Source organism: Vulpes lagopus, chromosome 1 (assembly GCF_018345385.1).
Source record: "Vulpes lagopus strain Blue_001 chromosome 1, ASM1834538v1, whole genome shotgun sequence".
Classification (NCBI taxonomy): Eukaryota; Metazoa; Chordata; class Mammalia; order Carnivora; family Canidae; genus Vulpes; species Vulpes lagopus.
The window spans coordinates 67517854-67646850 of record NC_054824.1 but is presented as its reverse complement, the minus strand read 5'-3'; the positions used below and the strand labels follow the sequence as shown (position 1 = coordinate 67646850).

General features: G+C 41.2%; 2 protein-coding genes and 1 pseudogene across 9 annotated transcripts; 1 reads left to right on the top strand and 2 right to left on the bottom strand.

Moving 5' to 3' along the window:
* Positions 1-16404: 16404 nt before the first annotated feature.
* Positions 16405-18545, bottom strand: LOC121485034 (annotated as a pseudogene).
* A 174-nt stretch (positions 18546-18719) lies between these two features.
* Positions 18720-58745, top strand: KCTD20 (potassium channel tetramerization domain containing 20). 6 transcript variants are annotated; one of them, XM_041744998.1, is made up of 8 exons: positions 18720-18862; positions 43528-43735; positions 46291-46538; positions 49746-49848; positions 50406-50526; positions 51824-52021; positions 53413-53523; positions 55069-58745. In XM_041744998.1, the coding sequence occupies exons 2-8, from the start codon at positions 43580-43582 to the stop codon at positions 55359-55361; spliced, it is 1230 nt and encodes a 409-aa protein (XP_041600932.1). In that variant the 5' UTR covers positions 18720-18862; positions 43528-43579; the 3' UTR covers positions 55362-58745. The 6 variants fall into 6 exon arrangements, with proteins under 6 accessions (XP_041600932.1, XP_041600916.1, XP_041600943.1 ...); XM_041744982.1 differs by having other exon boundaries at positions 18721-18862; positions 46265-46538; XM_041745009.1 differs by lacking the exon at positions 18720-18862 and adding an exon at positions 18878-19071.
* A 3437-nt stretch (positions 58746-62182) lies between these two features.
* Positions 62183-106308, bottom strand: STK38 (serine/threonine kinase 38). 3 transcript variants are annotated; one of them, XM_041744952.1, is made up of 14 exons: positions 106021-106308; positions 98254-98389; positions 86247-86298; positions 85266-85388; positions 83230-83313; positions 78977-79100; positions 76498-76652; positions 73207-73309; positions 72326-72387; positions 67369-67486; positions 66194-66317; positions 65896-65991; positions 64914-65008; positions 62183-64219 (listed from the first exon to the last, which is right to left on the bottom strand). In XM_041744952.1, exons 2-14 carry the CDS (start codon positions 98382-98384, stop codon positions 64089-64091), a joined length of 1398 nt encoding a protein of 465 aa, XP_041600886.1. In that variant the 5' UTR covers positions 98385-98389; positions 106021-106308; the 3' UTR covers positions 62183-64088. The 3 variants fall into 3 exon arrangements, with proteins under 3 accessions (XP_041600886.1, XP_041600880.1, XP_041600896.1); XM_041744946.1 differs by having other exon boundaries at positions 98254-98386; XM_041744962.1 differs by having other exon boundaries at positions 62183-64216; positions 98254-98386.
* Positions 106309-128997: the final 22689 nt, after the last annotated feature.

Below are 128997 nucleotides of genomic sequence, written 5' to 3'. Positions count from 1 at the left end.
CTCCATGGCACTTGAAGAACTAAAAATAGAAACAGTGGAGCCTTTCAATTCAAGATAGCTGAGAACTTCCCCATACCACTTTTCTTAAAAATAACAAGGAGGAAAAAGAGAAAACAGATTTCATCTTTATTGAACTGGTAGTCACCCCAAACCACAATACACGAAAATGAAAAATGGATCGAGGATGGTGAAGCACTTAGCAGACTCAAGGAAGGTCAAGCTGAAGTGGTTAGAGGAGAAACCAAGGAGAGCAAGGCAGGTCACCCTGAGGAACCCTAGAAAAGACTCACAAACTGTAAGTAGGTAAAGTGCAGGAAGGAAGCTAGAATGAAAAATGGGAGAAGTGTAATGCAGAAAAGGGAGATTTGTTTAAAAATCTGTTTAATAAGCAGACAGATCCTCACATCCCCATTCTACCTGATATAATCAGGCTACTGCTTTTACTTTCACAGGAGACAGGAAATGTCACCTCTGGAGAAAGTAAACCAGAGGAGTTCTAGATGTGGCAGCATGAGGCATAGATCAGAGAGTGAGATATCTCACTGAAAAAAGAAGAAATAAGGGGCACCTGGGTGGTGCCTGCTTCTCCCTCTGCCTATGTCTCTGCCTGTGTCTTTGCCTTTTCTCTGTCTCTCATGAATAAATAAATAAAATCTTAAAAAAAAAAAAAAGAGGAATTAAGTCTGAAACTGAAAATAAGACACCCAGTCCGCTTCTCCTGCTTGTAGAACTTTGCAGCCAAGTTCTACTCTCTAGCAAAAAATAAAAGGTAAAAACTTTATTCTCAGGAAAAACTGAACCATGTCAGAAAAAAAGCCAAAGACGCTGACATCTGGGGCTCCCCAAAGGAAAACCCTTCAATTGCCAAGACTCAAACACACATTTGGGGCCTCTGATCAGCTTTTAGGACTTCACTCCTAAAATATGAACAGATAAAAATCACCATATACCAGAGGGAACCCTTCAACATGAAAAAGTAAAAAACCTCCAACATGTAAGAATCAGGGAGAGAAAAGGAATCACAAGAAACAGAGACAATGCAGGGAGCATATACATACTTCAAAGAAATTAAGAGTATCACCAAAAAAATATTGTATCTGTAAAACAAGAACAGGATACTAAAAGAAGAAATAGTCTAAGAGCAAGGAAGACCAGTTGAAAATTACAAATAATAAAACTATTTAAAATTCAGTAAAAAATTATATATTGAAAGATAAATCCTCTGAAGTAGAATGAACTTGGAAACTGACACAGGTCAGAAAAAGTCATGAGGACATTCTAAAAAATAACTTGCTGATCTTTTTTTTTTAATTAGTCTTAAAAAAATAATAAATAAATAAGTCTTATAGGGAGATAAAATGGTAGGCAGATGGGGAGCATTGCTCTAGATTTAAAAACTCTAAAGAAATAAAACAACAAAATGCAATGTGTGAACTTTGGATCCTGGCTTTTTTTTTTTTTTTTAAGATTTATTTCTTCATGAGAGACACACAGAGAGGCAGAGACACAGGCAGAGGGGGAAGCAGGCTCCCTGTGGGGGAGCCTGATGTGGGACTAGATCCCAGAACCCTGGGATCATGACCTGAGCCAAAGGCAGACACTCAACCATTAAGACACCCAGGCATCCCTGGATCCTGGCTTTAAAAAACAAACAAACAAACAAAAAAAGAGGGACTCCTGGATGGCTCAGCGCTTTAGCACCTGCTTTTAGCCCAGGGCATGATCCTGGAGTCCCAGGATCGAGTCCGAGTCCTAGAATCGAGTCCGAGTCCTAGAATCGAGTCCCACATCGAGCTCCCTGCAGGGAGTCTGCTTCTCCCTCTGCCTGTGTCTCTGCCTCTCTCTTTCTCTCTCTTTCTTTGTGTTTCTCATGAATAAGTAAAAATCTTAAAAAAAAAAAAAAAAAAGAAAGAAAAGAAAAGAAAAACTGCTATAAAAACTATTACTGAGGAATTATTGTTACTTTTCCTCAGCCGGATAGTACTATTACAGGCATACAGGGATAGTCCTTATTTTTAGGAGTTACATTTTAAAATGTTTGGCAATGTAATGTCCTGTTGTCTGCCACTTACTTCCAAATAGGTCGCCAAAATAGTCAAATAGATAAAGCAAATATAGGGAAATGTTGACAATTGTTTAGTCTAAATAATGGATATCCTAGTGTTGATCATACTATTCTCTCAACTTTGAAATTTTTCATAATAAATTGTTATCAAAAATAAAGTAAAGGGCAGCCTGGTTGGCTCAGCGGTTTAGCGCCGCCTTCAGCCCAGGAAGTGATCCTGGAGTCCCAGGATCGAATCCCATGTCGGGCTCCCTGCATGGAGCCTGCTTCTCCCTCTGCCTGTGTCTCTGCCTCTCTCTGTGTGTCTTCCATGAATAAATAAATAAAATCTTTAAAAATAAATAAATTCAATTTAGCTAACTTAGTGTAATATTAGTGTCAGGGGTAGGATTTAGTGATTCATCACTAAACAACACCCAGTAGTCATCCCATCAAGTGCCCTCCCCCTTTTTTTTTTTTTTTAAGAGATTATTTATTTATCCATGAGAGACACGGAAAGATGCAGAGAGAGAGGCAGAGACACAGGCAGAGGGAGAAGCAGGTTCTGTGCCGGGAGCCCGACGTGGAACTCGATCCCAGGTCTCCAAGATAATGCCCTGGGCTGAAAGGCGGCGCTAAACCATTGAGTCACCTGGGATACCCCCACATCTTCTTTATGCATTCATCTGTTGATAGACATCTGGTCTCTTTCCATACTTTGGCCATTGTGGACATTGTTTCTATAAACATTGGGGTGCATGTGCCCCTTCGAATTACTATGTTTGTATCTTTTGGATAAAGTGCAATTGCTGGGTGGTAGGGTAGTTCTATTTTGAACTTTTGGGGGAACCTCCATTCTGTTTTCTAGAGCAGCTGTACCAGCTTGCATTCCCACCAACAGTGTAGGAGGGTTCCCTTTTCTCTGCATCCTCATCAACATCTGTTGTTTCCTGACTTGTTAATTTTAGCCATTCTGACTGGTGTGAGGTGGTATCTCACTGTGGTTTTGATTTGTAATTTCCCTGATGCTGAGTGATGTTGAGCATTTTTTCATGTGTCTGTTGGACACGTGTAGGTCTTCTATGGAGAAATGTCTGTTTATGTCCTCTGCCCATTTCTTGACTGGGTTTTTGTTTGTTTTTTGGGTGTTGAGTCTGATAAGTTCTTTATAAATTTTGAATACTAGGCCTTTATCTTATAAGACATTTATGAATATCCTCTCCCATTCTGTAGGCTGCCTTCTAGTTTTTTTTATTGTTTCCTTTGCTATGCAAAAGCTTTTTATCCTGATGAAGTCCCAATAGTTCATTTTTTGTATGTTTTGAATTGTGGCCTCTTTTGAGAAGAATTCAAAATAGAATGAAGCAGTAAATAAATTGGCTGAATCCAATCAAGCGAGGTAGCTAATCAGACTGAAATCAGTCCTAATCAGATTGAAAATTAGTTAACGATATAATTGAAATCCTCCTTACTTTTAGTGGAACAGTTTGGGTATATAAAGGACAAGTGAAATCAAATCTATTTTTGAGATATCCAAGAGAATTTGGAGTATAAAAGAACTAACAATCACTCATATTTATAAATATAAAAGCACAAGTACTTAAAAAGGCTTGTCAATCAGACAATTAAGGTATGTGAGGAAATAAAATATTTAAATGTATGCAATTTGAAAAGAGTTATATTTAAGTGGCAAAACTGCTAAAATTTGCTAGATTCTTTTTTGATTTTGTTTTTAGATTTTTAGCTAAAGTAATAAAATGTATTAACTGAAATGTTATAATTCTCTTTTTATTCTTCTTTTAACAGCTTAGACAATTTGCCAAGAGAAATTTGGATCTCATAAGACAGATCAGGGCTAGAAATTTAAATTTAAAATTAAAGTTAAGTGAGTCATTATCTTAGAGAAAATAAAAAATGCTGTGTAAGTGAAAAGAACACTCTTACATTCAATCACTAAAGAAATATTTATTAAACTTCTACTATGTGCCAGGCACTGTGTTAAGTGCTAAGTTGCAATTGTGAGCAAAATGTCTATGGTATGGGATATATAAGTGGACTGCACTGTGAGCAGTACCAGTCCTTACAGGGTGTTGTTGAAAGTGTTGTTGTGTATTTGTAGAGTGATATTACTAAAGGGTTATATTCAGATTTAACCGATCAAATTATGTACCACAGACATACTCCAATCCTGCCAAGATCCTGCCCACAAAAAAATTGTCCTATAACCTGTGTACTGTATTTGTTCTGTTCCTCTGGATATTCATACAGGTTAAAAAATGCATGTATAGAGGCAGCCCTGGTGGCGCAGCGGTTTAGCGCCGCCTGCAGCCCAGGGCATGATCCCGGAGACCCTGGATCAAGTCCCACATCAGGCTCTCTGTATGGAGCCTGCTTCTCTCTCTGCCTCTCATTCTCTCTCTGTGTTTCTATGAATAAATAAATAAAATCTTTTTAAAAAGTGCATGTATAATTATCTGTGTTTAGAACTTAAGTCTGTTTCACATATAAACCCAAAGATTTTTTGCATGGGTTTTATACACACTAGATTTTCTTTTTTTTTTCTTTTCTTTTCTTTTTTATATTCATGAGAGACACACAGAGAGAGGCAGAGACATAGGCAGAGGGAGAAGCAGGCTTCCTGCAAGGAGCCGGATGTGGGACTCGATCCTAGGACCCCAGGATCACACCTGAGATGAAGGCAAATGCTCAACCACTGAGCCACCCAGGCATCCCTAGACAATAAATTATTAATCAAAAAAAAAAAAAAAGAAGAAGAGTTAGGGAAGGAGAAGGGGGAGTCAGAGAGAGAGAAACTGGAAGTGGAGAAAAGGAGGAAGCTGGTATTAGAAGGGAGAAGAAGACTGAGAACAAAGATTACCCAGGAGACATGAGTTAAGAGGGTTCCTTGTTTCATCAACAAATGTTTATTGCCTAAATATTTAGGGAGCCTGTGTCTCTGCCTCTCAATGTATCTCTTATGAATAAATAAATAAAATCTTTAATAATAATAATAATAATTTATTCTCTATATTTTCCCAGCATTTTATAATCTTTTTTTTTTTTTTTCCTTAGGAAGAGAGAGAGTGTGAGCACAGGCAGAAAGGCAGGAGGAGTGGGGCGGGGTGCAGGAAGGGAGAAGAGAGAGAGAGGAAGAGAATCTTAAGCAGGCTCCATGCCCAGCCCAGAGCCTGATATCAGGCTCCATCTCATGACCCTGAGATCATGATCTGATCCAAAATCAAGAGTTGGATGCTAAAAAAAAAAAAAAGAGAGAGAGAGAGAGAGAGAGTTGGATGCTTCAATGGCTGAGCTACTCAAGCACTCTCTTCCCCACTGTTCTTTGTCATTCTTTTTTCCTTCTCTCCAGCTCTAATTTTTTCTGCCCATTTCTCTCCTTTTTTCTCTTTAATCTAGTATTGCCTCCACCTTTCTTTCTTCTCTCCTCCTTCTATGGAAATTCTAACTCTTAGCTAGCTATAATAAATACTTATAGTATTTATTGAAAGTTTATTATTTACAGAAATTTATCCTGCTTTTAGTGTTTGAATAATTTTAAAATGTAAAAATGTATCTACAGCAATGCTTAATTTCTAAGGATTATTTTAATAACATATTAATAGCTAAATTAAGGGGCACCTGGGGGGCTCAGTCAGTGAAGTATCTGCCTTTAGCTCAGATCATGACCCCAAGATCCTGAGATGGAGCCCCACATTGAGCTCCTTGCTTAGTGGGGAACCTGCCTCTCCCTCTCCCTCTACCTGTTACTCTATCTATTTGTGCGCTCTCTCTGTCAAACAAATAAAATCTTTCTTAAAAATAGCTAAATTAAATTGCTTTTTAATTATGTGTGATTCTTTCTTAACTTTTCAGGGGTCAGTAATTCTCTGTGAAAGTTTCACTGCCTCATTTTATACCTCTCCAAAGAAAAGGACTGTCCTCCAGTGACCTTCAGGTCCTGGAAATTCTGCTTATTTGGACAATATTTACGCACATAACCAAGGTTAAGTGAAACTTTTGGAGTCCAGGCCAAATTCCACCTCCTGAGACATCTCCCTATATATATTTCTACCCAGGTAGAATCAGGTTACAATGAGCAGTACAGGCAAACTCAGAAAAGAAAATAAATTAAAACCATGGGCTGAACACTCATCCTCTTTGGACCTTAGATTCCTTCTTGAGAACTAAAAAACCTGACACTGATGATTTCTAAGGCCCTTTCCATATTTGGCATTTCATGACTGAATCTCAAACAGTGGAATTTCTAAAAGGGAAACATGAAACCCAAGAGGTAGATTTTCTCAGTAATCCTAGAATTTCAAAGCTAAAGTGGTTCCATGGCGTTCACCTAATGTGACCTGCAATAACTTCATCTCTTTGAACCTTGATTTCTATACCTGTAATATGGGACTACAAACCCGGTCTTGCCAGGCTGCTAGGAGAATTAGAGCTACTATCTGCCTACTGCTAAGAAAACATGACAACAGGCTCAAAATGGAATTGCTCATGCTCAGCGCCACAGCACTAAATGGAGACTTAATTATAAATTTGGCTCTCTCAGAAATGGAATCTTAAATCAGTCAATCAGGAATCACTGATCAGCACTCTTTTTTTTTTTAAATGTTCAATTTTTTTTATTATTTATTTATGATAATCATACAGAGAGAGAGAGAGGCAGAGACACAAGCAGAGGGAGAAGCAGGCTCCATGCACCGGTAGCCCGACGTGGGATTCGATCCCGGGTCTCCAAGATCGCGCCCTGGGCCAAAGGCAGGCGCCAAACCGCTGCGCCACCCAGGGATCCCACTGATCAGCACTCTTGAGGTAATCTGCCTACTAGACCCTCTGAAATACTCTTAAGGAAAGTAGCTTTGCAATAACTAACCTGCTTTTTGTGCCTAATAATAATGTCGTTGTTCCTGCTCCCTTCTGCCTATAAGCCTTTCATTTTCACAACTCCTCAGAGCTCCTCTCTGTTTACTGGATTGGATGATGCCAAATAAACTCTTATTTTTTTAAAATTTATGTGTATTAGGGAAATACAAATCAAAACCACAATGAGATACCACCTCACACCAGTGAGAATGGGGAAAATTAACAAGGCAGGAAACAACAAATGTTGGAGAGGATGCGGAGAAAAGGGAACCCTCTTACACTGTTGGTGGGAATGTGAACTGGTGCAGCCACTCTGGAAAACTGTGTGGAGGTTCCTCAAAGAGTTAAAAATAGACCTGCCCTACGACCCAGCAATTGCACTGTTGGGGATTTACCCCAAAGATTCAGATGCAATGAAACGTCGGGACACCTGCACCCCGATGTTTCTATCAGCAATGTCCACAATAGCCAAACTGTGGAAGGAGCCTCGGTGTCCATCGAAAGATGAATGGATAAAGAAGATGTGGTTTATGTATACAATGGAATATTACTCAGCAATTAGAAACGACAAATACCCACCATTTGCTTCAACGTGGATGGAACTGGAGGGTATTATGCTGAGTGAAATAAGTCAATCGGAGAAGGACAAACAGTGTATGTTCTCATTCATTTGGGGAATATGAATAATAGTGAAAGGGAATATAAAGGAAGGGAAAAGAAATGTTGGGAAATATCAGGAAGGGAGACAGAACATAAAGACTCCTAACTCGGGGAAACGAACTAGGGGTGGTGGAAGGGGAGGAGGGCGGGTGTTGGAGGGGAATGGGTGACGGGCACTAAGGTGGACACTTGACGGGATGAGCACTGGGTGTTTTTCTGTATGTTGGTAAATTAAACACCAATAAAAGTTAATTAAAAAATAAAAAAATAAAAAAAAATAAAATTTATGTGTATTTATTGAAGAATAATTGACATACAATATCGTATTAGTTTCCAGTGCACAACACAGTGATCCAATATTTATAGGCATTATGAAATGGTTACCACAGTAAACTCCAGTTACCATCTGTCACCATAGAAAGTTGTTATAATATTATTGACTATACTCCCTACACTCTACGTTACATCTCCACATTCTATTTATTTTATAACAGGAAAATTGTACTTCTTAATCCCCTTCACCTGTTTCATGCATCCCCTCCTCCCCTCTGCCAACCATCAGTTTGTTCTCTGTATCTCTGAGTTGGCTTCTGTTTTGTTTTGTTTGCTCACCTATTTTGTTTCTTAGATTCCACATATGAGTGAAATGATACAGTATTTGTCTCTTTCTGTCCAACTTATTTCACTTAGCATTATACTCTCTAGGTCCATCCACATTATTGCAAATGTCAAGATTTCATACGTTTTTTATGACTGTAAACTCTTTTTTTTAATTCTTTGAACTTTGTATGTATTCTAACTTGAAAGATAGATCAGTTAAACATTAATTAATTAATTAATTTATTTATTTATTCATGAGAGACAAAGAGAGAGAGAGAGAGAGAGAGAGGCAGAGACACAAGCAGAGGGAGAAGCAGGCTCCATGCACCGGGAGCCCGACGTGGGACTCGATCCCGGGTCCCCAGGATCACCCCTGGGCTTAAGGCAGTGCTAAACCGCTGAGTCACCCAGGCTGCCCTATGGCTGTAAATTCTTAAAGTTTTTAATGTGACTCAGTTTACCTTTTAACACTACTTTATGGAATGTGGCGAATAAATGGCAGTTATCATTTCATCTAAAACTCCTAACTTTTTTTTTTTAAGATTTATGTATTTATTTGAGAGAGAGAACACCAGTGAAGGGGAAGGTCAGAGGGAAAAGCAGACTCCCTGCTGAGCAGGGAGCCTGATGTGGGGCTCCCTCCCAGGCCCCAGGATCACGACCTGAGCCTAAGGCAGATGCTCAACCACTGAGCCACCCAGGTGTCCCTCAAAGTAGAGGATTCTTATGAAAACTTTCTTTTTTTTTTTTAAATGTCCATTTTTTTTCTTTTTTAATTTTTATTTATTTATGATAGTCACACACACAAAGAGAGAGAGAGAGAGAGGCAGAGACACAGGCAGAGGGAGAAGCAGGCTCCATGCACCGGGAGCCCGACGTGGGACTCGATCCTGGGTCTCCAGGATCGCGCCCTGGGCCAAAGGCAGGCGCCAAACCGCTGCGCCACCCAGGGATCCCTTATGAAAACTTTCATAAGCCAAAATGGCATAAAGAAGAAGAAATCAACAGTAATTTATGTGGAACATTTTTTTAGCATTCCCAGACCCAAGCAAATAACCTCTCTTAAGCTTTTCTGATACCTTAAGGACACATCTTGCTAACAAAAGCACAAAATAAATTGAGGTAAAGCACAGATGCTCACAGACACAAATCAAAGCCATGGCACCTTGATCCTGAGATGCTGAGTGTACTTCAGGGGGCGGGGAGATGGGGGGTACAGGGACTTGTGTCAGGTACACGCTGCCTCTCTAAGGGTTTGCTGCAAAATAAATGCTGAATGCTATTTTTGCTTTTTGCCTTTTTTCTTGTAAAAAACGAAAATTCTCTTTGGATTTCTTTCAGTTGGCAAAAACAGTTCCTCATGCAGGTCTTTTAAAAACAATGCAGCATAATTCAAATTTTCAGAAATCAAGAGTTTTTTTTTTTTTTTAAGATTGTATATGTTTATTCATGAGAGACAGAAACATAGGCAGAGGGAGAAGCAGGCTCTTCACAGGGAGCCCGATGTGGGACTGTTTCCTGAAACCCTGGGATCAGGCCCTGAGCCAAAGACAGAGGCTCAACCGCTGAGCCACCCAGGTGTCCCAAAAATCAAGGGATATTTGTATATTATCTCCACCCCAAGGCCTGAACATCTACTAATTTTCAGCATCCTAGGGCCTACCAGCATTTACAATAAAGAAAAAGAGAGAATAGCCCAAATTGCTATCTAAACTTAAGTATTAAATGCTTTAGAAACTCAGAGCAAGAAAACAAACTTTCTGAAATTGCTCTCTTCAACCTTGTTTGTATGCTGCTATCATATGATTAAAAAGGAATGGTGGGGGTGCCTGGCTGGCTCAGTCAGTACAACCTGTGGCCATTTTTTTTTTTTTTTAAAGATTGTATTTATTTGTTCATGAGAGACACAGAGAGAGAGAGAGAAAGAGAGAGGCAGAAACACAGGCAGAGGGAGAAGCAGGCTCCATGCAGGGAACCTGACGTGGGGCTTGATCCCAGGTCTTCAAAATCAGGCCCTGAGCTGAAAGCAGGACTAAACTGCTGAGCCACCTGGGCTGCCCCAACCTGTGACCCTTGATCTCAGGTTTGTGAGTTCAAGCCTGACTCTGGGCTTACATTAAAAAAAAAAAGAAAAAAAAAATCATAGCATGGCTGAGTAAGGACTGAGTTAGCAAATTTCCCATAATTTCTTCAGCCAGGGGAGTGTGTGTGTGGGGGGGAGGGTGGCGTGTACACACTATAGCCCTTTAAAAATAAGAATCTATGAGGGCAATTACTTACTGCACCATTAAAAAATTGCTCCATGAAAAAGGACACATTACATAGAGAACTAAATGTCCTCTTAAGATGTTAAAGGGAGGTGGGTGGGGGTATAGGGTAACTGTAACTGGGTGATGGGCATTAAGGAGGGCACTTGATGTGATGAGCACTGGGTGTTATATGCAACTGATGAGTCACTAAATTCTACCCCTGAAACTAATAATATACTATATGTTAACTAATTGAATTTAAATAAACAATTCAAATTCAAAAAAGAAAAGATGTTAAATTCTCTTTAAATGTAACTCGATTGTTACCAATGATTATGAATGAAAAGAGAAAATACTGAAACTATTTTGCCATTATAACATGGTTTTATTTTCATTCAAACTGCATAATGTTAAGGAAAACAGTATATTTTGATACATAATAATTAATGGTTGACATTGACGAGGTCAACTTTATCTCACAAGAAAGTCTTTTGGTATTCCTTTTATTTTTTATTTATTTATTTATTTTTAAATATTAGGAAAGTTTTCTTTCTTTTTTTTTTAAGATTTTATTTATTTATTCATGAGAGACACACACAGAGAGAGAAGCAGAGACCAGGCAAAGGGAGAAGCAGGCTCCATGCAGGGAGCCCGACGTGGGACTCGATCCCAGGTCTCCAGGGTCAGGCCCTGGACCAAAGGTGGCGCTAAACCACTGAGCCACCCGGGCCACTCCTTGGTATTCCTTTTAAAGATAATATTGGTTTGGAATGGAATGTGTGAATATGACATTAAGAGTAAATACTTCAATAAAAATTGTTTCAAGTACAAAAATAACATTAATACTGATAGTACCTTTTTCTCTAATACTAATAGTACCTAATTTCTCTAGTGCTTTGAGATTATATACTTCTGCATACATTTTGACTATATTTTCTTCCTCATAACAACTTCAAGGCAAAGGTAGGTCAGTTATCACGTTACAAATTAGGAAACTCAAGCTTCTGCATGACTTGCTCAGCCAGTAAGTGGTGGAATGGCCTCAAACTGAGGTCATCTGGCTCTTTTTCCAATGTTGTTTTCTTCACTACATCATACTGCCTGCCCTATGAATCTGATATCACTTCATGTTTTTGTACTTCCTTTTTTATGTACTTTGTACATTCACAAACACTGATGTACTTCCAAGGAGGCATCATAACTCCAAGTAAACAAGAACACTTTGGGCTCTTGGTTAACACGCAGAAGAAATCTTTCTGAATTTACCTAGTCCCTATTATTTACTGTCTGTTTTTCATTATAAAGTTTCCCCAAAAGTGGAGGTAATGGGCCAGGGCACATGCTGTGGTAAGCAGATTTTGCTTTATTTCAGTTACTGAAAGTTTGGGGGGAAAGAGGAGGTATGATCTGAGCAAGTAAAACAATCTCTTGATTTTCTATGGTGGCTCAATGGATAACTGGAGTCTATTTTGCAAGCCTAAAGTTTACTTGTTCAAACCCTGGTTTGACGAATGTATACTTTGGAACCTGTTTGTTTTCTTTTTCTGATGCAGGTCATTGAAAACGTGTATGAAGTAAAAAAAAAAAAAAAAAAAAAAAAAAAAATTCCCAGCATTCTCAGTATTGTGTTCAAGAATGAGACTTATGTGTTCATAAACAGAGGCATCGTGTGCTGTCAGAGCCTGTGCATGAGATCTGGAAGGTCAGAGTCTATTTGTAACAGGAGTAATGAGAGATAAACATATTATCAGTTTACACCCAGCCTGCTGAAGCCCCAGGGTAACATATTTCTACATTTTCCGAAGCCTCCATTCTGACTCCCAGCAGGACTTCTATTTACAGGGGTTTATTTGATCTTGAATCTCAAGCTGAGCATTTTATGTCCCTTTAAGAAGTCATAGAATTCTGAGATGAATTGTCTTCACTGGTGGGTGGGCAACGGAGGGAGCTCCTGCCCTTGGCAAAATCTCAAGCTGAGCCACCCAAGCATCCTGGATTCGGTTTTTTTTTTTTTAAAGCATCTTTCTTTTAAAAATAATTTAACCGGGACACCTGGGTGGCTCAATGGCTGAGTGTCTGACTTCAGCTCAGGTGGTGATCCTAGGGTCCTGGGATCGAATCCTGCATTAGGCTCCCTGCGGAGAGCCTGCTTTTCCCTCTGCCTATGTCTCTGCCTCTCTCTGTCTCTTATGAATAAATAAATAAAATCTTTAAAAAAATAATTTAACCGTAATATTGTTCCAGGAGACCAAATGAATACATTTGCAAATAGCTTGGTGTGGAGAAAATATATTTCAGCTCTTAGGTAGGACTGGCCTGTCCCTCTTTTTTTTATATATATATATATATTTTTTTATCATAAAATAAAACACAGAAACAGATGACACTATAAAGGAAATGTTTGCCTTAATAAATTATTCTAAGGCAAACACCCTTGTAACCATCACCAGGTCAGGAAACAGAACTTTGCTACCTACTCTTAGGAACTTCTTCCAAGTGTCCCTTCTCAATCATTTCCTATCACCACCATCTCGGAAGTGACATTATCTTAACTTTTAATAGTATCACCTTCACTTCCTTTTTCTTTAATGGTTTCTCCACCCAGATGTTTACCCCAGATGGTATAGTCTTTCCCCCAACACATACAGGACACTTAAACTTTTTTTTATATATCCTTTAAATAATTTTTTTTTCCAACTTTATGTTTATCTCTCGAAGAATGGAGGCCCATTGACTTGTAGAGTTTCCCACAGTCAGGACTGTGGGATTGCATGATCATGTAGTGTTCAACATATTTCTGTTTCCTAGAAACTGGCAGCTGGATCTCAAGTCTGTAACAGATTTAGGTTTGATCTCTTCAGCAGCAATTTAAGTGGTGGTGTGGTCTTCCCTCAGGAGGTACAAAATGTCTAGTTCTCTCTCTTTTTTATGATCTTAGGAGCTGCTGAGGCACAATGACTGTATCTATTAATTCATAGGGAGTTACAAAATTGGGATATTTTATCATTTTCCTTTTACTTAATACTGGAATACTTTTTTTTTTTTTTTATGATAGTCATACAGAGAGAGAGAGAGGCAGAGACACAGGCAGAGAGAGAAGCAGGCTCCATGCACCGGGAGCCTGACGTGGGATTTGATCCCGGGTCTCCAGGATCGCGCCCTGGGCCAAAGACAGGCGCCAAAACGCTGCGCCACCCAGGGATCCCAATACTGGAATACTTTTATCTAGATTCACTTCCCCTTATCTATTTGGTTACCCAAATAACCGAACTTTTTAAAGTTCCTTTAGAGAAGAGATCTTGCAATCATCATCTACGTAATTATTTTGGGGTCCTATACCTTTGGATTGTACTACATGTTTGTTGAATTTGCAGATGAGACATTATAAACAAGACTAAAAAGCTCACTGAAGTTGTATGTAAAGCAGATGTATACAAATGAAGATCCAGTAGCAAATTCCAGCCACTAGAAACTTAAAATTCATGCTCCTCTGGTTGATTATGTTTTCAAGATCCAGTCTTTGTTTCCTGCTGGTCATTAACCTTTGTGACTTTCATGAAGAGAAAGTTGTTAACAAAAGTGAACTGATAGAAGTAAAGGAAAAAAGATTCTTGTGAATCTATTTTGGGCTAACATGCAGAGTTCCAGCCTCCCTCTAGAAAGTCAGATGTTAGTTATTTACATCGATATTTGATCACAATTTTGGACTTCCAAATGAAAGTGATTATTCTTTCAAAAAGTCTCATTTTACATGTCTGCAGTGACCTAGAAATCATACAACCTAAATCACTTAGTTTTTAAAAATGTAAATATAATTACTTTGGGAGTTCAAAAATCTTGGCATTTTTGCATTGTTTTTACATTTACTACATATAATGTAGAAAGGATAATTATTTTCTTATACTAATGTTAACAGCTATTTAAAAATATTTTCATTCTAAAAAATAATAAAATAAAAATAATAAAAATATTTTCATTCTAAGTTAACCTTAAAATTGTTTAGTGTTGACAGCTGAAGGCATTTAAGGTGCCTCCTGAAAGCACTCCGGAGTTCACCTGGAAGCAATTAGGGAGATTTGCCATATGCTCAGTGGATGCTGAACAAGAATTTGGGGGTCAGATGATCCAGGTTTCTCAGCCCACCAGTACCACTATGTATTTAATAACCTTAGATACTTGTTTGTCTTGTTCTGCTCATTTGTAAATCTGAGTAATAAAATCTATCTCCCAGAATTGTTAATTAATATTGGAAAAGGTGCCTTGTAATATTTGCTGGTAGTAAGTATCCTATTCAAGGAGACTTAACACAGTTAATCAGATGAACTGAATTGCCTTTTGTTTTTTGTTTGTTTTTTTAAATTTTTTTTAATTTTTATTTATTTATGATAGGCACACAGTGAGAGAGAGAGAGAGGCAGAGACACAGGCAGAGGGAGAAGCAGGCTCCATGCACCGGGAGCCCGATGTGGGATTCGATCCTAGGGTCTCCAGGATCGCGCCCTGGGCCAAAGGCAGGCGCTAAACCCGCTGCGCCACCCAGGGATCCCCTGAATTGCCTTTTGAATTAGCCATTATGGCAGTGGAAAATTCCAGGTCTGCCAACTTGATATTTGAAAGGGTTTCAGCTTCATTCAGATATAAATGCAACTGAGAGATTCCAGTTTGGAGATGCATTAACTTACAAGTGAATGATAAAAATCTGCACACACCGGTGCTTCCTGTGAATATACATTTCTCATACTTCATTCATCTCCTCGGTGTCTACCCTGAAAAAGTGCTAGATCTGATACGCTGTTCACTACATGAAAGTATAGACAAAAATAGAACAATTTAGTCTTAACTATTAATTAAAAGGCACAGTCATTAGCCTGACTGTCTGATCTTTGTGCCAGATTTTTGTGTATTACAAATCTGCAGAAAGAGGGATCCCTGGGTGGCGCAACGGTTTGGCCCAGGGCGCGATCCTGGAGACCCGGGATCGAATCCCACGTCAGGCTCCCGGTGCATGGAGCCTGCTTCTTCCTCAGCCTGTGTCTCTGCCTCTCTCTCTCTCTCTCTGTGACTATCATAAATGAATAAATAAAAAAAAAAAAATTTAAAAAAAAAAACAAATCTGCAGAAAGAAAACTTTCCAGAAAGGAAGAATTTGCTTCAAGAACTATCCTGCAGGAATATCAAAAGGTTTTCCTCCTTTCCTTCTTTTTTGCCTCAGGCATAACATTTTACTTTATAGAAATGGAAATAAAGGTATTAATTTGGACAATCCTCTCTTTTTAATTAAAGATTTTATTTATTTATTAATGAAAGATAGAGAGAGGCAGAGACATAGGCAGAGGAAGAAGCAGGCTCCCTGCGGGGAGCCCAATGTGGGACTCAATCCCAGGACCCCGGGATCATGACCTGAGCCAAAGGCAGCCACTCAACCGTGGAGCCACCCAGGCTTCCCAACAATCCTCTTTGACTATAAAGTTTGGATCCTAAGATTCTCGAAGACCTCTAAAGTCAAATTACAATGAAAAAACATAGCTTCAGTTTTTAAAATTAAAGTTGCTAATAATGCAATTTTGCCATACAAGTATCCAACAACCATTTGCAACCTATTAGAATGAAAATCAAAACAATTTCATCATGTTCCTTCCACTTCAACTCTAATCCTGATCTTTGGCCTCAAATTAATTTCTAGAGACTTTTTAAAAAGATTTTATTTATTTATTTATTTATTTATTTATTTATTTATGAGAGATACAGAGAGAGAGAGGCAGAGACACAGGCAGAGGGAGAAGCAGGCTCCACACAGGGAGCCCGACGTGGGACTCAATCCCAGGACCCCAGGATCAGCCCTGGACTAAAGGCGGCGCTAAACCGCTGAGCCACTGGGGCTGCCCCCTAGAGACTTTTCTAACAAAAAAACTGGACTCAGAATTTTAAGAAATCATGCTATTAACTTACACGGTTTTCAACAATTTCATTATTTTTTTTCCACAGGCAGGTGAAACAACTTTATTTCACAGTTGTCTTTAAAACCACAGACACTATGTTCTTCATATAAAAACATTAGTACAGATAACTATACTTTCTAGAAAATGATTATATAGACCCTCTCAAAGAAAAATGCACACCATTATATGGTTCAGACAAGTTACTTGGGAAAAACACATCTGGACCGATACCTAAAACATACCAGGAGACCACGCTGCATCTTTTGGTTCAAAGTATAGATTACTGTCATCAGTAAGGGCTCCTGAATTCTTACATATTTGATAATACACATATAGACTGGTTTGTGACTTAATGCTCCATTGGTTCATCAGCCTTTTCTGCAGGTTCATCAGCAGGTTGAGCAGGCTGTGCCTTTCTTTCTCTGCGGTCTTTCTTCAAGACCTTCCAGGAACGGAGATACATCATCATCATCATAAACTCGTAAACTCGTAAACATCATCATCATCATAAACATCGTAAACTCCAAGTCTTTACCAACAATTCCAATGGAAACATTCTTTGTAGTTAGGTCCTGTTCTGCAGGAAGTGTCTCTCCTAAGGCACGCAGACCATGTTTAACCAGTTCATTCAAATTGCATTTCATAAACCCAGACATATCTCTCTCCAAGTAAGTACGAGCTGTTGAGAACGGGCTCCAATGGACATGGCTCTACAGTCAAAATAGTTGGCAGATGGACAGGTTTGGAAAATGTGAGGGCCCATATCATCATAACCAGCAATAAGCAGTCCAACACCATATGGTCTCCGGCCATACCGTTGTGTTGGTATCTGGGTCTTGCTTCCATTTAGAGATACAAGACGAGCCACAGGAAGAGGTCTGTCAAATACAAATCTGGAATCCAAACACTCCTGGCGCATAACATTACATAACAGTCTAGCATCAGCAGTAAGTCCCGCAATTGAGATACCAGTATGGTTATCAACATGAAGAATTTTCTTCTGATGAGCTGCAAACTCTGACTGTGCTCTCTTCAATGCAACCAACACTGCATGGGTTTTTGATTTCAGACCAACTGTGGCTGAATCTTGTTTGACAGCTTCCATTGCATATTCAATTTGATGAATCCTGCCCTGAGGGCTCCAAACAGTGACGTCATTGTCATACTGGTTGCGAAACATGGTTCCGGCGCCGGTCCCGCTGCGGCCTCCCGCAGAGGTGGCGGCTTCAGGAGCGCGCTCATTATTTTTTAAATGTTTTATTTTTATTTATGAGAGAATGGTGGGGAGGGAAGGGCAGAGAGAGTAGCCCTTAGCCGGCTCTATCCCACCACTCTGAGGTCCCAACCTGAGCCGACACCGTGTCCCACGCTTAACCTTACCGCGCCACCCAGGTGCCCTAGTTTTCAAAATTGTTATTTTAATTTAATTTTTATTTTAAAACAAAACTGCATAATCAGTACAACTTTATAACTTTTAAAAGTACAAAAGCCACTAGAAATCAGGACAATGAGGGCTGATACCGTTTCCTTCATATTTTCAGCACTCCTGTCATAGGACAAGGACCGTGCGTTCATGTTTTTCGAGTGTTGAAATAGTTTACTCGTAACACAACCAGTTTTCCAATAATTCGCTTGCGGTTGGTTTTAGACTTGTAATTCAACTTTGTTTGCTATACATAGCATGTGATTTCATGAGCTCAAAATCTGAGAAAAATATAGGTTGTTGGTTTTTTTTCCTCCTTTGGTCAGAATGCATACCCAGGATAGGGGCTTCTAAGAACACGTGTTTAAGGAGCTCCGTTATTCTACCTACCTACCTACCTACCTACTCCCTTCCCCAAACGCACGGAGAGATCGAAGCTCCCAATCTTCTTTAAGCTTAGCTGTCCCGGGGGCTGCACGAGATTATTTTACAACTCAGGTAACTACTAACTTTCCGTTTTCTTTTTCTTAAAGATTTTATTTATTCATGAGAGACAAGCAGAGACACAGGCAGAGGGAGAAGCAGGCTCCACGCAGGGAGCCTGACGTGGGACTCGATCCCAGGACCCCAGGATCACGCCCCGGGCCAAAGGCGGCGCTAAACCGCTGAGCCACCCGGGCTGCCCTAACTTTCCGTTTTCTACCTTTAACGATTGAAAGCGGGCATCCACAGCGCAGACCCCACTCCCACCCGGCGGAGCAGGTGCCACTGCGTCCTCGGGGTCGGTGGGCGGGGCGGCAAGGAGAGCGGGCACCTATCAGCGGCCGCCCCAGGCGGCGGGCCCGGACGGCCTTCCCGGCGTGCCCCGCGCGCCGAGGGGACTCTTAACGTGAAGCGCCGGGTGACTCAGCCGCGTGGCCGCGCCGGCCGGGGTGGGGGGCGCGCCGCTGCGGCACGGCGGCTCCTCGCGGCGGCTCCTGGCGGCGGCTCCTGGCGGCGGCTCCTCGCGGCGACGTGTGCGCGCGCCTCCTGGGCGGGTTCGGGCCCGAGCGCGAGAGCGCGGCGGGGAGCGTCAGGTAAGTGGTGGCCCGGAGGCCGGAAGGGCGAGTGTGGCCGTGGGCAGCGCCCGGACTTTGCCTTTGTGTCAGGGCGGGGGCGTCTCCTCCGGCCGGGGAGAAAAGTCGTCGCGCGGAGGCTTGTCCGCGGCTGCGTGTGGGGCGCGGGTGTGCGTGCGGAGGCCGAAGTCTAGTAACCCGGGAGAGGGCTGTCCCCTCACATGGAGACGGTAAACGCCGCGGGGCTGGGGGGGCGAAGTGTAACTTGTGGGTCTCCGCAGGCCTGGGGTGTTTCCGTCCCGCCCGCGCGGCCGCGACGGCGACCCCCGGGCGGCTGTTGCTAACGCCTTTGCAGGCGCGTTTTCTGCCGGCAGTTAGTGGAACTCATTAGAAACCGGGTAGTTGCTCGGACTTCTTGTCCGACTCTGGAGCGGAGGGCGCTCTCGCTCGCCTCCCCGCCTCGGCTTCAGAGTCCTTCGTGCCCCCCACAGATACTGCCTTTCGTTAGTGGCTCCGAGGGCACCTGGTGGGCAGAGCCTTAACCCGCGAGCTCCTTTTTTTTTTTTTTTTCAAGTGAAACCCTATTCTTTTTTATAGTAGACAGCGACTTCGGGTTTACAAGCCTAGTTCTGCACTATCAAAAAAAAAAAAAAAACAAAAACAAAAACCCCAGACCTCTTCTATTTTGGAGTTTGTGATTCTTTCTAAAAATTCCTGGGTTGAACCGACATATTTTGTAAACAAGAAACCAGTGAACAAACGAAACCCGGTAAACAAGGTCCTGGAGGAGCTGTTTAACCAGTTCCCGAAAAAGCATTTTCCAAGCCCTTTCATTGGGCCCCTGTGAGCTGTTAGACAACTTAGCTGCAGCTGTTACCTGAGAAACAGGTATTGAGGGGTTTCATTAATGGTCCCCAAAACAGAGTGGTGTAGTCCAATGTAATCCAGAGGCGAAAGAACCTCACTTCAATGCCTATCGCTGCCCCACCCCCATCCCCACCTGTCATTCTGGGGCAGTAGTTCTCAAACGTAAGTTTGCCCCTTAAAAAATGCCAATTTGATTCTAGAGATCTGTGATGGGTCCCTGAAACTGCATTTTAAGCAGGCACCCCCTTCCTTGGTGTGTTATACCACACTTTGAGAAACACCACCATAGGGCTGGCCTGAGAATCTCCAGAAGTGCCTAACTCCCGCATCCCTTGGTTGATTTACTGTCCCCTTCCCTCCAGCCAGCCATGAGCCAAGAAGCTGGCCTTGAGCTAGTGCTTTCTTGGACTCTGACACCAGGGTAGGAAATGACTTTCATACATATTCTGATCTTGCCTCGGTGGGTTAGAGGCAAGTGCCTATTAGTCTGTACTGTACTTCCAGTATCATCAGAATTTAAGCAGTGCCATTAGGTCACATCTTCCCATCCTAACTCAGTCTCAGTCTTCCCGTTAGAACCAGGGCAGCCAATGCTATGTAATTCCCATGGACTCGAGTCCTCAGATTTCATGGTACCTAGCGGTCCTGGTAGCATTTATGAGAGCTTTCAGTTTCGCTGAATACAGTCACGGAATATCCTAGTAATGCCCTATTTTGTTGCAAAGCCTGTAGGGGGTCACTTTAGCAACAACATTGCAAAGATGGTACACAGTCACACTGCTCCCTTGACATGGAAACCAGAGCTGAATAACGTCTGCTGCTAAGAGCTTTTTCTATTTCCTAGTTCCTCTTCAAATAGATATATGTAAGGGTGAGGTTAGATAGGCTGCTGGACTTTTCTGTTTTTGACATCTTTTTTTCTATATTAATCTTTTCCCGTTGGTTCACAAATGTCATATCTTTTCCTTCTGTGGCCCCAGACTTCCTATTTATTGTCTTGCCTCTCCCCCAGAATCTGAACATGCCTGCCTCTCCTTGGCTAACTGGAGTAAAAAGTTGAGGGAAGTCGTTGGAATGTTGAATGACTTCTAGTAGGAAGACTCAGAATCATGGAAATATGAGGCTTAGAGATATAAGGAAACCTGTTACAAATGTGTCTGGTGCAGTCCTCTCATCTTTCAGATGAAGAATCTAGGAGATGAGATGGCAGAGGTGAGGATGCCTGGCTCCTAACCCAGTGTTCTTCCTGTTAAATCTTCTCAAGAAAAATGCTTCAGTGGGATCCCTGGGTGGCTCAGCGGTTGAGCACCTGCCTTCGCCTCAGGGTGTGACCCTGGAGTCCCGGATCAAGTCCCACATCAGGCTCCCTGCATGGAGCCTGCTTCTCCCTCTGCCTGTGTCTTTGCCTCTGTGTGTGTGTGTGTGTGTGTGTGTGTGTGTGTGTGTGTCTTTCATGAATAAATAAAAATCTTTAAGAAAAGGTTGAAAGAAATTCAGTTATAAGAAGATGACAGTGGAGAGACTTCTACATGACTACAAAAGCAGTATTTTCTAGAAAAGTAGAGATTGAAGGAAAATGTAGGAGATTGAAGGACTCTGAAGCATGAAATAGGTAGTAAAAGTTTAAATAAGCAGATACCTTGTAATCCCAAGAGACATTGTGAACTTAAAATTTTTTTAAAATTCAGTAAAGGTTAAGATGAGTACCTTGGTGACTTTTTATTAAATATTAGGTGTTTGAGCAATGTCCAGAATGTTGTTGTTTGTTTTGTTTTTAAAGATTTTATTTATTCATGAGTGACACAGGCAGAGGGAGAAGCAGGCTCCATACAGGGAGCCCGATGTGGGACTCTATCCCGGGACTCGGGGATCATGCCCTGGGCTGAAGGCAGACGCTAAACCGCTGAGCCACCCAGGCGACCCTGTACTGTTTTGTTTTGAGGTTGTTACATAACTATATTTTTGTCCATATCAAAGTTATTAGGTATTCTGTGGAAGATAGAACATAAAACTGATCTAACTACTAATCTGATTTAATATATTTTCTTAGGAGAAATAAGAGTAATGGGATACAAATGCATTTCTGAGATGTAGGCAGGAAAGAAGTATGGATGGAAAAAGAAGCTTTTTTGTTCTTGGAGAGTGAGTGCACACGCACATACACATGCATGGGGGCAAAGGGAGAAGGAGAGAGAGAATCCTAATCATGCTCTATGCCCAGTGTGAAGCTGGACATGGGGCTCTATCTCATGATCCTGAGATCACGACGTGAACCAAAATCAAGAGTTTGATACTTCAGTGACTGAGCCCCAAGAGAACCTTTTGATATTTTTGCTTTTAGTCCCCAAATTAGACATTGTTGGATTCTCCTTGTATCTTCATGAAAGTAGAATTAGAGGGGTAAGGGCTAATGTACTAAATGCTTCTACATCCATTGTTTTATTTATTTCCATTATATTGCTGAGGAATCTAAGATACAAAGAGCTTAAGTTTGTCCAAAGTCATGCACCTAGTAAGTGGCAGAGCCACTGTTCAAACTTAAATCTGCATGCCCCCAAAGCTGTTAAGATTTATGCTCAATAGTGCCCTCATTATACTTGATTGGGTGGTAGTTCAGAATGTGGGCATTGAGGCCAGCCTTTCCTGGGTTCAAATCCTGGCTCCTTTATTTACTAACTGGATAAAGTACTCCTCCGTTTCTATGTCTCTGAAACGGAAATTGTCATAGTTACCTACCTCAGAGGGCTGTTAGGGTCAAGTTAATTCACATAAAATACTTAGAACTGTGCCTGACACAGTAAATTCTCAGGAAATGTTGGCTTTTTTTTTTTTTTTAATCAAGATACTCTTTTCTTTAGATTCACATGGTCCTTCCTACTGTTAAATTACTAAGGCATTATGATAAATATAGACAAACTATCTCTGTTCTTACTAAAACAGAGGGAGCCTTATTAAAATTTTGGAAAATACTGGGGTATAGTGCAAAGATCTGTAATTGGGACCAGAGGGTTTGGTTTCTGTTTGTTTCATAGAGAAGGTTGTACGAATCAGATGAAGTAACAAATACAAATGGAATTTAAGTAGTATTTTACATTTGTATAGCATATACAGTTATTAAAATTAGAGAGGAAAGTTACAGTAAATTATTGATAAGATTTTTAAAAGAAAGTTTGACTTCCTTAAAACAGCTAGTGATTTACAGTTCTATAGGAAGATCACAGTCCATACCATAAAACCACATAAGAGTCCTTCCATGTGTTTGTCCTACATCTCTTTTTTGGTGGTAGAGCCTGAAATTTAATTTTTTGCAGTTGTATCTGTTATATTAGTTTGCTAGGGCTTCCATAAAAAAAATAAAATAAAATATCACAGACTGTTAACTACCAGAAATTTATTTTCCTACAATTCTGAAGGCTGGAGGTCTGAGATCAAGATGTTGGCAGGATTGGTTTCTTCTGAGGCCTCCTTGCTTTGTCTATGTCCTCACTTCCTTTTCTTAAAAATCCTATTAGATTAGGGCCTGCTCTAATGACTTCATTTAACCTTAATTACCTCTTTTAAAGTCCTTATTTCCAAACAGTCCCACTGAGGATTTAGGAGTTGGGACTTCAACATACAAATGTTGAAGGGAACACAGTTTGCTTATAACAGTCTGTTTAGGGAATTTTAAAAAAAAAAATTTATTTAGAAAATTTTATTTTTTTTTAGGAAATTTTAGGAAAATTTGTTTTTTATTTTTATTTAGGAAATTCTGTGCCAGCTAATCTGAATGTTCCATTGCCCTTATTGTTGAGTGCCCTAGGTCTCAAGCAACATCCTTTATCCCCATGCCTGCCATATCTTACCTTCCATCTGCTACTTAGAACCATGCTTGCTGTCGAATACCCTAAGAAACATCACGAAACATCATGCCTCTGCATTAAGTCACTGCGTTTGGATTTTTTTTTTTAAAGATTTATTTATGAGGGAACAGAGAGAGAAGGGGGGGGGGCAGCAGAAGGAGAAGCAGGCTCCATGCAGGGATCCCGATGTGGAACTCCCCTGGGCCGAAGGCAGGCACTTTAACTGCCCAGGTGTCCCATGTTTGGATATTTAAAAAAAAAATTATTTATTCATGAGAGACACACAGAGAGAGGCAGAGCCATAGGTAGAGGGAGAAGCAGGCTCCCTTTGGGGAGCCTGATGCAGGACTCCATCCCAGGACCCCAGGATCACGCCCTGAGCCAAAGGCAGATGCTCAACCACCGAGCCACCCAGGTGCCCCTGCATTTGGACTTAAAGCAAGAATCTGCTTGAGAAACTGTTCCATATATTTAATAAATTCCTAATTTATTTGGTAAGCATATTTCTTTCATCTAAATGGAAGAATTTCAAAATCTCTTATGTATTACTTTTTTTTAAACTTTTAAAATTTGTTCTTAAACTGTTTTAAGCCTTTTTTTTCTTTTTTTTTTTTTAAGATTTTATTTATTCATTCATGAGAGAGAGAGAGAGAGAGAGAGAGAGGCATAGACACAGGCAGAGGGAGAAGTAGGCTCCATGCAGGGAGTCCAACATGGGACTCCATCCCAGGACTCCAGGATCACACCCCGGGCTGAAGGTGGCATTAAACCGCTACACCACTGGGGCTGCCCTAAGCCTTTTCTAAGAAAAAAAAGTTCTTTTTTTTTTTTTTTTTTTTTTGAAAAAAAGTTCTAACATTTTCTTGAAGAGTTCTCTGTTTTAAGATATTCCCCCCCCCCCTTTTTTTTTTAAAGATTTTATTCATTCACTCATGAAAGACACACAGGGGGGCGGGGGGCAGAGACACAGGCAGAGGGAGAAGGGAGCCAGAGATGGGACTTGATCTCAGGTCTCCAGGATCACACCCTGGGCTGAAGGCAGCGCTAAACTGCTGAGCCACTGGGGCTGCCCCTTTTTTCCCATTTTAAAAGTAATAACACTTTTATTTTAGGGACTTCGGAATATTCAATAAAATACAATTTAATGGGGTGCCTGAGTGGCTCAGTTGGTTAAACATCTGCCTTCAGCTCCTGTCATGATTCCAGAATCCTGGGATGGAGCCCCACATCAGGCTTCCTGATCAGTGGGGAGTCTGCTTCTGCCTCTCCCCCTGTTCATGATGTCTCTCGCTCTTTCAAATAAATGAATAAAATCTTTAAAATAAAATACAATTAAACACACATGATAAGCCTACAATGGAGAATAATTAATATTATCAAACTTTTTTCTATGAATATTTCAATCTGCTTTTTTCAATCAATATTGTTCCATGCTACTTTAGTCATAATATAAAACTTATTTCTTTTTAGTCTTTGAATGTGAATTGTATTATAAATTATATTAATTTTTTAGACTGTTAAACCAACTTTCCTCATAATGTGTTACCCCTTTGGTTTTTTAATAATGTTTAGGATTTTTGTGCTTATGTTTATGAGAGAAAATAACCTCAGAAAATTAACTGGGGAAATACTCCTCCTTTTTCTTTCTTTCTTTTTTTTTTTTTTTTTTAATATTTTATTTATTTATTCATGAAAGACCAAGGCAGAGGGAGAAAGAAGCAGGCTCCATGCAGGGAGCCCGACGTGGGACTCGATCCCGGGACTCCAGGATCACGCCCTGGGCTGAAGGCAGATGCTCAACCAATGAGCCACCCAGGTGTCCCTACTCCTCCTTTTTCTATTTTCAGAAAGAGTTTGTATAAGATTGATGTAATTTCTTCCTTAAAGATGTGGAAAAATTTGCTAGCCAAGCCATTTGGTCCTGGAGTTTTCTTTATGGAAAGGTTTTAATTATGGATTATGATTCTGTGTGTATGTATATGATAATATATGTATCTTCTAACTATAAATATACACACCTATATTATATATGTTAAGATATTTATCATAGGGAGTTGGCTTATAGAATCGTGGGGGCTGGACTAGACCATCAGGAAGGGCAGGTTGGAACTCTGGACAAGAGTTGAAGCTATAGTCCAAAGGTGAATTTTTTCTTTCTTAATAGAGAAACCTTAGTTCTGCTCTTAGAGCCTTTCAATTGACTGGATCAGGCCCACTCAGAATATCTAAAATAACCTTCCTTAATTAAAGTGATTATAGACTTTTAATCACATCTACCACACTTTCACAGTAACACCTAGATTAGTGTTTGAACTGTGACTGTAACTTAAGCAAGTTTACATATGAAACTGACCATCATAGCTTCTCTCCAGTCTTCAAGACTTGGCTACTTTACTTGTCTGATGCCTTCAAGCAATTGTCTTTTTCTGTTTTGCCCATTTTTCTGAAGGATGTATTATTCTAGGGGATAGGACTAAAACCAAACATGGAAGTTATGGTGGGTCTGGGGAGGAAGACAAACTTGGGTTCAACTCGAAAAAAGAGAAATTTTCCCCCAAGGATTGCTATTCAGCGATTGAGTGAATGAGCAAAACAAGAGACTCTTTATTTTTTAATGTTTTATAAGTAGGCTGGACTAAACTGGTAGAAGTGTTTTTGTAGTCCTAGGTGGAAGGTTATTGGAGTCCAGATTTTTTTGAGATTCATGATTTTTTTTTTTTTTTTTTTTTTTTTAATTTATGATAGTCACAGAGAGAGAGAGAGAGGCAGAGACACAGGCGGAGGGAGAAGCAGGCTCCATGCACCGGGAGCCCGACGTGGGACCCGATCCCGGGTCTCCAGGATCGCGCCCCGGGCCAAAGGCAGGCGCCAAACCGCTGCGCCACCCAGGGATCCCGAGATTCATGATTGATAAAATTGTGGGGGAGGAAATTGGGAGCCTATCATAAGCTTGCCAGTATCTTAGCACATTAAAAAAAAAAAAAAAAAAACTGGCCATCATTTTCTGTTACCATTATTTCATAAAAGAAAAGACATTTAATATAAAAAAAGAAAGGTATAATTTAGGTACAAAGGACTGCCCTTCCCAAGAAAGCACTACACTAACCTATACCATAATTCTTTAGTTAACATTTTAATATTTTTGGAATTATGGGGTATCTTAAAATCATGTATATATCTAATACATTAGTACTTCTTTTTCCTACAAAGCTGTTATTATTAGATTAATGTCTCCATCAATGTCCAGTGTCTTTGAACTGGAATGACTTGTCTGTTTATGTGTATATTGCATTATCCTCATTTCTGCTAAGAATTCAGTGGAAACTTTTGACACTAATGGTACTGGTCCTTGAAGCAAGCGTCTTCTGACAGTGATTTTTGGATTGTCTCCAAAATTTTCAGCATCTTCTGTAGCTACAGTACTGATCCATGGATCTGTCTCCAGAGACCTTCAGATCTTTCTTGCCATACGTACATCTAGCTTTTTTTTCTAAAATGGCCTGCTATGTTAACTAGTACTTTTTTTTTTTAAGATTTTATTTATTTATTCATGTGAGACACACAGAGAGGCAGACATGTAGTCAGAGGGAGGAGTCTCACTGCAGGGTGCCTGGTGCAGAACTCGATCCCAGGACCCCAGGATCATGACCTGAGCCAAAGGCCGATGGTCAACCATTGAGTCATCCAGGTGCCCCATTTTTAAATTTTTTAATTGCACTGCCTTGCACTATACTTTTTAAGACACTATTACTAATAGTATATCCCTTGGAGGTTTCCTGGAAGTTTGCCAAAGTAATCTTTGTGTATCTCTTCCTTTAAAGGTTTTCAGGTTTTTAACAAGCAGAAGAGTGTCTTGGACATTAGGAACATCACCCTGGAGATTATATAATATGTTGACTGGCTTCTTAGTAGTCATAAGCTTTGCCTGGTCTATTATGTGCCTTGGGTTGTTCTTAGCATAATGTTGTCACTAACATGAATAGAACTAGTTGAATCCAATCAAAAGATCGAGACAGCCGTGTGGAAATTATAAATTTTCATCACAGTTTTTTAGGTAATAAAGTTGAAAGTTGAAGCAGAATTAGGTAAGATCTTTGAACTCGGAATTCACATTGTAAAATCGACCCTCCACATGGAGTTAATTGATTTAGAAATCTTCTTATAGCAACTATTTAAACCAAAAAGGTGCTGAGTATGCCCATTATTGGCACAGAAAAGCTGTGTGCCCAGGCTACAGATCTTGGGCTTGAAATTATATCTCCAAGCCTCTGCGACTTAAGTAGAAATTGTGAGGTAAATCAGACCTATAACACAGCATGATGGGTAACATAGATAGTGAAGCCAGAAGCCTGGGTTTGAAGCTTGGCTCCACTATTTATTAGCTGTGTGACTGGGAACTTTCCTTAACCTCTTTCTTCCTCTGTTTCCTCACCTATAAAATGAGGGTAATAATGGCACCTACTTTGTAAAGTTTTAACATTTATAAAGTACTTAGAACCATATGTGGCACATGATATGTGTGAATAAAGTTTATGGCCATCTGTACTTAAGATGTAGGATTTGCAGTAATTTGACATATTGAACAATCTCAGCTGATTCATTTGTGATTGTAATGTAGAATGTGTTCTTGAGTAATTAGTTGGGCGTTAGATTTGATTACTAGTTTAAGGATATAAGATAACTTTGCTGTTTGAAAGAGTTGCAATATTTAAGAACTTCTTGAGATACACTAGATTCATCAGTTTAACTTTTTTTAGGATCTACCAGAGTTTCTTTTCATTGCTTAAAGATTTGCTTGGTATACAATTGAAGTGCTAAAACAAGAAAAGAGAATATATTAAGACTATAGGTATAGTTTGAAATATTTGATAGAAATACCAAACTTGGGATCCCTGGGTGGTGCAGCGGTTTAGCGCCTGCCTTTGGCCCAGGGCGCGATCCTGGAGACCCGGGATCGAATCCCACATCGGGCTCCCGGTGCATGGAGCCTGCTTCTCCCTCTGCCTGTGTGTCTCTGCCTCTCTGCCTCTCTCTCTCTCTCTCTCTCCCCGTCTCTGTGACTCTCATAAAAAAAAAAAAAAAAAAAAAAAGAAATACCAAACTTAGGGGCACATGGGTGGCTCAGTCAGTTAAGGTCTGCCTTTCACTCAGGATCCTGGGATTGAGCCCCATGTGGGGAAAATCCCTGCTCAGCGGGGAGCCTGCTTCTCTCCCTCTCCCTCTGCCTGCTGCTCTGCCTACTTGTGTTCTCTCTCTCTGTCAAATAAATAAAATCCTGAAAAAAGAAATACCAAACTTAGGATAGTGGTTATAGAGGATTCAACTATATTATCATGTTTTTTATTTTAAACTGGGTGGTAAGTATAAAAGTTTTTATTGTTTAAATCTTTTTGTTTTAAGTACAGTAGTTTTTAAATTAATTTGAAAAATGTGTAAAAGAAACTGATTAAGGGCAATCTTAGTTTTAAATTGAACACAAGGTCTTAAATCTTAATTTAAATCCAAGTAATTAGGGATCCCTGGGTGGCGCAGCGGTTTGGCGCCTGCCTTTGGCCCAGGGCGCGATCCTGGAGACCCGGGATCGAATCCCACGTCGGGCTCCCAGTGCATGGAGCCTGCTTCTCCCTCTGCCTGTGTCTCTGCCTCTCTCTCTCTCTCTCTCTGTGACTATCATAAATAAAAAAAAAAAAAAAAAAAAAAAAAAAAAAAGAACTAAATCCAAGTAATTAGAATATAGTCTCTGTGAACAAAACCTATTCTTGGACATAAGTAATCACAAAAAGTACTAGAGGCAGTAAATTGGGAATGTCAAGTAGAAAAGACAAGAAATAGTGTCCAAGCAATTATGATCTTTCACTACTGTCATTGTGCTTTTATCTGCCAGCCTTTTAGCCTGTCCTCAGCAATTCATAGGGAAGAAGGAAAGAAACGGGAAGTGGAATTAAACCTTCAGCCTTTCTGTGGAATTGGAATGTCCTCTTCTCTCTTGCATCTCTTCTCTCATTGTGGCTTTCTTCCAAGATAGAAAAAAATGAGTAACAGAGGTGGTTGTGCCAATAGACATCTTTGAATTTTATGCCTTCCCCAACTTGTTTTTTGCCTTAAATTCTATTTTGTAGGCTATTAATATATTTTCACCATCTCTCTTTTGGGTGAGTTTCTTTTTCCATCCTTTGCCCGTTTTTCTGTTAGGTTAGTGTCGTGCATTCTCATAAGCCCTCTCTGAATATTGTGATAATAACTCTGTGTAGCCTGTTGCAAATACATTTTTCTTTTTTTTTTTTTCTTTTTTTTTTTTTTTAATTTTATTTATTTATGATAGGCACACAGTGAGAGAGAGAGAAGCAGAGACACAGGCAGAGGGAGAAGCAGGCTCCATGCACCGGGAGCCCGACGTGGGATACGATCCCAGGTCTCCAGGATCGCGCCCCGGGCCAAAGGCAGGCGCCAAACCGCTGCGCCACCCAGGGATCCCCAAATACATTTTTCAAATCTGTTTTTATAGCATCCCTTGTCATACAAAAATTTTTAGTTTTTTGTTTTGGGGGGGTAGTTTTGGAGTCAAATTTGTCTTTTTTCTTTTAGCTTTTGGGTTTTGGGTCCTGATTAAAAAGGCCTCTCTTGGGGCTCCTGGGTGGCTCAATGTGTTAAATGTCTGCCTTCTGCTCAGGTCATGATCTCTGGGATCAGGCTCTGTGTTGTGTTCCCTGCTCAGCAGGGAGTCTCCTTCTCCCTCTTCATCTGCCCCTCCCTCTTTTCTGCTACCGCACTCACACTCTCTCAAATGAATAAATAAAATCTTTTTAAAAAAAATTAAAAAGGCCTCTCTAACCCAAGATTGTAAGTCTCCTAGAATATTCTGTAAAAAGAATATTGCTGTGATTCAGTCTCTCATCCATGAAATGAAAAGTATAGTAAATCATTTGTTCCTAAACATCGTCATTCTACAGGATCACCTGAGGAACTTATTAAAAATTCATTCTCTCTCTCTTTTTTTTTAAAGGTTTTATTTATTTATTCATGAGAGACACACAGAGAGAGAGAGAGAGAGAGAGAGAGAGAGGCAGAGACACAGGCAGAGGGAGAAGCAGGCTCCACACAGGGAGCCAGATGTGGGACTCGATCCTGCAACTCCAAGATTATGCCCTGGGCTGAAGGCAGGTGCTAAACCGCTGAGCCACCCAGGGATCCCCTAAACATTCATTCTCAGATCCTACCCCAAACTTACTGAATCAGAATCTTTGCGGAATGGAGCCCAAAAATATGTTTTTAGCCAGTTATTCTGAGTGGTACTGATTATCAACTAGACTTGAGAACTACTGGAAATATAATCACCCTAAGGTCTTTTTTTCCAAAATATTACTTTTCTGTATTATGTAACTCTTGTGTTTTGAGTTTTCTTAACAACTAGACTATAAGCTCTTTGTTTTTGTGTTGTTTTTTTGTTTTGTCTTGTTTTTTTGTTTTTTATTTATGATAGTCACACACAGAGAGAGAGAGAGAGAGGCAGAGACACAGGCAGAGGGAGAAGCAGGCTCCATGCACCGGGAGCCCGACGTGGGATTCAATCCTGGGTCTCCAGGATCGCGCCCTGGTCCAAGGGCAGGCGCCAAACCGCTGCGCCACCCAGGGATCCCCTATAAGCTCTTTGAATGTAGGCAGGACTATGTCTTACGTACTACCCTTCTTGCCATTAACCAATTGAGATCCTATTACTTCACTCTTGGACAGTTCTAATAGCCTCTTCTTTTAATTATTCCAGTCTGTCTGTGGCTGTATTTATCTTGAAGCATTCATCTTCAAACATTTTGAACATGAGCCTTTTTTTTTAAAAGATTTTATTATTTATTTGACAGCACAAGCAGGGGGCATGGGAGAGGGAGAAGCAGGCTCCCCACTGAGCAGAGATCACGATGATGCAATGCAGGGCTTGATCCCAGGACCCCGGGATCATGACCTGAGCTGAAGTCAAGACACTTTACTGACTGAGCCACCCAGGCACCTGAATATGAACTTTCTATATGTAAAAACATTGGCTATAGGACAAAATTCTGTTTTACTTTGTAATTCAAGGCCTCCATAAGCTGGTTCCATCTTGTTTTTTAATTTTATCTGCCCCCAGGACTGTTGTGTATACTCATCTAAGTTATACATTGTACAGTTCCTTAGATGATGGTATACATGGGGTTTCCTGGAGTTGTATGATACGATGATGACCCTGGTTTCTCCCATCCTTTTGCATTAACCCTTTACTCTAGCCTGATTGGTCTTCTACCCCACCCCCCTTATATATAGTAATAAAGCCTTGTTCACTCTTACTTTCCTGCCTGTTATATGCCATATACGCTATCTAGCATGCTCTTTCTTCTTTTCTCTATCAAAGTTCTACATGTTAACATCTACAGAGTGGAGTATTACATAGTAATACTAGAATAGTATTAGTATAGAATGAGGATGGTTTCTAATCACTCTTTTGGCGTAAATTCCAGTTCAGTAAAAATAGCCAAAGATAGGAGGATTAGATATAGCATTCCATCTTCTGTATAAGAAAAAGGAATTTTTGACTCTATCTGTATGTACACATTTTATGCTTATTTCTTCAAAAAGAAATAGGAAGGGTAAATAAATTAATAAAACTAGTTGTGGGGAATAGATGGGGAAAGATTGAAGGGAAAAGGGAAGGGAAAGATACTTCTCTGAGCATTCTTTTTTTTTTTTTAATTACGATTCATCCATTTATTCTGCAGGTATGGAGGCAGAGGGGGAGGGAGACAGAGAATCTCAAGCAGACTTCCTGCTGAGCTCGGAGCCCCACATAGGGCTCCATCTCATGCCCCCAAGACCAGGACCTGAACTGAAATCAAAAGTCAGATGCCCACATGACTAAGCCACCTAGGTGCCCCATAACACCTGAACTTTTGAACCATGTAAAGGTTTTACATAGTAAGTATAAAGAGAAATGAACCTAACCTACAGGAGGATATATAGAGGAAAAATAAATTGAACATAGCATACTGATAGTACATCCCTAGTAGGGTATACTTTAAGGACAAAAAGAGCTGCCCCCTAATATGTACTTAAAATTTAGTATATTCTTTATTGTAAGTAGTAATATAGATGTTATAATTTTGTTTTTTTAAAAAAAGATTTTATTTTTTATTCATGAGAGACACAGAGAGGCAGAGACACAGGCAGAGGGAGAAGCAGGCTCCATGCAGGGAGCCTGATGCAAGACTCGATCCCAGGACCCCAAGATCACCCCCTGGGCTGAAGGCAGGCACTAAACCACTGAACCACCCAGGTGTCCCTAGATGTTATAAATTTGAAACTAGTTTATGAACCAAGATTTTCATTGTGAGGGAAAAGATATATGAGGAAAAACTATAGTGTTGAATTAGAGTTGAAAATATCAGTATAGGGGGGCCTGGGTGGCTCAGTTGGTTAAGTGCCTTTGGCTTAAGTCATGATCTCAAGGTCCTAGAATCAAGCCCTGCTTTGGGCTCCTTGCTCAGCAGGGAGTCTGCTTCTTCCTCTCCTCCTCCCCCCCCCCCCGATTGTACTCTCTCTCTCTCTCAAATAAATAAAAAATTTTAAAAAAGAAGAAAATATCAGTATAAACTCATAATTGTTAAAAAAAAAAAAGTCACAAAGTTTGTCTATTAAAATAGCTTAGAAGTAGTGACACTCCTGTAACTATGAGGACAGCTAGTGCCCAGATCTTGATTTATAAATGCCATTGCCCACTAGAAGGAATAAAGGCTCCAGGGAGAAGTGGCTGATTCCAGGTCTGGGGCAGAGATGGCAAAAGGTGAGCTTAGAGAAATCTTATGTCAACAAATAGCCTCAAAAGCAAATAGAATTGTGTGAAAATGACACAGATGATAACTTGAAGAGAATCCCACTGGCAATATTTGGAATAGTTTGAACCAAAAATTGGGGACAATTTGAAAAAAAAAGTTATGGTAATGGATTATTATGCTAGATTAAAACAAATGAGTTCACAAGGGTACTTAAGGAAAAATAAGGGAAGGGTGAAAAAATAGTTCTACTTCATGGAATACTGCTATATTGTAGATGTAGGAAGAATTACACAATTAGAAAGCCATCATTTTACAGTCTGAAATGTAATAACTGATGCAGGCAAGAATCCTCAGTAGATTGCCAAAACCACAGGGTAAGATTATTAACTTCTCTCTTTACAATGGAGAGAGATATAGAGTCACCATTTAGCTGAGTCATCAAACTTATCTCCTGTAGTGGGGTAACCTGGCATTATGTGCCCCTAATGTAATGGTGTTTGGAAGGATACAACTGCCATCTATGTTGTATTCTAGTTTAGACGCAAAATTTTTTACTCATTTGGAAACAATCAGATCCAGTATGTTGGAACTGACCTAGACTCTTTTAAAATGTCAATTTCAGGGGTGCCTAGGTGGCTATCAGTTGAGCTTCCAACTCTTCATTTTGGCCCAGGTCATGAGATTTTGAGATGAAGCCCCGTACTCCCTATAGAGTGCTCAGTGAGAAGTCTACTTCTCTCCCTCTCTGTACTCTCTTTCAGCTCTCTCTGTAAAATAAATTAAAAATAAGTAAAATGTCAATTTCATTTTTTTTAAATGGAGGGAGGGAATATGCAAGATTAAAAGATTCAGAACAACCAGATGCAAGGAATGGGCCTTGATTGAATTATGGATCCCCAAAAAGGCTGTAAAAGAAAATATGAAGCCAAATTAATAGATTTGATTATAGATTATATGTTGAGATTATAGAATTGTTCATTTTCTTAGATGAAAATGGTACTGTAGCGTTTTGTAGGAGAATGTTGTGATTCTTAGACTATGTATACTGAAGTATTAGGATTATCAAGTGTGATACCTAACAGGTGATTTGGAAAATTATGGCGGAGGAGGAAGCATAAGCACAGACAAATGAGACAGGATGATCACTGGTAAGTTTGAGGGGTACATATGAGGGTACTGATTGTAATGATTTTTCCATTTTCCTGTAGATTCAAAAAGTTTCAAAATAAAAAATTGGGGAGAAAAAAATCTTATCTTCAGAGCCCAGCACAGATTTTTTTCTGATGAAGACTTTGTTTTCCTAGCCACACTAGCTCGAGGTGATTTTCTCGTATAAATTTTTTTTAAAGATTTTATTTTATTATTTTATTTTATTTTATTTTATTTTATTTTATTTTATTTTATTTTATTTTATTTTATTTTATTTATTTTATTTTTTTATTATTATTATTTTTTTATTTATGATAGTCACAGAGAGAGAGAGAGAGGCAGAGACACAGGCAGAGGGAGAAGCAGGCTCCATGCACCGGGAGCCCGACGTGGGATTCAATCCCGGGTCTCCAGGATCATGCCCTGGGCCAAAGGCAGGTGCCAAACCACTGCGCCACCCAGGGATCCCTCGTATAAATTTTTATGACTTACGTTTCTCTTACGATCCCCAAAACTAAATGCACATGGGAGCTGCCTGAGAAGTTGACTTTGCTGGGTCCCACTGTGAGCCTATGGCAACTACTGTGGGAGGATAGACCTGAGAATCGAACTGGTGTTTTTAGAACCACTTATTCTGTATATATTACTTTATTTATCTTTTTCACATATTCCCACCTAAACAGCCCAACCCTGAAGTTGTTACTCAATACTTTGTGTCCCTCATTGCTGGCACACAATATTATGTATGTTCCACAAAGTAGATATTTGGTAAATATATGCTGACTATATATGTTGACTAATAGGTAGATAATCTGAAGAGATTACCAGAAACTTCTCACATTTTGAGAGCTTAAAAAAGAAACATAGCTGATAAAAGTTTTTAGTCAAGACAAAAGATCATTAGAAGGCTGTGTAATTTGGGGGCACTTGACTGGCTCAGTTGGTAGATAACACAACTCTTGGTCTCAGGGTCATTAGTTCAAACCCCACATTGGCCATAGAGCCTACTTTCAAAAAAAGAAAGCTGTGTAGTTTTCAGGTCTAAAATTACAGGTTTGGTTTACAGAAATAACATGTCTTATCAGTAAATGTTTGAAATTAAGACTTAACAGTGGTATCATAACTAAATTTTTTTTTAATATTTTTTTTTATTTATGATAGTCACAGAGAGCGAGAGAGAGAGAGGCAGAGACACAGGCAGAGAGAGAAGCAGGCTCCATGCAGGGAGGCCGACGTGGGACCTGATCCCAGGTCTCCAGGATCACACCCCGGGCTGCAGGCAACACTAAACCGCTGCGCCACCATGGCTGCCCCATAACTAAATTTTATTATCTCTGCAGACGAACATATTCAGAATCCAGTAGTTATTCTTAACATTAAAAAATACTGATACAGGGCAGCCCTGGTGGCACAGTGGTTTAGCGCCACCTGCGGCCCAGGGCGTGATCCTGGAGTCCTGGGATCGAGTCCCATGTTGGGCTCCCTTCATGGAGCCTTCTTCTCCTCTGCCTGTGTCTCTGCCTCTCTCTCTCTCTCTCGCTCTGTGTCTCTCATGAATAAATAAAATAAAATCTTAAAAAAAAATAAAAAATACAGATACACAGAGATAACAGAAGGTTGTTGGTATTGGAGTTGAGATGAGGGATGATACGGTAGGTGGGTAATGCAAGAAAGAAGCAAAGATTAAAAAATGTTTTTGAGTATGATTGAAATATGATTTTTTTTTATAAGTTTGAAGCCAAAAAGAAAAGCTTGAATTCAAAAAAGATTTGAATATATGAATAGTAACAGCTAACAGTTTCTTCAGTGTTTACCATATGCCGGAGATTGTGCATGATCTGAAGTATTCGTAATCCTTCTTCCAAATAGATATTACTTCAGGCTCCCTGCCGGGATCCTGCTTCTCCCTCTGCCTGTGTCTCTGCCTCTCTCTGGGTGTCTCGCATGAATACATAAATAAAATCTTTTAAACAAACAAAAAAAGACAAACAAAGGGGCGCCTGGATGGCTCAGTGGTTGAGCATCTGCCTTTGGCCCAGGGCATGATCCCGGGGTCCTGGGATCGAGTCCCACATCAGGCTCCCTGCAGGGATCCTTCTTCCTCTGCCTGTGTCTCTGCCTCTCTCTGGGTGTCTCTCATGAATACATAAATAAAATCTTTTAAACAAGCAAACAAAAAGCCAAATAGATATTACTAATTTACAGCTGAGAAAATTAAGTCTCAGAGACGTTAGTCCTGTGCATAGATTCACATAACAAATACGCGGTGGAATCAAGAACTAAATAAACTATGCAGCCTGGTTTCCAAACATTTGCAGCAGCATAGGGTACGGTTACATACAGCTTCCCTTAATTTGAGACTTTGTAAAAAAAATGGTATGGTAAGTGGGAAAACATTGTATAGCATCAGTCCTTTGAGAAGAAGTAGAAAGAAAAGATAAAGCAGGGGAAAAGAGCTGATCTTTACTAGGGATTGATTGATTAGGCTCATGAGGAGAGTCTATAAGATGGGCATGTGAATATACCTTGACCAGTATTTAAGAAGTACAGTATCATGAGTTCTTTTCCTGCGAAGAATAGGTCTTCTGGTATAGCACAGTATTAACCTAGGCAGCATAATCTGTCTTTGATGCATATAATGTATTTATATATATTAAAATAGTTGAAGTAAACTTAGGTTTTACTTTTGAATTAAAAATTTGACTAGGGGATCCCTGGGTGTCTCAGTGGTTTAGCCCCTGCTTTCGGCCCAGGGGCATGATCCTGGAGTCCCAGGATCAAGTCCCGCGTCGGGCTCCCTGCGTGGAACCTGCTTCTCCCTCTGCCTGTGTCTCTGCTCCCTCTCTCTCTCTCTCTGTCTCTCGTGAATAAATAAATCTTTTAAAAATAGTTTTTGACTAAACACTGTCTCAACAATAAACAGCAAAATCACTTTAGTATTAATAGTTTCAATCACCCACACATATTTTTAATATTCCATTGGAATGAGTTAATGGCAGTAATCTTTTCAGGTAAAGCGAAGTTTTACTTCCTATAATAAAAGTTGGAACAAATGGGTGCCAGGCTGGCTCAGTTGGTAGAGCATGCAACTCTTGATCTTGGGGCTGTGAGTTTAAGTCCCACATTGGGTATAGAGATTGCTTACAAAATAAAATCTTTACAAACAAAGCTACAGTTTGAGTAACAAACTGGTACAGGGAATCTGTGTACAACTGCTATCCATTAAATGTAATGTTCTTATCACAGTAATTCTAAACTAATAAAACATGTTATGCATTACAGAAAAAAAATGTAAGGAAAAGTTAGGCAACTGAGGCAAAAATACTATGTGGAATTCCAAAAATAGTACAGGGTGTTGTCTTACTGAATCGAAATGAGAAAGTCGAGCAGCCCAGGTGGCTCAGTGGTTTAGCGCCACCTTCAGCCCAGGGTGTGATCCTGGAGACCCGGGATCGAGTCCCACATCGGGCTCCCTGCATGGAGCCTGCTTCTCCCTCTGCTTCTCTCTCTGTGTCTCTCGTGAATAAATAAATAAAATCTTAAAAAAAAGAAAAAGAAGACATGTTTAAAAAAAGAGAGAGAAAGGTGGCTCAAGTCAGAACCAGACAATAGAACATAATAAACATTCAGAAGTGGAGGATGAGCATGATGTGCTTAGAGAGCTAAATAAGTACTGAGCAGTTGTATAAGAGAAATTGACACATCTCCAAGTTTATCTCGTGTCTTTTGTATGTTGTCTCATGATTTTTGAGAGCTTTTCCATGCATCCTGTTTGAGACAGGTTTGTCTGACTTGGTAACGGCAGATATCTTCCTCTGTTTTTATAGATGAAAACATTGAAGCTTAAAGAATGTTTTGGTGACATGGCTAGTTAATAATGAAGCCAAAGCCAGAAGCTGCTTTGCTTTAGTCTAGTGGGTGGTCTTGTAATCATATGTCGTTTTCTCAGACTTCCAGGGAGATGAGAGCAGTCCTGGGAAACATCCAGTGATTCTGGTCAAGCCTGACAAACTTGATATGAATAAATCACTATTACCTAATACCTGCCCAGTGTGGTTGTTTTTCCCCACCCACCCAGAATTTAAGGCTTTTTTTTTTTTTTTAAGATTTTATTTATTTATTTATGAGAGACACAGAAAGAGAGGCAGAGATTTAGGCAGAGGGAGAAGCAGGCTCCATGCAGGGAGCCCAGTGCGGGACTCGATCCAGGGACTCCAGGATCATGCCGTGAGCTCATGTCAGGCACCAAGCGGCTGAGCCACCCAGGTGTCCCTACTTTTAAGGCTCTTGAAGGTGAAATTTTTGATGAAAAAAATGATGTTAATTTACTACATTAAAATGAATATCAAAAAATGAGTTATATTTGTATTTCACTCATCAGAATAGCAAAGATGAAGAAAACTGAAACACTAGCAAGAGTTCTGGAAAGTGAATGCCCCATGTTGCTGGAAAGATTTTATTTATTTTTTTAAAGATTTTATTTATTTGGCAGATAGCACAAGCAGGGGGAATGGCAGAGAGAGAGGGATAAGCAGACACTACCCCCACCCCTTCCCACCCTCCCTGAGCAGGGAGCCCAATGTGGGGCTTGATCCTAGGAACCCGTGGTCATGACCTGAGCCAAAGGTAGATGTTCAACTGACTGAGCCACCCAGGTGCCCCTGGAGATACTTTAAATGGGTATATTTATAGAGGATAATCTGGCAGTATCTATCAAAACTTAAAAATTATTTACCTTTTTTTTTAAAGATTATATTTATTTATTCATGAGACAAAGACACAAGCAGAGAGAGAAGCAGGCTCCATGCAGGGAGCCTGACGTGGGACTCGATCCCGGGACTCAGGGATCACACCCTGGGCTGAAGGCAGCACTAAACCACTGAGCCACTGGGGCTGCCCTGTTTACCTTTTTCATTATCAGTTTTACTTCTAAGAGTTTATTCCAAGGATATAGTGGGGAGATGCCCAAAGTTATAATATTATGTGCAAAGATTTCACCACAGCTTTATTGTTTTTTTGTTTTGTTTTGTTTTGTTTTTAGATTTTGTTTATTTTAGAGCAGGAGGCAGGGGCCAAAGGGAGAGGAAGAGAATCTTCAGCAGACTCCCTTCTGAGTGAGGAGCCCGCGACACGGGGCTCAGTCCCAGGACCCTGAGATCATGACCTGAATCAAAATCGAGAGTCTGATGCTTCGGGCCCCTGGGTAGCTCAGTCAGTTAAGCATCTGTCATTGGCTCAGATCATCAAGCCCCTCATTGGGCTCCCTGCTCAGTGGGGAATCTGCTTCTCCCTTTGCCCCCTCACCCATCTCCCCTCATGCACTCTCACGCTCTCTCTCTCTCTCTGAAATAAATAAATAAAATCTTAAAAAAAAAAAAAAAAGTCTGACACTTAACCAACCGGGCCACCTAGGTGCCCCAGCTTTGTTGATTTTTCAAGTATCTTTCTATATTGACTGATTTTTTTTTTCAGTGAGTACATATTGCTTTTATAAGCAGTAAAATACTAATGCTTATTTTATGGAAGAATATAACCATGCTATCACAGGATTCTTACTGCTGTAACCCCTACATGTTAAGAATAGCAGCAGTGACACTACTAGCTTTCTCTTTCATTTGTGACAAACAATAGAAGGAATAATTTCTAGAGTCAGTAATGGATTAAAGGCAAGATGGTTTGCGGGAAACACTGTGACTGAATGGACAGAATACAGGAATCGAGGGACCTAAATCTGGAATCTACCTTTGCCTTTTAGCTAGAGTTATGATTTGGAGAAAGTTGCTAACCTCTCTAAAGCTTGATTCCCACCCCCATCCCCACCCCCGATTTGAGTGAGGATAATTAAAGTATCCCTCCTGGAGTTGTTTCAGTAGCAAATAAGATTAGGTTGGTAAAATCTCTTTGTAGACTCTCTGGTTTAGGAATAGAACAGTAATCACCATACATGCCAAGCATTGTACTAAGCACTTTAAATGTATTACCTCATTTAATCCTTATATCAACTTTGTGTAATTAATAGTTATTTCCTTTCTGACCAGTGAGAAAGTTGAGACACAGACTTAGGAACCTGCACAGGGCCACGTTATAAAAGTTAGAGCCATGATAGATCATACGTGGGGAGGAAGTGTGGCAGGAGAGCTCTAAGAAGTGATTCGTGTCTCACCAGTCTGCCAGAGTTCAAGGAAGCACGTGTGTAGGGAGGACCCAGTAGAAATAATTTACTAACAAGGGTCTCATTGCTCATTTAAACAGCTAAATTATTATGGATTTAGGGACCTATTGTAGGACAATTCCAAGATTTAAAAATGTTAACAGAATTTATATGGGCTTTATACTGGAGTGGTCTTACTTAAAATTTTTAGAAATATTCTGGGAAAAGGAAAACCAGAAGCCTTCAATAGTTAGAAGACAATTTCTTCAGAAATTGGAACATTATTAGGGTCACACATGCAAAGGAAGTGAATAGAACTATGACAGAAAAGCTTCGGTAGAGTTGGTTTAAAAAAAATGGATACCTGGAGTATATTCTAAAAATGGTAGCCTCGGGGATCCTTGGGTGGCTTGAGCATCTGCCTTTGGCTCAGGGCGTGATCCTGGAGTCCTGGGATCAAGTCCCACATCAGGCTTCCTGCATGGAGCCTGCTTCTCCCTCTCCCTCTGTGTGTGTGTGTGTGTGTGTGTGTGTGTGTGTGTGTGTGTGTGTATGTGTCATGAATAAATAAAATCTTTTAAAAATAATAAAATAAATTTTTTAAAATGGCAGCCTCTTTGCTATCCATCTATTAATACCTTAGAAGGTGATCCTGAAGACATTTTAGATTATATCTTTGTTGTCTCTCTCCTCCCCTACTATTAGCCCTTTTTAACTATTTCCAGAAATCCTGGGTATCATCAGAGAATATATGTGAAGCAAAATGAAAACCTGTTCAACTTTAAATAAAAAACATTAGGGATCCCTGTGTGGCGCAGCGGTTTGGCGCCTGCCTTTGGCCCAGGGCGCAATCCTGGAGACCCGGGATCGAATCCCACATCGGGCTCCCGGTGCATGGAGCCTGCTTCTCCCTCTGCCTATGTCTCTGCCTCTCTCTCTCTCTGTGACTATCATAAAATAAATAAATAAAAAATAAATAAATAAATAAATAAATAAATAAATAAATAAATAAATAAAAAACATTAGCAGGGTTGTCATTACTATGCATAAATAATGGAACTAGGCCAAAGTCAACAATATGCCTTAAAACAGTTAAAGAAATGTAGTAGTTTTCACATAAGAACAGACTGAAGGGATCCCTGGGTGGCTCAGCAGTTTAGCGCCTGCCTTCGGCCTAGGTGTGATCCTGGAGTCCCGGGATCGAGTCCCACATGGGGCTCCCTGCATGGAGCCTGCTTCTCCCTCTGCCTGTGTCTCTGCCTCTCTCTCTGTGTCTCTCATGAATAAATAAATAAAATCTTAAAAAAAAAAAAAAAAAAGAACAGACTGAAAAGACCGAGACTTGTTTAGAATTAAGTTTGGGCAAAGATGTAATTATTTTCTGAAGCTAATTATGGAGTATGGATGAAGGGTGGACTGGTTTATTTACTGAATTCTGTGGCATCCTACCTCATCTCCACCACTCAGCTTACTCTGAAGTAAAAAGGTACTGCCTTTTAAAAGATCATACCCAAGACCTTCTCGGGGTCCTGGGATCCAGCCCTATATTGGGCTCCTTGCTCAGCAGGAGGTCTGTTTCTCCCTCTCCATCTCCCTCTGCTCCTTCCCCTGCTTGTGCGCTCACTCTCTCTCTCAAATGAATAAATAAAATCTTTAAAAAATGAACAGTCTAAGAGCGTTGTACTTTTGAAATAGATTAAACCTTATTAAAAAAATAAGACCCCATTTTGGTCTTTCCCTTGTCGGCAATAAGCATTTTCTGATTTTATGGATCTTTTTCTTATCCTGTTCTATAGACCTGACTTTGACATCTTCTGAATCAAACTTGAGAGCAATAGTGGTTTTATTTGACTTTACCAGTCACTAGGGATCTGTTTTAACCTCTCCATGCTACAGGTTATTGCCCTTAGTGACCTAACTTTTTCCTTAACTGGTGTTAGGATGCAGTCCATTTGCATAAAAATTGATGGTGACATAAGATCATTCTTCCACCAGAGCACCAATGGAAATCAGGACAGTATAAACCGAAAGTGCTAATACAATAAGTAGGGCGAACTTCAGGAGTATTTTGAATAGTTGGACATCCCCCAAAGTATAGAAGGGTTGGGTGGTGTGATTACCTGAAAGAGAGGGATGAAGCTTCCCGCATAGCCCCCTCCCCATTGTACCTTGGGAGCAAATGCCTTGCATGAGGCAGTAGCTCATTACTTGTTCCTTACATGACTCCCCTGCTTGGGGGAGAGTTAGCCTTCTAGCCAGTGACATTGTGGTGTAATTTTGACATAGGGGCTGAGGGTTAAGCATAAGGTACAGAAAGTGAGAGAGGACTTATGAAGAGGAAGCTGAGCACTGTAAGTCAAACTGCTTATTTGAGGGCAGATGACTTCTTGTTCCAACTCTTGGATGAGCCTTACAGTGCTTGATAGTTTGCATTTCCTAATGCTTGTTAGAGGAGCATATGTGCCTAGATTATTTTTAATACATGGGCAGGTTTTCTTTAACTGACCAGTTGGATTCTTGCCCTCTTTTGTGTCTGTGATCTAAACACCACCAAATTATTGCACTACCGTTTAATTTGTAGAACTGATCATGACTGCAGCAAGAATGGTGGATTTGAGTCTCTTTTTGGATACAGCTTAAAATTATTCTCAAGTAACAGGTGGTCAATGTTTTTACATTGTCAGTGGTTTGGTAAAGACCATTTCAATAAGCCCAGTTCCTCCCAGTATAAAATCACAGGAACGTTTAAGATGTCCTATCTTTTCAGAGCAAGAATGCGAGGCATCTGTGAGTTCTCCAGCTTGCCTTTCATGCCTTGGAGTTCTTTGGGAACGTGTTTGGAGAATGTTCTAGATCATGCATATTCCTGTCTTCCAGGCTTTTTTTTTCTGGTCAAGCAGACAGTTCAGGATTCCGAATCCAAGCATGAATGTTCATCGCGGCAGTGAGAGTGACAGAGGGCTGTGGCAGGAAGCGAGCTGCCCAACTGACGGGCCCACAGCCCCAGCGCCAGAAAGAGAAACAAACAGCTTGGCTGCTGCTGCTCTTCAGAACCTCACTTACCCTCCAGGTCCCAGGAGTGATGGTACGAGGGTTAGAGCTTGACTTACTTGGGAGGGCTTTCTGACACTCGAGCATTCACTCTACCCAGAAGGCATATAAAAAAAAATCCCCAGCTAATTGGCTTAGCTCAAATATCACTGTTACATAAAGCTGACTGTCACCAAAAATCCCTGCTTACTTAATCAGTCCACACCCAACTCAGCAACAACAGTATAAGAAAAATAGTCCTGGGTCTGCAGTCAGAAGACAGATGCAAATTCTAGCTCTGCTACTAATCACCTATAACCATAGATGAGCTCCTTAATCTTTCTGAGCCCTGCTTTCTTAATCTAGAAAACAGGGATATTAATATTATTCTTACTTCATGAGACTAGAAGACTTTGGAGTTCATGGATGTGCAAGCTCTTGATAAACTGTCAGGTTCTTTTTAACTTTAAAAGGCAGTGGCAACACTAATAATAACAGTTACTGAGTTACTGTTTATTGAGCGTTCACCGTGCTAGGAACTTTACATACATGTTTTTAGATAAAGGGTGGCAAACTGTGGCCAAATCTAAACCACCGCCTATTTTTGTGCATAAAGTTCAAAAATGCAGCCATCATGCCCGTTTGTTGACACACGGTCTTTGGCTGCTTTTCTACAGTGGCAGAGACTGACCGGCAAAGCTTTCTGGCCCCTTATAGAAAGTATGCTGATCCCTGCTTAGATTCATCCTCCTTGTGCAGATGAGGAAACAGAAGCTTCAGAAGCTTACAGACGTGCCCAGGCCCACACCGGTAGGAGGTGGGCAGCCACCATTTAAACATGTGTCTTTCTGACCAGGCTCTGCTAGAGAAGCAGAGAGTGCTAGAAGCATTCTAGATGCATCCGCTGGCAGAGGGGCAGGGTGTGCCTACCATCCTAGAGGTTGCCATTAGGGAGAGTTTATGCACTGAGTCCCGGTGGGACTTGCATCCTTCAGGAATCAGGCCACCTGAACTGCTTCCTTGGTGGGCAGGCAGGGTCAGGCATCCTGAATTTGTGACATAGGTATTTACTTTCATTTTTTAGAACAGCACTTTGAATTCAAAAGCCCATCTTAGTGATTAAAGTGTTTCTTGCTAGAAGCTTGCTTGTGGACCGTGTGGAAATTTAACTCTTGGTGTGCAAACACAGGGCCACACTGAAAATTTGTCAAAAGTCAATAGGTTTTTGGTCTAGATTTTGGGTTTTCTTCTTGAAAAGCGAATGGAGAAGAAAAGTGTGTGTATGCTAGTTCACAATTTTTTTGGTTATCTAAGGGTCCGAAATCAGACTGATTTCCCAGAAGTCATGAGCAGTGATCATGTTCATAAAATATTGTATACAAACTTAAAATATGTGAGGGATGGGAGTGAGACATTCAGTTGTATTTCTAACCTTTTACTCTTTAAAAAAAAAGATTTGAAGAAAATGTAGAAAAGTGTTAATTAAGCTTGTCAAATCTAGGTGACAGGATATGCATATTATACATTGTGTTAATAACCTTGGTATGTTTGAAATTTTTCATAAAAATTTTTTTACATTAAAATAAGACTTTTTTCTTACATTAAAGTAAAATATATTAGGACAACTGCCAATTTAAAAGAATCCTATAGTAATCATTTTATAAATATTTCCCCCTAATTGTCTACTGCATGCATCCCAATTTCAGATATTTAGTTAAAAGCCTTTTTTTTTCTTTTTTTGCATGATATGGTATTAGCACACTTTGAAATCTCTCACAATACTTTATTTCAGCTGATAGAATAATCCTGTGAGGGAGGTGGAGTGAACATGATTCTTATTTTTTTTAAAATGAACCAGGTTTAGAAAATTAAATAAACTGCTTAAAGCAAATGGCTGCTTGGTGATACCAGGACAAAAACAGGTTCTGTGAAGGAATCCTTACTCAAGGCCACCAGCATTGGAACTTTTGTGTTGAGGGCAAACCTAACCTCATTTTGAACCTCTTTCAAAAAATAGTATTGGTGATGTTAGGATTCTCCAGTGCATAGTGACAATGCATTTTTATGGGAATTTCTAGAAAAAGTAATGCAACAACTGTCATCCCTTTTAGGAAATAAAATTTAGAAACATTTAGAAATTTTTGAAGAATGTGAAAAATGAAGTTTTTGCTCACAGAGGTAGCAGTTTCCTTAAATAAATCATAAGAAGTACAAGAGTATTATTTAGAGCCAGAAGTGGAAACAGAAGTAAAAAGTGAACAAGACCTCTTGTGAACAAGACCAGGGGAGGGCTTGGAGTGTGGCAGGGCCTTGTTGGTTGTCCACAAGAATTCTCTAGTGTTTAAATTTTTTTAAGCCATACACATAGTTTATTTTAAAATTTTTAAAACATTTTAAAGTGTGGGCATTATTGCCTGCCTTCTCTCCTCTCCAAAATATAAACCTGGGAAAAAAGCTCAGAGGGGTCCAATATGAGTCTCTAGCTTATTTTTCCTTTACTTGTTCTTTAAAGAGATGAAGTTTCTTTTTCCCCCAAGCCTTTTTTGCTGTCAAGTTATTTTGGTTTGTTTGTATGATCTTTTAGACCTTTCACTTGACTATGCCTCTCAGCCAGCAAATCTTCAGTTCCCTCACATAATGCCACTTCCTGAAGACGTCAAAGGCTCCTGCTTCCAAAATGGGAATAAACGGAACCATGAACCCTTTATGGCTCCAGAACGATTTGGAAACAGCACTGTGGGCTTTGGCAGTAACGTTCATTCCCAGGCGCCAGAGAAAGTGACACTTCTTGTAGATGGCACACGTTTTGTTGTGAATCCACAAATTTTCACTGCTCATCCGGATACCATGTTGGGAAGGTAATTGACAATAATTTCCTTCCAAATTCACTCTGTTCTCTATGAATAGAAGTACCTGTTAATCTTGCACTAGATGTGAGGAAAAGAAGCACTGCATTGCTTATTTTTCTACCTTCATACTTTTGTGAAATAGGGAGGGCAAGCTTATAAAAAGCCTTATATGTGTTGATGATTTAGGGGAGGTACTTATTTACAAAGTCAGTACAGCTTTGAGCCTCCGCAGAAGGGAGTGTAGTCAGTTAGAACTGTGGAAAGTAATCTGCTGAATATCCCTCCCAATTTCTCTATAAACTCAGTCTAAAGCAGAAGTCAGATACCTAATTTCTATTATCCATAATTTGTATACTCTCAAAAGTAATCTTGTCTGAGTTCCACAGGTCAAAGACAGGATTAGGTGAGATCTAAGTCATGTTTGTTTTTTTTCTTTAGTCTTTCAATAAGCAAATAGAATTAGACACGTGTTTCACATGACACAACAGCAAAGCCATTTTACAGAAAAACATTTTGCCTGCCATCGTCAGGCTTGGCAGTAGGTGTCATGCTGTCATTTTCTAATGCCTCCATCACTATTCCAAGTTTTCCCAAACAAAATCTTTGTATCTGGCTGTGTTAGTGTTTCATGATTTCTTTCTTTTCTTCATATTCCATTCTCTGTGCTGCTTCATTTAGACCATAGTCTTAACTCTCCTCACCATCTCCTGCCTCCAGCATTTTAGAGTTAGAGTTTAGGAAATACAGGCAGAGCCTGCCAGGGAGGAGTACTGGCCAGAAAGTATTCTTGGGAGCCTGGGCTGAGAATTAGGAAGTTCTCTTTCTGGCCAACCATAGACCTTGACATGAGGAATAGCAAGTTGGGATAAGAGTAAAAATAATAATAATCTGTGTGTATATACACACAAACATTTGACTTGTGAGGACTTTCATCTCCTTGGAAGTAGATCTTATTTAAAGATCTAACTTCACTCAGGACCTTGAACTAATTTGAACTGATTTAGAAATCAGAATGGACCACACTCATTTGTTGAATTTTAGGATCAGTGGAATCTAGCTATTCAAATATATTTATATTTGAACATACACATACAGATTCATGAAGAACCATTTTTAACCAGAACCAAACCTGTATATTTCTCAAACATCTAAAGTAAGACTAAACTAGAACATTAAAACATTTTCCAAATTGGCCCTGTATTTTATCAGACTTGACTTCCTGTCCTCAGGTTTGGTGTCACTACCACTATTGCACTGCCCCCCCATCCCCACCCCCTGAAACTGTTCCCCCAGTGCTGGCTGGCTCTTTGAGATAGATTGCCCCTGAAGATAGCAATCTCAAGAAGGAAGGCAAGCATTTTCTGAGTGATAGATTAATAGATTCTTGAGTGACACTCTGAATCTGGTTATGAGTTGTCCCATGGCAAGAGAGTCTGATTCTTTGTCTAGGTGGTTCATCAGCTGAGGTTATCAGTTCTGAGAGATACTTAGGTTGCTCTGTCCTGAGGTTACATACAGTGTTCATAAGCCTAGGCAGTGAGCTTACAAATATGGGCCACTGGTCACAAGATGGACAAGCTGAGAGAATGTGAATGGATTTATGTTAACCCATGCCACTACCAGATAAATAACTTTGAGCTTAAGTCTTGCTGATGATAGTTGAGGGGACTGGTTACATGGCATGTGTTCACTATTTTGGTTTTTTTGTTTTAATTTTATTTATTTATTCATGAGAGAGAAGCAGAGACACAGGCTCCATGCAGGGAGCCTGACGTGGGACTCAATCCTGGGTCACCAGTATCATACCCTGGGCCGAAGGCGGCGCTAAACCACTGAGCCACCCAGGCTGTACGTGTTCACTATTTTGATTCATAACTGTCTTAGCTAGACTTCAACCAGAATGTTCCAGAAAAATGTCAGCATTCTTTGAAGACACTTATCAGGATGGATTTCATATATATATATGGTGTTCGTGGTTTGGAAAGCATGTGATTTGGAGTCTTTTTCAGAACTCTGAAAAGCAGCCAAATTAGGGTGGAGGGTAACAGTTTTAACATTGAACAGCAGGACTCCCAGCAGGTGAAGGAAGGATATGGCAGTGAGGCCCCATTAGGAACTTAAATCAGGCTGGCCAAAAATCCTGCCTGCCTGCCCTGTCCCTCCCTCACACTGTTTTCCCACTCCACAGCTCAGAAATGTAATCTGAGTGGTAGAAGTCATGGGGCCAGTTGTACTGGACGGGATCTGAGAGAAGGGAGGAAGCATGGGAAAAGATGAGTAAGAAAAAGTAAGATCTCCCTGTACCCTCATGATCTCTGAGTTCATCCACACAGAGCAGGCTTGCCTCTCTAACCTATGGCAGACCACTGATGAGCCTAATACCTCCCGTCCCTGTCTACTTGACCTGAAGTTCCCATCATTAGGGTTACACCTTGGGTTGAAGGAGGACATTTTCCCAGAGCCCAGTATTAAAAGGTACCAGGAGGGATCCCTGGGTGGCGCAGCGGCTTAGCGCCTGCCTTTGTCTCAGGGCGCGATCCTGGAGACCCGGGATCGAATCCCACGTCGGGCTCCCGGTGCATGGAGCCTGCTTCTCCCTCTGCCTGTGTCTCTGCTTCTCTCTCTCTCTGTGACTATCATAAATAAATTAAAAAAAAATAAAAAAAAATAAAAGGTACTAGGAGAGGGAGAACAGTAACATGTGCACCCACCAGTGCAGATACATCTGTCACACAGGTGTTGAAAAGCAAAACTCAGAACTACTGAGAATTGGCATACTGGATAAGTAACTGTAACAGGGGGCGGAAAGGACCAGGAAGGGTCAGGAGCATGAGACACGCAGTCTTCCTGAGCTGCCGGCACACAGGCAGGTTCCTGGGCAGTGGGGAGCGTGTGGGAAGCAACCCTCACACACGCCAGAGATTTTCCAGGGGCTAACTCTGCAGATGCCGCTTTATTTCATTCACTGTCACAGACGCTTACCGCAGGTGTTTCTTGAGGACTTGCTGCTTCATCTCTGCTTGGATTCTAATATTGAAAGCAATTGCTACCACCTGGAGGGAGCTTCTTCAAAGGGGTTGGGGCCCATTGCTGTTTTTTAATTTATACTATGAGAACATGGAATGGAGTCATCCAGAATGAAGATGGGAGCAGTCCTCATGTGTGAAGAATCCCTTGAACTAGAGAAGGTTAACATAGTTGCCTGATGTCTTTCAGAATGTTTGGACCAGGAAGAGAGTACAACTTCACTCGGCCCAATGAGAAGGGAGAGTATGAGATCGCGGAAGGAATCAGTGCTACCGTATTTCGAACAGTGCTGGTGTGTAGGAGCCTCTTCCTGACATCCTCTTCCCCAGGCGCAAGCATAGTCAGAAGCCTTCAGAGTTCCATCAAATTGTTACTGACTTTAGAGTCTCTGGTTCCCAGTTTCCTTTCCATTTTTTTTTAATTAGTTTATCTTTCTTTTTTCAAATATTTATTTGAGAAGGAGAGCATAAACAGGGGGAAGGGGGAGAGGGAGAAGCAAAATCCCCCTGAGCAGGGAGCCTGACTTGGGCCTCTGTCCCAGGACCTGGAGATCATGACCTGAGGCTAAAGCAAGACGCTTAACCAACTGAGCCACCCAGGTGCCCTTCCCTCTGTTTTCCATTCCTGTAACTTTTAGGTACTTCTTGCTTGTGCAAGCTCAGTCAGGTACCAGGTTGTGGTTAAGCATGCCAGGAGAGACCAGGGGCTACTTTGCCAGCTGACAAGTCAGCCAACTTGGTGATAGTTCTAGTAACCTGTCATTTTAACAGAACCAGGAATGAATAGAGGGTTGAAGAGGTTATTCTTTGTCTCGTTCTTTGCCTACATTTCTTTTTAATCTGTTCACAGGATTATTACAAAACTGGTATCATCAATTGTCCTGATGGCATCTCGATTCCAGACCTTAGAGATACATGTGATTATCTCTGCATTAACTTTGACTTCAACACTATCCGATGTCAAGATTTGAGTGAGTACAGGAGCAGCTCCCAGCTGCATTTGAGCCACTGAACTTTGAGTTTGCTTGGAATCAACTGATATTTTTGATCACTAAACAGAGTTTCAAGCATGGTTGAATATCTCTGCAGAGGCAGAGATGTGATACTAACTTGTTCCCTCTTCCTGCTTCAGAGCACTGTGAGGAAGTGTGGAGTAAACCAGAACGTGTGGTGGGTTCTGAATCTAGCTTGTCCAGCAAGGCACCGAGCTAACTACTTCTCCTCTTGGAACCTTGGTGTCTCAACTAATAAATAGGGATACTGATTCTTGGACATTAGTCTCCAGGTCCCCTGATTCTCTCTCCCATAGAGTCAAACAACATAAACTGGCTGGGTTCTTCTAATTATTTTTACCATTATTAACTTCGTGTGTACTAAGTCCTTTCTAGATGTGAACTTGCTTCATTCTTAAAACAGTGAGCCCTGCAGGGTGGGCGATAACCCCATTTAACAAATGAGAAGACCGAGAAATTAGCTTGTTCAAAGCTGTAAGCGTTAAAGCTGGGATTAGAACTGATTGTCTGACTACAAACACCATTCTCTTATTATCACCTAGGCTTCCTGAAATTATTTTTAAAATAATTGAGGTTCACGATACATTTCCCTGCATATTCCATGAAGTTCTCTAGACTTGTGGTTTCTCTACTGGGTCTAGCGCACACTTAGAGCAAATCCCTTGGTGTCCTCAAACTTCAGATGATTTCTCTTTGTGGTACTGTAAATCCATGAAATTGGGGTCCAGAGCATCTTCAGAACAGGTACTACAAATGGTAGTTCTGTCTCTGGTATTATTAATGAGTGTGGTCTGACATTGTATAGCTAACAAAACCTCAGTTGGTCAGAATGCTCAGGGATTATTAAACGTGAGGGGGGTGCTTGGGTGGCTCAGTTGATTAAGCATCCGGCTCTTGGTTTTTGCTCACATCTTGATACTCTGGGTTGTGGGATTGAGGCCTGCATCAGCTCCATGCTGGGCATGTTGGGCGGTGGGACCTGCTTGGGATTCTCTCTCTCCTTCCATCCCACACCCCTCCCTCCCTCTCTCTAATAAAATAAATAAACATGAGGAAGTTAAGGAGTGGTAAAATGTGAGACCCGTCTAGCAAAATCAGCTTAATTAGCATCTTGGAGCAAGAAACAGTTTCTGCCTTTAATGGGCAACCTTTCTGGAACTTCTCAGTAATAACAGCCATTACCTCATAGTCTTTTTGCTCCAGTAATATCTGCATTTGGGCAGAGAGGATATTCACCTATAGTTTCTCTCCCCAGGTGCTTTACTGCATGAATTGTCTAATGATGGTGCTCACAAGCAGTTTGACCACTACCTTGAAGAATTGATCTTGCCCATCATGGTGGGCTGTGCCAAGAAAGGGGAGCGAGAGTGCCACATCGTTGTGCTAACAGATGAGGATTCTGTGGACTGGGATGAAGACCACCCTCCTCCCATGGGGGAGGAATATTCCCAAAGTAGGAGCCCCCTGCATGGTGTACATGTTTTCTGCAAGAAACATGCTGCCCAGAGTAGCAGCTAGATCCTAGAAGCAGTGCGAAAATCACTTATTGAGCTGGCAATGAGCACACTCACCTGGATGATGAGTGCAGTGTAGTGACTGATGCAGGGCTAACGTTTATGCTGAGCATCTACAACTCTGACTGCTGCACCCGGTGTCGGATACTGTGGTGATACAGAGCCTATTAAATGGTGGTGTCCCTCTTCTCTCCGTTGGTCTTATTTTTAAATCCTTTTGAATTGGTAATAATTCAAAAAGTACAAAAGGTTGGATATACATTGAAAAGTCTTGATCCTACCCCTGCCTCATCTCAGTTTCTTTTATACCCTTCAGATGTATTCAGTGTACACACATAAGCAATTATGTCCATGTTTTTCCCTTTTTTTCAAATGCTACCATATTCTATGGACTGTTCAACACCATGTCTTACATAAAAAGCTTCCATGATCTTTTTAATGGCTATATACTATTCCACCGTATGACTGTGCCATAGTTGATTTAACTGGTTCTGTTGCTGGGCTTTTAAGCTACAAATTATAAATGATGCTGCAATAAATTTCCTTTTAAACACAGCCTCTTCATATGTATAATTCTATAGAACAATATTCCTAGAAATGGAATTTCTGTGCCAAAGCCATGTTCCCTTATAATTTGATAAATGTGGCCAGATTCTCCTCCATATTATACTCACAAAGCAACATATGACAGGTATGTTCCCTCACCAAAACAATGTTTTACTAAACTTTTATCATTGCCACTCAGATAAAAAAATAGCGTTGCATTTACACTTAAATTTCATTTTGCATTCCACAATCAAGATTTACCATCTTTTTAATTTTTAAGAAACCATTTTAATTTCCTTTTCTGTAACTTTATTTTGCCTTTTGCCTGTTACAGAATTGGATTGTCTTTTGCTTAGTGATTTGTGAAGGCTCTCTCTTTGTATATATATTAAGGAAATTAGCCGTTTGTAATGTGAGCTGCAGATATTTTTCCCAGTTGACTGTTTTTAGCTTTATTAAAAGTGGTTTTAGCTAAGCAGAAATGTTGCATTTCTAGGTAGCTGAATGTATTAATTTTTATTTTAAATGTATTAATTTTTAGTTTATGGCTTCTGCGTTTTAGGTCATACCCAGAAGACTTCCCCACTCTGAGACTATAAAAATTTCTCAGGTGGTTTCTTTCTTATGTTTGATCTATTGCTTAACATTTAATCTGTGATCTACCTGGATTTTTTTTTTGGCATCAGGGTCAGGTATACCTTTCATTAGACTGATTCTGTTAGCTCATCTCCCTCCTTTTTCAGAAGTCTTCATTCCATGACTAACTCAATTTTTCTTTTTCCAGTTCTTTATAGCTCCAAGCTCTATAGATTCTTCAAATATATTGAGAACCGTGATGTTGCTAAAACGGTGTTAAAGGAGCGAGGCCTGAAAAATATTCGCATTGGAATTGAAGGTAATAAATATCCCAGTTAGTATTCAGTTTGCATGGCTTCTGGAATAGGCTGTATCTCTGGGCACTGCTTATGTCCTTCAAACTTGGCTTCCAGAGGACCTACAGAATAGACACCTGTGAGAACTACATTCCTACCTGTTGAAAGGATTCCTGGTTCTGCTTTTGTTTGCCCTTACACTTCCTTTCCATTTTATTTCCAGTTGTAAATGCTTTAAAACAGCTGGAGGAATAAGTCCCAGCATACTGCTTTGGGATAAAGAGCAGTAAGGGCTAGGGACAGTACTGGGTGAATGGAGCAGAGCCCCAGGGGCTCACCAAGTGCTAAGGATCTCTTTGGAATCTGGAAGGGTCCTTCTGAAAACTATAGCCTAGAGACTTATAATTTGAATTTATTCCACTACATACCTTTGAGGAATTTCTGTATTGATAGAATGGTTTTAAATGATGTTGAGCAGTGGCTCCCAACCTATGGTCTCCATGAAAGGGTCTTAGCCGCTGACTCAGAGTATGCTGAAGTTGTGCTGGTTTCCCCTCTGTGAGTCTTTGACTCTTGTGTTTTACTATTCTTGCTGTCTCAGTCTAGCCTACTGAGACATATCAGATCTTCACTGTGTCTGACTTAGGTTGGAATTGCAGGTGGGAAGAGATTTTTGAGGTCTATTAAACCTTTCATTGGGTCCCTCCTTTTCACGAGAAACCCCAGGAACAGGGTGATAAGGATTACTCCATTTCCCAGAGCAGCCTGTCATACTGTCCTACCACTAGAACATTCTTCCGCATATCTAGTACATAACTTCCTCTCTCTTCTGTCTTCCAATTCTAATCTCTGAAGCTACTCTAAGATTTCTACTCCCATTTCCATGTGATAGCCTTTCAGATACTTCAGGCAACTTCCCTGTTTTTTCTTTAAGAAAGCATGTAATGTATACCTTAAACTACTCCTCCTACAGTGTGCTCTCTAAGCACTAGAATTAGAGACTGGAGTTCACCATGGCCAAGCAGGATTTCTGTTCTCTGGCATTGCTGCCAGTGAGTACAGGCTTCTGAAATTACTAAGAGGCTCTTCTCACCCTGCCATTAGAGGGGATAGAATTTTTGTTACTTCCCTTCTAGGGACAAGACCTGCTAACCTGGATAGATAGGAGGTGAGTGTAGCACAGAGGGTTGGGAGTGGCAGGACATGGTCAGAGGTCATTTCCCCAGTAGTTTTTTGTTTGTTTGTTTGTTTGTTTGTTTGTTTGTTTTAAGATTTTCAATTTATTTATTTACAACAGACACAGAGAGAGAGGCAGAGACACAGGCAGAGGGAGAAGCAGGCTCCATGCAGGGAGCCCGATGTGGGACTCGATCCTGGGTCTCCAGGATCACGCTCCGGGCTGAAGGCAGCGCTAAACCACTGTGCCACCAGGGCTGCCCATTTCTCCAGTAGTTCTTATGCACAGTCTTTGAATTTGGGAGGAAATTACTGTGGTTAGGCAAAGAGAAAGCATGGAATCTAGAGTGAGCAATTTCCTGGAGTCATGAGAATGGCCTTCTGTGTTACAGGTTACCCTACCTGTAAAGAAAAAATTAAGAGGAGACCTGGTGGCCGGTCTGAAGTAATCTATAACTATGTGCAGCGCCCCTTTATTCAGATGTCCTGGGAAAAGGAAGAAGGGAAGAGTCGCCATGTGGATTTCCAGTGTGTCCGAAGCAAATCCCTCACCAATCTGGTAGCTGCTGGAGAAGATGTCTTGGAGGACCATGAGATATTAATGCACCACCCACCCCAAGTGGATGAACTTGACCGGCTGAACGCCCCACTTTCTCAGATGGCTTCTAACAACTTTCGGGATTAGGGCCAGCTGTGGACCCACGCCTCTTCAGAGCCCTTCTTTGTACTGGATGCCCACAGCTAGCCCTTCCCATGGTTTGTCTCACCCTGAGTAGGAGACCTGCTTCTCCGTCCTTTCCGTTTTTCCCACAGTTAGCGTGTGTCCTTTTCATTACTGAAAAGTCTGTGCCTCCGGCAGCGGATAAAAAAGCACTGACAATTAAGCTACCAACTTTGCAGCAGCCCTGGTAACTTGAAAAATCTGGTGCCGTTTACAGAGTCTTAACTGTAAAAAGTCATAAGAGTACAGAGTCATAACTGCAAAAAGCAGGAAAGAAAGTCAAGACTCTGGTGGCTTCGTATTCATCAAAGCAGTCCTCTCATCCTCTACACTTTGTTCTTGGCTTTTTTGTTTGTTTTATACCAGGCAAATTACTTGGCAGCAAAGGGACCAAACCTTAAAAAGAGACAATCTCTAGCTCCCACAAGCTGGCGCTAATGGGATTCTTGTTAGGGGTCAATGAAATGCCACTCCTGGTGGCCTCTGTGCCGAGATCGCATCTGGGAAGAACTAGGCTCTCATCAAAATGTCCAAAGGGGATTTCTTAAGAGTTTAAATTCAGTTTTGTTTTTCATTCATTCAGTGAAAACTCAAAACCAGACAGATTCTTTGACTATAATAGTATAACAATGTTTATGAAACCTTGTCAGGTTCAAGTCTAAAGGAATTATTTGGAATGACCATTTGGAATCAAATTCACAGCTCCAGAAGAATCTTTTGAATCAGGCCACTTTAATTATCTGGCTTGGAATCTGATGTGGAGAAGCTGTAGGTCTTCACTGTAGGCAGCACACTACTATAAGTGTGGCTTGGAAACCTTAGATGATATGGGCTTAAAGGCTTTCAAGAGTTGGGCAGAAACTTCTGACAAGTGCTCTGTTTCTCAGTAGAAAAGACTTCTAAGAGCTCCAGGGAAGGGGGCATTTGGGGTGAAGCTGGGTGGGGAAACATCACCTACCCAGGTTTTACCCCAGTGCAGGATTTTACTTTATATATTCTTTTCATACAATGGAAATTTTTTTGGATATCAGGATATTTGTTTTTGAAGTGGCCTATCACACTGCTCACACTGGGTTAGAAAACCATAGTACCGTCATCCCCAAAGGAAGGATGAGTTGAAGGGATGTTAGGCCTAGTAATTTTGTTTGATCTGTTGGCTCTGGGTTAGGTATGGCATGGTGTGTGATAATCCAGACCACTGCCCCCGGTACTGAACCATTTTCCCTCATGGCCCCTTGGCTGTTAACAGCAGAGCTAAATCTAGAGTCTAGAGCCAGACGTTAAGTGTCTGGGGCTAATCTTCCATCTTGTGGTAAAGGTTGGCCACCTACCCAGAGCCTGTAGTCCTCACACATTTCAGAGGTACATAGTTTCCTTCAAGTTCTTTAAGGTAACATGACTAGTTTTCTTAAATTCCATTCCCATAAGACACCATAAGGCAAAGTAGTCGATTCCAGTTTGCCCTAATCATAGTCCTCCAAAGGTATAAAGTCAGATGGGTGTCGAAAGCTCCTCTTTCCAAGGCTTGAAGAACAAGAACGTTAAGAAGTGTGTTCTCTGTACATGTGACCAGCATCACAGTGGAAATCAATGCTCTGTTCATTACTCAGAAAAAAGTAGTAATAAGTGGTTAAACTGAGCCATCTCCCACCTATAGTTGTTCTGACTACCACTGGCATCCAATTTGTAAGGCTGATGGTAATGGTTCAATTTGGGGTTAGGTCTTTTTGTAGCCAGAGGGGACTTTTATTTTTTTGTTTTGTTTTGTTTTTCCAGAGGGGACTTTTATGTCTGTGAAACTCATTGACTCTTGTTTGAGGTCTGGTTTGGCTTTGACCTTACCAGTACTTCATTCCTACCAATAGCTGTCCAGCCCAGATAATCATTTAATGGTGCTTCCTTTCTGCTTCTCAGTTGACTTCCTTCCATGCCATCACAAAGGAAATCTGAATTAACTGTGTAGTGTAATAACTTCCTTCTGCATCTTCTGTATTAACATTCAAGTGTGAACATGCCGCAGCTGACACTCTAAAACCAGTTAGTCCTTGCCTAGGTAAAAAGCCAGGTATGAAAGTATAGCATGTATGTAGCACTCTGTTCTATGTAAATGACTCATTTCCTCAGGCTTTCAAGAAGTAGGTCCCCCCCCACACACAAAAGGTGGGTAATGTGCTTTTGGCTGCAATCCATGGGGTGAGTGAGCCTGAAACCTGTACAGGTAAATCTGCTGGTGTCACTGGATAGTGGTGACAAAAGGAAAAGTGGGGCCTAAAGGTCCCTTCTGGTGAAGAGGGAGGTGTCTTATGGACCCCCCACCCTCCCAACCTGGAGCTCTGCATCACTGTAATTTAGTAGCTCCCCTTAGCCATGGCTGCTCTGTTCCCAGGGCCAGGACATTCCATTAATGGCAGGACCATTCAGTCGCCGCAGGGACAAGGGCTGGGTTGCAGTCATTCCCTTCAGAGTCCACCACTGGCCAGTTCGGCAAGAGATATTTCTAATAAAGGTGGAACTCAGGTTTGGTGATTTTTTTTTTTTTTCTAAGTGCCTAAATAAGGAAGCCAGGCTGTTCATACATCTTCTTATGAAGATGGTTTTGCTCAGACTGTCTAACTCAGAGGTAGCTCAGTGAGCCAAGAGGAACCTGAACTTGGAGTTTAGAATCTGAGTTTGTGAATGCATCATCATCATGCATCATTGACTAGGAAACATTTGGCATTGAGCTGGAGAGTGGGCAGAGTGTTAACATGAGATGACGTCATGGTTTCTCCCAAATGGAGGAAAAGTATAGAAAAGATGCCAGCAAAAATGGTAAGGAAGCTAGAAAGTAAATTTACTGCATAATGTATAATAGCCTATATATTATTTTAAGCTAAATTTGAAGAAAGTAGTATGTCATCTAACCTATACAGGTCTGAAAATACTGTAGAGTAAGCCCAGGAAGGACAGATATACTTGCAGGAAACAATCAGCACAGGCTTTAACTCAAATTGTCAGAGTGTGACATAGAGTCTTTTTTTATTAAGTGTCAACAGAAGGTTAAGAATCAGGGGGTTTTAGTAATTTGTTCAATGCCACTTCTTGCCATTATTTTGAAATTGTTAAAATGAACTCTTACCGAGTTCAGAAAGCAAATCTGATGGCTTCACTGGGGGAGATGGAGCCACACTGTGCTCTGGGTGGGATTGCCTCTGCAGAACATTACATTTTCTCTTAAAGGCAAAATGCTTGTAGATTTTGCCTCTTTACTTTGTATTTACTTTTAAAGTTGCACTTGTTCACCTACCAGTGTTTACGATATCCTATTACTTGGGATGCTTTTTCTATAATAAAGTATTATCATTTGTGTCCATGTTGTTTTTTTAGCAGAAAATAAAATTGGAAGCCAGGACATTAAAAGGGACTGAAGTAGCAGCACCTCGACTATCCAGAGCAGAGCCTCTTCCTTTCCTACAAGGCCACAGGGTCACTTTGAGCCAATGTGCACCCTTCTTATCCTATTAATCACTCCCGGGTTCCAGAACCCTAAGAGTCTGCCTTCTTGAGTTCCTGGTTCATTGGCATTCAAGCCCTCCTGAATCCTCCAGGCCAACCTAGTAGGGCCCCACAAAGCCAAATATAAATTTGGAAGGTAAGAGGACTCAGACTTTGATGTTCTGGTTTCAAACAAATGAGAAACTGCAGCAGGAATGAAGAGCAGGTCCCTGGAAAACACTGCTGTAGAGCTGCGGGCTCCTCCTCTGGTCTCTGTGACTTGTCCTGACTCCAGTCTGGTGCCTGCTGAGTTTTCTCAGCTCCCTTAGCCTAGGAGTTTATCGATGATAATAATTTCAAGGGGTGCTACTAACACCTCCCAGCAGGCCTGCCTTTATCAACAAAGAGGTTAAGAACATCTCTGTAGACATGGCCTATTAAATATATTCTGTGCCAAGTCCTATATGACCATAGGGACACAATGACCAAGACAGTTCCTCTCCAAGGGATTTTTAGATTTGTGTGGGGAAAACCTCTATCTACATTCCAAGTCACCCAGAAAACCCAAGAGCATGCAGTAGCCAGTTCTTCACCATGAGGAGAGTTTGCAAGAGTGCTCTACAAGTGATATGTGAAGCAAATTGTGAAGAACAAACACGAGTTGTTTTTGGATCCGTGAACATGCCAGGAGGTGTTCCAGGCCAACACCACTATTTGAGAAAAGATGCAAAGGTGAGATAATCATCAGGGAAGACGGGGAGATGCAGAGATGAAGCCAGAGTAAGGAAGGACTCTTCTACCTCAGAAAAGGTGTTTGGTCTCATTCATATAAACTATTGGGAGCCCTGAAGGGTTTTATGCAGGAGAACGACATGGTCAGACTTGAATTTCTTTGGCAGCAGGGAGGCCCGTGGACTTGAAGGGGGAAGGCCCAGGGACAGAGGTCAGCTAAGGGGCCACAGCAGATTCAGCAAGAAATGAAGGCACCAGTAAGATGAATGGCTGTGCCCCAGCTGTGCGTGTTTACCGATGGGAGCCGGGAAAGAAGTTTCTGGCTGGACAGCTGAGTAGGCGGAGTCAAAAAGGCCAGTGGGAAGCAACAGGAGTTCCATCTGGACTGCCAAACTGTAGTTTGAGCCTGAACGAGGCCTTCCACACTGCGGTGTTTAGCGGGCGCCTGGCTTCGTGGGATCTAGTGTTCCAGGGCTGGGGCTGGAAGCTGGTCACTGAGGAACTCCCCACAAAAAGGGGCGCTGAAGCCCCGGTGTTGGGGAGATCACCAAGACCACGTGAGTCAAAAGAGGGCAAAGGCATTGCTCAGTCGATCCTCAGCATTTCAGTCGGTGGCAAGGAAACCACCAAGAAGAAAGTTGGGTGAGAGTAATCTTTTGGTTTTGTTTTTTAAGCCAACAGTATGCATGCAACAGGTTGATCAAGTAAGGAGGGCTGAAGGGCTGCCTGGGTAGCTCAGGTCATGATCCCAAGGTCCTGGGATGGAGCCCCAAGGCGGGCTCTCTGCTCCGTGGGGAGTCTGCTTCTCCCTCAGCCTCCCTCCTCCTCCCCCCAACCCTTAATAAATAAATCTTAATGAGGACTGAACGGAAGCCAAAGGCTATGACAGGACATCCATGACCAGAGAAATGAATATAAAAACAAAAACTAGTAGGTTTTATACCTGGGATAATGAATACGTTTCACACTAGGGACGGAAGTCAGATGAGGTGAAGTGGGAGCAGGGAAATGAGGAAGTAACAGCTCCACGCCTCTGCCAAGTCACTGCTATTAAGAAACTTATCCGGAATAAATACATCTTAAAAGAAACCCCTCGGGAAGCTTCCCTCAGCTCCCCAACACCACCAGGTCCCCCAACAGCTCCAGGTCAGCTATCACACTGCTCCGCCAGGACTTCACAGCTGGTGCCGCGTGCCCTTAGGCCACTTGGTGGGAACTCTCCAACAGCTCTGCAGTTCAGGACCACAGGGGGCTCCCGGGTGCGTCCCAGGGTGCCCAGTACTGTGCTCTGTATATGATGGGTGCTTCATGTGATTTAGGCAAGATGCTCTTCCCTGAAAGTACGCCTGAAAAGCATCATGGAGGTGGTTTTCAAGTCAGTGCTGGCTTTTGTAGATCATTCCAGGGAAATATATGCTAGCTAGGAAAGGGAAATACCATTCACTGAATCCTTTTTGAATTCAAGAAAAAAATACCATGTAGGGTTCCACACAGAGCCCCAGGAAAGAGTGAAACCCAAACACACCTGCCAAGGAACCAATTCAGAGAAAAAGCATTAACAGTTGATGGCAGAGGATTCCTATTATGCCATATACATGAGCTTTGACATTGCAGCCTGCTATCCAGAGCCTGAATATTAATCCTGAAGGAACTCATTCATAGCTTTTCAAAGTAATTCTAAAAAGAAATGTACGGGGGGGGGGGGGGGGTACGTGGCTGGCTCAGCCGGTAGAGCATGGGATGCATGACCTCAGAGTCGGTAGTTCAAGCCCTGTGTTGGGTGTGGAGCCTACTTTGAAAAAAATTTAAAAAGAAAAAGAAACAGGCACCGAAGAAAATCCTGATGTAGCCCCAAATCAAGAGGAGGCTGAATGACATCAGCATTGTTTCACTTCAGTATGCAGTACGGTCCAAGTCCTATTTCCTGACTCCCCCTAAGAGAGCAGGGGGCAGTACTATCCGTGAAGAGGACCAAGGCTGAACCAGCGGCTCCCAACATGTTTCTTGAAACTCTAAGTTTTGCAAAGACAACAGCCATTCTGGCTGCATTCAGCTTCCTTCTGCCTGCAGTTCTGACCCGGGATGGCCTTTGCTCTTCTTTCCTCTTTTTGAGGCTCCTTTCCCTAGCCCAGAGAAGGGGCTGATGTGGGGCCCCAGCAGGTGGACCCAAAGGGCCCAAAAGGCTCTGCCAAAGTCCCATCCCAGGAGCCTGTGAGGGTCCTGGTCGACCCCAGGCGGGTAAACAGCTGTACGGAAGTCCAACAACTAACAGGACTTTTGTCAGCAGGTGTCCCCTTGGCCTTGCTGCAGGGGGAGGCCCCACTGCCCCGCAGCCCTGAACCAGGCAGAAAGAATGCATGCATGGGGCCAACAGAAGATGGTCTCTTTATACAAACCAACTCAGAAGGCTCATCCTCGGGGAACAAAAAAGCAGGCCCCAGCCTCCCTGAGACAGAAGAGCACTTTACTTAAACATGGTGATGAATAGTTCCAATGGTCTGCAGATAAACGGGCTAAAAGAAGCCACAGCACTCTGCCCCTTTCAGTTATGAACCACGCTGGCTTTGAAACACATCAGATTCACACCGTTTCACACAGTTTATTCAGAAGTTTAAAATATGGGCATCTTCCCCTAAAACAAATCATCCCCTGCCAGTCCCCACACAGACTATCACCACTCCTGCTAACTTCTCTTTACCGTGCTTACCAAACATACTTGCAAAACACCTCGGGATCAAAACCTCAGCTATTTGGTAATACAACGAAATGACAAAGTTACACAAAAGAATCTCATTTACTTCCTTTTCACTAGCAGACCATGAGTGAAAGATTAAAGGGCAAACATTACCTTCAACCAAAGTTAATGCTTCCCTATTATTCTCTTTTTCCTTCCTCTAAGACGTTGAAACTCAAAGCAGTTTCATTTACTACTGTAACTCTGATATCCCATTTTTCTTTTCAGAATGGCTAAGCCAGGACATACTTTCCTTTCAAGTCGATCTTAACCTCAAGTCTGGCAGAGAGCGGACTCCCTGTTGTCGCTTGGCCATGACACTTTGCCATAGGCAAAATTACCACAGAGGTGCAAATGATGCTTTCAGAATTATCAAAAATCTTAATGCATTAGTATGGAACCTCCACATTTTTCTGATGCCACAAAATTCCTCTTAAGGTGGTGGCAGGTGTGAAAGAAAAGGCACTTTGTGCTAAAATTCAGAGGGTCTCTTGGGAGAGTGCCACAGCAGAGAGGACTGGTCAGCCTGAGCAGCAGGCTGCCCTTTAAGTTGGAGAGAAGCACCCCCCCCTGCCCTGCCCTGGAAGGCATCTGCAAAGGAAAAATCAGTAATCATGATTCCAAGGCAAAATGGTTACTTAAATTGGAGAGGACAAATACAAATATCAGAGAGAGAGAGAGACACCAAACACAGTTGCACCAAGGACTGAGGAGGAGTGAGCTTTACAGGGCCCTGTAGGCCAGCTTTCGCCTTCTACTGGGCTGGCTCCTTCACTTCGGAGGAGGTTCTGGAGACCGAGCAGGAACAGCACCTTGGCCAAGAGGGTTCCAGGCCTCCTGCCTCTGCCTGGACTCTCCCTGCTGTGTTCCCAGGAACAAACCGAGTTCCTGCTGACAGCACTTGTGGCTACTGCTGGTCCGCGACAACATCCATCTTAAGGATTTTTTGATCCAGCCATGAAGGGACAGTAAGGGTTTTCCACATGATCTGGGACTTCTTGGCAAAGCCCAGTAGCTTCTGGGTCTTCTGAGAGCGACGATGGATCACGCTAGGATCCCCCACCAACACTCAGAAAAGCAGCATGAGTGTTTTAGATGGGCAGGAGATAAATCAGTGGACTCAGGGTCTTTATCCTAGTACCATAAATAAAGTGCACCATGAATGGAGGCTGTGAGGAGCCACTCACCAGAGGCCGAGGTATGGGAGACACTACCCTCACCACCTGCTCAGAGGATGGTGGATCATTTCCTTCAGCCAGAACGCTGGCTGCTGAGGCTTTCATTATTGCTTTATTTCCTTAGTACTATGGAACTTTTAGCTGTAAAGGAAAAAGAAATACTTGGTGGGATTGGCAGAAAGCAGGTCTGTCACAGAAATTGGCTGATACTCAGTTAAGTGTATGTTACAATCTTAATAATGTTTGATGATGGCTGTTTTTTTTTTCTCCTTCATTCTGATGAACTTAGGAAAACGAGTTTTTTAAGAACTCTATCAAATTGGCTCATGAGGCTTCTGAAGAAGTGGTACAGATGTTTATGGCCGACGTAGTAGAAATGGTTGTCTTTGTTCTGCAGGTTTCCAATGCTTTATGGAAGCGAATCCACTTACTGTCACATTTCAGGAGAGTTTACCATGACATACTGGCGGGTTCCATAAACTTCTTGGAAACTCTTTTCAAAGAATGTGTAAGAGGAAAACCGTAACACTGTACAAAGAGCTCTGCTCCATTTAGGATTCTATTTCGAGGACGCTATTTAGCTGCTTTCATGTAGGAAGGTATTGCCCCCCGAGCCGTCAGGCCCTCAAAGCGCTTGTATGTGTAATTGATGAAGACCCAGTCTTTGTTCTTGTAGTCAGTCTCAGGGTGATTACTTGTAGCTACTGGGAAAGAAATAGATGTGAGAGTTGATTCACTGCCTTACCCCGATGGACTGCTCAGTACTGAGGACAGGACATTCTGAAGAAGATAGCACAGTTTGTATTTGGGAAAAACTGCTTTTCACCCTGCAAATTTTCTACATTTGCGTGTCTATGGTCTTTGAATCTCCCATTTGTCACAAATATTTTAAAAGTTCCATTTTCCCATTTCTGTCATTTCAGGTTACCTAACCTTTAATAAATAAAACAAAAGAACAAACCTTTGTGATTTACCCACTCCATTTAGCAGGTAAACACTGGGAGTCCGTGGGGCATTCGGGTGGCTCAGTTGGTTAAGCGCCGGGCTCTTGATTTTGGCTCAGGTGATGATCTCAGGGTCACGAGAGCCAATGGAGAGTCTGCTAGAGATCCTCTCTCTCCTTCTCCCCCTGCCCCTCCCCCCACTCATGCTCACTCTCTAAAATCAATTTTAAAGATCTTAAAAAAATAAATTAATAAATAAGGAAAGAGACCATGGGAGTTTGTATTCATTCTCCATTCAACAAGGTGTCACTGCTACCCAGCGTTAGCACTAGAAAAATACTTACAAAGAACCCAAAGAACTAAAGTTCCTCTAGCTGACCTGTGAATACAACCCTTAAACTGGCAGGAAGTAATGGGCCTATAATGCAGCAGGAGGCAGTGTTGGCGATGTTACCTGTTGGCTTAAGAATATCAGATTCTGGAAATTCATCGAAGTTTGAGGTATCATCAATGCTTTTGATTTCAATAGATATTGCAGCAGGTCTCTCTCTGCCAAGAACAGACATGCCAACAATTACTATAGTTAGTACTCACATGGCTCACAGCTAATTTTTTCTCCAAAAAGAACCCTGGCCTGACACGGGAAGACCACCCCACTGGCAGGCAGCATTTCCTTTCTCTGAAGAGCTTCTGACACCAAGCAACCATGCCACTTGGCCACATCCAAATGAGAGAATATAACTAACAATTATCCAGAGCTGGGAAGAAAGACAAAACCCATGAGGAGAAAGTCAAATCCGAGGTTAACGCACTGCCCTTGTGGCCTGCCCAGTTGTTAAAAGGGGAACTAAACCTCCAGGCGCCCTCTCGCGCGGGGCTCTCACCTTCCACCACAGGTGTTAACAAGGAGAGGGCTAAAAATGTGGCAAAAAGGAGGTAAAGGTAAAACTTATGAGAGTGCAAAACAGAACACAATTATGAGGAGAGGACAACGTCCCCACCTTGTTTGGGAACCGCCGAATGCCGAGGAAGCAGCGCTGGGCCGGGGGCAAGAGGCGGCGCGCTGGCCACACCCCGCAGCCCACACCGGGGCCAGGTCCTTCCTTCCTACCCCGGCTCCGGTGGCCGACGCTACAGAGGTTGGTGTGTTCTAGGTAAGAGCAAGGGCAACACGCTTAAAGTGCTGTCTTCACCACGGAACTCAAATGTCCCTTCACTTTGGAAATAACTGCTGGCTTCCCCATGTCCCCGGGCACATGGCCGACAGCAAGCCCTGACTCCTGAGCCCCGCCAAGAATGAAAATCAAGAAAGGACGCTCACTGTCTCCGAAGCCCTCTTCCCTTACCTGGCTTGCCAAATACTGGGGCCTCTATATTAGTGGTAAGCAAATTACACCCTTTCGGAAATAATCCTGAAAGCCTTTATGTGGATATACCTGATATGTTCCCAGTCAACGCCTTCAAAAAAAGAATTACTTTTGATTTCCTCAACTCCAGGGGCTCCAATTCTATGTTCCCACTCAGAGCAGAATCTGGAAAAGACAGAGGCCTTTCAGCAAACCTCAAGTAGTCTCTTTAGAAGAAGATATGGAATAACATCCCCCCCTCTTTCCTAAACAGAGGAATGGGAGACAGCAGGGGGCAGATCCAGGTAATAATTTAAGTTAAAAAAAAAAATGAATTTTGGCATGTCAAAAAACCTGGGTGAAAGGCGGGGGAGATGTTCTCTAATACCTCAAAATAAGGTCCTTGGCTTTCTCAGAGATAGGAACTTCTGGAGGAAAAGTCAGAGTTTCTTTCCAGTTCATCACCTTCTTATAGGTCTCTTGGGGGGTCTCAGAACAGAAAGGTGGATACCCTGTAATAAGAGAGGCACTTCGGAGCTTTTACTCCCCAGAACTTTGAATCTGAGAGTACTCTCCTTAATATGATTTTATCTTTAACCCTCCATGACATGCACAGGACTTCCACTCATTCCAGAAAACATCTAAACTGATTTTTTATTTCCCCCCAAACTTCTAAGCCCAAAGTGAATTTGTGCTTCTGGTACCACAAGAGAAGCAGCTAACAGCTGAAGCCGGGAAAAGAAAGGAGGACATACATAGCGTTGCATGGGTGGAAATCACCACGCCCAAAGAAGAAATGAAAAGATGAAACAACATCATTGAAAAATGGCTCTGTTCCAGGAGTATCCCTATATGAGTAAAGTGCCAAACAAGCTGAATAAGAAAAAAGCCTAGGTTTTAAAGGTGACTACCATGCCTCTTTTTGAGAACTACAGATAAGGGGATAAGTACTCTCATACCACATTACTCCACACGCCCTCCACACAGATCTCATGCGCTTCCACAGGCATCCACCCGATGTTCCAGAAGACAACACAGCCAGAAACCATTCTAGTCATCCAGAGACTCATGCACTCGGTACTGCCATGGACATATTTACTCTCCTAGTGCTCTCGGGAATATGGCCACCCACCCCTGGAGTGTCCTCTAAATACACAGACACATTATCCAAATTAGAGGGAGAGGGAGAGAGATCAGAGGGGTCCATGCTTTGAAGGCTTAGAGAGAGGAAGGGGACAGCAAAGAAGTGAAGAGTATGTGAGGCAATGCCCAATTAAAGCTCTCTGCATATAATGAATATTTAAGTGACTGAAAGAGCTGCTAGAAGGAGAGGATGAAATAGGGGAAGAACAGGATAAATGATCAGCAAAGCAACCACAGGATGCAGGAGGCCAGAGAACATAGTTGGCTCTTTGATGGCCAAGAGCTTTCTGCTTAGGAAAATTCACACTGAAAGACACGAGGAGAAAAGTGCTTAGACCACCCTCAACTGAAATCATCTATTATCAATACGGGACTCTCTTCTGGTTGCACCAAAATGTCCTCTGAAAGCATGCAACTTACCGATGAGCATCTCATACATGATCACCCCAAGCGACCACCAATCACAGAGCTTGTTGTACCCGGTCTGCATGAACACCTCAGGAGCAATGTAGTCAGGAGTGCCTACTGTGGAGAAGGCCTGAAACATGTACCATACATCAGGGAGGGGGGGCCACAGCCAGCACGGTGCTCAGAGTTCTGTTCTAGAGACAGAAAGTTTCAAGCACCACCTACGGGGACCCACAAACTAACCAAGCAGAATGGATGGCCCCAGTAGCCCAATGGCAATTCTGATTTGCCAGAGCACTTGCAAAATGAACAATAAAGCTTTGTCAGCAAGGCAAGAGACCCTTCCTAAATACACCCAAAGCCCATGGTCAATCAGGACAAAGGTACCCATCTCAACAACCAGCACTGTGACTGACTGAGCACCCAGTGAGTGCGAGGCTCCATATTTCTTACATGCTTCTGAGCCTATGTAGTCCTGGCACAAGTCAGCAAAGGACTTTATTAGCAGATAAAAAAAAAAAAATCTGATGCCCAAAACAGCTTTGTTCATAGGCTGAGAACTAGTTAAGTGGCAGAGGCCAGTTTGAAAATGAAATACCTTGTCTAAATCATCCCTCTTTCTACCCTAAATATTCCTTAATTTGATAAAACCTAAATAAAGGGAAGCTTTATTATTACAAGGTAGTCGTATCCTACAGATTAGAGATTTATGTCCATTTACCAAACATATTCATTTATGTAAATAGTTCTTACGGGAATATTTTCTAAACTCAAGTAATCTACTCTCATAATGAGGACTATGATACTAGGGGGATGTGCACTCAAAGCCTTCCAGTGTGCTCAGCATTTGAGGATTTACCACATAGAAGGCTCTAATCTAAGTGCTTTTGACATTACAGAACTTCTAAGATAGAAAATAACATGTGTTGTCTTTTGAAAATATTATGGAATACTGCAAAGATACAGAAAAAAACAACAGACAACACAACACACAACACCTACTGCCCATATTAAAGAGAAGTTAATAATCTGCCATATTTGTCTCAGATCAATTGTTTTTTTAAAAGACATAAAACTATAGAAACGATTAAAACCAGATAGCCCTTCCCTCCTCCCCTACTGAAGTCAAAACCACTCTGAAGTTGCTGTGCCATGCTTATATGCATATTTGCATAAATAATATAATATTATCTCCTGAATATTTCAACTTTTAATAAAGGGTTTCCTTTGGCACTTCATTAGTCTACAACGCTACAATTTGTTTTAACTTAACATTATGATTTTAAGATTTATTCATGTAGCTCTGATTCACCCATTTCACTACTGCAAATGTATTCTGTTATACAAATGTCACAGTGGTTTTTTTTATCCATTCTTCTGTTGCTTCCAATGTTTTTCACTATGACAACACCCGAATAAACATTCCTGTGACACCTCCTGGGCACTAGAGCAAGAATTTCTCTAAAGGAGGAGTATCACTGGGTCTTGCATTACAAACATCTTCTAATTTAACTAGACATCTTCCAACTGTCCTCCAAAGTGGTTATTACCTATTGCAACACCCCCAGGGGGGAGGAGTTCCTGATGTTCCAGATCTCACCAACACTTGGCTCTGACAGACTCTTTTAAATTTTTGCCAATCTGATGAATATGAAATGGGATGTTTTAATTTGTATTTCCTTTATTTCTAGTAAGGTTGAGTATATATTCATTTACTAATAAGCCATTCAGGTCTTTTTTTCTCTGAATTCCCATTTAGATCCTTTGCCCACTCGTTTTTCAGTTGCATTATCTTTTTTTTTTTTTTAATTGGTTCGTAGGAATTCTCTATGAATCCAGGACATTAATTCTTTATAGTTTTACATATTGGAAATAACTTATCCCAGTGTGAGGATTATCATTTTTATTATGACCTTTAAGTGATGTAATATTTGTTACATACCAAAAAGTGTGTAATTATCAAATTATGAAGCACAATAAAAATGAATAACCACGAGTTCAACTGAAGAAGTGAATTATTACCAATGTCATTAGAACTAAACATGTACTCCTGTCCCTTCCGTCCTCTTACCTCTCCTAACCCCTATGGTTCAATTTTGTTATCATTCCTCTGCTTTTAAAAAGAAATTTAATTTTGCCCCACATCTGCCTCTAAATGAGATCTTGGTTTTATTCTGGGGCTTTGTAAAAATGGTATCACACTACATCAGTCTTCTGCTGTTTGATTTTTCTTCTCCATGTTTTGCTCCTAAAATTGATCCATGATGTCACATGTAGCTATAATTCATTCATTTTCACTGCTGTAAAATATTCTATCCCAAAATGTAACCACTTTCCTGTCAATGGGGTTCTGACACGGGGTTATTTCCAGTTTCTTGCTATTAAAAAATGCAATAAACATTCTTATATATGGCTCCTGCTTCACAAGTGCAAATTTCTCCAGACCATATGAATACTGGTAGACTCCCTGGGTTGCAGGGTATGCATGTGAATTGTAACATAATCCCAAAATAGTGGGACCATGTGGCTTATTTTTTCATTTGTTTATGTCTTTCAATATACTGAAGGGTTCTGTCTTTAAAGTAAAATCAAGTTTTCCTTTATGATCCGTACTTCTTGTATCTTAACAAGAAGTTAAATTTTCCTTTAAAATTAAAGGATTTTTTAAAATCCTTCCTTACTCCAAGATCATGAGCATACCACCCTATACTTTCCTCTAAAATTTTAAAGTTTTATTTTCCATCTACAACTTATTGTTATGTATACTATAAAGTAGGAATTCATTTGTTCCAGATAGAATTGTATACTGTTTTCTTTTAAATACATGTATTAACTAATATAAATGCCACTTGTTGTTTTTAAAGCTTTAAAGTCTGATACATGGACTGTGGTCTCCCTGAGAAGTATTTTCATTCTAATTATAAAGGTTAAGAAACTACAGAAACCCTTCCACTTAGAAACTAGATTTATTCCACCAAAACTGAATATTAAGTATATCTTATTTGTTTAAAAAAATTCTTTTTTTTTTGTTAAAGAAATTTCTATTACAAAACCAGAAATGACTGGCTCAGTCGGTAGAGCATGCAACTCTTAATCTTGGGGCTGTGAGTTTGAGCCCCATACTGGGCATAGAAATCACTTTAAAAAACAAAAGTAAATATATTAGCACTGTAGCCAAAGGTTAACTCTTGGCTTACTTTTAAAAAAGTGTAGGGGCAGCCCGGGTGGCTCAGCGTAAAGTTTAGCGCCGCCTTTGGCCCAGGGTGTGATCCTGGAGACCCGGGCTCGAGTCCCACGTCGGGCTCCCTGCATGGGGCCTGCTTCTCCTTCTGCCTGTGTCTCTGCCTCTCTCTCTCTCTGTGTCTCTCATGAATGAATAAATAAAATCTTTTTTTTTTTAATTTAAAAATCAGAAGATTTTTTTACCTTTCATTAGTTTCCAAAACACAGGTAAATATCAGTTTCCCAATAATGCAGAAGCTATTGAGAAACAGTCTCTTCAGTGGAGGATCTCAACCTTCACTGCACAGTAAAATCACCAAGAGTCCTCTCAAAAAACCAGATACCCAGATTATATACCCCAATACAACTCAATCTATCTCTGGGAGTAGGACCCAGCCATCAATAGGTTCTAAAGTCCCCCAGGTGATTCTGATGTGCAGCCAAGGTTAAGATCTACTACTCTATGGAGAGACATAATAGAAGCATCTGACCAAATTTGTTCCTGACATTTCCTAACCCTCCACAAGCTATGTAAACAGTTTTTCAACCACATACAAGATTCAGACACTTAAAGAGCATCAGAGTTCCTAAGGAAAGGAGATCATGATGTGACTGATGTGGCCCACCAATGGGCCTCAAAAAATGCAAGCCTTTCTTTTGATGCTTTCTTCAAACAACCCTACAGGCATCCATTTTCACTAGGACGGACAACTACTTACCAGTGACTTACTAAATACTACAGAGAACTCTAATTCAGTATTTTACTAAGAAGGCTGACCCAAATAAGTATTTGGCAAACCCGCCAAGTTACTACTGTATACACCAACCAACAAGCAGAAGTGCCACCATTTCTAGAGGATACACGTGCATGACCATCATTCCAAGTTAGTCATCATTTTCCACAGCTGCTATTTTTGCTTTCTATGATCAACTGTTAGTTTAGCTTTACGATCATTTATTCCATTCGCTATGGGCTTCTAGCAAAGTCTAAGTATGTGGTGATACACACTTCTATTATCTCTGGTCAATAACTAGACATTTGAACACAAGATTATACTTCAGATATAAACCAATGAATGAGAATAAAAGTTTGCCTAGACAGCAATATTTCACTGGTGACTTTGTATATTTAAAATCACTTCCAACATATCATCAAGGTAAATGCAATAATGTTACTTATTTTTAAGCTTGTAGCCCATAATTTTGTGTATATATTTATTTATATAGTAAGTTATAAGCACTTTCTTTAAATTTCTCTCCAATTTTTATTACTAAGTTCTCTTTTCTACCACAAAGTAGGAAAGGGTGGGGCAGGTGAACTGAATAGTCTTCACTTGCCTAAGTGAATCAAAATTTTAAAAGTCTGAGAACCGCGGCCTTAAAGCTCTGGGTAGGTATCTGTAACTTACTTTCATTTTGAGAGACCTCCAATTCAAAAATAACCCCTTTACAACACCATAAAAAAAGAGAACAGATTGAATAGGAAGGAATGGGGTTGTCTTGTAAAAGGTCAGGATGAGGTCCCCCACTAAAAATGTCACAACCAAAACAACCTAAAATTATCTTCCCTTCATCAAAATACTACCTTTGGTGCCACTGGCAACACGATAGTGTTCTGTCAAGGTAATCTTAAAAGCAAGGAATAGATATGCTGTCAACACTTATTGGATGCAAATTTCTGTGCCTCTTTTTAAAATTTACTCATACTCAGTTTGCAGCAATTTAGGAAGCCACAGATATTACTTACTAGCTGACGTCTATTTCTTTTCCAGGTTTCTGCTTTCCTTTTGGAATTCATGTTCTGGAAAGCTAAAAGTAGAGAGAACAAGTTCTAGTCAAAGTTCAGACAGGTATGTTTAATATTTTTTCAGGCTCTGATTCAAGCCACATGAGACTTCGGTCTTGCTTTTCCAGCTTGTACATCAGTAACTCTAGATCTAACACACCTCCCAGCAAGTCTATAAACCCAAATCAAAGTCACTGAAGCATTAGCTCGAAGAATCACACAGTCACATGGGTCATGCGGCCATAGAGGATACAGGCCTTCATCAGAATTACAGGGAATACAGTTTCATCAGAAGCGAAGGTCCCAAAGTAGACCTAAGATACTCATAATTTCTCAAAATTACCACCAAGTTTCCAAGAGTAATAATTAGCATGTATTCAAAGACTTCTGAATTTAGAATACATTTTTGGCATAACCTTCTCCAGGATGAACTGTAATTGTACTGCCTAGTTTTAATAGTTTAACGGTGCTGGAGTGAAAATAACACTTACAAAGATCAATTTCTTTCTGCCATGACAGAAAGAAGCACCTAGGATAAATCTCATCCAGAGCTGGTCCCAGGACTTTTTCCTCTACTGCTTGCCTGACCCAGATACATCCCCCACTTCTCAGTAGAGGTCCAAAGAAGGCTCTTTCCAACATCCGCCTTAATATATCCGGCAGCACTCATCTTGCCTCTCTATACAATAAAAACCACAGGCACACCTGGGAAGATACTTTCATTCTCTAGACTCAGGTTGTGAGAATCTCCTAATCTGTCCTGCATACTTTGGTTATCTGGGGAACAGCTCTTCTAGGCCCAGGGAAGGGATACAAAGGCTAACACCACTACTGACACTTACTGAAATCACTGGGGAGGCTGTGGTTCAGATTCCTATAAAATTCTGTCCTATGTGCTTTCTTCAGTCCTGTGCAAAGGCCGAAGTCAGAAAGCTTCACATGGCCCTGTGGGGAAGAAATAAGGTAATGGAAGATGAACATTCTCAGATGTGGAACAGACGTTATATTTTCTGGCTCTTCAAAATATCTGTTTCTAATTCTCACTCTCATGTGATGTAGATTATAAGCACCGCTGTGATAGAGGTACAGAGGATGGTTTCAACAAATGATTGTTAAATAATGAATACATGGGGATCCCTGGGTGGCGCAGCGGTTTGGCGCCTGCCTTTGGCCCAGGGCGCGATCCTGGAGACCCGGGATCGAATCCCACGTCGGGCTCCCAGGGCATGGAGCCTGTTTCTCCCTCTGCCTGTGTCTCTGCCTCTCTCTCTCTCTCTCTGTGACTATCATAAATAAATTTAAAAAATTATTTAAAAAAATAATAATAATGAATAAATGAACAAGTCTTTGTTCATGTAACTTTTACTCTTGAATTGTTTCATTAGGCTACAGTCCAAGGGATAAATTATTCCAAAGACAGAGAATGAATGTTATTACATAGTTCCTGACAAATGTTGCTATACTATATTTTAATCATAAGTAGACACTTATGATTTATCATTCTCTTCAAGGAACACTCACACCTCCTCTGAGCCAGGCCTCATGCTTTAAATGTATCATCTCATTTATAACTCTTAAGCCGCACTTCACTGACTCAGACTTGTTAAATGGCTTACTGATGAAATGGGAGAACCAAAGCCAGAAATCAATCCATGTTCCTTCTCCCCAGACCAGGATTACCTACCCTCTCGAAACCCCCTGATCTCATCTGGAAAATGGAAATAATGGTATCTTCCTGGTAGGAATGATGAGAATTAATGCACATAAAGCTCCTTACCTAGTGCACATAACCAGTCCTGAGAAAGAGGTAGGTGTCCTTGCAGTAGTGAAATTTCAAGTAGGTAAGGAAATAAAGCCAAAATTACGGGAGGGAATCCTGATGTGCTGGGATCTACACACTGCTCAAGGTCGTACAATTAGAAGTGGCACGGCAAGGGTTAAGCCCCAGTGATTTCAACATCTGTGGTCTTTCCACCACCTTCCTTCAGACATACTTTAACATACAAACTTCTCAGGATACAAGGAGGCTACAGAAACCCTGCCAGGTGGGTCAAGTTTTATTTTGAAGAAATCCCCTTAGGTTTGGCCTTGTGTGTGTTGCATACATGTGTATGCATGCACAATAACGTAAACTGCCAAACGAAGACAGCCTTGAGCTTGCTAACTTGGTACCACTTGTTTGAGATCTGCAAATAATATGTTGTACAAGTCAAGGGCCAGAGTTTAATTTATAGTTCTCAAAACTACATTTTACCTAGATACCTCTAAGACAGGAATGGAAAAAAACAGTACTGGAGCAGATGCTAATCAAGCCTAATTTCAGGGAATTTTGTAGCTTTTTTAAGTATGCAGCAGGAACTCAAAACATCCAGTTTCACTTCTAGAATCTGTATGGCTGAACACCTAAATGAGCTTGTTCGTGAGAACATTTTTCTACAAGTTTGGGCTAGCATCTTGTAGAGAGCAAATGTGCACCTACAAGGGTTCCTCACTCCTCAGTTATATTGAAGCCCCAATGTCTTGCCCTTCAATATGCTTGCTGGACCTCAACACAGACTACAGGGTTCAACTAAGCCTGCACTAATTCATTTGGATACAGGACCAGGGCATCTGAATCCAACCACAGAAAGTAGGGCCAATACTCTATTAAAAATATATCTGAACATAATGACATAGAAGAAAAATTTGAGGGGTGCCTGGGTGGCTGTCAGTTAAGCATCCACCTTCAGCTCCAGTCATGATCCCAGGGTCCTAGGGTACTGGGATTCAGCCCCTCATCAGGCTCTCTGATCAATGAGGAGCCTGCTTCTCCCTCTGCCCCTTTCCCTGCTCATACTCTCTCTCTCAAATAAATCAATAAAATCTTAAAGAATAATTTATATACATTAATATTTTTAAAGTACTTTTAGGATATTAACTGTATATAAATTATAGACACAGACAGAAAAGATACTGAGGCTATTTTACCAAAACAGTAATTATCTTTGAATGATCAGATTATAGGTATTTTTCTTCTTTATAACTCTTGGTACTGTCCAAATTTTCTACTATGTATATATTCTTATGAGAAGGAAAAAAGCTACTAACCAGAAGAAATTATTTGGTAAATCTCCTGCCATTTTGAAATAGAAAGATAAAAGTTTTTTTTTTTTTTTAAGATAAAAGTTTTTTAAAGAAAGTATACCAAAAGTTCAAGTTTTTCAAAGATCCCAAGAAAATTATCAAAAGACAGGAAGAGGGGCACCTGGCTGGCTGAGTCAGTGGAGCATGTGACTCTTGATCTTGGAGTCATGAGTTCAAGCCCCATACTGGGTGTAGAGATTACTTAAATAAATAAAACTTTTAAAAAATGGCAAAAAAGAAAAATATAAGAATCACATTCACTGTTCTACTTAAAAGTTCAGTCCAGACAACTGTGTAATAGAACAAAACATCCTAAAATTTTACAGCTGGAAAAGATTTTGGAGCTTCTCTGGAACAATATATCCACTTTATAAATACATGAGTTCTGGACAGTGGGGAGACGTGCCAAGGAGCAGCCAGCAATCTAGCAGCACAGCGATTCTCTTCTCATTTGCTATGAGTTTAAGAACCAAGCGACTGAACTCATTTGCATGTCTGAAGAAAATTACAAACACAGCAGTACAGAGGTTGAGCAGGACTCTTCTTTACACAGAGGACAAAAGATCTGGAACCTGAACTTTGGGAGAGACTTTGTTGTTTTTGTTTGTCTTACTTCCTGGTTCTTAGCTGGTTCATCAACTAATAAGGTTTGCCAACAGAGGGGTTCCCAATAGGTGATGCATTTGAATAGTTAATTATATGCTAGGAAAAGATGACTATCTTTGGCTTTATCATAAAATAAGCTTCTAAGTCAATTTTCCTCTTAATCATTTTTGAAAATGTCCTTTACTTTTAAAAAGAATATTCAATCAAATTATAGAATCATATGCATTTCAGAGAAAGGAAGTAACAGCAAGCTTACTGCCCACCCACCCCCACCCCAAAAGGCAGTGCCCAGCTTCCTTACTGTGATTATAAATGGTACAGTTGTGAAAGCAGAGACTCCTCAGATGAGGAAACACACATCAGGCATGCTTCTCCCCAGGCATGCTTCTCCCCTACCACAGTACCTTGCTGTCCAGGAGAAGGTTGTCTGGCTTGATGTCTCTGTGGATGAATCCAAGTTGGTGAATGGAGTCTATGGCTAATACTGTTTCTGCTATATAAAATTGAGTCTCCTCTTCTGTCAGGGTATCTTTTTTCATTAATAGGGTCATCATGTCCCCTGCAAACAAGAAGATATAAGACACCACACACACACACACACACACACACACACACACACATACACACACACACACACACACAATACATAAGTAAGCGCCAGTTTCCAGATTGGTCTTCCCTATCAGCCTACATAAGGCAGTAATAAACAAGCCTCTTTTGTGTTCCAGAAACTGACCCCACACTGCCAATATGGGTGGAAATGGTAAACAGTCTCTAAGACTTAGACTTAAAAGTAAAATTCACAGCCACGGAGAGAAAAATGTTTTTAACCTAACCTGATGCTGACCACTGAGCACTGATTTACATTGTAATTTAGAGAGAAAAAGGAAATCCCTTTCTCTCTCGCGCTCTCTCTCTCTCTCTCTCACACACACACACACACACACACACACACACACACACGCTCACACACAATTTGCTTACAGTAAATTTTTGGAGTGGGAAAAAATTACTTCACTTTTCATTTTGCCTGCCAACTTCTCTATAACCTAGAACCAAATGGCATTTCCACACAGGCAGTACTGCCACTATTATAGAGAGAGGTCGAAATGCCAAACAAAAACTAAATATATGAGAAAGCTGAAAATAAGGTCTCCAGTCTCTACTCACAAAACACTTGAACATAAAAAGGTGTGATTTAGGTAGCAGAGTTTAAGTCAACAAAAGGTAAAAAGGAACTGAAAATGCTATGTACTGAGCTATGTAATGGCTGCCTCCCCAAAGTGCAAAGTGAACACCTCCTGAGATCAGTGGAGTTTCTTCTCCAGAGTTTTATTATAGGTAGTTAAATATACACCGATAGGCTTTATGCAACTTTTATGACACAGTATCAGTATTCTATCAGATAAAAGGTAAACTCCCTAGTTTTCTGCAAAGTCAAAATTTAATTATCTCTGCTTAATATCAGCAACATAAAATGGAAAAAAAAAATTCTGATCCTAACTCAATGGTTAGACAAAAAGCAAAGCAAAGAAAAAATATGTATAAGTAGTTTAAAGCTAAGAGAAACAGGAAAGATTCAGTTTAGATTCCACATAAAGCCATTTATGGTCAGAAAAAAGGAAAAGAGAAAGAAACCTCTGATTTTAATACAGCATCATGCCACTTTGTGAATTTCATTTATAACTTTGGGGGAATTTCATGTGTTCTTGGAAGAGTGGATATTTTATGCTCAGGCAAAAAATTAAACCACTTATTAAAATGCTCTCTTTTTTGACCCAAGACTTGAAAGCCAGGATTCCCTAATCACTCCTGGCAGCTACCTATTCAATCTGGAGGCACACCAGAGACATGGTGCACTCAGGCTAGCTTTAGGGTAGCTATGTGACCTTAGTGCTGTGGCCCAGGAGAATAGCCAATGGCCTCACCTGTGCAAGTTTGCCCAGATGATCAGAGAGCTCAAGTCAGATGGTCTATGGCTCTGCAGGCCAGCTTCACCAAGTGCAAAGGGCAGGGTCCAGGAGACATGAGAAGCTATGGAAGATGGTGTACTTAAAGGCTTGAGGAGACATGTGTCAAGGGGCTGGTGGCTGAGCTGGGTTTTATTCCTATTTAAGAACTGGCTTCTAAATGTTCAAAAGTTTTTCCTCATTCTACTACATAGACTCCTTTCTTTAATTGTTCATTAAAAATTGATGACCCTAGATCTAATTAAAGGTTCTCACAGGATCAAAATATTATACTACAGTTGCATTTTGCTTTGCTATAGAACCAAAGAGAAAAAAAAGTTTTCTTTTTTGGCCACCAGAGTTTGCTCACAGCTCATCAGCTCACTGGCAAACAGACTGTCTTCCCCAGAACAGATGGTATGTTCTGTTATGGGTTTACTTTGGAGCAGTCTTAGGAGATACACATGCTGGGTTATATAAAACTTGAAATCTCAAATATGAGAAATTGATTCTGACTACTAATATAATGTAATGAGAGATTCATTCATTAATAGAAGTTACAGAAAAAGAACAAAAAAGCTGAAGCAAAAAAAGTAATAGCTTCAATTTGGTCACTTGGGTACTGATTATACATGATTCCCATTGACAGGAGAGCAAGCAGAGTCCCTATTGTATTCCTATATTGAAAAAGAAAAAGAAAAGAAAGAAATGTCCATCTGAAATCATGAGAATGAATGAGGTTACTTTTATGGCACTAAGAATTGTAGAAAGGCACCCCAGCACAAGACAGGTTACTGACCTCCTTTACAGACCTAAAAAAGATATAGAAAGCAACTTTGTGAGCACGATTAAAAGTAGAAAGGAGGGTTAATTGACGTGAGAGAGAAACCACAGAACAAAAAGGAAAAATGACCTTTCATCGTCAAGTAATTACCTCCAGGCAGGAACTCCATGATTAGGTAGAGGTTTAGCTTATCCTGAAAACTATAGAACATTTTCACAACCCACAAACTGTCTGCCTCCACTAGAATGTCACGCTCCGCACGAATGTGGCCAACCTGGAGGTATACGCATTTGATTAATGACAAGCCTTGCTCTGCTTTATTCGACTGTATATTTGTTTAAACAATTTAAATACTGTTTGAGTATTAAATTGTGATGATGCAAAAGAACTAATTTCTGCTCAGGCAAACGTATGAACTCAAAACAGACAACATTTGACTTGAAGGTATTCAGTCATGAACACCTGAGTGATGAAAGGCTTAAAAAAATAACACAATGAATGGCTATAATGCAAACGGCAACTTTCACAGTGCTATAAATTGAACCTCTGATTAATTAAAACTACCATTCTTTGCACAGCTTTTTGTTCCAATAATCTTTTATGACAAAAATAAGGCCCCGAGATGAGACTCTCTAAATAAGTAAGTCCTGGCTCGGGTCTGCGATGACATCAGCAATGACAATGCCCTAGTTGACAATTCTAGAATACTATTCCACAGCATTCAGTTCACTGCTGTTCACAGAGTTAACTGCTCAGTTCTTACTGAATTGTAATATAAGAATACCTAAGAAAAGTTACTGATTCAAATTTCTATTGCCAGTTTTCTGCTCTTACTAAACTTACCTAGCTAAAGAGACCAAGTCACCAAAGGTTTGGGAGAACCAGCAGAATTACTTCATTAAAATAATGTTTCATTATCAAATTTACCTTATCTACTTTAAATATGTAATAGTAATCAAAACACTGTTGTGTGTTATCAAATCCCACTCCCTCTCTCTCCTCTTATGTGTCACAAAATGTAAAACTGAGTTCAATCAGATCTATGTTTATTAAGACCCAGTCCAATTCTTGAGTAGAAATTTTATTCTTAACATATGTTGAAGGGCTTGAGTTCTACTCCATGTTAGGAGGTGAAGATGTACCATAGCTCACAAACTGGCACTTCTGTGGCAAACTCAGCCCATGGCTGTTGTTTTGTTTGATACAGTGTTCTATATGCTTGTTTTATTGGAATGTCTTTAGCAAAGCCAGGCACTTGCTCTTCCAGTAAGACACAGCTCTCACTCCTCTCTCCCATCTTACATGGAACCTGCCCCATTCTTCCCGTGGGCCTCAGAGTACTTGAGTTTACAGATTTTGGTTTCAAGGCTCTACTAAAATTGTTTGGGAACTTTTTAAATAGCTTCAAGGTGGCAGAAAACTTTCCTTTTGTAGATCTCTAGGGTACAAGGGTGAGGAAATGGAAGAAGGGTGGTAAGGAACAGTGCTAGGAAATCACAAAGAAGCTGCGTAGGAGCAGATGCTTTTCCTCGGCTTTCCTACAGAAGCAAAGCTTGTGGAAAACACAAATGTCACTTGCTCAACTGCAGATGGGGATCTGCCCCCTGGCATTAGCAGATGTGAAGACTGCTCAAGTCAACCTCCACCTGCCTCTGCTCTCCTGGCTCCAGAGAAGAGCTTCTACTTGGTGTAGGGAGTCAAAGAAAAAGCAAGGCATAACCACTCCCACTCATCACTCACCGTGGAAGTGAGTGCAACATTCACTGTTTGTCAAGGGGAAAGCTATAGGCAACCTGTGCACATCTTGCCCTTCTTTCCTGGGGCTGAAACAGCAGCTAGGAACCTCAAGATCCAGATAGTAGTGGAGTCAGGTAAATATAGGATCAGGGAGGGAAGAACCAGAGGTGCAATTCACATCAGAGGTTCCTTTTCCTTGTTCCATAAATATTTAATGGAGTGGACAGTTACATGCTAGTTGCTATCCTAAACATGAAAAGAAAAGAGCAGAGATAAGTCTATCTTTTGTCCCATCCTAATACTATACTGGCATCACAACTGGAGGTTTTCCTTTTGCAATGTAAGAGACACACGAAAAAACTAAGTGCTGGTCTCTTATCCTTTAAAATTTTCCAGATAGCAAAATTTCTATCCTAAGGATGAGAATAACAACCTGAACTCTCAGCGAGTAGCTTTAATTCCTATTCAGTTTAGTAAAAGCAAACAAAAAACTTTTCCTATGGATAATGTACTCTACCTAACAAAAAGTTAGGCTCTGAATCTAAATTTTGTCAGCCCTACCCAAAAGTAATGGATTTGCACTGGCTGGTCTACCTCCCCTCACACCCTAGCACAAACTATGCTTCTTCAAGATGGCTGATCCAGGCCATGTCTACAGCCAGAAACTTTAACTAGACCACACTGAGATTCAACCCAGGGAGCAGAGTCCAGCAGCAAGGTGAGCTAACAATTCAGTTAATGTACTGTTTAAAAACCCTAATTTTGGGCAGCCCTGGTGGTGCAGCGGTTTAGTGCCGCCTACAGCCCAGGGCGTGATCCTGGAGACCTTGGATCGAGTCCCACGTCAGGGTCTCTGCATGGAGCCTGCTTCTCCCTCTGCCTGTGTCTCTGCCTCTCTCTCTCTCTCTGCATCTCTATGAATAAATAAATAAAATCTTTAAAAAATAAAAAATAAATAAAAAATAAAATAAAAACCCTAATTTTCACAAAGTCCCTCTACTCTCATGTAGGAAAACTTTCAAAAATGATTTTTGAAGAAAGTACAACTTGAAAAAATATTTTACACCATATGTTTGGATCATAATCTGTGACTATTCTGGGCAACTGGCACGAACTATGAAGGATCAATAAGTGAAAGTCATGATGGACACTTCTTTTTACAATTTGATTCTGAACACTCTTTGATAAAGAAACATTTCGAGCGTTGGTTAAAACTACAGGAAATAGGTCTTGTAAAAATAAACCTTACTTGTGAAATACAAAGTATAGTGACTAATCCATACAGTTGTACTTTTCCCTTTCCAAGCCTGAAACTCTTTCAGTGCCTACACCCATAGTGCACACTAATTTTTAGATAATACACAAACAGGGCTCTTGAGCATTCTGAATGAGGTTGGTATTAGCATAAGCTATGGTGTCTGAAGGTTCACTGCCAGAGTATTTGATACTCTCAGCCAAAATTCCCATGAGGGATCCCTGGGTGGCGCAGCGGTTTGGCGCCTGCCTTTGGCCCAGGGCGCAATCCTGGAGACCCGGGATCGAATCCCACGTCGGGCTCCCGGTGCATGGAGCCTGCTTCTCCCTCTGCCTGTGTCTCTGCCTCTCTCTCTCTCTGTGACTATCATAAATAAATAAATAAATTTAAAAAAAAAAAAAATCAAACGTGTAAAAAAAAAAAAAAAAAAATTCCCATGAGTCTAAGCATATGGATAATACATGAAAATTAAAGAGAAAATAAAAACTCCAAATGGTGACTGGCACTTAAAAGAAGGGCAGAGAAGCCTTAGTGATTATGCCTCCTTTCATGAGGCAGAAAGGGATTGGGTGTGGGGCTGGTCTCCATCCCTGCTCTTACACTCTATACCCAGAGCTCTCCTTGCCACAGTCTCTCTGTTCTCTCCTAGGGCATCTGATCCTTTACAGGACCTATGCAGGCATCACCCACTACAATCTATTCTTAAGCAAACTGCTGAATGATATTAGATTTACAGAAAGGCTGCATTTTTGTTTTTAACATACTGTCCAATATTTAACATTTTATTTTGCATAAAGTATTTCTGCATCTTTTAAAACTATATGCAAAGTAGGTTTAGGTTTTAGAAAGCGTTCTTACTCCTTAAAGGAGAATTTGCACTGCTCTGCCGTTTGCATTAGGTTTTTTCAAATTCACTCAGAATGAAGACTGGTCTCCTCTCTTGGGTAATAATGAGCGGGTCAGAAGACCCAACTTTGGTTCGAGTGTACAGAATGAAGCGTATTAAGACACGTTTTAGATTGCTAATTCCGAAGTCTCAGTTCCAAGGTATATATATATACAATTTCTCTCAGCATTCAGTAGGAACACGGTACCACAGCAAGGGTGACCTCAAAAACAGGCTCCTCATGACAACCACAGCTTGTGATCAAATGGGAGACACGAACAGCAGATGCTTCTAATAGATTTTCAACGTTTAAAAGACCATACAACATAAGGTATTAGTTGTACTTTTACAATATATGTAACTGCTTCTTCGTTGGGGAAAGAAAAGTAATTATATGTACATTCATACATGAATCAGTGCTAAAGAAAACTGTAATAAAATACATTTCAAATAAACAAAAAGAACAGTTTTACATGACACAAAATTTATCAGCTGACTAAAATCACTCCTACAATTGTGGTTTACCTGCTCTTTTTCAAGCATATCTGCTTTACGGAGTATTTTCATTGCATACACATGCCCTGTATCTTTCTTCTGAACAAGCCGCACCTAAAAGTTATAAAAGAAATGTCAAGTCAAAAGTTCACAATGCCATGCTAATGCTTTCATGTGTTTTAAGAAATAATTTAAACCAAAAAAGTATTACACTATTAATACAAGCAACCAGCAATAACAAAGCAGAAAAAAAGCGCTTTTTTAATGTTCCAGAATGGATATATTTATTATATATCATGAAGTCAGCCCTGAAAACATTCTCAAACATCTCCACATCTGAACAGGTTTCACTCCTTCGTTGAATAAATCCACCTAATTTAAAACCCTCACTTTCAAATTTAAGGATTCATTATACCCATGCCACATATCCATCCAGTCAGCTCAGAAAACCTAAGGAATCGATTACAACAATGTTTAAAACAACAGCAAAAGCTTATGGGTAGGAAAAACGTCAAGAAGGAAAAAACCTAAAAGGTATAATTAGGGAAATGGAGTTTTATGCAGTTTTCCTTTCTCTTTATCTTCCAATGTTTTTAGAAAGAACAGATAATTTTATGATGAAAAGAAAACTAATGGTCTATCAACCCAAAGATAAATCTCTTGGCAAGTCCCCACACATCCTCCCCCTACCCCCATAAGATATGTATGCTTTCTTCTCCCTGTACCTTTCTTCCTGTTTTTCCTGAGTCTGAGGTCCCTTCCTCACTAAGCAGTCCTTTCAGAGGGAATACTGTACCTTTCCCTCTTCCCAGGAGCCAACAGGGATTCTGAACACTGAGGGATCAATTTAATTTTTTGACTTGTGCTTCTCAGTAGGTACTCACATTTCCCCCTAGGTATGGGTTTTTAATAATATGCTACTCCTTTTATACAAAGTTAATGAAACTATTGCATCAGTAAGTAGTCCACTTTGGGTGTTTACCATTAACGATGATGACCTCACATGGGCTCATTCAAACCCTCCCCACCAGACTGCCCTTATGACCTAGCAGGATGCATCTACGAGACCAGGTAGGACAAAGCTGCAGATGCTTTCAGCTCTCTACCACTATCTGCATAACCTATTTCTATAAATTCTGTCTCCTGGAACTATTTTCAGAGCAATAGCAATCTGGGGGAAGAAATGAAGGGTACAGATATGCTATTAGTTTGCTCTTAGAGAGGCAGTGTGATGCTAGGAAAAGCAAGAGCTTATGTAAGATCAGGAACTCCTTTAAGATACAAAACAAATGGGTCAAGGAGGAAAAAGAGAAAGACAAACCAAGAAACAGACTCTCAACTATAGAGAATAAACTGATGGTTACCATGGGGGGGGTGAGCAGGAGGATGGGTGAAATAGGTGATGGGGATGAAGGAGAGCACTTTGTCATCATGAGCACTGGGTGATTAAAAACTTTAAGAAAGGGATGCCTGAGTGGCTCAGTGGTTGAGTATCTGCCTCTGGCTCAGGCTGTGATCCCAGGGTCCTGGAATCAAGTCCCATATCGGGCTCCCCGTGGGGAGCCTCTGCCTGTGTCTCTGCCTCTCTCTCTGTGTGTCTCACATGAATAAATAAATAAAATCTTAAAAAAAAAAAAAAAAAAAAAAACTTTAAGAAAAAATTCAGGAATTCCTGGGCCCAACTTCTGGGGCTGCTGCTCAATGGCCATGTGACAACAGAACATTATATATCCCCCCTGAGTCTTAATTTCATAATCCATAAAATGAGTTCTTGTAGGAGAGAAGCACTCAGTAAATAATAAATATTGATTTCCTTCTACCTTTCAACTCTCCCTCTAGATCAATACTTAGAACATCATCATCTCTGGCAAAACAGAAGAATAATCAGAGATCTGGGACAGGGGAGGGGGAAAGAAAGAAAGGACAGACAGAGCAGTTACAATGTGGGGCTGGCATGCCTGACCTATCTACCCCATATTTCAGTTCTATTAACAATCATGAGTATGTCAGCAGCTTCAAAGTTCTGTGGTGTTTTTATATCTGATAAGTAGCTGTGGTTTTTTTACCTCACCAAATGCTCCTCTGCCTATCACTTTTAAGGACTCAAAATCTTCCAATCCAAGTCTTGTTCTCTTCAAACGAAGAAACTCTGTTTCCTTCCGAGCATGCGCAGATCTCCTCAGTCGCTTCTAATGTTTAAATAAAGGGAAAGAGAGGTGGGAAGGGGAGGAACTGAAACACTGCAACTCCTTAACAGTCTTATTTGTGATTGGAAAGCAGGGCCACACAGACTAAGCACAACCTTCTCACACGTGAAAGCCTCACAGAAGAACCCTTAAGAGGTCAAATCTCCCCTCCCCAGCATTTGGACACAATAACCAAACCATAGAGAACAGATGGGTGCCTGCCTCCTCTGAGGACTCTACCAACTTTGGCAATCAACTATTTGAACTTTTCTAATGAAGGAAGAATAAACAATCAATGTTTTCCTTTAATTTCTGCATATAAAATAAAAGGGTATGAGCTTTTTAAATTTCCTTCTGGGTTTGTTGGGGTTTTTTGGGTTTTCCTGGATTCTATGATTCATTCCTATTTTTGAAAGCATTTCCACTCTCATTTCAGTTCTTTGCATAGTTTCTTAACTGTATTTTTTTCCTACCGCATCTGTAGGCATTGGGGGAAGAGCTGATTTGATATTTTGCCTTGATAATGATTTCAGAAATTGGCACCACTTCTTAAAGACTTTCCCATGATTTCTGTAAATATGTTATAATTTGTTTTTTTAAATTTTAATGTGATCTCATCTCTTTCCTAGAATTCTAAATCTAGTTAATTTACTATAATTGTGCCTAGATAAATATTCTTCTCCCTGGTACTTAGTAATTAATTTCTCCCTTTGCATAAATACCTAAATCCAGAAGTACACCAGCTCTCATAAGTTCCTCTGTTACTAAGCCAAGACCCTTTCCCTATGCACCAAGGCTAACAACTTGCTGGGCAAGATCTGCCATGCTGGGTTCAAGGAAAAATTTACCAATATGAATTACCTCTTCATCTTTTAGGCCTTCTTCTTCCATCACTTTTTCTAACTTCTTTTGTCTAAAAATAAATAAAGATATTTGAAATAACAACTGAATACTTTTCTGAAAAGTCTATATAAACATAGTATCTTTAAAATGATATAAACAGGTAAATCTCAAAATGCCTCATTAAAACAATTACAGGGCTGCCTGGGTGGTGAAGTCTGTTGGGTTACCAACTCTTGGTTTCAGCTCAGGTCATGATCTCAGAGTTGTGAGACAGAGCCCCACATCAGGCTCCACCCTCAGCAAGGAATCTGTTTATAAAGATTCTCCCTCTCCCCCGCCCCTCTTCCCCCACCACCCCCAACTCCCCCCTGCCCTCTCTACTCATGCATACACACCCTCTCTCTCAAAAATAAATCAATCTTTAAAAAAAAAAAATTATAGTTACTTAGACAACTAAAAAGATCCCCACCCTTTGTTCTACATTTTGAAAAAGACTATATAAGACATTAATGCAACAAAGAATCCTATTTCAAAATGAAAAGTTCTCTCTCTTTTTTAAAAGTATTTCCTCCTTAGCAAACCACAAACAGCTGGTGTTTGATAACCTCTTCTATCAGGATGTCTCTCTGTCCCTGACTAAAATCTACTTCCTTTATTTTTACATCTTCCTCCCCGCCCCCCCCATACACAAGCAAAGAGTGATAAACAATAGTAAAGGCAGAATTTAGAGATTCAAGGGCGGGGGGAGATTCGGGAATGATCAAAACAGGCAACTGGCACCACTGTTAAAATGTAAGGCTCTAAATCCCTAGAGTATTAAACTTTAAAAACTGCATCACGAATATTTTTTTTTAAGATTTTATTTATTTATTCATAGAAACAGAGAGAGAATGAGAGGCAGAGACACAGGCAGAGGGAGAAGCAGGCTCCATGCAGGGAGCCCGAAGCGGGACTCGATCCAGGGTCTCCAGGATCACGCCCTGGGCTGCAGGCTCTGTCAAACAAATAAATGAAGGAAGACAGGTGCTAAACCGCTGAGCCACAGGGGCTGCCCCACGAATAGTTTTTTTTAAAGATTTTATTTATTTATTCATGAGAGACAGAGAGAGAGAGAGAGAGAGAGGGAGGCAGAGACACAAGCAGAGGGAGAAGCAGGCTCCATGCAGGGAGCCCAGCATGGGACTCAATCCCAGGTCTCCAGGATCACGCCCTGGGCCAAAGGCAGGTGCTAAACTGCTGAGCCACCCAGGAATCCCCATCCATGAATATTTTTTATCTATAGTCTCATACTGACTTGATAAAACTCAAAGACACAAGAAAAACTTCCTTATAACTGATTCCACCTGTATTTATTTAGCATAATAAACGAAAGCACATTGGCTGGGATCTCTATCCCTTATCAGCATTCCAGATAACAGGCAATGTGGACAGAGCAGGGAAGAATGTAAGTAGGGAATATAGGGTGCTGGGTTGCCGCAGCCAGTTGAGCGCCCGACTCTTGGTTTTCAGCTGGGGTCGTGACCTCAAGGTCATTGGATCAGGCCGAGTCAGGCTCCAGCTAGGCACAGAGTCTGCTTAAGACTTGCTCTCCCTCTCCCTCTCCGCAATCTGTGGGCATGCACATTGTCACTCTCTCAAATACATAAATAAATCTTAAAAAAAAAAAAAAAGAAAGTAGGAAATACATGAAGCAACAGCATGTAGTCTAATGTGGCAGAGGCACACAGCACTTCAAATGTCACACTAAGAGGGCTGGCTCGGTCTGTAGACAACTAAGAGCTACAGACCGAGCCAGGGGTTGGTGTGTAAAGGAGTGATGTGATGAGATTTCTGTTTTAAAATGACAGCCAGCAGTAAGGAGCTGATGGATTGGCTGGGAAAGCAACAAACAAAGACTAAGGCAAATTGAAAGCTCTCCTAATGATTCTTCAGAGTCAAGATCTGGACCAAGAGCTGGAAACCCAGAATGAAGTAAAGGGGGTTACTACAAAGATGACCAACTGGTAGTAGGAGTCAAAGGAAAAATCTTAGACTCATGGGGGGGCGGGGATAATGATGCCACCAACCAAGACAGGAAACACAGAGAAAGGACCATGGGAAGGTAATGGGATTAATTTTGGTCAATAAATAATTATTGCAATAATAGTAATTAAAATTTGTATTGTGTTAGAAATCATATTACAAATCCACAGGATTGGGATCCCTGGGTGGCGCAGCAGTTTGGCGCCTGCCTTTGGCCCAGGGCGTGATCCTGGAGACCCGGGATCGAATCCCACGTCGGGCTCCCGGTGTATGGAGCCTGCTTCTCCCTCTGCCTGTGTCTCTGCCTCTCTCTCTCTCTCTCTCTCTCTCTCTCTGTGACTATCATAAATAAATAAAAAAATAATAAAAAATTAAAAAAAAAAAAAAAAAAAAACAAATCCACAGGATCATGGGGATCCCTGGGTGGCTCAGCAATTTAACACCTGCCTTCTGCCCAGGGCGTGATCCTGGAGTCCCGGGATCGAGTCCCACATTGGGCTCCCTGCTTGGAGCCTGCTTCTCCCTCTGCCTATGTCTCTGTCTCTCTCATGAATAAATAAATAAAATATTTTTTAAAAAATCCACAGGATCAGCTGACATATAACAATCTGTGTCCAAGCTCTCAGGAAGTGAAAAGATCTACTCTAACCCTGATGAAAAATCTTTTTTAAAAAGCACCCACATGGAGATACTTGAGTAGCTCAGCAGTTGAGCATCTACTTTTGGCTCAGGGCATGATCCCAGAGTCCTGGGATCAAGTCCCACATCAGGCTTCCTGCATGGAGCCTGCTTCTCCCTCTGCCTATGTCTCTGTCTCTTTCTCTGTCTCTCTCTGTGTCTCTCATGAATAAATAAATAAAATCTTTAAAAAACAAAAAAACAAAAAAACCCTACATGGTTCCCAGTCTGCCTACTTCACTTCTCTGAGTTCCCACAGTATTTTATGATACACATCTTTGTTTGCATGTGTGTTAAAAGGATAAGGCTATACTGCTGGTACTTTCAGGAGTATAAGTTAATTAGTTGAAGTAAAAATAATCAAAGAGGGGCACCTGGGAGGCTCAGTCAGTTAAGTGTCTGCCTTCGGCTCAGGTCATGATCCCAGAGTCCTGAGATTGAGCCCTGCATCGAGCTCCCTGCCCAGTAAGGAGCCTCCTTCTCCCTCTCTCTCTGTCACTCCCTCTGCTTATGCTCTGTCAAATGAAAGGAAGGAAGGAAGGAAGGAAGGAAAGAAAGAAAGAAAGAAAGAAAGAAAGAAAGAAAGAAAGAAAGAAAGAAAGAAAGAAAGAAAGAAGGAAAGGAAGGAAGGAAGAAAGAAAGAAAGAAAGAAAGAAAGAAAGAAAGAAAGAAAGAAAGAAAGAAAACATCATGGCAAGAACTATAACTCCACCATGGTCAGCTCTTTTTGTGCCTTGAATATCAAACACCATCATACTTTCTGACTATATTTTTTTTTGAATGACCATACCAGAGTGGGAAGACCAATATGCTATCATACAAAGTATGACCCAGAGACAGTTGCTTCTGACTATATTTAAATCTTAATTCAAACTAAGAAGTTTTCCGTAGCTTGAGTATACTTGCAAGAGTAATTAAATGGGTTTCTGTAGAATACCTACCTGAGGGTAAAGTTATTAGAATCAACTCCTTGAACACAATCAGATTCTTTCATTAGAAAAAGTATCCAGAAAAAGCCTATCATGCAGAATTCTCCATGGTAATAATTTATTGGGCCCAAGCCAATGAAGTCCTTAAAGAACCCCAAAATGGCAAGCATAACCTAAAATGAGGCTTACTAGTGACATCCTCTATGAGATGACATGAAGAAATTACTGTTAACTTTGTTAGATTCATGGTGGCATTACAATGACACAAGTAAATGGCCTATTTTTAGAGATGTACACTGAAATACATAGGATTGAAATCATAAATGCCTGGGCAGCCCCGGTGGCTCAGCAGTTTGGCGCTGCCTTTGGCCTGGGGTGTGATCCTGGAGACTGGGATCGAGTCCAGCGTCGGGCTCCCTGCGTGGAGCCTGCTTCTTCCTCTGCCTGTATCTCTGCCCCTCCCTCTCTCCCTCTCTCTCTCTCTCTCTCTCTCTCTGTGTCCCTCATAAATAAATAAATGAATAGATAGATAGATAAATAATTTTTAAAAAAGAAATCATAAATGTTTGAAATTTGCTTTAAAACACACAGCAAGGGATCCCTGGGTGGCACAGCGGTTTGGCGCCTGCCTTTGGCCCAGGGCGCGATCCTGGAGACCCGGGATCGAATCCCACGTCAGGCTCCCGGAGCATGGAGCCTGCTTCTCCCTCTGTGTCTCTGCCTCTCTCTCTCTCTCTCTCTGTGACTATCATAAATAAAAAATTAAAAAAAAATAAATAAAAATAAAATAAAAATAATAAAATTAAAAATAATAAAATAAATAAATAAAACACACAGCAAGAAAAAATAAAATGGAACAGATGAAACAAATTTAGCAAAATCTTGATAATTACTGAATCTGAGGGCTGAATATACAGGGGTTCATTGTATTAATCTTTCTATGTGTGTCTTTAAAAGTGTTCATAACAAAAAAGAAAAGCAGGCCCCTCCACTGGTATGTCTCTGATTGAAGAGCCAGTTTAGCTAACACTCCAAGCTTTGGTGAAGTCACTCTTGCACTCAACTCCAATGTTCCAGAGCAGAGCCCCGGGAAAGAGATTGGCCGCTTTCACACTTACAGGCCACACTCAACCTAACTCCATCATGGCTTTCCATGAACTCCATTTACTTGCATGTGAGCCCACCTCTCATGAGACAGTAAGTTCTTTTGAAGGGATGGCCCATATCTGAATCCTTCTTTTCCACTAATAGTGCTTTGTACACACCAACTTTATAAAATTTATGTTTCCAAATGGTAAGAAAAAGAATATCAGAGGGATCCCTGGGTGGCGCAGCGGTTTGGCGCCTGCCTTTGGCTCAGGGCGCGATCCTGGAGACCCGGGATCGAGTCCCACCCACGTCAGGCTCCCAGTGCATGGAGCCTGCTTCTCCCTCTGCCCTGTGTCTCTGCCTCTCTCTCTCTCTGTGTGACTATCATAAATAAATAAATAAATAAAAATTAAATTTAAAAAAAAAAAAAAAAGAAAAAGAATATCAGAGTATGTAATGATGTGCAGACACATTCATGACTATGTGTAATTAGCTCCCTCTGCTAAGAGTAATTTCAGTTCACCTCACAGCACATCTTGATTCAGAGGTTCCAGGGATAGGAGAAAAGGGCTAGTCCATTCTATGAGAGTTGACCAGACAATATTTCTAATTTCTGTTGATGAGACATTTGAAAATCCAGTAAAAATAGTATAGAAATAAGCACTAGTTGTTATTTCTATGATTAAAATTGAAAATATTCTCAAGAAATACCTAAAAATAAATATTACACAGATTTTTTAAAAATCTCAACAAATTGGGGTGCCGGGGTGGTACAGTAGGTTAAGTGTATGACTCTTGGTTTTGGCTCAGGCCATGACCTCAAGGCCCTGAGATCGAGCCCCAGGTCAGCTCCATGCTCAGCACTGAGTCTGCTATCCCTCTTTCTCTGCCCCTCCCTGGTGTGTGCTCAAAATAAATAAATAAATACATACATACATACAATTCAACAAATTACTTTGGTTTGACTGATACATCTAATCAGTGAACAACATTCAAAGGTCAAGACTTACTCATCCCTAGACTTAAATAAAACTGACACTTGTAGGCACCTAGGTGGCTCAGTCTATTAAGTGTCCACCTTCAGCTCAGGTCATGATCCCAGAGTCCTGGGATGGAGGCCCACTTCAGGCTCCCTGCTCAGCAGGAAGTCTGCTTCTCCCTCTCCCTCTGCCTTTCCCCCTGCTCCTTCCCTCTCAAATAAATAAACAAAATCTTAAAAAAACCAAAAACCCCCAAAAAACTGACAGTTGCTCACTAATAATAATCACATATTGCAACTCCGTATCAGATCAGACCAAATACACAGGAAAACCTGGGTAAGAATGAATATCTAAAAGGAGTAGCAGACAGTGCTGGTTCTCAAAGGGTAAAATATAGAAAAGTTCTTATTTGATTTAGGGGCGGAAGGTGAGGGAAGCATACCATTACTTCCTATTAAATTGGGTTTTCTGTGGCCTTAATTAATCCACCAAAACAGTATTTATGAAGAACAGAAACAACACAGAATATTTAATAAGAAAAAATGCCAGCTTCCTCAGTTTTGATTTCAGGCTGCTATAATCATATTTTTTATATGAAAAACTAGGCAATTATCAATATATACTGGGTACCTAGGGTCACATGAGAGAGAATAGAAGGAGAACTGCTATTCTTAGATAACCTTACCATCAGAGGCAAAACAAAGATTAAAATAGTATGTATACAAAAAAAAATAGTATGTATACAAATTATATACATACATATATATATATATATATACACACACACACACACACACACATATATATAAAGAAGATAAACTTGCATTCTTGAGGGGATTCAGCTTATAGCCTACCAGTAGCATTAACAGGAGACCATCAAACAGACACAAGACTCAGGGGGTTTAATTGTTTTTAAATCCATCAGTAGAACTTGCTGTAATGTTTACAATCCCAGCCAATATTCTCACATTTTATTTTTATACAGAAAACCAATCCTAAATGATTTTTATTCTTTCTTCTACCTCTAGGTTTTGGTTTCATCTCCCCTGCCGTTAGGTACTTTGTTTCAAATATAACCTACTGCTCTACTACACATGGAACAATGTAAAAGTGCATGTATGTGGCAGAAATACTAGAGATTTTAAAGGCATCCAAGGGAGGAACAAAATGAAAATTTGTTACAATCTGATCTCAAAATTTACTAGCAATACTTATTTCAAACCACTCATCATCACATATTAGTGATATACTCATAATAAAAGTTTCTTTAAAAAAATTTGGGATCCCTGGGTGGCTCAGCGGTTTAGCGCCTGCCTTTGGCCCAGGGCGCGATCCTGGAGTCCCGGGATCGAGTCCCACGTCGGGCTCCCGGCATGGAGCCTGCTTCTCCCTCCTCCTCGCTCTGTGTCTCTGCCTCTCTCTCTATGTCTATCATGAATGAATGAATGAATGAATGAATGAATGAATGAATAAATAAATAAATAAATAAATAAATAAATAAATAAATAAATAAGGGATCCCTGGGTGGCGCAGCAGTTTAGCACCTGCATTTGGCCCAGGATGCGATCCTGGAGACCCAGGATCGAATCCCACGTCGGGCTCCCGGGGCATGGAGCCTGCTTCTCCCTCTGCCTATGTCTCTGCCTCTCTCTCTCTCTCTGTGACTATCATAAATAAATAAAAATTTCAAAAAATATATAAATAAATAAATAAACAAATACATAAATAGAAGTTTCTTTGTCAATGAGTGTCTCATATCACTTAAACTCTGCTTATTTCTCAAGGTTTTATGACATTTCCACCCATAACATCAAAAAGCCTGAAAATCCATTTCTGATAGGGTTTTTGTTGTTGTTGTTTCCAAGTAGGCTCCACACCCAGCATGGAGTCCAGTCTGAGGCTTGAACTCACAACCTTGGGATCAAGACCTGAGTTGAAATCAGAAGTCAGACACAACTGACTGAGAAACTCAGTTCCCCATCTGACAGTCTTTTTTTTTTTTTTTTTAAGATTTTATTCATTTATTCATGAGAGACAGAGAGGCAGAGACACAGGCAGAGGAAGAAGCAGGCTCCCTGACTCGATCCCAGGACCCAGGATTCACGATCTGAGCCAAAGGCAAATGCTGAACCACTGAGCCATCCAGGTGCACCCCCCATCTTACAGTTCTTTTTTTTTTTTCCATCTGACAGTTCTAAATGTAGTTCTAAATGTGGTAGTAACTCCTGCCAATCGCTGTTTTCCTTTTTTAATTTTTAAAATTTCTAGCAATAAAACCTAAATAGTCTTATCAATTGGTATAACAAACCCACAACAAAGTATCAACTCATTTCCCAAAAAGGGGGCACCAAAAAAAGGGGCACTAAATGAAAAAGATTAGCAAGGATATCTGACACCTTCAACATATTTACTACTTTTTTTTAATGAAAAATAATGATTTGATAACTAAAATTACCAAAAACATTCTAATCCTCTTAAATGTTTAACATTCCCTTCTTACGATCTTTTAATTAATTTGGTCTTTAAGAAAAGCAAAACCAGGGGCTCCTGGATGGCTCAGTCAACCAGTTAAGTGTCTACCTTTCGCTCAGATCATGATCTCAGGGTCCTGGGATCAAGCTCCCACATTGGACTCCCTGCTCTGTGGGGAGTCTGCTTCTTCCTCTCCCTCTACCCCTCCCTCCCACTACTGTCCCATCTCTAATAAATAAATTAAATCTTTAAGAAAAATGAATATGACCTGATTGTTTACACAGAAAATCCTAAGGAATCTACAAAAAAGCTAGTAGAATAAGTAAATTAGCAAGTTGCAGGATATAAAGTCAATATACAAAATTCAATTATATTTCTATATGCTAGCAGCAAATAATTGGAAAAAATTTTTTAAACAACCAATTAACAGCATCAAAAAAACCTCCAAAATACTAGTAACAGATGAACAAAATAACATGTAAGATCCCCACAGTAAACACTACAAAACACTGCTGAGAAAAATTAAAGACCTAAGAGAATAGAGAGATACACCATGTTTATGCATCAGAAGATTCAATACTGATATTAATTCTCCCCCAAACTAATCTACAGACTCAATACAATTATAATTATAATTCCATCAAGCTTTTCTCTAGAAATTGACAAGCTGATTCTAAAATGTATGTGAGGAACGGCTGGGTGGCTCAGTGGTTGAAAGTTTGCCTTCAGCTCAGGACGTGATCCCGGAGTTTTGGGATCAAGTCCCGCACTGGGCTCCTGCAGGGAGGCTGTTCCTAACTCCCTCTGCCTATGTCTCTGTGTCTCTCATTAATAAATAAATAAAACCTTAAAATACAATACAATAAAATAAAATTATATGAAAATGCAAAGAACCTAAAATATCCAAAACAATCTTAGGGGGAAAAGAAAACAAAACAATGTAGTTGAAGATTTACACTACATGACTTCAAAACTTACCACAATGCTACAGTAACCAAGTCAGTATGATACCGGCAGAAGGACAAATGATCAATGAAAGACAACAGAAAACCATATTAGGGTTCAATTTCTGGTTCAGTTGGTAGAGCACGTGACTCTTGATCAAGAGTCATCTAGATCTAGTGTTCTCATCTCATACACTTATTAACTCAAGATGGATCATAGAACTAAATGTAAAAACTAAATTATAAAAGTTTCCAAAGGGCAGCCCTGGTGGTTCAGTGGTTTAGCGCCGCCTTCAGCCCAGGATGTGATCCTGGAGACCAGGGATCGAGTCCCGCGTCAGGCTCCCTGCATGGAGCCTGCTTCTCCCTCTGCCTGTGTCTCTGCCTCTCTCTGTGTGTCTCTCATGAATAAATAAATAAAATCTTTAAAAATAAAATAAAATTAAAAAATAAAAGTTTCCAAAGAAGATACAGAATATCTTTATGACTTGGGGGGCAGCAAAGGTTTCTTAGAGGTTTCTTAGGTTTCACAGAATGCAAGAACTATAAAAGAAAAAAATGTCAACTTAGAATTCATCAAAATTTAAAACTTCTGCTCATCTAAAGACAACAAACAGGAGGGAACCTGGGTGGCTCAGTCGGTTAAGCATCTGCCTTCGGCTAAGGTCATAATCCCGGGGTGCTGGGATCAAGTCCCACATTGGGCTCTCTGCTCTGCAGTGAGTCTGTTTCTCCCTCTGCCCCTCTCCCTACTCGTTCTCTCTCTCCCTCTCTCTCAAATAAGTCTTAAAAAAAAGAAAAGAAACAGGAGGGGCACCTGGGTGGCACAGTCAGTTAGGCCTCTCTTGATTTTGCTCAGGTCATGATCTCAGGGTCATGAGATCAAGCACTGCATTGGGCTGTGAGCTCAGCAAGGGATCTGCTGGAGATTCTTTCCCCTCCCACTCCCTTTCCCTTTGCTTCTCTCCCCAGCTCTCAGGAGTGTGTGCACATACACACTCTCTCTCAAATAAATAAATGAATAAAATCTTAAGAGGAAAAAAAGGCTGACAGACATTTTGTTAGCAAAAATGTAAAGCAACTGGAACTCTCACACATTGTTGGTAATATTTTAGAAAAAAATCTAGCAGTTTTTCATAAAACTAAATATATACTTATGTATATTTATGATCCAGCAATTCCACTCTGAAATATTTACCCAAGAATTGAAAACACATGTTCACAAAAAGATCTGTACACAAATGTCAGTAGAAACTTATTCAAAACAGCCAAAAACTGGGGATCCCTGGGTGGCTCAGCAGTTTGGCGCCTGCCTTTGACCCAGGGCACGATCCTGGAGTTCTGGGATTGAGTCCTGCATCGGGCTCCCGGCATGGAGCCTGCTTCTCCCTCTGCCTGTGTCTCTGCCTCTCTCTCTCTGTGTGTGTGTGTCTATCACAAATAAATAAATCTTAAAAAAAAAAAAAAAAAAAAAACAGCCAAAAACTGAGAAAAGCCCAGATGTTTATTAACAGAAGAATGTAAAAACAGAGGTATAGTAAGAAAACAGAATGGTACTCAGCCAATACAAAGGAACAAACTACTGATACAAGAGCAACATGGATGAACCTTGAAAACATTAGGATGAGTGAAAGATGCCTTACTCAAACGAGTGCTTACTATATGAATCCATTTACATGCTCCATTTGCATGGAAACAGCAAGAGTAATCTAATATAGAAACAAAATTACAACAGTGGTTGCCTGGGGTTGAAGGAAGATCTCCAAGAATAAAAGAACTTTCCGGGACGATGGTACCATTCTGTCTTGATAGGACTAAGTTCTATAGGTATTTCCATTTGTCAAAACTCGTTGAATGGTACCCTTAGATTGTGCATTTTGGTTGGAATCCCAACGTGGGTATACAGATTACTTAAAAAGACAGAAAAAAACATACCTAGAAGACTGTGCATTTCATTGTATGCAAAATTTACACTCTCTTAAATATATACGTATATATAAATATTGAACTTGTTATACAAGCTGACATCATATTCAGAAGTAAAACATACTGACATCTCCAACATAATTTCAAGTATAGCAAAAAATCAAGATGGTTTAATGAATGAATAAAGGGATGGATAGATGAATATGTAATAAAATGAATGATAAACGTAGAATCTTGATGTATATAAGGGTATTCAGTATATTATTCCTTCAACTTTTCTTCACTTTTAAATATTTTCATAATAAAATGCTGGGAATAAAATTTTAATTACAAGTTACCACATGAATACTGTACACCAGATCATAACAACAGGTGCCAAGTGATTAAGTGATTACTACGTGAGAAGCACTATGGTGGTTACTGACATATGTTATAGATAATCCCCATAGCAATCCTGCAAAGCAAGTATTATCTCCACTTTCCAGATAGGGAACTGATACACAAAAAGACTAAGAAACTTATTCCAGACTCAGACAGCTAATAAATGGTAAAAGCATGACTCTAAATGCAGCTCTGATTCCGTACGGGCTGCTCTTTCCGTTACATCATACTGTTTTAACAATAAATCCAAGGATTTGACCCAATTAATATTTTTATACTATGGAATTCTGCATTCTTTTTCCTAAGAGTTTAAGTAATCTCTGCACCCAATGTGAGCTCAAGCTCACAACCCCAAGATCAAGAGTCACATGCTCTACCAACTGAGTCAGCCAGGTGTCCCTGTGCTATGACTAGTAGTAAAAATGAATGGGTTAAATAGCAAGGGTTCTGGAAATCAATGACCCTGTCCCTCCACTGTAATGGGATAGCTACTGCATGGCTGCTGCTATTCTTATCTCCTTTCAACAATATTATGAATGTGTTTTATGATACTAGACATGAATGCCAAAACCATGACACAATTTCCTCAAACACAGTTCTTTACCTCATTTCTCGTTCTTCATGTTGAGCGATAAGGTTGCTATAAAAATTCTCCAGTGTCACTTTGGTCATGGTCACTCTTTCCTTTGTGTGATTACTCATGGAGGAACAAGGTGTTGAGCCTGTCATTGCCATGGCTGCTAGAAACAAAAAAAGAAGAGGTATTAGTTTTGGATTAGAACCCACCAACTAGGGGATCCCTGGGTGGCGCAGCGGTTTAGCGCCTGCCTTTGGCCCAGGGCGCGATCCTGGAGACCTGGGATCGAATCCCACGTCGGGCTCCCTGCATGGAGCCTGCTTCTCCCTCTGCCTGTGTCTCTGCCTCTCTTTCTCTTTGTGTCTCTCTCATGAATAAATAAAATTAAAAAAAAAAAAAAGAAAGAACCCACCAACTAGGGCAGCCCAGGTGGCTCAGCGGTTTAGCGCCGCCTTCAGCCCAGGTGTGATCCTAGCGACCCAGGACTGAGTCCCCCGTCGGGCTCCCTGCATGGAGACTGCTTCTGCCTGTGCCTCTCTCTCTCTCTCTCTCTCTCTCTCTCTCTCATGAATAAGTGAATAAAATCTTTTTTTTTTTTTTAAAGATTTATTTACTCATGAGAGACACAGACACAGAGAGAGAGGCAGAGACACAGGCAGAGGGAGACTCGAGTCTATCGAGTGGGACTCGATACCAGATCCTGGGATTACAACCTGAGTCAGAGGCAGACACTCAACCGCTGGAGCCACTCAGATGTCCCTAAAGATTTTATTTTTAAGTAATCTTTCCACCCAACGTGGCGCTCAAACTTACAACCCAAGATCAAGAGTTGCATGCCCTACTGACTAAGCCAGCCAGGTGCCCCAAATTATCAATAATTTTTATTTTTATTTTTTTTTTGAAAAAAATTTTTTTTATTATTACTTATTTATGATAGTCACAGAGAGAGGCAGAGGGAGAAGCAGGCTCCATGCGCCGAGAGCCTGATGTGGGATTCGATCCCGGGTCTCCAGGATCGCGCCCTGGGCCAAAGGCAGGCGCCGAACCGCTGCACCACCCAGGGATCCCTCAATAATTTTTAAATTTATAAACTTTCTACAGTTAAAAAAATCTATAACCAATGCTCATCTACAGGGGCACCTGGGTGGCTCAGTGGTTGAGCATCTACCTTCTACCCAGGTCATGATCCCAGGGTCCTGAGATTGAGTCCCACATCGGATTCCTCACAGGGAGCCTGCTTCTCCCTCTGCCTATGTCTCTGCCTCTCTCTGTGTCTCTCATGAATAAATAAAATCTTAAAAAAAGGACAGCCTGGGTGGCTCAGTGGTTTAGCACCACCTTCAGCCCAGGGCGTGATCCTGGAGACCCAGGATAGAGTCCCACGTCGGGCTCCCTGCATAGAGTCTGATTCTCCCTCTGCCTGTATCTCTGTCTCTCTCCCTGTTCCTCATGAATAAATAAATAAAATCTTTTTTAAAAAAATCTTAAGAAAAAATAAAATAAAATGCTTATCTGCAGGTATAGATGTACTCTGACATGTCTTATAGTATTTGATAAATGCATGCTATTTGGATTTATAAATTAAATTAAAACCTATGATAAAAACAATGTTACAAAGAAAAAACCTGAATCATAATTTTAGCGATGGAAGATATATTAAAAACAAGAAACCCTAACTTCTTAATTTACATATGAGAAAACTGATACTAACATGGTTTAAACAACTTACAGAACATTTTTCCCTAAATTTATTTATTTTAAAGATTTTATTTACTTATTCACAAGAGACAGAGAGAGAGAGAAGCAGAGACACAGGCAGAGGAAGAAGCAGGCTCCATGCGAGGAGCCCGACGTGGGACTCATCCCAGGATTCCAGGGTCACGCCTGGGTCAAAGGCAGGCTCTAAACCGCTGAGCCACCCAGAGATCCCCCATTTTTTCCCTAAATTTAAATCTCATTTTCCCCAGCCCATACTGTCACAGTTGGTCAAACCATTCACCACTCTGGACTTGCTCCAGGGTTGAGAATAATGCTAGATATTTTAGCCTTATCATGCCTTCCTCCAATATGACCTGCCTCTAAGTTTGTCCTTTCATCCCAATATGAAGCTGAGTAAAAATCAGAAGCGACCAAGGGCCATTTTCAAAAGTACATTTGGGACGCCTAGGCGGCTCAGCGGTTGAGCATCTGCCTGCTTTAGCTCAGGGCGTGATCCCAGAGTCCCGGGAACTTGTCCCGCAGCAGGTTCTTCTCAGGGAGCCTGCATCTCCCTCTGCCTACTTCTTTGCCTTTCTCTCATGAATAAACAAAGTTGGAAGAAAAGAGAAAGAAAGAAAAGAAAGAAAGAAAGAAAGAAAGAAAGAAAGAAAGAAAGAAAGAAAGAAAGAAAGAAAGAGAAGAGAAGAGGAGAGGAGTATAACAATTTTTTTAAAAAGTACACTTTAACTTCTAACTCGGGGAAACGAACTAGGGGTGGTGGAAGGGGAGGAGGGCGGGTGTTGGAGGGGAATGGGTGACGGGCACTGAGGTGGACACTTGACGGGATGAGCACTGGGTGTTTTTCTGTATGTTGGTAAATTGAACACCAATAAAAATTAATTAAAAAAAAAAAAAGTACACTTTATGGAAAGTTTCCTTAAGGTTCTTCCCTTAATACTTAGCAGCTTCGGGCAGCCCGGGTGGCTCAGCGGTTTAGCGCCGCCTTCAGCCCCAGGCTTGATCTTGGAGATGCGGATCCCCACATTGAGTCCCACATTGGGTTCCCTGCAGGGAGCCTGCTTCTCTCTCTGCCTGTGTCTCTGCCTCTCTTTCTCTTTGTGTCTCTCTCATGAATAAATAAATAAAATCTTAAAAAAAAAAAAAAAAAGAAAGAACCCACCAACTAGGGCAGCTAGGTGGCTCAGCGGTTTAGCGCCGCCTTCAGCCAGGTGTGATCCTAGCGACCCAGGACTGAGTCCCCCGTCGGGCTCCCTGCATGGAGACTGCTTCTGCCTGTGCCTCTCTCTCTCTCTCTCTCTCTCTCATGAATAAGTGAATAAAATCTTTTTTTTTTTTTAAAGATTTATTTACTCATGAGAGACACAGACACAGAGAGAGAGGCAGAGACACAGGCAGAGGGAGACTCGAGTCTATCGAGTGGGACTCGATACCAGATCCTGGGATTACAACCTGAGTCAGAGGCAGACACTCAACCGCTGGAGCCACTCAGATGTCCCTAAAGATTTTATTTTTAAGTAATCTTTCCACCCAACGTGGCGCTCAAACTTACAACCCAAGATCAAGAGTTGCATGCCCTACTGACTAAGCCAGCCAGGTGCCCCAAATTATCAATAATTTTTATTTTTATTTTTATTTTTGAAAAAAATTTTTTTTATTATTACTTATTTATGATAGTCACAGAGAGAGGCAGAGGGAGAAGCAGGCTCCATGCGCCGAGAGCCTGATGTGGGATTCGATCCCGGGTCTCCAGGATCGCGCCCTGGGCCAAAGGCAGGCGCCGAACCGCTGCACCACCCAGGGATCCCTCAATAATTTTTAAATTTATAAACTTTCTACAGTTAAAAAAATCTATAACCAATGCTCATCTACAGGGGCACCTGGGTGGCTCAGTGGTTGAGCATCTACCTTCTACCCAGGTCATGATCCCAGGGTCCTGAGATTGAGTCCCACATCGGATTCCTCACAGGGAGCCTGCTTCTCCCTCTGCCTATGTCTCTGCCTCTCTCTGTGTCTCTCATGAATAAATAAAATCTTAAAAAAAGGACAGCCTGGGTGGCTCAGTGGTTTAGCACCACCTTCAGCCCAGGGCGTGATCCTGGAGACCCAGGATAGAGTCCCACGTCGGGCTCCCTGCATAGAGTCTGATTCTCCCTCTGCCTGTATCTCTGTCTCTCTCCCTGTTCCTCATGAATAAATAAATAAAATCTTTTTTAAAAAAATCTTAAGAAAAAATAAAATAAAATGCTTATCTGCAGGTATAGATGTACTCTGACATGTCTTATAGTATTTGATAAATGCATGCTATTTGGATTTATAAATTAAATTAAAACCTATGATAAAAACAATGTTACAAAGAAAAAACCTGAATCATAATTTTAGCGATGGAAGATATATTAAAAACAAGAAACCCTAACTTCTTAATTTACATATGAGAAAACTGATACCAACATGGTTTAAACAACTTACAGAACATTTTTCCCTAAATTTATTTATTTTAAAGATTTTATTTACTTATTCACAAGAGACAGAGAGAGAGAGAAGCAGAGACACAGGCAGAGGAAGAAGCAGGCTCCATGCGAGGAGCCCGACGTGGGACTCATCCCAGGATTCCAGGGTCACGCTCTGGGTCAAAGGCAGGCTCTAAACCGCTGAGCCACCCAGAGATCCCCCATTTTTTCCCTAAATTTAAATCTCATTTTCCCCAGCCCATACTGTCACAGTTGGTCAAACCATTCACCACTCTGGACTTGCTCCAGGGTTGAGAATAATGCTAGATATTTTAGCCTTATCATGCCTTCCTCCAATATGACCTGCCTCTAAGTTTGTCCTTTCATCCCAATATGAAGCTGAGTAAAAATCAGAAGCGACCAAGGGCCATTTTCAAAAGTACATTTGGGACGCCTAGGCGGCTCAGCGGTTGAGCATCTGCCTGCTTTAGCTCAGGGCGTGATCCCAGAGTCCCGGGAACTTGTCCCGCAGCAGGTTCTTCTCAGGGAGCCTGCATCTCCCTCTGCCTACTTCTTTGCCTTTCTCTCATGAATAAACAAAGTTGGAAGAAAAGAAAAGAAAGAAAGAAAAGGAAAGAAGAGAAGAGAAGAGAAGAGAAGAGAAGAAGAAGAGAAGAGAAGAGAAGAGAAGAGAAGAGAGAGAAGTATAACAATTTTTTTAAAAAGTACACTTTAACTTCTAACTCGGGGAAACGAACTAGGGGTGGTGGAAGGGGAGGAGGGCGGGTGTTGGAGGGGAATGGGTGACGGGCACTGAGGTGGACACTTGACGGGATGAGCACTGGGTGTTTTTCTGTATGTTGGTAAATTGAACACCAATAAAAATTAATTAAAAAAAAAAAAAAGTACACTTTATGGAAAGTTTCCTTAAGGTTCTTCCCTTAATACTTAGCAGCTTCGGGCAGCCCGGGTGGCTCAGCGGTTTAGCGCCGCCTTCAGCCCCAGGCGTGATCTTGGAGATGCGGGATCCCCACATTGAGTCCCACATTGGGTTCCCTGCAGGGAGCCTGCTTCTCTCTCTGCCTGTGTCTCTGCCTCTCTCTTTCTCTGTGTCTCTCATAAATAAATAAAATCTTAAAAAAAAAAAATACTTAGCAGCTTCTTAGAATAAGGCTATTTAGGAGTGTGCACTTATTATTACTAAGACAAAAGGCTTAACATAAAAGATATTCAGGCAAAAGTCACGTAAAAGAATAATCCTTTCAGAGCAAAGAGATTCAAGATCAAGACTCTACTTCAAACATTTTTATTCATGATGTGCCAAAATGATTAGTAATCACAAATTCAAGAAAGTGAACTCAGCTCTACCTTACAATGTTATTCGTTACTGTTACTTTTTATGGGGCGGTTTCTGCTAATAGCAACAGCAAACCCAAATATTTTTAGGATAACAGTAGAATTTTTTAAAAACCTCTGGTTTATGAAGCTTGGGTGTGGTTCCTTATTTGTCAGCCTGTACCCCCTCCACCCACAATGAAAACCACATGCACTCTAAGTCTGGTGAAGAAATTTTAAACCAAATTTAAAAACAAGTCTGAAGCAAGGGAGTGCTTTGTACTCCTCCCTTGCCTGAACACTTCTAGAGACCTTTTTATATATATATATAACACATATATGTGGTTACATTCTAACAACTGAAATTATTTCAACATAAAAATGCAACTAGAGTGTTTAAACCTAAGACAAACGATGCCTTTCATATAATATGTTGTTAATAAATATAAGTTGAGCAAGTTCATGATTTTTTGGTTGTCAAAAAAACTAAAGAACAAAATTACATTTACATTGATCTGTATATAAATACTGGGGTGAAGAAAGTTTTGACTCATTTAAGTCATTGGCATGGCTTTCTAAGCTTTTAAAAAGATCAACAGATAAGTGTATTCAAAGATGCTCATATAACAGACCAACAAATTTTCTAGTAGAATGATACAGTCTCTAATGTAATGGCAAAGGTGGCACTGCCCTTCCCTTTGACCTTTCTTCAAAACCTCCTACTCCTCCCCTTCCTCTACTCATAAAAGGAATAGCCTTTTCTAATAACCTTTCATCAAAAGATACAATTACTATTGCCCTATAGCAATTTATAGCTTTACTGGGTCAACCAAGTACTTTTTATAAGACAGGGATCACACTCACACTTTTTGATCATTCAAGCCTTCATGCCCTGACCTACAAGCCAACGGAGGCCCCTGTCCTATTTGTCTCATTCTCCAACTCTGCAGGATTAGGGAACAGGTAGGTAAAAAATCCTTAAAAGTGTTAAAAGTTTAAAAGAATGTGATCTTCAGAAGTTAGGGGTAGGTAGTGCAAGCATAAAAGTAGACTGAATGAATACCATTGTTTTATTCAACCTAGATGATTATCCTTGGTTGACTGACTCTACAATGGCACTGTCATCTCTAATGAAGACCCCTTCTCTCACCAATTCTTTACTTCTTTGTAACAGACAATCCCGTATCTTTCATTTGGGCAAATGAACACGGATGCTAAGACTATTCCTTAAGAATCATGTATCTGAATTTCTCCTCCTGAACTGTAAGCCAAGGGAAAGCAAGCATCTGTCTTACACTACGCTTAATATCCTTCTCCCATCTCATGCTCAATGTACTTAGTAAGCACCTTATAAAAGATTTACCAAGAAAGCACTCATCTTTCCTCACCATTCCTGGGAGCTGAGAATATGTATGTAGGACAGGGACGGCATTGGGAGGTGAAATGGTTTTCTCCGCCAAGCTGGGGGATAAAGTTCTGGTCCTCTTACCAGCGGAGCCTGTTACCCTGATGTTGTCTGTGTAGGGAAACCACATCTACTGCCTGGCTAATTCTAATTCAGAGCCAAGGTGAGCTGAAAGGGAGAGGAAGCAGCAGGTGTGCCTCACATCAACCTCCCTCTGCACATTAAAAAAAAAAAAAAAAAGTTTCTCTTTGTGTCTTTCAGTCGATTCAAAGTGCAAACTGGGAGATCTGATCTTTAGTAGATCAGCTAGTAGCTGTTTCTGCACACTCTGTGATACACACACTCCTTTTCCATTATCTCTTTAAAAAACAACAACAAAAAACCGTCACTCAATTTTCCTGTGATTTTAAGATGATCTGAAGCCCTGTACCCTAAGCCTAACCATGGGGAAGGGGGCACACTCAAAGGAGCCACACCCCAGCGTGGGCGTTCCACATCTCTGCCTCACACAACAGCTCCTAGGTTCTCAGACCCCAGAAAAAAAGAAAAAAGAAAAGAGGTGGAAAATGGTAATGACTGAGATCCCAGAGGAGACCTGAGCTGCAGCAGCGAGCAAAGCTAGCAACATGGAAAAAGAGAAGAGAGCCTGGCTCCCCGCCCCAACTGCACAAAAAGAAAGAAAGAAAGAAAGAAAGAAAGAAAGGGGTGGGGAGCCTGAGACTGGGGAAGTGTGGCGAGGACCGACAGGAGAGAAACCGGGCGCAGGGGGGTGTCAGCGGCTGAGGAGAGCCGCCGAGGGCCGGCCCGCACAACGGCTGCCAGGAGGGCGCCGCGGGGAAGGGAGAACCCCTAAAGGAGGGGGAAGCCTGGGGTGGGCCGAAGACTCACCAGAGCCCCGGGAAACAAGGGCTGGGGGCGGCGGACGGCCGCGGACGCCGCCCGGCCAGCGACCTCTCCGACCGGCAGACACGCGAAGCCCCAGCGGCAGCCCCGCGCCGACCAGCCAAGACCGGGGGACGCGCAAGGGGCTCCGAGGCTGGGGCCGGGGGCGGGAGCGCGTAAGGACAACAGGAAGCGCTCCAACTGCCGGAAAAGACGGCAGCGCGGAGGGGCCAAGGCAGCCCAGTCCCCCGCCGCGGAGAGGGGCTGGCGCGGGGGCCGGGGGCCGGCACTGCGCAGGCGTGACTGCCCCGCGACGCGGCGGGGGGGCTTCGGGACTGCGCGTGCGCGGCCCCGCCGCACCCATCCTCCCCGCCTCACCTGGGAGAGTCGGAGAGAGCGGGAGGCGGTGCGGAGGGCGGCAGCGCGCGGTGTGCAGTGGGGGTTTCGGGGTGGGCTAGGCCGGGCTCGGGGGAGGTGCCCTTTGTTTTCTGGTGTCTTTGTTTGCTTTATTTGGAGATAATTACAGGCTCGCAGAAGGCTGCAAGGTTAATACAAGGAAGTCCCGTGTACCCATCACCCACCCAGTTCCCTCACCATCTTACACAACTAGTACATGATCAAAACCAGGAAATTGACATCGGCACAACACAACTAACTAAACCAATACGATTGACTAGATTGCAGACCTTACTCGGATTTTACCAGTTTGCCATGCACTCGTTTGTGTGTCTGCGTGTGCCTGCGTGCTCGCATTCATCTGTAGTTGTATTAAATTGTATTACTTGTGTAGTCGTCATCCCCCGCCTTCCCCTGATTTTTGATCATCGTAGCAATAAGTCGGCTAGAACCCTTGACCCCATCTTACTCTTCCTTAAAATAAGGACTAACACTAAGGACTTACTTGGGATTTGGAGAGCTTTCGTAACATCAGGCTATGGGCGGCTGGGGCGGGGGGGGGGGGAGCATCCCAGTCTGCACAGAAGAACCTGCTTTTCAAGGCGACGCAACCGCTTAGTCTGTGCAACCCCGAGTGAAGAAGCCCCAAGCTTCGGGACGCTCATTCTTTTCTTGAGAAAGGAGCACAGTGCTCTTGACTAGAAAGCGTCAGGCTCCTGGAAACAATAGATGAGTAAGATAGGGTGCCTGCTTGCCTTCAAAAAGACCATGTAGGTAGCAAAATGTGTAAGTCATTCATTAGGGTATTTTGTGCTAGCTTGGTGCCTCATTCTTGGGTTATTCTAAGACTATAGAGCTTGGTTTTGCCGTTCAAGCTTGGGGTCCTGGGCTTTGTTTCCTTAATGGTCTTAAAAAACAGGCATTCCGTGACTGCTTTATCTTCCTAGACTTCAAAGCACTGTTTCCTTTGTGTCGCCTCAAACGAAAAACAATTCATCCTTCATTCTCTCTGTCCAAAAGCCCTTCTCCACCAATGCCTTTTGTCAAAGTCCTACCAGTCCTTAATGACTTAATAACAGTGCAAGATGTTTGCTTAGCACACTTTCCAGTTTAGAAACCCCATTCGTTCATCTGATCTCAGTTCATCCTCACAAGTCTTTGGCAGGTCACGTAGGATGAGTAACTTTACACATAAAGTAACTAGCACTGAGAGAAGTGAAGGAACTTGCCTGAATTGTCACAGCTAGTAAAGCAAGAGGAGCCCCATCCTCTGATTGCAAATCCAATGTTCTTTCTGCTTTCCCCTTTCCCCAGCTGAAACCTTATCTTTTCCTTGGAGCCTTCCCAATTTCACCAGAGGATACATATCCCATCCTCTATTCTCTATAGTTCTATATTAATTTATCTATACCTTAACTCTAATAAACACTAAAATTTTACTCAAAATTGCTCAACCAGAATATGCTGCTCTTCTCTACTTCCAGCAAGTAGAAACAAAACCTAAGTGCCACCAGTCACTTATACCCACCCCAGACTGTGAGTTGGAAGCAGAAGCAAGTGTGAGCTGAACCTTACACCCACAGGACGGGGCCTTATTTGCCTCCCTATAATACTGTGTTGTTGGATCCTGCTTTTATTTTAAATGCTGCTATTTGGGCAGCCCCGGTGGTGCAACGGTTTAGCGCCGCCTGCAGCCCAGGGTGTGATCCTGGAGGCCCTGGATCGAGTCCCACATTGGGCTCCTTGCATGGAGCCTGCTTCTCCCTCTGCCTGTGTCTCTGCCTCTCTCGGTGTGTGTGTCTCTCATGAATAAATAAATAAAGTCTTTTAAAAAAAAAATAAATGCTGCTATTTTGTTCACCATGCATTTTTTGCATTAATTTTTATTTTTTTAAATGTTGCATTAAAGTGTTATCTTGATTACTGATTCTTTTGCTACCCTCATAAATCTTGTACCAAGGGAAGTGTCTTGCTCACCTCACCCTACTCCAGACCCTGGAACGATCACTCTGAATCCATTCTGGTCAGAGTGGTAGCTGCTACATACAGTTTCTAGAGACCTTCATAGAGATCTCAGACCAGGATGGTCATGTGTCACATGGCCATGCTTTCCCTTTCTGGGAAAGCAAGTACTCAGCTTTTGTTATATTCTGTAATGGAGGCAGACAGAAAAGAAAGGAAGTGAAAATGGATGTTGAGTGATCCAGCCAATAATAACTGCCATGGAGTATACATTACTTTGCTGTTCTCTTTTAATCTAATTTCTTTTTTTTAAAGATTTTATCTATTTATTCATGAGAGACACAGAGAAAGAGGCAGAGACATAAGCAGAGGGAGAAGCAGGCTCCATGCAGGGAGCCCGATACGGGACTCAATCCCGGGTCCCCAGGATCATGATCTGAGCCAAAGGCAGACACTCAACCACTGAGCTACCCAGTTGCCCCTTAATCTAACTTCCTAATCTAAGTGCAGAATGGCATATTGCAGGATGCTTTATTTTTTTATTTTATTTATTTTCTTTAGGAAGCCCTACACTGAACATGGAGCTTGAACTCAAGACCCCAAGATCAAGAGTCACATGCTTCTCCAGGAGTTCCATCCAGGTGCCCCTACAGGACCCATATTAATTGACTTCTGGTTAATGGGAACATCCTTTTTTATTTTCTATTCTGTATTATCTCTGCCCTCATATAATTATAACTACAATACAATCCACCTATTCAAGATTCTCAGTTTGGGGTTTTATTTTGGGGGGTTTTGTTTTAGGTTTTGGTTTTGGTTTTCTGACATCTTTTTGCCACAAAGTACATGTTATTTTCATTCACCATACAAATAATTTCCTGTAATAACCCAGGGCAAGGTGGAGAATTTAGCAGTCTGATTGGGAGTCCCCTGAGAGACCCACAGGCCAGTGGGATCAGCACAGAATGCCCGGGTTCACCATGCACTTACGTCCATCTTGCAGGTGATTCTTCTTCCTCCACGTCAGGACTGAGGTGTCTTGAAGATGACTGGGGGTGGAGAATCCTAAAGGTTCTTAGGAAATTTCACTCCACTTCTCCACTCAACCATCTCTTGGGTCCATCTTCAGCTTGGGGGCAATTTCCCCCATGCCTGGCTTGTCTGCCATTTTCTTAAAGCGATCCATGAAATTCCCCTTCGAGCCCTGTGGCTGATGCACCCACTCCTGTTGCTGCAGCAAGAGACCTCCATTTTGGTTTTGGTTTTGTTTTTAAGATTTTATTTTTAAGTAATTGCTACACCCAAAGGAGTGAGCTCGAACTTACAACTTCCAGATCACGAGTCACATGATCTACCAACTGAGTCAACCAGGCACCCCGCAAGATTCTCGGTTCTATAACAGATATCTTTAAAAGCTGTTGGAAAACCAACAACCTTATAGTATACTAAGTTATTCTTCATCCCCATGGATTTGAATTACTTGGTCAGAATATTAGCACTTTTTTTTAAGGTAAGCTCTATGCTCAAAGCAGGGGCTCAAACTTACAACCCCAAGATCAAGAGTAGCATGCTCTGCCAACTAAGCCAGCCAGGTGCTACAGGTGCTACAAATACTAACACTTTTGTCTTGCTCTTTTCCCCAGTTTCAGACTGACTAATCTTTTCCTTCTGTTTAAAAGTTGCCCCAGGGGTGCCAGATTGCTCCCTCAATTGAGCATCAGACTCTTGGTTTCCGCTCAGGTGAGGATCTCAGGGTCAAGGAGATGAGCCCTGCCTCAGGCTCTGCTCACAGCAGGGAGTCTGCTTGAGATTCTCTCCCCCTCTCCCTTTGCCCCTCCCCAACCCTAGTGAGAGCAAGTGAACTCTCTGTCCCTTACTTTAAAAAAAAAAAAAAAAAGATTTTATTTATTTATTTATTAATGAGAGAGTGCGGCAGAGATACAGGCAGAGGGAGAAGCAGGCTCCATGCAGGGAGCCCGATGTGGGACTCGATCCCGGGTCTCCAGGATCACTTCCTGGGCTGAAGGCGGTGCTAAACCACTGAGCCACCCAGGCTGCCCCATCTCCCTCACCTTTCTCAAAAAATAAATAAATAGGGCACCTGGGTAGCTCAGTGGTTGAGCATCCGCCTTTGGCTCAGGTCCCGATCCTGGGGTCCTGGGATCGAGTCCCACATCAGGCTTGGAGCCTGCTTCTCCCTCTGCCTATGTCTTTGCCTCTCTCTGTGTGTCTCTCATGAATAAATGAATAAAATATTTAATAAATAAGTCATTAAAATAAAATAAAAGTTGCCCCAAATTGTTCTTTGTCCCAAGCAATTCACCTGTTTCTCATCCATCAGGTTGATCTGCAATTGCTTCACTGGCTAAAGCTCATCCTCTAGTCAAAGACCACAATCCTCTGAAGAATAGGCATCTTATCGCCTGTCAGTATGTCTCACCTTGCCTGTCAATGTGCCTCTGAATACTCCTTTAGTAAGAAGACAGGAACTGTTCTTGGTGCCTGCTAGCCCAGGGTTGCTCCAATGTTAACAAGCACACAAATCCCCGACGATTCGATTAAAATACAGATTCTAATTTAGAAGGTCTGGGCAGAGCTAAGAGTCTGCATTTCAAACAAGCTCCCAGATGATGTTAATGCTGGAGGTCCATGTACCACATTTGGAGTAGGAAGGAACTTGAACATACACCCAAGTGAAAAATATGGAGTAAGTGCCCATGATCCAGCAGCCCTATGTCCCGACCATGGCCAGACTCGAGTGAGGCAAGTGAGGCACCTAGGCTCAAGTTCAGCAACTTCTTTACACGACCATGAGGTGAGTGCCTCCTTATATTGTGCATTCACCTTGTTTGCCCACCCTACTCACTACCAAGTCACATTTTGGTGTGACTATCCCTCCAGACTACTTTTTTTTTTTTTTTAAGATTTTATTTATTTGGCCAAAAGAAAGCACAAGCAGGGGGGAGTGGCAGGCAGAGGGAAAGGGAGAAGCAGGCTCCCTGCTCAGCAAGACTCAATCCTAGGACCCCAGGATCATGACCCAAGCCAAAGGCAGACACTTAACCAACTGGGCCACCCAGGCACCCCACCTCCAGGCTACTTTCTAATACATATATCAACAAATGGGGATTATATGGTGTATGATTATACTGTGTGTAATTATACCTACAATATCACACAGTATTATACTGTTCTTATTCATTTACATCTAAGTTGTGATATTTGGTAAACCGCAAGCTCTGACGATTTAATCTCAAATTCATTTACATATTTTAAAAATATTTATTTGTCAGAGAGAGAGCACAAGCAGGGGAGCAGCAGGCAGAGGGACAGGGAGGAGCAGGCTCCCCACTGAGGGGGGCGGGGACAATGCCAGACTCCATCCTAGGACCCTGGGATCAGAACCTGAATCAAAGGCAGATGCTTAACCAACTGAGCCACCCAGGTGTCCCAAGTCTCAGATTCATTCAATAATCCTACTCCTGTAAAATGTACATTGTTGCTTTCTGTGAGTGAAAGAGTTATGAATGACTATTATTTTCTTCTTCATACATTTCTCTTTCAAAATGTTCCACATTGTACCCACATAACTTTTAATTTAGTTTATTTTTATCAAAGCAATACACATATAGACCTGGGGGGAAAAATGATCTACAAGACTTATGTTAACAGCAATTCCTTGCCCCATCCACTCCTACCAGGTTCACTCAGCAGAGGCAGCTACTTTTGGGCACGTGGATGGTTCAGTCAGTTGAACATCCAATCTTGGTTTAGGCTCAGGTCATGATCTCAGGGGCCTGGGATTGAGCCCTGCATTGGGCTCTGCACTCAAACTCTGCTTGAGTTTCCTCTCTCTCCCTCTCCCTCTGCCCCTCCCCCTGTGCACACACACTCTCACTCACTCTCTCTCAAATAAGTAAATCTTTAAAAATAATAATAATAAGCAGTTGTTTTCAACACATAGTTGCTTCTTCTGCTTTTTACCTCCTTGCTTCTAAATAACATTGCTGATTCTGAAATTTTCAGTCTTTTTAAAATTTTTTAATTTTCACAGTGAAAGTGAGGACTTTCACCACTGCTTTTCTCCTTAAGTCAATATTCAGTGTTTACAACTAAACCAAACAAGACAGAATAGTTACTTGCCTTCTTGGGCCATTTTTTGTTTTCCCTAAAATTAATAATTGCCTCAGTTTTTTTCCTTTGCTCAGTTTTGTTTTAAAATATTTATCATCAGGCCACCTGGGTAGCTCAGCCAGTTAGGCATCCAACTCTTGATTTTGGCTCAGGTCATGATTCTCAGGGTTCTAAGATCAAGTCCCACCTCAGGCTTCATTCTGGGCATAGAGCCTACTTAAGATTCTCGCTCTCCTCTGCCCTCACATCTCCCTCCCACCCACCACCTGTGCACTCATTCTCTCTCAAAAAAAAATAAAAATTAAAAAAATGTATCACTAATTTAGTCTGCAATCTCTCTTGTCAAAACTGGAAAACTTTTTTCAGATTATGGTCAAACTCAGTCTATCAGCTCCAGTTTTTTCTCTAGGGTCATCCTTCGTGGAGCTCTCTGTATTAGAGTTCTCCAGAGTAACCGGAGAAATAGGATAGAAAGATTTGTTTTAAGGAACTGGCTCATATGATTGTGGGGGCTGGCAAGTCCTAAACTGGTAGGGCAGGCTGGCAGGCAGGAAACCCAGGCAAGAGTTGATGCTTCAGTCTTGAGTCTGAAGTCCACAGGGTAGGCCAGTAGGCTGGAAACTCAGGCAGGATTTCTATGTTGTCATCTTTTTTTTTTTTAAAGATTTTATTTATTTATTCATGAGAGACAGAGAGAGAGAGAGAGAGAGAGAGAGAGAGAGAGAAAGAAGAGAGGCAGAGACACATAGGGAGAAGCAGGCTGCATGCAGGGAGTCTGATGCAGAACTTGATCCCGGGTCTCCAGGATCACGCCCTGGGCTGAAGGCAGGCGCTAAACTGCTGAGCCACCCGGGCTGCCCCTATGTTGTCATCTTGAGGCAGAATCAAGATGGGACACCTCAGCCTTCTTCCTTGGGACACCTCAGCCTTTGCTTGAAAGGCCTTCAACTGACTCGATGAGACCCACTTACCTTATGGAAGGTAATCTGCTTAATTTAAAGTCAAAGGATTATAAGTGTTAATCACATCTAAAATATACATTCATAGCAACATATAGACTAGTATTTGTGGCCAAATTGAACCCCATAGCCTAGCCAAGTTAACCCTGAAATTAACCATCCTCCTAAGTGGTCTCTCCCACTATGGTTTTATTTTCTCATTAGTGTTCCCCTCCCACTCAATTTCATAGCCATCCCCTTTCAATATCAACCATAATATTTAAATATTGAAAGGGTCATGGTGCCAGGGTGACTCAGTCGGTTAAGCATCTACCTTTGGCTTGGGTCATGAACCCAGGGTCCTGGGATAGGGTCCCGAGTCCTGCTGCATGGGGTTTCCTGCTCAGTGGGGAGTCTGCTTTTCCCTCCCCCTCTACCCATCCCCCTTGCTTGCATGCATGCTCTCTCTTACAAATAAATAAAATCTTAAAAAATAAATAAATAGATAAATATTGGGAGAGTCAGTGGGCACCTGCTCCAGCCCCATCCAGCTGCCTTCTCATCTCCATCTCTTTCCCACAGTCCTAGGAGAGCAGAAGAGTGCAGAGCTCACACAGCATATATGCTCTGGTAACTGCCAATAACCATGCCTGGCCAGGAGGAGAATTTATTTGCAGCTGCTTCAGAAGCATTAGTATAATTGACTGGGCCTGCCACAGCTGTCTTACTGGTCTTTTTAGCCCAATGCTTAGGCTACAAACCTGAAAATCTCAATAAAGAAAGCACTAAAGAAAAAAAAAAGAAAGAAAAAAAAAAAAAAAAAAGAAAGCACTAAAGGCAACCATTAGGGCAGCCTGGATGGCTCTGCGGTTTAGCGCCTCCCTTTGGCCCAGGGTGTGATCCTGAAGACCGGGGATCAAGTCCCACGTCGGGCTCCCTGCATGGAGCCTGCTTCTCCCTCTGCCTGTGTCCCTGTGTCTCTCATGAATGAATAAATAAATAAAATCTAAAAAATAAAGGCAACCATTAGCTTTTCATATTGTTTATTGGGTGCAGACTTACAACTATGCCAACGCATAGTACAATAATAGTTTTGATCATATGATTTTGCCTGCTTAGAGGTTTTTATTTTCTCTAAACTACTTAAAGATGGGACCAAAATAATTGTGAAGTCTTAAGAAATACAGATTTTAAATCATTTTTTTCCAAGTGTGTGTGTGTGTGTGTGTGTGTGTGTGTGTGATAATGAATCTATGTTTTTTGGGGGACTGAGGGTGAAAAATCTCAAAAACAAATGAAGGATGTGAAGCATGGCGGGTTCAGTAACCAAATGATGCATAAACTTTTCCCACCTAACCTTTGGTATGAAATATTAGGAGGGAAGAAATTATACGACCTTATGGAGCAAGGAAAGTTCTGTTCTGCAGAACAAAAAGAGTAATGAAAACGAGTTCCTTGGGATGCCTGGGTGGCTTAGCAGTTGAGCATATGCCTTTGGCTCAGGATGTGATCCCAGGGTCCTGGGATCAAGTCCCGCATCGGGCTCTCTGCAGGGAGCCTGCTTCTCCCTCTGTCTCTGTCTCTGTCTCTGCCTCTCTGTGTCTCTCATGAATAAATAGTCTTAAAAAAAAAGAAAATAAAATAAAACAGGTTACCCAAAGTAAAAATATACTTGATCTTAGCCAAAAGGCCAAGAAGCAATCCCTAAAGCAAAAATAAATCAAAACCAGAAGTGAAAGGGATGTCACTGACTTCATTGTGTTTAGATGGGAAACTTCCTGTGAAACAAGGGAGTTCCTGAGGCTCCCATTATTGAAAGGTTTTCTTTTAACTGGTTGGGTGGGGGGCTGCTAGAATCTTAAGATTCCCAGGCTCCCTTAGGAATGCACTAAATTTTCCATATTTGCCAAGGGCCCAGAACTGTCCAAACTGCCAACTGATAGCTGATGTCATACATTCCCTAAAAGTGGAGGCATGTGAATCCCATTTGTTCCAAATAGATAAGCCCATTTGTTCCATAATAGAGAGAACATACTAAAATGTTCTATATCCATAAGTTTGAAACTGGGTTAAGTATAATGATATGAGTTTCTTTACGGCAGGCCTTCTCAGGACATTTAATAGCATTGTGACTTTCCATTAGGAACGTTTATTGTAAAGGAATCCATAGATGTATCTGAGATGCTTCTTGGAGCACTAGTTAACATTTCCCTAAACTAGTGCTTTGAGGAACACAGAACTAGATAGTTACCACCAGGGTATGTGTGGGGGGGGAGAGGGTTATATGAGATATATGAGAGATGGGCCAGGATCACCTGCTAGTTCTTGTGTAGCTTCTGACCAAAGGAGCAAAAGGAGACCCAACAGCCTGTTACCACCTCCTGGCTTTGAAATATGATCTCATAAATTCCCCTTTGGTTCTCAATTGCTAACAAATGTTTTAGAATCCAACATCCAAGCTAAAAGGGAACCTAGAGATCACCTCAACTAATCCTTCCATTTTACAGATGGAATTGGGCCTACGGACAGGAATTAAGTTGCCCAAAATCATGGGTACATTAAATTGCAAAGTTCAGTTAGAGCCAGGTTTCCTGACTTCCTGTCCATTGATCTTTCTCCTGCTTTTTGGTGCCTCTCTCCATATGACTGAATCCACAGACTTTCAATGGGCTGTCATTGCACAATTCTGACAAATATGTCTATTATCAAAAATGAGATCTAAACTAACTAGTGGCCCATACAATCTCAAAGAAACTGCAATATGATAAAATAATTCAGACCATCACAGTCATTGGCATTTGAAGCAGCAGGATTTGACCCATGGTTTCAGCGCCAGATTCTTCATTTATCTCTGAGGCCATAGCTTCATGACGTCTACCTTGAAAACTGAATTTTAAGTCATGTAGATGTCATGGCCCATCTCTCCTTATAAAGTTTTAAAATAAGGTGGGAGCTTCTGGGTGGCTCAATTGGTTGAGTATCAGACTCTTGGTTTCCACTCAGGTCATGATCTCAGGGTCGTGAGATAGAGCTCTGTGTCTCATGGAGTCTGCCTGGGATTCTTAATCTCTTCTCCCTCTGCCCTCTCCTCTTTGTAGAATAAATAAATAAATAAAATCTTTAAAAATAAAATAAAATGGGGTTGTATTGTTCAAAAAATAGATCAAAGATTATACACATTTCAAAGTGAAAGTCTCATTCCTACCTCTGTCTCCCATGCACCTTACTTTCCATTTCCACATTGTTAGCCATTGTTATTAGTGTTTTGTATTTTTTTCCAGAGTTCTCTCTTTTTTTTTAAGTAGGCTCTACAACCAGTGCAGAGCCCAACGTGGAGCTCAAACTCACCACCCTGAGATCAAGACCTGAGCTGAAATCAAGAGTTGGATGCTTAACCACTGAGCCACCCAGGTACCCCAAGTGTTCTTTTTTTAAATTCATTTACTCATTCATTCATTCATTCATTCATTTTTAATAATCTCTACACCCAACACAGGGCAACCCTGAGATCAAGAGTCACATGATCTTTAGACTGAGCTAGCCAGGGCCCCTCCTTCCAGAGTTCTTTATTCACATATGCATATAGAGTCATTTCTTTCCCTTATTTACACGAATGGCATGATCTCTTCATCAGGCAAGTCTCTTCCTGTTCAAGCCTTAATTTCCCTATTTATAAAGAAAGGATATTGTTCCAACTCTCTTCGCCTGCCGCTCTGACATTCTCACAAGCCAGGCGTACATTAAGCCCCCTGCTACTCATTCTGCCTCTCTTGGCAATGTTTGGTCTTTTGGAAAGTCACACTTGCATGGCTAGTTTTGTCAGTTGACCTCAAATTTAGAACACTCAGGGTGTGGTTTATAGACTCTGGTATTTCATGCTTTAAGAAAATCCAGAATACAAATGTCAACATTTCCAAAGCAAATGAGGGAGTGGCTGTTTGTATTACAAATGAACCTTGCAAAATGACTCACCAAAGGCATCTTTTAATGTATTTATCTACTTAATGTATTTAATATTTTATTTATTAAATAAAATTAAATTAAATAAATTAAAATTAAATAAAATTTTATTTATTAAATAAATAATACTTTGTACAAAATACAAAAGAGTACACAATGAAAATGCCCCACCTTCATCTCTGGTCACCATGCTCTCCTCCCTCCCCATGGGTCATCTTTGTTGTCCGTTTCTTGTGTATCTTTCCATAGTTTTTACATATGCAAACACATTCATATATATCCTTTTTTGAAAATAACATTCTAAACACACTGGTTTGCACCTTATGCTTTTTCACTGAAAAATACATCTTGGAAATCATTTTACATCAGGACAAATAAAACTGCCTCATTTTTTTAGGGTTATATAAAGTTCCAATGACCAATATACCAAAATGAATTCATCTAAAGGGGGTTCTTTTCATTATTATTTTTTTTTTTATGATAGTCACAGAGAGAGAGAGAGAGAGAGAGAGAGAGGCAGGCTCCACGCACTGGGAGCCCGACATGGGATTCAATCCCGGGTCTCCAGGATCGCGCCCTGGGCCAAAGGCAGGTGCTAAACCGCTGTGCCACCCAGGGATCCCAGGGGGTTCTTTTCAATAGTGAGCTCACTATTGGCACTATCTGTGCCAAACAGAAACTCACAAGTGTGTTCACCTCCTAACTGCTAAGGCTGAATCTCAGATTGCTTCAAGACCCTCAAGTCTTAATGTTCCTAATTTTTGGAATAAGCTTATTTCCCTCTCCCTCTCTCTCCCCTACTCTCTCTCTCTCTCCATCCCTTCCTCATTACTGAAAGCTGAACAATCCAATGTAGCTTTTTTTTTTTTAAAACCTCTAGCTTTTGAAACCTCCCTCATTCTCCAAAGCTCTGACTAATCCTCATAATGACCACTGGCAGCTTTTATTCCGGGTGGTTCCCAGTTCTGCCCTCACAACAATAAAGCTTCTCTACCATCATATTCACTATAAGAACAAGAAAAACCTTGATCAGGGGACCCTGGGTCGCTTAGTTGGTTAAGCATCTGCCTTCAGCTCAGATCCTGATACTAGAGTTCGGGGAAGGAGCCCTGGAGGCATTGGGCCAGGGGCTCAGTGGGGAGCCTGCTTCTCCTCTGCCCCTCTTCCTGCTCATGTGCAGGTGTGCTCACTCTCTGACTCATGCTCTCTCAAATAAATAAATAAAACCTTTTAAAAAAGAAAGAAAGAAAGACCTTGATCAGAGGCAGGCAAGGGGTGATGGCAATACCCATTTCCCAGCCTTCAGTGTAGCCAAAGGGACCCAGGCGGCCTTGGAAGCCTCATCATCCATTTACCACAAGAGATGTGCAAATATTATTGTTTTACTTTTTAAGATTTTTATTTATTTATTTGAGAGAGAGAGAAGGAGAGAGCATGAGGGGAGTAGGGGCAAAGGGAGAGGGAGAAGCAGACTTCTAACTGAGCACAGAGCCTAATGTAGTTGTGGGAGGGGGGATGGTCCCAGGACCCCAAGATCAGGGCCCAAGACAAAGCCAAAAGCAGATTCTTAGCCGACTGAGCCACTCAGGTGCCCCAAATATTATTGCTTTTTTAATGTGTGGCCACAAGAATGGTTGAGGAGCCTTGATGAGCATGAGAGGAAACACGTCCTTAGCACAGTTTGGCATATGATGTGTTCTGGTAAATATGACTGATTGGTTGGTTGAATGATATAATCAGGGGCTGGGACTCAATAAAGAGTGGGCATTGTGGTTACTATATATCTTATCACTTTTTTGTGTGTGCCCAATCTCAAAGAAAGAAGACGTGACACCCACAGATATTTTATAATCCTAATCCTAGTTGACCTCTTATTTCACTTACTTAAAATATTCACTTCCCTTAGCTCTGAGATATGACGTTCTTCTGCTTTGCTTCCTACCTCTGCCATCTCCTCTGCTGATTCTTCTTCCTCTACTCAGCCTTTAGATATTAGAGTTTTTCCAAGTCTGGCTCTTTCTCCTCTTTTCTCTCCCTGAAATATGTCAATGACTCCTGGGCAAACCATGTTCTGATGAAATCCAAATTGATGTTTTCAGCCCATATCCCTTCTCTAAGCTTGAAACCGACCTCCTGTCAGCCCTGCTTAAATTGACTGAGATGAAGCATCTGCCACCTAGAGGAATGACAGCTCAAAATAGGAGTAAAAGTACTGAAATAGAAGGGGGTTTGTGTGCATCTGAAATTTGTACCCACTCTACTAGCTATTTTGAATCTTTTTTACCTTCTTCAATTCTTTGATTTTGCTAACCTTCCCACCCACCAACCCATCCCAATTAGCAGATTCTATCACTTCCCACTTTTCAGGGACCATTAGACAGCTCCCTCACCTTCTGCCACCAAATCTACAGACACCCAAGCCCTCAACCTTTTCTCTTCTAAATTAAGGCAATTTCCTCCAGGGCTTTGGCTTATGTCACTTCTAGTTCCTTAGGGATCCTTTGCTACTAAGTGTCCGCCCCCAACTCCATCCCCTCTCTCCTAACCAGCTCTTCTTGCTGCTTCCTAGCAATGTGTATGCATGTTCAAAGGCTCCCCAACTTAACAGCCCCTTCCTTTGACCCCATATCTGTCTCCCACCTACTGCCCTTTACCATTCCTTTCACAGCCAAATTTCATTAGAGTTGTCTCTGTTTACCATCCTTAGTTCTACATCTCCCACACATGTCTCAGCCTCCTGCAATTTTGTTTTTCCCCCTGCCATCTGCTGAGATGTCAAAGTCAACACCAATGTCTTCTGTATTCTTTAAATCCAGTGGTCTTCACATTGCTTGACCTCTCTGCAGTGTTCACCACTACCAACCACTCCCTCCTCTTTGTTTTGTTGCTCTTTTCCTTATGACAACATTTCATAAATGGTTATGGGTGGCTCACCAAGTAAATGCCAGCCCAGAGATTATATTTGCTTTCTCCCTTCACAAACACCTCGTTATCTCTAACTCACCCTTCAGATCTCAGCAAAAGCACCTTCCCTTTTCCCTCAGACCTGTGTGCACAGTTTTCTGTGTTTCACCTGAGTAGCAATTATCACAGATTGCAATTAGATATGTTAGGGTCATTCTACACCCCAGCCTTCCCCCTGAGTTGTATCTACTATCCAGAGACTGCTGTGATGACAAGACACAGGGGAGGGTGGCTTTCTGCTCCTGCACATTTCTTGTTGTGCTCTCCAGCCGAAACGTTCCAAGAGTTTACAGTCCTCGTGAATACTAGTTTATTAAAAGGATCTGAATACTCTCCTTCATTCTCCTCACACATTTAAATTGTTTTTCCAGGCTTTATCCAAAGTGATCACGGGAAATTATTAAAGCAGCAGTCCCTGAGAGTGGCCTGAGGGTGGCCACCCAGCCTCTTTGTATGAAATTATGCCTAACAACCACCACTGAGGTCACCCATCTCACCTAGAGGATCTCACCTAGAGGTTGAGTAGACTCTTCCAAACCTTGAGTGTTGTCTTTTCACATGAGTCTTTTTTGTTTCCCACAGGGTCCTAGCTCCCAAGCCCCAGAAAGAGATTCCTCTTTCTGCTGGGTCCACCCTGCCCTGAATTGAGACAACAAAGATTTAGTTCACCAAATGGGCAAAAAGGCCATGCAGAAAAAAATATCCTGGGGACAAAAGCCATGAGTTGATATTCCAAAGGAGCCTCCTGATGCAGTACTGTGGATATTGAGAATCTAGAGAAATACAGGTTTGGAGATAATCGATGTATCCAGAACTGCCTGATGTCTTTAGGCAATAAACAGATATGGCAGAAGGAGAAAAAAAATCATTTTGCCAGAGAGTAGAAAAAGAAGGGCCCTTTGATCTCCGGCATTACACAGAGAAATTTTTGGAGGAAAATGTGAAGATTTTGTGATTGTTGAATCACAGAGAGTATGAGTCATTTGTAAACATTAAGGAAAATAAAACATGTACTTGTGCCTAAATGTAGCTAGCAAGAAAGTTAATCATCACCCACATATCTGCCCTTAATTATCTAATTAATCTAATTACCTCCTACCATCTTCTGACCTTTCTCTTCCCACCTATCCCCATTTATGGTGTATTACCTAAATGAAACAGCATGATCACCCCAAACAAAAAACCCACAGATAGCCAAGAGAAGCTGCATGGTTGAGAAAGACTCCCATTATATTTTATTTTCATGTAACTCTGTATTAACATAGTTTTGTTGTTGTTGTTGTTGTTGTTTAGAATCTCAAACCCTGGGAAGATGCAAGTTGAAGGCAAAGTGACCTCATGCTTTTCTTCAAATACTGCTCGTTCTCCAGGGGGGCAGGAAGCCAGCTCCAGAAGCCTCTTGGTTTATGATAATCCTTCAGGACACAACTGAACAACAAGCACAAAGTATCTGTCTGCTAGTGGCTAAAACTTGATACAGACCAGGATGGGGTCTATCCAGCTTCCTCCTCTCTCAATAGCAAAGTATACCTTGAAGTCTACCATTTTTCAGCTGATTGAGAAAGACTTAAAATGGTTAAATATCTTTTCTTCTTGTTGACATCCACACAGTGGAAATCTGGCCTTTGGGGGCCCCTACAGATGACTTTCTCCCATGATACTCTATCTGCCTTTGTTTTTAGACGCCCTGTTTTCTTATTCTTACTTAGACTTCTCTTTAGAGAAACCAGAATAATTGGACTCCAGGGAGAGCCGAGTTGCAGAGCTGAGGCTTAAATGAACTGACAAACTAATTTTCTCCACATCATGTTTTTAATTTCAAAACCCTGGTTAGAAACTGGCTTTTAGTTGAAATATTCTAGTTTTTTTTCTTTTTTCTTTTCTCCCCCCCCCCCCCTTTGGTCAGCAGCAAAGCAAGGTTTATTGAGCAATAGTAAAGTTTATTGAATGACAGAGTACAAAGCTCCCAAAGAGGGAGGGAACCCTAGAGGGTTGCCCTATTTTTTAAATCATTATTATTATATTATTGTTAATAATCAGTTATTGCATACCTACTCATAAACATTGTGTTAGGGCCTCCAGCGAATCTTCTGGCATCCATAAGAAACAAGCATTGTTAACCCTATTTCAGAGACCTAAAAACTGAGTGTCAGAAAGATAGGGCCAATGAGGGGCAGACACAGGCAAATTAAACAGGAAGCTAATGAAACTAAGGAGACTGAAGGTACCCTCTCTTACATGGAGCTCCTTCCAGACACTGCACCTAATTCTGTATCCATAAGCTTTATTCTTCTCCTTAAAAGGAGCTTTCAATATCATTTACACTTTAGTCCCCACCAAATCTGAATCTGCCCCTGCTGTGGAGTCACTGTGTGAACCCAGAATTATCTAACTTTGAAATCTATGCTCTTCATACAGAACTCTTATTCATCACAAAATGCAAAAGTCAGAAAATATGCTTCCTAAATCTGTATAACCGTGAATAATACACCAATACCCTTTACAGAGCACTCTGTTCAAATATTACGTGAATCACTTGTTTGGAGAATCAGAGACATGTAACAGCAGATACTCGTTTCTCACCATGTGTCTGATGGGATGAGAGGAATGTAAGAGATTGGTTCAAAGGACAGGCTTTGGGCCTGACTCCCTGGATTAGAATTCTTGTTCCCCCACTTCATCCTTAGCCGTGTGTGCTTAGGCAAGTTATTTTACCTCTCTGTGCCAGAATTTCCTCTTCTGAAAAACGGGTATAAAAACAGTTCCTACTACACAGGAATTTATGTATGTCTGTGTGTATTAAATGAGTTAAAAGGGTTTTTCAAACTGTAGGTCATGACCCGTTAGTAGATCATGAAATGAATTTAATGTGTTAACCAGCATTTTAAAAAAATATTTTATTTATTTATTTATTAATGAAAGACACACAGAGAGAGGCAGAGACAGACAGAGGGAGAGGCAGGTTCCTTGCAGGGAGCCCAATGTGGGACTTGATCCCAGGACTCCCTGCCCAGGCGTCCCTAACCAGCATTTTTTTAACGAAGTAAAATCAGAATACATTTTTAAAAATGATTTTAGAATGCATCACACATAGTAGGGGAAGGTTATGTTTTCTGAGAGCTTTTGTTTCCATTGTATATGGCCTAAAAGTACATACGTATGAATGTGCTGCATTGCTTTGTAAAATGTTACTGTGAGTCACCATCCAAAAGGTTTGAAAACCCCTGAATGAATACAGACAAAGCAATTAAAAGTAGAGGGGGCACCCTTGTGGACCCTTAATAAATGTTAGTTATGATCATAGTGGTAGACCTGGTGAAGTAGCCATAGATGTACCTAACATAGTCCAAGTGCTTTATCTGTATTACCTGTTGTCTCGTATAATCTGAATATTCCTTTAAAGATATTGTTAGTGGGATGCCTGGGTGGCTCAGCGGTTGAGCGCCTGCCTTCAGCCCAGGGCGTGATCCTGGAGTCCCAGGATCGAGTCCTGTATGGAGCCTGCTTCTCCCTCTGCCTCTGCCTCTCTCTCTGTCTCTCATAAATAAATAAATAAAATCTTTAAAAAATATATCTCCTTTATATTATTTTGCAACTGTTTTTCAGTCACCAATCTTTTCCTCTTCACACTTGAAACTTTTATTTTATCTAATATCCAAACTAAATTCAAATTTCCCCCAAATTGTCCTTCTCAGAGAGTAAATTTGTAGAAACTGGGATGGGTGCAGTACTGTTCATTGATCTGGCTGTTACAACCCTTAACGGCTTCTTCTCCGTTTGTCATGAAGTTGACTTTCAGAGAGAACAGGCTCAGTGTCCTCCAGAATGTTCTACTTTCTGATTTCTCTGTCTACTTCCTTGTGCCAGTGTTTATCTTGCACCTTGTGTTTACAGTAAATTAAAAGTTGTATCTAGGGGCACCACGCTGGCTCAGCTGGTAGAGCCAGCTCTTGACTCAGAGTCATTGAGTTCAAGCCCCACATTGGGCATAGAGCTTATTAAAAAAAAAAAAGAAGAAGAAGAAGAAGAAGAAGAAGAAGAAGAAGAAGAAGAAGAAGAAGAAGAAGAAGAAGAAAGAAGAAGAAGAAGAAGAAGAAGAAGAAGAAGAAGAAGAAGAAGAAAGGGCAGCACAGGTGGCTCAGTGGTTTAGCACCACCTTCAGCCCAGGGCCTGATCCTGGAGACCTAGGATCAAATCCCACGTCAGGCTCCCTGCACAGAGCCTGCTTCTCCCTCTGCCTGTGTCTCTGCCTTTCTCTCTGTCTCTCGTGAATGAATAAATAAAATCTTAAAAAAAAAAAAAAAAAGTTGTATCTAAAGGTGGAAGAAACTCAATTTAAACATTTGGCTAGACTACAGTTTAAGTAGTGTTGTCTATTCATACTATATCATCAAAAGACACCTAATATCTAGACCCACAACTGATGCTAAAATTCACCAATCTCAGGGGAATGACAGTCTGATTCTCTCACAATATGATTACGTCTACTTCATCTCCAATCTGAGACTAAAAATGAACCAATATGGTATTAACTGACGCTATTAGTGCATCCAGTTCTCGTTCAATCATTTATTTTTTTATTTATTTTATTTTTTAGATTTTGACAGAGAGAGAAAGAGAGAGAGTACAAGCAGAGGAGCAGAGGGAGAGGGAGAAGCAGACTCCCTACTGAGCAGGGTGCCCCACTTGGGACTCCATCCTAGGACTCTGAGATCATGACCTGAGCCGAAGGCAGATGCTTAACTGACTGAGCCACCCAGGCGCCCCCAACCATTTTTTTTTTTTAAGATTGTATTCATTTATTCGACAGAGATAGCAGGAAGGAGCACAAGCAGGGGGAGTGAAAGAGAGAGAGAGGGAGAAGCAAGCTCCCTGCCAGTGAGGGGCTCTATGGATCCCAGGACCTGAGGAGAAGGCAGACACTTCGCAGACAATGGAGTCACCCAGGCACCCTTCACCTATTAAATTTTTAACAGCTTTATTTAGGTATAATTGACATGCAATAAACGGCACATTTTTATAGGGTACTCTATTGATTTTCAATTGCTGCTGTGATAAAGTATCACAAATGTAGTAGGTTAGAACAATACAAAATATATTATCTTACAGTACTGTAGGTTAGAAGTTCAACATGGGCCTTATCCAGTTTACATCAAGGTCTCAGCAGGATTGCACTCCTGTGTGTCTCTCATGAATAAATGAATAAAATCTTTTTTAAAAATTGCCAAATTGTTTTTCAAAATGATTGTACATTTTACATTCCCACCAGCACTGCATGAGAGTCCCAACTTTTCCATATCCTCACTAACATTTAATATGATCAGGTTCTTAATTTTAATACGAGTTGACAATCCTTGCTTACATTGATTTTATTAGAACTTGCAAAATGCTGATTTTATATTTATTTTTTTAAAGGTTTTATTTATTTGGGAGAGAGAGAGAATGAGTCAGGTGGGAGGGAGAGATGCAGAGGGAGAAGCAGACTCCCCGAAAAACAGGGAGCCCAGGGAGCCCAACGTGGGACTCAATCCCAAGACCCTAATATCATGACCTGAGCCAAAAGCAGACACATAACCAACTGAAACACCCAGGCACCACTGGTTTTATATTTCTAACATTACTTCTACATTGATTAGCTGGTATTCGTAATAAAATAGAGCTTTCTCTCATCAACTAAGGTTATGTAGTTATCCTAAATATAGTTTCCACTAGAACGGAGCTTAAATGTTTGATTCTTAAAATCTATAAAGAATTTATCAAACTCAACACCTGAAGAATAAATAATTCAATCAAGAAATGAGCAGAAGACACAAATAGACATTTCTCCAAAGAAGGGATACAAATAAATGGCCAATAGACACATGAAAAAAATGCTCAATATCATTTGGCATCAGGGAAATACAAATCAAAACCGCAGTGAGATACCACCTCACACCAGTCAGAATGGCTTAAATGAACAAGTCAGGAAACAACAGATGTTGTTGACAATGCTGAGAAAGGGGAGCCCTCTTACATTCCCTCCTTGGTGGGAATGCAAGCTGGTGCAGCCTCTCTGGAAAACAGTACGGAGGTTGCTCACAAAGTTGAAAATAGAGCTACCCTACCACTCAGCAATTGCACTTCTTGGGTATTTACCCCAAAGATACAAATGTAGTGATCTGAAGGGGTACCTGCACCCCAATGTTTATAGCAGCAATGCCCACAATAGCCAAACTATGGAAAGAGCCCAGATGTCCATCGACAGATGAATGGTTAAAGAAGATGCAGTCTATATATATACAGTGGAATACTACTCAGCGATCATAAAAATGAAATCTTGCCATTTGCAATGTTGTGGTTGAAACTAGAGGATATTATGTTAAGTGAAATAAGTCAATCAGAGAAAGACAATTATCATATGATCCCACTTATATGTGGAATTTAAGAAGCAAAACAGAGGATCCTAGGGAAAGAGAGGAAAAAATAAAAGACAAAATCAGAGAGGGAGAGAAACCGTAAAAGACTCTTAATCATAGGAAACAGGGTCGCTGGAGGGGAAGGGGGCGGGAATGGGATAACTGGGTGATGAACATTACAGAGATCATGTGATGAAGTGAGCACTGGGTATTATATAAGACTGATGAATCACGGATTTCTACCTCTGCAATCAACAATACATTATATGTGAATTAATGGGATATAAATAAAAATTTTTAAAAAGAATACAAATTATTTATTTATTTATTCATTGATTCATTCATTCATGAGAGACACACAGAGCGAGGCAGAGACATAGGCAGAGAGAGAAGCAGTTTCAATCCAGGGAGCCCAACGTGGGACTTGATCCCAGGACTCCAGGATCATGCCCTGCACCAAAGGCAGATGCCCAACTGCTTAGCCACCCACGCATCCCAGAATACAAATTTTTTTAAAGTGTATTGGTTAATCTAAAGATAGCTCTTTCCCAAATATTCACCACACTGGTAAAATAGTAAAAATAAGTAAAATAAATTTTTCAAATGAAAAAAAAAAGTTCAATTCTCTCCCTTTAGTTGCCAATTTTTTAAAAATATTTTATTTATTGATTCATGAGAGACAGAGAGGTAGAAACCTAGGCAGAGGAAGAAGCTGGCTCCTCGCTGGGAGCCTGATGCGGGACTCAATCCCTAGATCTGGGATCCCGCCCTGAGCCAAAGGCAGACGTTCAACCGCTGAGCCACCCAGGTGTCCCTAGTCGCCAATTTTTAAAACAAAGAGTTGTTTTACTTCTCACACACCTTTTTTATTCAGGTCACCTTTTTATTCTTTTCCCATTTTATAAAATGAAAGATGTGACAGTGAGACTCAAAAGAACTTGAGACTAAAAAGTTGCTGAATCTCAGCCAGCAATCAAGAATTCCTGATATGACTTTGCCTTTAGAATTAAAAGCCTCGGGGCCCCCCTAGGTGGCTCAGCAGTTGAGCACCTGCCTTCAGCCCAGGGCATGATCCTGGAGACCCAGGATCGAGTCCCAGATCGGGCTCCCTGCATGGAGCCTGCTTTTCCCTCTGCCTCTCTCTCTCTCTCTCTCTCTCTCTCTTTCTCTCCCCATCTTTCATGAATAAATAAATAAAATATTTTTTTAAAAAGAATTAAAGGTCTCAGTTGCTAAGGTACTTTGAAGATTTGTCATAATATGCCAGTACTGGGTGCCTGCTTCCTAGCAACATGGTCAGAGTCTATTGAGAAACATTTCATCTCCTTGATATGAACTCCCTCATTTACAGCAGGGTCATTATCAAGTGTCTCACAGGCTGCTGTGCTGCCCTTCCCCGAACCTGCTAGTGTGGTACAAAACCTGAAACCGTGGCCCAATAGGCCTGGAATACATTCCTTTGCCGTTAAAACCCCCTTCATTGACTTCTGTCTGAACAGACTGCTTTTCTTTCAGAAATTAGAATTAATTAGAGGTGACCTCCTGGGCTGTTTTCCAAGCAAGGATGAAACAGAATGTAGCAAGAAACAGAAAAGACAGGAGTCTGAAAATGAGTTTAGATGGTGGAGTCAGTAAGGAACACAAAAGTTAAAGGATAGACAGGGGGATTCATGGGTGGCTCAGCGCCCACCTTCGGCCCAGGGCGTGATGCTGGAGACCGGGATCGAGTCCCACATCGGGCTCCCTGCATGGAGCCTGCTTCTCCCTCTGCCTGTGTCTCTGCCTCTCTCTCTCTGCATCCCTATGAATAAGTAAAGTCTTTAAAAATAATAATAATAATAATTATTATTATTATTATTATTATTATTATATTTTTAAGTAAACTCTATGCCCAACATGGGGCTCAAACCCAAAATCCTGAGATCAAGAGTCACATGCTCCACTGATTGAGCCAGCCAGGCATCTCTCGATGTGTTCCTTTTTTTTTTTTTTTTAAGATTTTATTTATTCATTTATGAGAGACACCAAGAGAGAGAAAGAGAGAGGCAGAGACACAAACAGAGGCAGAAGCAGGCTCCATGCAGGGAGCCTGATGCAGAAATCAATCCAGGGACTCCCGGATCACACCCTGGCTGAAGGCAGGTGCCAAACCGCCGAGCCACCCAGGGATCTCCTCTTGATGTGTTTTAAGCATGAAGGAATAAGTACCCCACCAATGATAAAGCAAAGAACTT

Coding starts and splice junctions, on each gene's coding strand:
- KCTD20 (XM_041744974.1), top strand. Junction 43,736..46,264: donor TCCAGGTCCCAGGAGTGATG/GTACGAGGGTTA, acceptor ATGATCTTTTAG/ACCTTTCACTTGACTATGCC. Junction 53,524..55,068: donor TATTCGCATTGGAATTGAAG/GTAATAAATATC, acceptor TCTGTGTTACAG/GTTACCCTACCTGTAAAGAA.
- STK38 (XM_041744952.1), bottom strand. CDS start 98,384: ATGGCAATGACAGGCTCAACACCTTGTTCCTCCATGAGTAATCACACA. Junction 67,487..72,325: donor AAAGAAATAGACGTCAGCTA/GTAAGTAATATC, acceptor TACATGTTTCAG/GCCTTCTCCACAGTAGGCAC. Junction 66,318..67,368: donor CATGTATGAGATGCTCATCG/GTAAGTTGCATG, acceptor CTCTTATTACAG/GGTATCCACCTTTCTGTTCT.